Source organism: Oncorhynchus masou, chromosome 4, assembly GCF_036934945.1.
Source record: "Oncorhynchus masou masou isolate Uvic2021 chromosome 4, UVic_Omas_1.1, whole genome shotgun sequence".
Classification (NCBI taxonomy): Eukaryota; Metazoa; Chordata; class Actinopteri; order Salmoniformes; family Salmonidae; genus Oncorhynchus; species Oncorhynchus masou.
Window position 1 is genome coordinate 9906049 of NC_088215.1, and position 144179 is coordinate 10050227.

At 43.4% G+C, this 144179-nt stretch overlaps 6 protein-coding genes and 1 non-coding gene across 11 annotated transcripts in view; 2 read left to right on the forward strand and 5 right to left on the reverse strand.

Moving 5' to 3' along the window:
* Nucleotides 1–28226: 28226 nt before the first annotated feature.
* Nucleotides 28227–33790, reverse strand: LOC135523425 (keratin, type I cytoskeletal 50 kDa-like). Its single transcript, XM_064950094.1, has 5 exons — nucleotides 33415–33790; nucleotides 32911–33072; nucleotides 32627–32752; nucleotides 32101–32321; nucleotides 28227–29833 (listed from the first exon to the last, which is right to left on the reverse strand). The coding sequence occupies exons 1-5, from the start codon at nucleotides 33622–33624 to the stop codon at nucleotides 29752–29754; spliced, it is 801 nt and encodes a 266-aa protein (XP_064806166.1). The 5' UTR covers nucleotides 33625–33790; the 3' UTR covers nucleotides 28227–29751.
* Nucleotides 33791–44325: 10535 nt separating this feature from the next.
* On the reverse strand, nucleotides 44326–50278 carry LOC135523417 (keratin, type I cytoskeletal 19-like). The gene is made up of 9 exons (XM_064950080.1): nucleotides 49883–50278; nucleotides 48604–48732; nucleotides 47311–47393; nucleotides 46925–47081; nucleotides 46438–46599; nucleotides 46140–46265; nucleotides 45612–45832; nucleotides 44906–44994; nucleotides 44326–44802 (listed from the first exon to the last, which is right to left on the reverse strand). Exons 1-9 carry the CDS (start codon nucleotides 50189–50191, stop codon nucleotides 44696–44698), a joined length of 1383 nt encoding a protein of 460 aa, XP_064806152.1. The 5' UTR covers nucleotides 50192–50278; the 3' UTR covers nucleotides 44326–44695.
* A 7308-nt stretch (nucleotides 50279–57586) lies between these two features.
* Nucleotides 57587–58457, forward strand: LOC135523458 (cholecystokinin-like). The gene is made up of 3 exons (XM_064950141.1): nucleotides 57587–57728; nucleotides 57831–58106; nucleotides 58245–58457. Exons 2-3 carry the CDS (start codon nucleotides 57833–57835, stop codon nucleotides 58313–58315), a joined length of 345 nt encoding a protein of 114 aa, XP_064806213.1. The 5' UTR covers nucleotides 57587–57728; nucleotides 57831–57832; the 3' UTR covers nucleotides 58316–58457.
* Nucleotides 58458–58596: 139 nt separating this feature from the next.
* Nucleotides 58597–98702, reverse strand: LOC135523433 (trafficking kinesin-binding protein 1-like). 4 transcript variants are annotated; one of them, XM_064950104.1, is made up of 17 exons: nucleotides 98619–98702; nucleotides 96429–96583; nucleotides 85434–85774; nucleotides 84801–84992; nucleotides 69281–69357; nucleotides 68914–69030; nucleotides 68475–68572; nucleotides 68228–68336; nucleotides 68056–68134; nucleotides 67704–67834; nucleotides 67341–67415; nucleotides 66889–67100; nucleotides 66301–66540; nucleotides 63139–63488; nucleotides 62656–62862; nucleotides 62100–62205; nucleotides 58597–60471 (listed from the first exon to the last, which is right to left on the reverse strand). In XM_064950104.1, exons 3-17 carry the CDS (start codon nucleotides 85492–85494, stop codon nucleotides 60078–60080), a joined length of 2448 nt encoding a protein of 815 aa, XP_064806176.1. In that variant the 5' UTR covers nucleotides 85495–85774; nucleotides 96429–96583; nucleotides 98619–98702; the 3' UTR covers nucleotides 58597–60077. The 4 variants fall into 4 exon arrangements, with proteins under 4 accessions (XP_064806176.1, XP_064806182.1, XP_064806200.1 ...); XM_064950119.1 differs by lacking the exon at nucleotides 58597–60471 and adding an exon at nucleotides 62379–62483 and having other exon boundaries at nucleotides 62119–62205; XM_064950128.1 differs by lacking the exon at nucleotides 62100–62205 and having other exon boundaries at nucleotides 60319–60471.
* A 7690-nt stretch (nucleotides 98703–106392) lies between these two features.
* On the forward strand, nucleotides 106393–136747 carry LOC135523464 (junction plakoglobin-like). Of its 2 annotated transcripts, none has more exons than XM_064950154.1 (16): nucleotides 106393–106530; nucleotides 127926–127981; nucleotides 128424–128594; nucleotides 128852–129105; nucleotides 131071–131309; nucleotides 131481–131682; nucleotides 132095–132239; nucleotides 132363–132466; nucleotides 132660–132998; nucleotides 133371–133523; nucleotides 133656–133775; nucleotides 133895–134045; nucleotides 134985–135106; nucleotides 135452–135494; nucleotides 135821–135958; nucleotides 136111–136747. In XM_064950154.1, the coding sequence occupies exons 2-15, from the start codon at nucleotides 127969–127971 to the stop codon at nucleotides 135949–135951; spliced, it is 2187 nt and encodes a 728-aa protein (XP_064806226.1). In that variant the 5' UTR covers nucleotides 106393–106530; nucleotides 127926–127968; the 3' UTR covers nucleotides 135952–135958; nucleotides 136111–136747. The 2 variants fall into 2 exon arrangements, with proteins under 2 accessions (XP_064806226.1, XP_064806233.1); XM_064950161.1 differs by lacking the exon at nucleotides 106393–106530 and adding an exon at nucleotides 127729–127752.
* Nucleotides 136748–140150: 3403 nt separating this feature from the next.
* Nucleotides 140151–144179, reverse strand: part of LOC135520590 (cell division control protein 6 homolog) — a 4657-nt gene continuing 628 nt past the window's right edge. Inside the window, exons 2-9 of the mRNA XM_064946249.1 lie at nucleotides 143681–143979; nucleotides 143187–143462; nucleotides 142817–143016; nucleotides 142384–142538; nucleotides 142086–142192; nucleotides 141662–141902; nucleotides 141043–141265; nucleotides 140151–140689 (exon numbers count right to left, since the gene is read on the reverse strand). Of these exons, the coding sequence (XP_064802321.1) occupies nucleotides 140459–140689; nucleotides 141043–141265; nucleotides 141662–141902; nucleotides 142086–142192; nucleotides 142384–142538; nucleotides 142817–143016; nucleotides 143187–143462; nucleotides 143681–143936 (1689 nt within the window). The 5' untranslated portion in view covers nucleotides 143937–143979 and the 3' untranslated portion in view covers nucleotides 140151–140458. The remainder of the gene's footprint in view (nucleotides 140690–141042; nucleotides 141266–141661; nucleotides 141903–142085; nucleotides 142193–142383; nucleotides 142539–142816; nucleotides 143017–143186; nucleotides 143463–143680; nucleotides 143980–144179) is intronic.
* Nucleotides 141536–141606, reverse strand: LOC135524954 (small nucleolar RNA SNORD58). The gene has a single exon (XR_010453050.1). It is a non-coding gene; the product is annotated as a small nucleolar RNA SNORD58 (small nucleolar RNA).

Sequence of the window (144179 nt, forward strand, 5' to 3'; positions counted from 1 at the left end):
CAAACATCAATGTGCACACACCCATAAACAGTTGGAATTCCTCTCCCGTTAAAGCGTCTGGTTTAAAGCATAGACACACCTGCTTCTATTACCCCCAGGTAGGCCAATCAATCAATCAGTCAACACACACACAGTATAACTTTGACATGCTGTAACAGGTGAGCTTTGCCATGTTTCCTGAGCATATAGATTGGCACACTGAATGCCTATTTACCTGTACATGTTATCCTACCAAGACACAAGTTGCAGAGGTGCATGTAATTAATTGAAACTTTACGGTGCAATATGATCTTTCACGTGACACCCAGACAACGTTTTCCCCAAACAGACCTGTCTTTTACTCACAAACTGATGTCTCGCAAGAAAATCTCCTTTCCTAATTCCTTAAAACGCAACAGTCCATTGTTGCCTGATAGTTTTTGTGGTTTTATGCACAGACTCGGATACCATTATACTAACTTTCACTCAACTGTATGCGTGTTCCATCTACTGCAGGACCGACAAAAGTCATTTTTCCTTCCCTTTACCGCTTTATAGTCCCCATGGAATGAGACATTACTCTGGGCATCGTACCCCAGGAAATCTCACCTAAAATGCGAGGGCCCAGATTCACAAAACACTTATTACGCAAAAACTTAAGAAGCATTTTTAAGAAAAAAAAGTTAATTAGAGAGTTCGTAAGTGCAATTCCTCAACAATATCTTAAGATTTAATGATTTTCTTATGAATCTCTCAAATATCTTCTTACAAATCCTTTGAAGACAATTTTAGCTAGCTATCTAGCTGGCAATGGCAAACATGTTAGCAAATTTCTAACTGAGAACCTTTCTAAAACATGTTCTTGGGTTTAAATAAACAATCCTGAAACTTTCAGAGGAAGTTTGGGGGAATTAAACATGTTCAATTGCTTTCATGAGCTTTTTCTCTCACTGCCCTGAGTTTCAGACAAGGGTTCAGATATCTTGGAACTAAGAACATTTCCAATAACTGTGTTTTCAAGAATATTCATTTCTTCTTAACTTTTTGCTTAAGGAGAAACACAATACATAGCCAAGAAAATGTCCAATAACAACTTTGCTTAACATTCTTCTTACGTCTATAGTTAAAGGAAATTATGGCAGTTAAGAAGAACATGCTATTGCTTGTTTACATATTTCCATGGAACCAGAACATTTCCTGCAGATTTTTCTTGTCACGCTCTAGAGGTTATAATTTCACACTTTGTACATGGAAAAGTTGATTTACATTTGTTCAAGCCAATGCAAGTTATGTTAATGATTTAGAAGTAGAATGCAATACAGTGACATTGGTGAAGATGTTTGAAAGCACTATAGCTAGCTAGCTCTCAGTCAACATGGACTTTGATTTTGACATAGAAATGTAACCATTGTAGTTACAGTGCCTAGTAAAAGTCGACACACCCCTTCGCACAGTCTTCGCATGTTGCTGCTTTCAAATGTAATCTAAATACGTATTAACTCATATTTTTCTCTATGGATATACACAACCTAATCATAATTTTAAAAGTGAAGGAAAAATTGCAATTGTCCCGCTGAAAAATAAAACTATCCTTAGGGTTAGGTTTTCAGAAGATTGAGGCAGGTTTTACCTGGGTTTTACTCCTTTATCTATTTTCATCCTGACAACACAACACAGGTTGAAACCCTCTGTATTTCCAAACATTGTGATGGAAAGGTCCTCTTACGGGTCACTGTCACCGGCAGGGACTGGGGATTTGGTCAAGATCAAAAAGTGCAAAGCCCAGGTAAAAAGGTGTATTTGTCAGCAAGACAAATCTACGTATCTCTATGCCATAGATCCACCAGAATGGCTTCCCACAAGGTATTCCTGAGTGCTACAGTCTCAGTCCCCAAAAAAATGGATAAACGATGCCCTAAGAGCTGTCTGAAGTTCGTAGAATCATATTATTCACAGCTGCCAAAAGGTGCTTCCACCAAGTATTAGCTCTGGGGTGTGAAGACACAAAATGTTCTATACATTTTCTTTCACTTGTGGAGTAGGTTATGTAGATCGGTAGGAATCAAATCCAATTGAATCCATTTTAAAGATCATTTTATGACAGCAAAATGTGAAGATTGTGCAAGCGGTGTGTAGACTTTCTACAGGATCTGTATGTCATATAGGCTGGTATTAGTTACATGGCAGTTGGGGTGAGAGGAATGAGTGAGAAAATAATTAGCTGAGGTCATCTGCCTGATTCTCCCGCTCACACACACTCACTCACGTGAGTGATTTCCGCTCATCGTGACAAAACTTCGGCCTTTTCGTGACGTACTTTACAGATTACCAGTGTGTCTGTAACGCAACTCAGGGTTTAGCCATAGAAACCCATTGAACCTAACTCTGCTACTGACCAATGAGAAGGGGGGCGGGTAAATGGCATAGCCATGTCCCACTCTTATCCCACTAGTTCCCCACTTTCTTTTGTGCACACATGTTACTTACTGTCGAACTCAGATGAGTAATGTAATGTGAGGAGTGGTTTTTGCCTCTGGTCACAGTAGTCAAACATTTGTATATCATGTATATATATATATATCTCAATTGTTCTATTGTTGTGCAACCACTTGTCATCTGTTATTCTATGACATAACACTGTGCAAAATATTCTCATTACTATATTATCGTTGTGAAGGAGAAAGAGAGAGTTGGAGTGTGAGAGAGACAGTGTGTGTGAGAGAGAGTGTGTGTGTGTGTGTGTGTGAAACCGTGTGAGAGAGAATGTGAGAGATTCAGTGTGAGATTGAGAGAGAGAATGTGAGAGAGACAAAAAAAAGAGTGTGAGAGAGGGAGCAAGAGAGCGCAACAGCGAAAGAGAGAGAGGGAGCGAGCAAGGGATTTGTATTGTTTATTTCACTTGATTTGGCAATGTAAACATGTGCTTCCCTTGCCAATAAAGCCCTTAAATTGAATTGAAATTGAATTGCAAGAGAGTGAAAGTGAGTGAGTGAGTGTGAATGAGTGAGACTTTGTTCCTGTGTGCCCTGCAGCTTTTCTCTTCAAAGGAGAGATCCACACCCAGATAAAACCACAGGAGTGTCTTTCGCATGCCTTGACAATGACTGCAATGTATGCACTTCAGCATTTATCAATTTAGATTGATTTATGTCTGTCCCTCCTTAGCAAAGAATGTGCACATTTGACAGGAATTAACATGCAGTAAGCCCAAGGGGAAAACCTATGAAGCATGAACTATGTAAAGTGACCTCTGCCTGTCTTCTCCCCTCCAAAAAGATGACTGACCACACAATCTAATGTACTAAGATTGTGTCCTAGCTAAATTCCCAATCTTGGATGGCCATCTAATTAACCCAGCTGTCCAATTGACTCTTTCCTCACCTCTCCACTGCAACTATTCCCAGGTCGTTGCTATAAATAACAATGTGTTCTCTTCTCAGTCAATGTACCTGGTAGAATAAGGGTTAAATAGAACAATGGGGTACACCCACCTCCCAGTTTGTATTGCAGGATGTGCCTACTGTGCAATCACCCATAAAACAATATGAACTCAAACTGACAGAGAAGACAAACATCATTTCACACACCATTTAAAAGTAAAACAATAGCTTTATCATTCTTCCTGCTATAATGCACTTTACACTGATATGCAGCTAGTGGCATGCAGTCTACGGTTTTAGTAACATTTTTGTAGGATTCTTTATATAAATATAGCATGTGATAGTTTGTTTGTGTGTTAACTAAAATATAACTCCTCACCTTTAGCCTCGGCCTTTTACCAGTCCTAATGTTTCCTGGTTGTTTGTAGCTGCATACAACCTAGTCACACGGAGCTGAGCCAAACACAATAGCACAACAGAGAGCCGCTGTCAATCACTAGATTCACCCGAAACTCAACCCATGCCCATTGGCATTTTGTAACTGATTATTTTAAACACACAAAGTCCTCATTTGTGGAAACCAACATCCCCTTTGAATTAACACACAGTACCAGTCAAACGTGTGGACACACCTACTCATTCAAGGGTTTTTCTTTATTTGTACTACTTTCTATGTTGGGGAATAATAGTGAAGACATCAAAACTATGAAATAACACATATGGAATCATATAGTAACCAAAAAAGTGTTAAACAAAGCTAAATATATTTTATATTTGAGATTCTTCAAAATAGCCACCCTTTGCCTTGATGACAGCTTTGCACTTTCTTGGCATTCTCTCAACCAGCTTCATGAGGTAGTCTCCTGGAATGCATTTCAATTAACAGGTGTGTCTTGTTAAAAGTTTATATGTGCCACTCAGTTGTGTTGTGAGAAGGTAGGGGCCGTATACAGAAGATAGCCCATTTGTTTAAAAGACTATGTCCATATTTTGACAATAACAGCTCAAATAAGCAAAGAGAAATGACAATCCATCATTACTTTAACCTCTAAGTGATCGGTGCCCCCCCTCGGGACGTTTGAGCTAACGTAGGCTAATGTGATTAGCATGAGGCAAAATCCAAGGACATAGACATATCTGATATGGGCAGAAAGCTTCAATTCTTGTTCATCCAACTAAAGCTGTTACGCAGCAACTCACTGCCTTCCTGAAGACAAATAATGTATACAAAACGCTCCAGTCTGGTTTTAGATCCCATCGTAGTACCGAGGCTGCACTCGTGAAGGTGCTAAATGATCTTTTAATGGTGTCAGACCAAGGCTCTGCATCTGTCCTCGTGCTCCTTGACTTCAGTGCCACTTTTGACACCATCAATCACCACATTCTTTTAAATATATTGGAAACCCTAATTGATCTACACAGACTAGTTCTGGCCTGGTTTAGATCCTATCTGTTGGAAAGATATCACTTTGTCTCGGGGGATGATTTGTTCTCTGACAAATCAATTGTACGTTTTGGTGTTCCTCATTTGTTCCGTTTTAGGACCACTAATGTTTTCACTATATATTCTACCTCTTGGTGATGTAATTCGGAAAACACTTTCAATGCTATGCAGACAACACACAGCTGTACATTACGATGAAACATGGTGAAGCCCCAAAATTCTCTACCCTGGAATCCTGTGTTTCAGACATAAGTGATACTTTTAAACTCTGACAAATTAGAGATGCTAGTTCTAGGTCCCAAGAAACAAAGAGATCTGCTCTTTGATCTGACAATTAATCTTGATTGTTGTACAGTCGCCTCAAATAAAACTAAACGACCTCGGCATTATTCTGGACCTTGATCTCTCTTTTGACAAACAAAAACATTTAAGGGGCAGCATTGTTCCATCTTTGTAACATTGCAAAAATCAGAAAGGTTTGGTCCAGAAATTCTGCAGAAAAGCTAATCCATGCTTTTGTCACTTCTAGATTTGACTACTGCAATGCTCTACTCTCCGGCTACCTGGATAAAGCACAAAATAAACTTCAGTTAGTGTTAAATACAGTTGCTAGAATCTTGACTAGAACCCAAAAAAATGTGATCATATTACTCCAGTGTTAGCGTCTTTACACTGGCTTCCTGTTAAGGCTCGGGCTGATTTCAAGGTGTTGCTGCTAACCTACAAAGCATTACATGGACTTGCTACTACCCATCTCTCCGATTTGGTCCTGCCGTACATAACTATACGTACGCTTCGGTTACAATACGCAGGCATCCTTATTGCCTCATGTTTCTGGAGGCAGGGCTTTCTTCTATAGAGCTCAAATGTAATGGAATTGTCTGCCTATCCATGTGAGAGATGCAGACTCGGTCTTGACCTTTAAGTCTTTACTGAAGACTCATCTCTTCAGTAGGTCCTATGATTGAGTGTAGTCTGGCCAAGGGGTGCGAAGGTGAACGGCAAGGCAATGGAATGACAAACCACCCTTGCTGTCTCTGCCTGGGCGGCTCCCGTCTCTGCGATTCTCTGCCTCTAACCCTATTACGGGGGCTGAGTCACTGTCTTACTAGTGCTCTTCCATGCCGAGGGGCGTGTTACATCCTGCCAGGCATTTCTGTACTACAGTATACTCAACTTGAGTGGGTTGAGTCACTGGACTTGATCCTCCTGTCCAGTCTTGCGCTCCCTCGGGCTTGTGCCGGTGGAGGAGCTCTTTGTGAACAATACTCAGACTTGTCTCAGGCTAGTAAGTTGGTGGTCTGTTTATCCCTCTAGTGGTGTTGAGGCTGTGCTTCGGCAAAGTGGGTGGGGTTATATCCTGCCTGGTTGGCCCTATTCGGGGGTATGATATATCCTGCCTGATGACTCCTGGCTGTCCCCAGTCCAGGTAGTTGTGCTGCGGCAGAACAGTTGGAACCCTGACCTGTTGACCGGATCCCCCCCCTCTATGGGTACTCCTGAGGTGCTGACCTGTTGCACCCACATTCTAAAATCCCTGTGATTGTTATTTGACCCTATGAATATCATCTAAGAACAACTATCTGGCCTTAATTAATGGCAATGTTCTCTAATAATCTGCACCCGGCACAGCAGGAAGAGGACTGGTCACCCCTCAGAGCCTGGATCCACTCTAGGTTTCTTCCTAGGGAGTTTTTCCTTTATTGTATTTAACATTTATTTGGCTAGGCAAGTCAGTTAAGAACACATTCTTATTTACAATTACGGCCTACAATTTCCTAGCCACCTTGCTTCTACATCTGCATTGCTTGTTGTTTGGGGTTTTAGGCTGAGTTTCCATATAAGCACCTTGTGCCATCTGCTGATGTAAAAGGGGCTATATAAATAGATATGCTTGATTTATTGATTGATGAGTGGAAGAGTTACAGACAAACAAATATCATATCCCCAAGACATGCTAACCTCTCACCATTACAAAAACAGGAAAGATTAGCATTTATTTTTGGTGGGGGTTATGATATATTTGTGACTCAAATGACACAAAACATTGTTCACCATTCATTTCTATTGGACACAAAAGAATCTCAAACACAAAACAAAAAGAAAATTCATCCAACACACTTTTAGAGTCACAAGCTCTAAATGGTTAATCCAATATGGATGAAAATACCATCAAATTAAAGCTGACAGTCTGTACTTTAACCTCATAGTCATTGTTTGATTTAAAATCCAAACTTATGGAGTATATTGCCAAAAGAAGACAAAATGCTTCACTGTCCCAATAATTACGGAGGGCACCCTGTGTTCTGCATGTTCATTCATGACTGTGATTTACAACCACTCTACTTTTCAAGTCTTGTATGAAGTTCTCATTTCTCCCACAGTCATATCTGGCAAAACTAACTGCACCACCCTCTAACTCCAATGCCTACTGTGTTGTGTATTGTCTAACTAAACTAAACTGCCCTGTTCCTTCCTGTTGAATAACCCTGGTAGAAAACCCCTTTTATTCAGTCTGTCAAGAGGGACATCAGGGCTGTATTGTATAGTTAAACCCTGTTTCTCTCCCACATTCTGTAACTCTCACACTCTACCCCCTCGGGCACTATAGCGTTTAAAGATCCTATGACTCACTGCCAGCGTAGGTTCCACAGCCTTGGCTCTGTTCCATTGTATTATGTGTACATGGTCAGAACTGGTTTCTGCGGTTTCTGTTTATGCCCCACCCTATTGGCTTGCCTGGCCACACCCTACCTGACCCAGAAAGGACTCTGACTATAAGCCTATAGAGGCACCTTTGATCTACAACTGTAGGTAGGTCAAACAGAATACACATTTTTAAAGAGTAACAATGTTTGCTCCGAGTCTAAATTATAGTTCAGCTGTAATGGTTCACCCTCTATGTACTGTCTGTAGATGTTGTTTTTTTAAATTCATTAAAGTACTGTCAAAGGGATTACTACCAATTACTGCATTCGGGGTTATGTTATAGTTTTGATAGCAATGAGTCACATTCATTCAATGAGTCACATTCTGAAGTAATAAATGGGCATTTGATTACACACAGCAGTACCATTGACAGTTATTTAGTATTATGGTGTGGCTTACAGTACCTCATCATTTTGCACATGGTATCACCCGCACGCAGTTGATGAAAGCGAAATAAATCTGGATGCAATGGAATTACGCATCACATGCTGTTGTGTGCAAACAGAACTAGATAGCACTGTGAATGTGAATACAAATCGAATTGAAAATCAACAAGGAGGGAGTTAGAGATCTATTCAATCTGTATTGAGGAAGTTCAGTGTTACAGCGTGCTTGAAACTGAAAGGCAATGTTCCGGCGTTAGCAGAGACTGCTTTCACGGTAAACGCTGCACATGTCGGCTCAATCTGAAATGACCTTCTTATTGCTCAGTCTGTAACGCTTCAGCAATACAGATTGAATAGAACCCTTAGTCTGTCAGATAAAAGTGCAATAAAGCTTGGCAAAAGGGTTTCAGATCAACGTGCTGCAGAGTACAAAACATAGACTCAAACGAATATAGAACACACAGATCTTCCCACAATCATTGTTTGCTTTCGTGGCACATTAATAAACCCTATTCTTTATTATAATGCACCACTGCTGGAACACCGACAGGACTATTTATATGGTTGAACATTGACTTCCAGATGTCTTTCTGTTTGTATAATGACAGGTGGGATGTTGTTTATGATAAAGACAGCCATGACAGAGACAGTGAAGCTAAAAGACAGTCATGATAAAGACATTGAAGATAAAGACAGTCATGGAAAGACAGTCATGCTTGAACTCCTATAAGCCAGGGGAGAAAGTGAATGCAAGTTAATCATTAACATTGATATAGATTATCAGGTTATAGACATACTGTAGTTGTATGTAGGGCTGTGGCCGTCAATACACTTTGTCAGACGGTTATTGTCCTGCAAAAGACGACCAATCTCACGGTAATTAACCATTCATTAACATAAACCCATTTAGCATCTCCAGGCCTCCACACATACAAGCTGCTGATGTGCGCTTTTGCAACATCTACATTTAAAAAAAAATGTTTAGTAAATCAATTGAATATACACACCATACGATAAATCCATTATTTATTTTAGGCAGAAACAATATGATATGAAGAAGATGTATTTCAGAAGAACAGAACATGAGTTGGCCTACTATATGTTCTCTGGCTATGTGCCATGCCAGAGGCTTGTTCATTTAGCAGACAAGATATCCTTATAGTCCTTATGCTCCCGAGTGGCGCAGCAGTCTAAGGCACTGCATCCCAGTACTAGAGGCGTCACTACAGACACCCTGGTTTGAATCCAGGCTGTATCACAACCGGCCGTGATTGGGAGTCCCACTGGGCGGCGCACAATTGGCCCAGTGTTGTCCGGGTTTGACCCGTGTAGGCCGTCATTGTAAATAAGAATTTGTTCTTAACTTAAGTCCCATGCCATTATTTTCCACTATATGACTTTAGTAAGAATAATATAATTTAACTTTGCTGAATAAAATAGAAAATATATTTTTCCCATTCCGGAGTCAGAGTGCGCATATGAAGTGTCTATGTTGAGCGTGATCATTTGAAACAGGTCCAATATGCTAGATTTAGAGTTATTTGGCAAATTTCATTGTGAATGATACAAACATATCATGCAGCAGGTGATATTCTTCTCAAACTCTGTATGCCATAGGCTCTCCTACACGGTTGCTTAATTTGGGAAACCAAGTGAAATCTGTTCGGGAACATCGATAGTGACATGTTTTCACAGTGAAACTTGTTTCATACAACTGTTGAGAGCCCTTCTCTCGGCGTGCTGGTGAAAGGAATGAAGGAGAGCAGGGAGGAGATGGAAATGCACGGTGGAGAGATAGCTAAAAGTAATGTGTCAGACAATTATTTATGAAAATATTTTTTTAAATGCCCCATTACTAGGCTATTCAAAATCAAATACAAATGCACTATAATTGTAGGCTAACTGAATTGGCAAGACCAATTATGTACCAAAGATATCTTAAATTAGTATTTTTTAAATGTTTTTCTGCCTCGTGTAATATGTGGTAGGCTATTGTATAGTATAATAGCACAACCATTATTTTAATTCAGGTATTTCTTCGGACTTGGGCTCATATAGGCCTAGGCATATGCTAAAGCTCTAATATGCATATGGATTTTTTGAATGAATCATCATCTTTTAAAGCACTGTCCATTTCATTGTATTAGGCTTTGAAACAACATGCACAATGACCATGTTTTCCACTCAGTTTCAACCTGTTGTCGAAATTCTTTCTTCATATTGCTCAATCACAGTGAGGCGAGTTTTAAAAGCACATACTGTTTTGATAAGTGTTTGATGTGATTTTAGATTGCATTTGCATTGATGTCAGAGTGGTTAGAGGGACAATACAGCTCTGAGTAACAGGCCATTAGCCACCCGATGATCATTAGCGAGTTGGGTACTACTAACACATGTCCAGATTGCATAAGAGGACATTACCGTGACTCAGCAGTAACACAGAATTTTACTGTAGTCATGACTCACGAGCTAATACTGCCCTAGGTGCATGTATGTCACATAGAAAAAGTGATTTTTATGCAAGTTAACACCTTACTTGTGTTGCAATCATCAGTCCGTCAGTCAGTCACAAGGACACACCCTGCTCTTGAATGCAACTACATGAGGTTGATCATGTGAACAGCAAAGACACTCCCAGAACTACGGTTGTTTCTACTTGCAGAGATACAATAGAAAGCGAATTGGGGAGGGTTTGTACCATGAATGAATGAAATCAAGTCTGTATAAAGATACAAATGTTCACTTAAAAGCTGAAGAGGAGGATCTCAACATATTTTATATTGGTTTTCAACTGGCTATGTTTTAATATTCTCCTATAACTCAAACTAGTATTGAGCAAAAGTCGCCGTCATCCTGCAAATACAATGACAAAACACCAGTGGAGACTCGTCAGAGGAGGAAGGAAAGGACCATCCAACTTAGTGAATTTCATAAAAATACTGAAACATTTTAAAAACTATACTAAATACATTCACATCACCAAATAACTGATTACAACACACTGTTTGGCATTGAAGGTCTGCAGTAGCCTCAACAACACTCACTGGGGTAGCACAATGGTGGACAGAATTTTTCACCCTCCTCTGGGAACATTGACTTCAGTACAGAACCTAGGAGGCTCATGGTTCTCACCACCTTCCATACACTCACACAGTAATTATGACTAATTCTGGAGGACTTCTTCCAACCTACCAGAGCTCTTGCTGCATGAACTGACATGCTGTCCACCCAATCAATGGATCAGAGAATGAATCTAGTGCTGAAAGCACAAGCTACAGATAGCTAGCACTGCAGTTCATAAAATGTGGTGAGTAGTTGACTCAAAGACAATAGTTAAACCGTTTTGAACAAATTAATTTCTTCAAATTTAAGGGGAAGCAGGAGAGAGAGAGATATATATATATTTAGTTGTATTTTTTTTAAACTTACTTAGCTACTTACTTAGCCTACTCAAACACCCGGCTCAAATGGAGAGGAATACTATTTATGTTAGTATCTATAAATCGACATAACCTGAAAGGCCACTCAGCAAGGAAGAAGCCACTGCTCCAAAAACGCCATAAAAAAGCCAGACTGCGGTTTGCAACTGCACATGGGGACAAAGATCGTACTTTTTGGAGAAATGTCCTCTGGTCTGATGAAACAAAAATAGAACTGTTTTGCCATAATGACCATTATGTTTGGAGGAAAAAGGGGGGCTTGCAAGCCGAAGAACACCATCCCAACCGTGAAGCACGTGGGTGCTAGCATCATGTTGTGGGGGTGCTTTTCTGCAGGAGGGACTGGTGCACTTCACAAACTAGATGGAATCATGAGGGAGGAACATTATGTGGATATATTGAAGCAACGTCTCAAGACATCAGTCAAGAATTTGAAGCTTGGTCGCAAATGGGTCTTCCAAATGGAAAATGACCACAAGCATACTTCCAAAGTTGTGGCAAAATGGCTTAAGGACAACAAGGTCAAGGTATTGAAGTGGCCATCACAAAGCCCTGACCTCAATCCCATAGAAAATGTGTGGGCAGATCTGAAAAAGTGTGTGCGAGCAAGGAGGCCTACAAACCTGACTCAGTTACACCAGCTCTGTCAGGAGGAATGGGCCAAAATTCACCCAAATTATTGTGGGAAGCTTGTGGAAGGCTACCCGAAATGTTTGACCCAAGTTAAACAATTTAAAGGCAATGCTACCAAATACTAATTGAGTGTATGTAAACTTCTGAACCACTGGGAATGTGATGAAAGACATAAAAGCTGAAATAAATCACTCTCTACTATTATTCTGAAATTTCAAAAAAATAAAGATAAAGTGGTGATCCTAACTGACCGAAGACAGGACATTTTTACTATGATTACATTTCAGGGATTGTGAAAAACTGAATTTAAATGTATTTGGCAAAGGTGTATGTAATCTTCCGACTTCAACTGTATATATATAATGCACTAGGACTTTACAATTCCTGTAAGAGTGGAGCAGAGCAAGATACTAGTATAACAGGGAGAAATTCAGCACCACCACCCCAAAACATCTTTCTGCGGCCATGGTAAGTGTGGTTTGGAATTAAAGTCCACCATTGAAGAGAAAAGGTGAGAGTAGGAGAGTTTGTAGATGTGAGAAGGAATTATACAACAAGCAAAGTAATGATGTTTGTATGTGGCTGCTATTAAAGAAAACTGTGTGCGGGTGATTAGGGGTAAATTCTTTCCACCGATTCGGTTGAAAAACGTTTCTTAAACAGAAGCAAATGGAACGAAACCGGGATATCGTTTGATGAACGATTACACCCTCGAGCAGCTAGGAAAAATGTTTGTATCTGTCACGTTCTTCAAAATGAACAGACCAAGGCGCAGCGTGCATTGAGTTCAACATCTTTTTAATACAAAGTACAACTAGAAACAAAACTTAAAGACCGTGAATACATAGTGCCCCAAACTAACAAACAATATCCCACAAAGCAGGTGGGCAATAGGGCTTCCTAAATATGATCCCCAATTAGAGGCAACGATTACCAGCTGCCTAAAGTTGGGAGCCATACAAAACCAACAACATAGAAATACACATTCTAGAACAGCCCCCTAGTCACTCCCTGACCTAAACCACTATAGAGAATCCAAGGGCTCTTTATGGTCAGGGCGTGACAGTATCATGTTGTAGCCTAAACCTATCGATGTTACATTGAGCTATGTGAATGGAAGATGAATGACAGTCATCCAAGATGCTGCAATATAAATAAGGCCATGCTCATAAAAAAACGGCCTCCATAATCTTAAACGGCACTGACCGTCACTGGAACAATTAAGTCAAGGTGGTGATCCTAACTGACCGAAGACAGGACATTTTTACTATGATTAGTTTGGCAATCGAGGGAGAAGCTTTAGGAAAAGTCTTGGTGGTTCCAAACCCCTTCCATTTAAGAATGATGGAGGCCACTGTGTTCTTGGGGACTTTCAATGCTGCAGACATTTTTTGGTACCCTTCCCTTTCTCAACTTATCACAGGGTGGACTCCAATCAAGTTGTAGAAACATCTCAAGGATGATCAATTGAAACAGGATGCGCCCGAGCTCAATGTCTCATAGCAAAAGGTCATCACCGGGGGCAAACTACCTGCCCTCCAGGACACCTACACCACCCGATGTTACAGGAAGGCCATAAAGATCATCAAGGACAAAAACCACCCGAGCCACTGCCTGTTCACCCCACTATCATCCAGAAGGCGAGGTCAGTACAGGTGCATCAAAGCTGGGACCGAGAGACTGAAAAACAGCTTCTATCTCAAGGCCATCAGACTGTTAAACAGCCACCACTAACATTGAGTGGCTGCTGCCAACACACTGACTCAACTCCAGCCACTTTAATAATGGGAATTGATGGGAAATGATGTAAAATATATCACTAGCCACTTTAAACAATGCTACCTAATATAATGTTTACATACCCTACATTATTCATCTCATATGTATACGTATATACTGTACTCTATCATCTATCGCAACTTTATGTAATACATGTATCACTAGCCACTTTCACTATGCCACTTTGTTTACATACTCATCTCATATGTATATACTGTACTCGATACCATCTACTGTATCTTGCCTATGCTGCTCTGTACCATCACTCATTCATATATCTTTATGTACATATTCTTTATCCCCTTACACTTGTGTGTATAAGACAGTAGTTTTGAAATTGTTAGTTAGATTACTTGTTGGTTATTACTGCATTGTCGGAACTAGAAGCACAAGCATTTCGCTACACTTGCATTAACATCTGCTAACCATGTGTATGTGGCAAATAAAATTTGATTTTGATTTTGTTGCTCCAAGAGCAGAACTATACGTTGCTATTCTGATGTTGCTGTTCTAGAAGCAGCTCAGATAAACTATCAGCGCTGCTGCTCTTCGAACAGAACTTTGTCAACTTGATACTGCTCGGACGGTTGAGATAACGTGTGCTAATGTGATTAGCATGACGTTGTAAGTAACAAGAAAATTTCCCGGGACATAGACATATCTTATATGGGCAGAAAGCTTCAATTCTTGTTAATCTAACTGCACTGTCCACTTTACAGTATCTTTTACAGTGAACGAATACCAGCTATTGTTTGGGGAGAGTGGACAGTTATGTACTTCAAAATGTATTAATTGGCCAATTAGGCACATTTGGGCAGACTTGATACAACATTTTGAACAGTAATGCAATGGTTCATCGTATCAGTCTAAAAACTTTGCACATACACTGCTAAATTGTGCCTAGAGTCCTAAGTGATATGATGGCCTTTCTCTTGCATTTCAAATATGAAAAAATGTGCCATGTAGAACCTAAAAGGGTTCTTCGGCTGTCTCCATAGGAGAACCCTATTTAGGAACCTTTTTTGGTTCCAGGTAGAACCCATTTGGGTTCCTTTCCACAGATGGTTTCTACACGGAACCAAAAAGGGTTCTTCTATGAAGACAGTCTTTCTGAACCCTTTTTTCTAAGAGTGATCAGGTAGAGATTTTGTACTACTTGATGTTGGTAGTAAATAAGTAGTCAAAACATTTCAACTTTACTATACAGGCTTATCAGTAGAAATCAGGTAGAGTTTTTACTGCTTGTTTGTATAGTGAATAAGTTGTCAAAAAAAGTACATGCAGACTACACCAGAGCTGCGTTTCAAACTCATAAAAGACACACCCTCCTCCACTTACCCTCTCGCCTTATGCCCTTGGGGGAATCCCCAAGGCCAACTTTGTCGTTGGTCCAAATGATTAGCCAAGCAAGGGAAGTTGGCAACATAAGCACCTCAGCCCTTGTTTTTGATCGAGTTTGCGAGTGAACAATTATGTTCACTCCGTGCCTGAAACGCCCCTTAATTAAATTTGAGATGATTGTACATCCGCTAAGAAAAGTCAAACAAAACTTAAAAAGAACATTAATATGGAGAAGTCAACATATAAGTGTAAGTAAAAATGAATGTAAATAAGTTAGAAATGGTTCTACTAATGCACATGACGGCTCAAACATGTATCATAAAAGTAATGATGTTTTTGTTTGGTTAGCTTTTGGAAACGCGAACTTGTGCACATAACTTTCCCTGACATCACACTTATACATTGTAATTTTTGATTTACCTGATATAGTAGGATGGCTAACATTCAATGTCTGTGGATGTGTTGTCTTCTAGCCAAGATATGAAATGGAATCATAATTGACTGTAGCGCATATAAGGCACACACAACAGTTCCATGAGGACACAACCGTGGGTTGAACAAGTTATTTACCTTTATTTAACTAGGCATTTCAGTTAAGAACAAATTCTTATTTTCAATGACAGCCTAGGGACTGTGGGTTAACTGCCTGTTCGGGGGCAGAACGACAGATTTTAAACTTGTCAGCTCCGGGGTTTGAACTTGCAATCTTCCGGTTACTAGTCCAACACTCTAAACACTAAGCTACCCTGCCGCCCCTGCTGCTACCTGGACTGCTCTCCAGGCAAGAGCAGTCCAATTAAAATGAATTAATTCTTCTCCCACCCCTTGCCCTGCAAGTGTCAGAAGTGTCCACTTAATTTGAGGGCTGAGGGGAAAGGGTGTGTCTTTTAAGTGTTTTGGAATGCAGCCCGGCTCTTCAGTAGTGATCAGTAGAGTTTTGCAGCTTGTGGCTGCACTTCTTGTGCTTGTGACCACAGAAGAAAGACAAAAGAGGAAGTAGTTGGTTGTTGTTAGTTAACTGCTTTTCGACCATCCTGAATGTAATCATCTTCCACCCTTCATCATCTGGTCTTTCACAGCCCTTATACATACTGGCACCATCTGGTTTATGTTTCAAGTCATTGTTTAGCCGTTGATGTAACTTATGTAGCCTCTGTTTTCATCATGCTAGCTAAAAAGTATGTGTTTTTATGCAAACGTACAGTATTTTCATATTAGTATACTTACCCATTCTTCTTACCTCTTTTGACCTGTTGCCAAGGAGACTCTGAAAAAGAAAAGGAGAGCCTCACACTCTAGGAGCTCAGATCCAATCATTTTATAACCAACGTTTCAACAGACTTCCTCGGGGTTTAATGACAAACACTGCGGGTCACTAGTTTATATAGTGTCAAAGGACACACACCTGTCTGTAATCATGTCCAGGTTTGGCTTGATTTCATTGGTTGATTTACAAATGTAAATGAAACATATAAAAAGCATCAATGAATAACATCCGATCATAGATACAATTGAGCTAAATGGGCCAACAAACATTTACAATGGATAGCAAAATCACAACAATCATATGAATGGCTTCAGATCAAAGTCCACGTTGAGACCTCAAAAAGAAAGGAGGACCAAGGCAGTCTTCATATAATTAATTAAAATGTGTTTATTTGTATGGCATGTTCAATGGAAACAAAGTTTTAAAATTCAGACACATTTTGGCTGCATGGCCTTCGTCAGGGAGTACAACGAAATGATACGTTGAGACCGAAGGGAGCAAGGGTCTTTAAATGAACAATAATTTAACTATAATTTCTCAAGGTCACCCCCTTAGGGAGGGTGGGGAGGGTGACGTGTTCGATGCCGATGTAGCGAAGGGACGAAATAGATTGGTTAGCTTCTAAAAAGTGGGCCCAGCACACAACTAGGTACGTCGAGTTTTTGCGCCTAATGGTGCTACTGTACAAAGCTCAGAGATTCTTACTTTTAATTTGCGCTTAATTCTATCCACATAATTTTTACTACAAGGACAAGTTATAAGATAAATAACTGCCTTAGTGGAGCACGTGATGACACCTTTGATTGGGATCTGTTTCCATGTTTGAGGGTGTTTGAAGGATTCACATTTGTAAGTGCCATTATATTGAGCACAGCCACCACACTTGTAGTTTCCATCCGGTAGAGGTTCACACAGAAGTTGTGCAGGGGGTATTTTGGTAGCTGAGATTTCTGCTCCGCAAGTATACGACCAAGGGAGGGTCCAAAAACACATTGCCGATACTGTTATCAGATCTTAGAATGTGCCAATGTTTGTGAACGATTCCCTTAATTTGTTCAGAGCATTTTGAATAGAGCGTCGTGAGAGAGCAAGAATGCTTATTTTTGCAAGATCATGTCTCAATTTGTTTGGGATTTTCTCAATGGCAGTATCGGTCTGACCATTTTTGTACCCCCTCTCCTTGAACTTTCTTTGCACCTCACCAATATTTCTGTCGAAATCTGATAGTTTTTGCAGATTCTTTTGATTCGACAGAATTGGAGGTGGGACAAACAGTTTTTCAAGGGAAGCAGGTGACAGCTATCAGCTTTCAAAAAACTGTTAGGATCAGTAGGTTTCCTGTAAAGATCCGTGTATAGAACATTATCCTCACACAAAATCAGAAGATCAAGGAAACTGATTTGATGTGTGTCAGATTACATAGTAAACCTCAGGTGCTCAGAACAAGAGTTAGTGAAAGCATGGAACGCCTGGAGCTGGTTTGCATCACCCCTCCATTAAAACAAAAATATCATCAATATACCGTTTGCAAATAATAATGTTAGGTAAAAAAAAAAAAAAAAATTTTTTGAGAGGATTGAGAATTGACTGTTTCTCCATGTAACCCACATACAAATGAGCATAGTTAGGAGCCATAGGGGGATCCCATAGCAGAACACTTTGTCTGGATAAAGAAATTGTTGAGAAATATTAAATAGTCATGTGTGAGTACTATTTCAGCCAATATTATAAGGCATGCACTGGAAGGGAGTTCATTTGGGTCACGTTGCAAAAGAAAATGTCCCATGGCTTCAATACCGCCCTCAACATAAGACTGGAGACCATTGTTAGTAAGATAAACGTTGTTTATCAAATATTTTTCTACCTTGTCTTCTGTACCTCTGTTTGCAGATGATTGGTAATGGCTTAAGTTATAATTGGTTGTCTCTTGTGCGTGTCTTTATTTTCTTCAACGTGGTAGAGAAATGGGTCTGCAACAACAAAAGAGGATATGAAGATATTTAAGTCAACGCTGAATGAGGACAAGGCCTCAACTGGATTAAAGGTTTAATTAATGAATGTAATTAATCTAAAAATTAAAAAAAGCATTTAAGTTTGTATACGCTTATTTATTTTTTGATGAACATGGAGGAATTGTGCAGGAATGTGTAGGTTTTACGTAGTAGATAACCAAACACTCAGTAGTTAACACAGTAGTCATTAAGAAAGAATGATTTGAGTAGGAAAGACAGTTTCTAGTGTTCACCAGTAGTGAAACGTCCCAATTTATCACACATTACTACTTAAATCACTACATAAATCACTACTGGTTTACTACACATCTCAATAGCAGTCAAGTAGTAGGTAGTAGGTTTTGATTAGATCTTGTGTAGTAGTGATCAGTAGTACTTTTTCATGAGGGAGACCGCCTGCTTTGCAACATGTTACAACACACAATTACTCTATAAGAAGTTGTTTTCTGTTTAATTTAAATAAATGTCTGTAAACTCACTCACGACACAAGATTTGGTGGATTGTGTGGTTAGTGCCACAGACCATGGCACACATGTATGGCCTAGTCTACTAGAGTCGGCATCAGCTCAGGGATCAAGTAAGATCTGAATGGCATTAGTTTAGATCTGGGCGACCACACTATGCAGGACTTCTTCCCCGCTATGGCCATGAAGGTCAACCCCAGCTGTGATGACCTCCACTGCAGGAAACAGTGTCTCTTCATCTCTTTATCTCTTTATCTCTCTCTCTCTCTGTGTCTCACTCTCTGTGTGAGGGGATGTACACGTATATGATCAAGTACAGTTTTAATTGATTGTGTTGTGTTGTGTGCTTTGCGGCCCACAGAAGAAAGTGTTGTAGAAGGTGGTGTAGGAGGAGGTGGTTCACAAGGAGTACAATTGGGGTGAGCTACAGCTTTGATATTGTCTCAATGTGCTGTACATAGTATGTAATCCTGTCTAAGTACCACTACTGACATACTGTATGTAACTGAAACGTTCTCTGCTGAAACTACTGACGGATTCTGTGCACACTTTGTTTCAATCAGTGTAGGCTCCTCAGAGGAGGAAGGGGAGGAACATCCTCCTCAGTGAATTTCAGGAAAAAAATGGTGAAACATAATTTTGGAAATATTTTTGAGATAAAACTATACTAAATATATTCACATCACCAAATAACTGATTAAAATTCACTGTTTTGCAAGGATGGTATACAGGGTAGCACCATGATGTAGCTGGAGGACAGCTAGTTTCCCTCCTCTGGGTACATTGACTTCAATACAGAACCTAGGAGACTCGTTGTTCTCACCCCCTTCCATAATCTTACACAGTAATTGTAACAACTTCCAGAGGACCTCATCTAACCTATCAGAGCTCTTACAGCACGAACTGACGTGTTGTCCAGCCAATTAAAGGATCAGATAATGAATCTAGTACTGTAAGCATAAGCTACAACTAGCTAGCACTGCAGTGCATAAAATGTGAGTAGTTTACTCAAACAGAGAGAAAGTCTATAGTTGAAGAGTTTAACATGTTAATTTTTTCAAAAATGAAGAAGCAAGAGCGAAAGAGCTAGCTAGCTATATTTCATAGTACTTTATTTTTCACTTACTTAGCTAGCAAATGCAGCTAGCTAGTTTAGCCTACTCAAGCACCTGTCTCAAACAGAGAGGGATGCAATGTTAGCTAGCTGGCTATGGCTATCCAACACTGGAACTCTTCCAAGTGAAGGTAAGCTTTTGGTTTGATTAATTTATTACCAGTGGGGCCCGTAGGTGTAACTGCTAAACTGCTTGCTGTACTGCATGATTGTAGCGGGTTTACTTGAGCGTTAGTTCGACTAGCTATGTTGATTATGGCTTTAGCTAATATGGTGACAACAATGTAGACTGTGTGTAGCGGTTAGAGGTTATGATATGAAGGTTTGGCTTGGAAAGGTTTATTCACCTGGTCACAGACAGCTGATATGTTGTGCACTGAAGTCCACATTCAAAGGGAAAAGGTGAGTTGGGGCAAGTGTGTAGATGCGAGAAGGAATTATACAACGATCAAAGGGATTATGCTGTTTGTATGTGGCTGCTATGAAAGTGAAAGGTATTTTCTTGTGATCGGGGGTGTATTCTGTTGAAAAACGTTTCTTAAACACAAGCAAACGGTGATAAACAGTGAAATCCTGTTGTGAGCGATCCAACACTTTCAGTTCTGGTGGCAAACTTATGGAATGGTTTTGAACCCCAATATTTTACCTGGTGATGTAAATAGATTTGAAACACTGCTTAATGATTTACACATTTTTATATGCATATGAGACTGAGGTTCCATCTCGAAACAGGCGTGTGTTATAGTTTACAAGACTGAAATACAGTATGCATTCATATCTATTCCTGTACTGCATGGAGACTTGGCACTGATTATATTATTAACACAGTACCTCAGTATTCTCTATCAATACAGCTCTGATTCATTGTATTATATCAGCATGCATCCAATAGTAATGGAAGCATATACAGTGACCAAGTATTTCGGACAGTGACACATATGTTGTTGTTTTGGCTCTGTACTCCAGCAATGATAATAATTGGAGGGTATTTTCATCCCTATCGGGTGAACCATTTAGAAGTTAGAGCACTTTTGTACATAGTCCCCCCATTTTAGGGGACCAAAAGTATTGGGAAAATTGAAGTGTGTATTAAAGAAGTCTAAAGTAGTATTTGGTCCCGCCTTCCTAGCGCTTTTACTGTAATTCTACAAACTTGTTTGCTGTTTGTTTTGGTTGTGTTTCAGATTATTTTGTGCCCAGTAGAAATTTAGGGTAAATAATGTATTGTGTCATTTTGGAATCCCTTTAATTGTACATAAGAATAGAATATGATTCTATACAATTCTACATTCATGTGGATGCTACCATGATTACATATAGTATATTTGTGCATCTAACTTTCTCACTCATCATTATTCACCATTCATTCAGGGTTATCCGTAATCATGGTAACCAAATATTCAACTTTTGACCCCTTTAATACACATATAATTGAATTTGTCCCAATTAATGGAGTACAGAGCCAAAACAACAACAAAAATGTGTCACTGTCCCAATACCTTTGGAGCTCACTGTCGGCGACAAATATATTTGAAAAGCACCTTGCATTGACATTTTGGTAATTTAGCAAACACTCTTAGCCAGAGCGACTTGCAGTCGATTGTGATATTGGTGGTATTGATTTATCATCATCAGATTATCATGATACAATTGAAATTAAATTTTGACAGATATATGCTTCCATAGACAGCAACAGAGCAGTGGTAATTTGGAAACATTTGAATATGCAATAAGAACCTTCTCTAAACCGGTGTTGACATCATTTCATGATTACATTAATAATATATATTTATTTTTTTGAACACTTAACAATACAGCCATTGAACAGACATGAAATAAAGCGTATTTCATATTTGAAAAGTTAGCTACAGTACTCTTGACAGGTGACACCCCTACACTGTTCCATCCCAAAGCAGCATAACAAACTATTCAGTGTGATGAAAGTTGTTCTTCTCAGGAATGCAGGCTGCGAACCCTGGATGGCCTTCAATTGTACTTCCTTGATTCTTCATGTCCTCTCCACTTTCTCCTTCTCAAAATGCATTCGAGGAGAAGATGCAAATCAAATCAAAAACGTATTGGTTGCATGCACATGGTTAGCAGATGTTAATGGTCGCATGCACATGGTTAGCAGATGTTAATGGTCGCATGCACATGGTTAGCAGATGTTAATGGTCGCATGCACATGGTTAGCAGATGTTAATGGTCGCATGCACATGGTTAGCAGATGTTAATGGTCGCATGCACATGGTTAGCAGATGTTATTGGTCGCATGCACATGGTTAGCAGATGTTATTGGTCGCATGCACATGGTTAGCAGATGTTATTGGTCGCATGCACATGGTTAGCAGATGTTAATGGTCGCATGCACATGGTTAGCAGATGTTAATGGTCGCATGCACATGGTTAGCAGATGTTAATGGTCGCATGCACATGGTTAGCAGATGTTAATGGTCGCATGCACATGGTTAGCAGATGTTAATGGTCGCATGCACATGGTTAGCAGATGTTATTGGTCGCATGCACATGGTTAGCAGATGTTATTGGTCGCATGCACATGGTTAGCAGATGTTATTGGTCGCATGCACATGGTTAGCAGATGTTATTGGTCGCATGCACATGGTTAGCAGATGTTAATGGTCGCATGCACATGGTTAGCAGATGTTAATGGTCGCATGCACATGGTTAGCAGATGTTATTGGTCGCATGCACATGGTTAGCAGATGTTATTGGTCGCATGCACATGGTTAGCAGATGTTAATGGTCGCATGCACATGGTTAGCAGATGTTAATGGCCGATGCACATGGTTAGCAGATGTTAATGGTCGCATGCACATGGTTAGCAGATGTTTATGGTCGCATGCACATGCTTAGCAGATGTTAATGGTCGCATGCACATGGTTAGCAGATGTTAATGGCCGCATGCACATGGTTAGCAGATGTTAATGGTCGCATGCACATGGTTAGCAGATGTTAATGGTCGCATGCACATGGTTAGCAGATGTTATTGGTCGCATGCACATGGTTAGCAGATGTTAATGGTCGCATGCACATGGTTAGCAGATGTTAATGGTCGCATGCACATGGTTAGCAGATGTTATTGGTTGCATGCACATGGTTAGCAGATGTTATTGGTCGCATGCACATGGTTAGCAGATGTTAATGGTCGCATGCACATGGTTAGCAGATGTTAATGGCCGCATGCACATGGTTAGCAGATGTTAATGGTCGCATGCACATGGTTAGCAGATGTTTATGGTCGCATGCACATGCTTAGCAGATGTTAATGGTCGCATGCACATGGTTAGCAGATGTTAATGGCCGCATGCACATGGTTAGCAGATGTTAATGGTCGCATGCACATGGTTAGCAGATGTTAATGGTCGCATGCACATGGTTAGCAGATGTTAATGGTCGCATGCACATGGTTAGCAGATGTTAATGGTCGCATGCACATGGTTAGCAGATGTTAATGCGAGTGTAGCGAAATGCTTGTGCTTCTAGTTCCGACCGTGCAGTAATATCTAACTATCTATATCTAGTAATATAACAATTTCACATCAACTACCTTATACACACAAGTGTAAAGGAATGATTAAGAATATGTACATATAAATATATGGATGAGCGACGGCCGAATGGCATAGGCAAGATGCAGTAGATGGTACAGTATATACATATGAGATGAGTAATGTCGGGTATGTAAACATATGTAAACATTATATAAAGTGGCATTGTTTAAGTGACGAGTGATACCTTTATTACATCGAATTACTAATTATTAAAGTGACTAGAGATTGAGTCTGTATGTTGGCAGAAGCCACTCAATGTTAGTCATGGCTGTTTAACAGTCTGATGGCTTTGAGATAGAAGCAGTTTTTCAGTCTCTGCAAAGTCCCTCCCTCTGACCTTCTCCCCCAATGCATTTCTAGAAGAAGATGAGAAAATCGACACACAGAATCAATGAAAGACAAAATGAGATACACCACCTGTGTTCTTGGAAGGGGCGGTAGAGGGAGGGGTCACCTGGGGGCGTGTGGGAGAGGTGTGGACCCTCGCAGGCTAAACATGTCCCTACAGAACTAGTGTCGACACGGGGCCTTCCACAAAACAGAGACTGTTCCGACTCTTTGATCTCCATGGATCGCTTGTAAAGCTCTGCTTCTTCTGTCAGACACACAATAACACACAGTCAGACCAATGTACAGACGGAATCTGTGAGAAACAGTCTAATTAAGCTGGGAAATCAAATCAAAGCATACACATGCTGTATGCTTTCCAGCAGTTCCCATCTTTCCCTAATATGCATGCAGCAGACCTGGGTTTCATGTGAAAAATCATTTCAGACTCCTTATCTGTGCCTGTTTGAGCTTGCCTGGCTTAATAAACCAAAACAAGTTCCAAACCTGCAAACCCTGTTTGAGTTTGCCCGGCACTCCAGGCAAACTCAAGAAAATGGATTTGAACCCGTGTCTGGTATGCAGTGAACTGTTAGCATTGCTTGTCCTCTCAGCACTTGGCAGCAGATGCCAGCCAGGTTGACCAATGCTGTGGCCATACTGGAGTGTTTGGGTCCAAAGCCAGCTCATGCATAGGAACAGACTTCTCCAGATTCCCCCTGGAAAACACATCTCCTCTGTCACCTTCACAAATCAGGATAGCACACGCTACAAGCTAATAGAACTCAAGGTCTCTAGGCTAACTGCCAAACAGTAATACCCATAACACTACCAGACATTGGACGGTTGCACAGACTCAGATTAAGCCAACATCTGGAGTGGACTAAAAGCAATTTTAACGTATACTCTCTTTAGAGGTGGATTTGACCAAAGTATTTATTCCATTGTCTCTGCATTTTTTGTGTTTAATTGATCATGGCATGGAGCATTGTGTGGTGTTCACTTTGTTTGTTGGGTCTGTAAAATCATTAACAATATTAAAAGGGGTAGTTCATGTATTCTGAACCAAATCTCTATTTTCTATGTAAACGATATGTTATAGAAGGGTCCAGACACTTTTTTGTGATTTCACTTGGTACCCCACCCGTGACACACTTCCTCATTACTCGCTCTGCAGTATGGGGGCTGCGGATAAACATGAACAAAGGCTCCAAAATCCCCCAAATACTTCCTTTGCGAAACAGCAAAACTCTCAGTAATGATTTTTTTTATTTTTAAAATAAATTTACCCCTTTTTCTCCCCAATTTCGTGGTATCCAATTGGTAGTTACAGTCTTATCTCATCTCTGCAACTCCCATTCCCGACTCGGGAGAGGCGAAGGTCGAGAGCCATGCGTCCTCCGAAACACAACCCAACCAAGCCGCACTGCTTCTTGACACAATGCCCACTTAACCCGGAAGCCAGCCGCACCAATTTGTCGGAGGAAACCCCGTACCCCTGGCGACTACGTCAGCTTGCACTACACCCGGCCCGCCACAGGAGTCGCTAGTGCGCAACGGGACAAGAATAACCCTGCTGGCCAAACCCTCCCCTAACCCAGACGACGCTGGGTCAATTGTGCGCCAGTCCATGAGTCTCCTGGTCGCAACCGGCTGCAACAGAGCCTGGACTCGAACCCAGAATCTCTAGTAACCACTGCGCCACTCGGAAAGCCCAGCTCTCAGTATTTTGACACAGGTCTTTAGATGTTGTACAAATGAAATTGTGTCATTCAGAACTTTATCCGCAATATTATGTTGTGACTACAGTGATACTTCTCCGTCCATTCTAGCAGCAGGCTACACTGAGAATGGAACAGCTGGATAGGAGAAATGGCTCAAATCACAAAAAATGGTATAACTTTGCGGATTATGTACAGAATGGCACAATTTCATGTGTACAACATCTAAAGACCTGCATCACTATAGTGAGAGTGTTTCCGTTGTAAGAGGACATATTTGGGTGTTATTAATCAATCAAATGTATTTAGAAAGCCCTTTTTACATCAGCCGATGTCACGAAGTGCAATACGGAAACCCAGCCTAAAACCCCAAACAGCAACTAATGCAGATGTTGAGCCTTTGTTCATGTTTTTTTTCAGTGCCCCCATACCACACAACGCTGATGAGGAAGTGCATTGCTGGTTGGGGTAAGCTTCTCAAAACCAAGTGCGGTCTGTACACTTCTATAACAGTCTGTACACTTCTATTTCTGTGCTTCACTTTTATAGCATGTCATTTACATCCAAAACACAGATTTGTGTGAACTTTTACTGTACATGTAAAAAAAAATGTGTACATTAAAAAAAATGTGTCTAGGATTTGCCTTAATGGGATTATATGCAACATCCCCATGGCGTCTTGATTTGAAATGTACCATCAGGCCCTGGTGTTTGAGGGTGTAGGCCAGGGAGGGGGGGGGGTGTCCAAGCTCTCATCCTGATGTTCAGGGCTATCTCGTACTCTGCAGTCTCGTACTCCCTCCTCTAAGTGTGAATGGCAGCTAGGTTTTCGAGGGGCACAGTCAGGAACACTTTGGCTGCCGTGGAAAACACAGTAGGGAGACACAGTTTAACATAACATGATCAAGATCATTGGAAGTAGCGAGTATGGCGCCAGAGAGGATGGCTGCCGTTTCACGGGCTCTTAACCAACTGTGCTATTTTGTTGTTGTTTTTTGCGTTGTTTGTAACTAGTATTTTTTAACTTATTTTGTAGATAATGTTGCTGCTACCATCTTTTATGAACACAAATTAATTCTGGGCAGCGATTACTCACCTCGAACTGGGCGAAGATTTGTTCTTTAACGAGTCCGACGCAAAGGATATACTGCTTTCTCGGGAATGACCCCAAATCCCCGTCATTTGCGTGAAAAAGGGGGCGGAGGTCGGGCTGCCTTCTGAGAATTCATAGGCAAGTGAGTAAACCTCCACTACCATCTGTTCTATTGGCCAACGTGCAAGATTATCCTACCAACGGGACATTAAAAACTGTCATATCTTATGTTTCACAGAGTTGTGGCTGAACGACGACACGTATAATATAGAGCTGGGGGATTTTCCATGCATCGGCATGACAAGGAAGCTACGTCTGGTAAGACGAGGGGTGGGGGTGTCCATTTGTCAATAACAGCTTGTGTGCGATGTGTAATATTTTTAAAAAAGTCTAGAGGTATTGCTCGCCTGAGGTAGAGTAGATAATGACAAGCTGTAGACCATACTATCTACCAAGATATATATTATTCATATCCATCTATTTACCACCACAAACCGATGCTGGCACTAAGACCGCACTAAACGAGCTGTATAAGGTCATAAGCAAACAAGAAAATGCTCATCCAGAAGCGGTGCACCTAGTGGCCGGGGACATTATTGCAGGCAAACTTAAATCCGTTTTAACTCATTTCTACCAGCATGTCACATGTGCAACCAGAGGGGAAAAAAACTCAAGACCACCTTTACTCCACGTACAGAGATGCATACAAATCTCTCCCTCATCCTCCATTTGGCAAATCTGACCATAATTATATCCTCCTGATTCCTGCTTACAAGCAAAAACTAAAGCAGGAAGTACCAGTGACTCGCTCAATACCGAAGTGGTCAGATGAAGCGGATGAAAAGCTACAGGACTGCTTTGCTACCACAGACTGGAATATGTTCCGGGATTCATCCAATGGCATTGAGGAGTATACCAGCTCAGTCGTCGGCCTCATCAATAAGTGCATTGATGACATGTCCCCACAATGACCGTACGTACATATCCCAACCAGAAGCTATGGATTAGAGGCAGCATCCGCGTCGAGTTAAAGGCTATAGCTGCCACTTTCAAGGAGCGAGACACTAATCCGGACGCTTATAAGAAATCCTGTTACGGCCTCAAACAGGCAAAACGTCAATAAAGGATTAAGATTGAATCCTACTCCCATTGTTCTCTGCAGATCCTCTGAAACTCTGTCAGATTAAATAGAAAACAATTTACTTTCAGCTGGCCACAAACCCTAACCATTGCATTACTACTTCTACTTAGAGTTAGTGTGTGTTGTGACATACAGTCGAAGCAGGCGGTCTCCCTCATGAAAGAGTGCTGCTGAATTACTACCGATCACAACTACACCATATCTACACCAAACCTCTGTATGATGAGCTGGATGTATTCAAACACGGCGTGCTCACTGACTCCTGACTACATCCAGATCTGACCCAGCTCGTTACATGCCTAGGAGAAAAAAGATGACCCAACGTACATCATCTGATTCATCTTGATAATGAATGTTTTACAGTCAGTAAATAATGACAAGTTACTACTCATGTTTATTTTAAGAGTTTTATTTTAAGTGGATTTCACATGGGTCACAAGTTCACACCATCATAAATAGGGAATAAAATAATGTAGGAAAATGGGGAAAGAGGAATGTGGAGTACTGACTGTGTTGATGGCCAGTACTGACTGTGTTGATGGCCAGTACTGACTGTGTTGATGGCCAGTACTGACTGTGTTGATGGCCAGTACTGACTGTGTTGATGGCCAGTACTGACAGTTCTGCTGTTAGAGCAGCAGAAGACCCAGTTGACTCAAACTTCCCTTAGAGCAGCAAAATTGTTTACTAGCAAGCAAAACATGTGGGTCACAAAACAGGTCTGCCCCACATGACCTGAATGATGGGATACTGCATCTCCTCCCACCTCCTTTTTCATTGGTTGTCTGATGCAACCAATCATAATCCGTTCTGCTGAACGTGAAATTCCCATGAGTGTTATGCTCATATAATGTAGGTCACAGTATGTGTGTTGGCCTCATCCACTCTGCAAAGGTGTTTCTTTGCAGCTTTTTAGAGGACAGCAACAGACCCTCAACTATGATTGATATCCGTGTGCTGGAATGCATTGACATCTATATTTAATCAACAGCCAAATGTATTAGGCCTACAGAACATTTTTTTCCTTTATTTAACTAGGCAAGTCAGTTCAGAACAAATTCTTATTTTCAATGACAGCCGAGAAACAGCGGGTTAACTGCGTTGTTCAGGGGCAAAACGACAGATTATTACCTTGTCAGCTCGGGGATTCAATCTTGCAACTTTTCAGTTACTAGTCCAACGCTCTAACCACTAGGCTACCTGCCGCTCCAAAATGAACTCTAACCTTGTCATAGAGTCCAGAGAACATACATGGCTTGTGGTCCAGGGAGTAAAATGGCTTTTATAAATGGCTGATGAAACAAGTAATACTTTCTCTGATGTCAGTTATGTAACTGTAATATTGTTTCCACTTTACTCACTTTTAATTGGGCTGGCCAAAGATGTTTAAATGTAAATGAGAGACCTGCCACCTGGTGGCAATGAATGGAACAGGAAATACAAATTCTAGAAATAACATTCAATTCGCCATATGATAGAGCCATATAAGAGTTATAAGGGAACACGAGTAAATTACATCAGTTATCATTCAGCTGATGCAATCCTGTCAGAAGGGAAATATTATAGTATGCAACCATCACACACATATAGACACACACAAATACATACATATATAGAGAGAGAGGGTTTGAACCCCCCATCATCAGGGGTCCAGGGTTATGTGTGGTCCAGGGTTATGTGTGGTCCAGGGGTATGTGTGGTCCAGGGTTATGTGTGGTCCAGGGTTATGTGTGGTCCAGGGGTATGTGTGGTCCAGGGTTATGTGTGGTCCAGGGTTATGTGTGGTCCAGGGATATGTGTGTGGTCCAGGGATATGTGTGTGGTCCAGGGATATGTGTGTGGTCCAGGGGTATGTGTGTGGTCCAGGCGTATGTTTGGTCCGTTACCGCTTCACCAGATTCCAGAACTATCTGACCTTCTCAGTTAGTTCAAATCCTGGACCTTCTCATCAACTGAGGTGGACACCACCTTCCCATCCACCATCTCCTCCACGATCACCCTCACCCTCTTCTGCATGTGTGGGTTGTACTCTGTGGAAAGAGCCACAACACAGGAATTCATTCATTCATTGTGTGTATTATGGGTAACAATACTTGATTCTTCATTCATTCATTCATTTGATTAATTATTCCCTGCTTGCTCACCTTCCACCACTTGTTGTACTTCCTGGACCTTCTCGACCACGATCACTTTCCTGACCTCCAAATATGGTGTGCTAAACTAATAACACTAATGACTTCTCCAAAAGCTAATTGGAGTCAGGAGTCAGCTAACCTGGAGTACAAGCAATGAGACGCGATTGGAGATGTTGGTTAGAGCTACATTGCCCTATAAAAAAAACTCACAAAATATGAGTTTGCTATTCACAAGAAGCATTGCCTGATGTGAACCACGCCTCTGTAACGGCCGTTGGTGGAAGAAGGTGAGGACCAAAGCGCAGCGTGGTACGCGTTCATCATTTTAATGATAAAGCTGAACACTAAGCAACAAAAGGACAACCGAAACAGCTCCGTCAGGTGCAAACCACACTAAACAGAAAATAACTACCCACACCACACAGGTGGGAAAAGGCTACCTTGTATGGTTCTCAATTCAGAGACAACGATAGACAGCTGCCTCTGATTGAGAACCACACCCGGCCAAACACCAAAGAAAGACAAAACATAGAAAATTAACATAGAATGCCCACCCTAGTCACACCCTGGTCCAACCAAAATAGAGAATAAAAGCCTCTCTATGGCCAGGGCGTGACAGCCTCGAATAAAAGAGGATTAAGAAGAGTTGACTTGCATAAAGCTGGAAAGGGTTACAAAATATTTCTAAAAACCTTGATGTTCATCAGTCCACGATAAGACAAATTGTCTATAAATGGAGAAAGTTCAGCACTGTTGCTACTCTCCCTAGGAGTGGCAGTCCTGCACAGATGACTGCAAGAGTACAGCGCAGAATGCTCAATGAGGTTAAGAAGACTCCTAGAGTGTCAGCTGAAGACTTACAGAAATCTCTGGAACATGCTAACGTCTCTGTTGACGAGTCTACGATACGAAAAACACTCAACAAGAATGGTGTTCATGGGAGAAGAAGTTTGCAAAAGTGCACATGGATGTTCCACAGCGCAACTGGAAAAATATTCTGTGGACAGATGAAACTACATTTGAGTTGATTGGAAGGAACACACAACACTATGTGCGGAGAAAAAATTTGAAGCTCAACACAAGTTGGGTGATGCAATATGACAACGACCCAAAACACAGAAGTAAATCAACAACAGAATGGCTTCAACAGAAGAAAATATGCCTTCTGGAGTGGCCCAGTCAGAGTCCTGACCTCAACCCGATTTGAGATGCTGTGGCATGACCTCAAGAGAGCAGTTCACACCAGACATCCCAAGAATATTGCTGAACTGAAACAGTTTTGTAAAGAGGAATGGTCCAAAATTCCCCCTGACCGTTGTGCAGGTCAGATCCGCAACTACAGAAAATGTTTGGTTGTCGTTATTTCTGCCATAGGAGGATCAACCAATTGTAAAATCCAAGGGTTCACAAACATTTCCTACCCTGCACTGTGAATGTTTACATGGTGTGTTTAATAAAGCCATGAAAACGTCTAATTGTTTCTGTGTTTATTAGTTGAAGCAGACTGTGTTGGCCTATTTTTGTGACCTAGATGAAAATCAGATAACATTTTATGACCAATTTATGCAGAAGTCCAGGTATTTCCAAAGGTACTTAACTTTACTATTTATATTATTCACTACTTTTACTAAACTACATTCTTTAAGACAATATTGTGCTTTTCCTTGACACCCGAAATTTCTCGTTACATTTTGAATTCTTAACAGGACAGGAAAATAGTCCAATTCACGCATTTATCAACCAAACATTCCTGGTCATCCCTACTGCCTCTGATCTGGCAGACTCACTAAACCAACATGCTTAGTTTGTAAATTATGTCTGAGTGTTGGAGTGTGCCCCGGGCTTTCCGTAAATTTAAAAAACAAGAAAATGGTGCCATCTGTTTTGCTTAAAATAAGGAATTTGAAACTTACACTTTTACTTTTGATACTTAAGCATATTTTAAACCAAATACTTTTAGACTTTTACTCAAGTAGAATTTTACTGGGTGCCTTTTACTTTTATTTGAGTCTTTTTCTATTAAGGTATCTTTACTTTTACTCAAGTATGACAGTTGGGTAATTTTTCCACCACTGTTTGCAGTGAGGTGCCAATAAACATCTGTCTTCCTCCCATCCCTTCCCCCTCCCTCTCTTTCCTGCCCCTCTATTATCCCCTCTCACCTGAATCCCTCTCCATCCAGCAGCCTCCTGTACTCAGCGATCTCCATCTCCAGTCTCATCTTGATGTCCAGGAGGATCTGGTACTCGGAGGCCTGCTGCTGGATGCTGACGTTGAGCTGCTGCAGCTCCTCCTCCATGCTGTTGATACAAACCTGCAGCTGGTTCAGCTGGGAGCCGTGGCGGCCGTTTATATCAGCGACGCTCTGCTCCAGGTACCCATTCTAGGAATGTGTTTATGTTTGTAAGGGATGAAGGAAATGGAGATGGAAGGAAGGAGAGGGTAGTAGAAATGTATAAAGAGGGAGATGAAGAGCAGAGATAGTTAGACTGGTGTGCATGAAGGTGTTAGAATACCTTGACATTAGACCACTGGGGATGTCTGAAAACTTCTAACAAACTTTGATTTTGGAGTGTAATGTTCCTTTAAAGACCTAAAGGAATTCCATATTCTAGGAACAGAGATAGGGTAAGGAGAAATGCTATATATTTAGGGATGCTGATTCACTAAGATGGTTAGACATCATACCTGAGTGAGCAGGCCATGCAGTTCAATCTCCAGGCTCTGGAAGGTCCTCTTCAGGTCGGTCACCTGAGACTGAGAGGTCTTCACCTCTGTGGTGCTGGTGGTGATCTGGCTCTGAAGCACCTCTACCTGACACACACACACGCACACACACACACACACTGTATTAGTCAAGTATAGTACCCCTTCACAAAATACATGTAAATTCTGCCTCTTACAAAAGGCATTTAGGGAGCCAGGCCCACACCCTTCGAGGCCCCCTGTCCTATTTTCAGAGGTTGTCTCACCTTGCTCTCGAACCACTTGGCAGCATCTCTCTGGTTCTTTGCCACCATGCCCTCATACTGGGTCCTCATCTCCTCCAGCACCTTGCTCATGTCCACTGAGGAAGCACAGTCCATCTCCACATTCACAGCACCACACTGCTGTGTCCGCATCAACTGCATCTCCTAACAACAGGAAAAGGGGGACAAATTGTGCTATAATACCTGGGATTTGTAGTCTACTCACACACAGGGAAGGGCAAAAGCGCCTGAAAACAATGAGTTACTGTATATTTGAGTACTTATAACAGTGAAGTTGCCCTAGATTTGTTGTGGGTGAGTTTTGCCCCCATGTGGCCAAATATTGAAGTGTCTCAAACCCACTGAGAATTAACAAAGTGCAAAAACTGCAGGGGGTGCCATTGTGTCCTAATGAAAAAACCCATGTGGCTGTCCTGGCCCATTGACACTTCAGACAACAGCACAAGCATTAAGACTTGAGTGTGTGAGGAGAAATGAGGAGGTTACCTCCTCATGGTTCTTCCTGAGGTAGACCAGCTCCTCCTTCAGCCCCTCAATCTGCATCTCCAGGTCAGATCTGGTGAGCGTAAAGCTGTCCAGGTCTCCTCTGGTGAGCGTAAAGCTGTCCAGGTCTCCTCTGGTGAGCGTAAAGCTGTCCAGGACTCCTCTCAGACGAGCCACATCCCCTTCCATCTTCATAGTCATGTTAGCCACCATCGCTAATCTACAGGGGTTCAGGAAAGACTAGATACAACTTGCCCAACCATGAACTGATCCACAGCCCCTGCATACCCCCATAAGCATTTCTGTAGATCTGGGAGGATTGGATCTACTCAATCTCAAACCTATAGGCCAAAGCTACAAACATAAACAGTACACTCACAGAGGCTGTGTACAGTACAAACAGGAAGTGCACCTACTTCCTCTTGAAGTCATCAGCTGCAACTCTGGCATTATCCACCCGCAGGATCATCTGAGCGTTCTCCACCGACCTGGCACGGATCTAGGAACAGGAGGACAGCCACAGTCAATGGAATGTAATATCAGAGTCAACTATGTATGGGATATCATGTGTTTAGATCAGCAGATCAGGTTCATGTCTACTGTTCATTCATATACAACAGGACACCGTTTTTCAACAGTCAACAAGATAAATACTGAAAGACTATAGGAATTACACCTCTAATCTAGAGCTTATCTAATTCATTCTTCTTTCTTCTTTCACAACCCTGTTGGCATCTTCTCAATCCTATCCCCACCTCCCTTCCCACTGGGCACAGACGTCAATTCAACATTTATTACACTTTGGTTCAACATAATTACATTGAAATTACATGGAAGCAGTGGGTTGCTACATTAAGACTACATTACCCAGAAGTACCTTGTTGTGGATGTCTGTGATGGTGGCATAGAACCCACTGTGAGGTCCTTCTTGTGAGTCGGTGATCTCATCTCGTAGAACTCTTTGATCTGCAACTCCAACTTGCTATTGGCTGCCTCTAGAGAGCGCACCTGTGTACACAGAGAGTGGAAGGAATCCGTTCAGTTCATGGGTCTATCCAAAATGGCACCCTATTCCCAATATAGAGCACTACTTTTGACCAGAGCCCTATCAATCAATCAATCAAACGTATTTATAAAGCCCTTCTTACATCAGCTGATGTCACAAAGTGCTGTACAGAAACCCAGCCTAAAACCCCAAACAGCAAGCAATGCAGGTGTAGAAGCACGGTGGCTAGGAAAAACTCTCTAGAAAGGCCAGAACCTAGGAAGAAACCTAGAGAGGAACCAGGCTATGAGGGGTGGCCAGTCCTATTCTGGCTGTGCCGGGTGGAGATTATAACAGAACATGGCCAAGATGTTAAAATGTTCATAGATGACCAGCTGGGTCAAATAATAATAATCACAGTGGTTGTCGAGGGTGCAACAAGTCAGCACCTCAGGAGTAAATGTCAGTTGGTTTTTCATAGCCGATCATTCAGAGTATCTCTACCGCTCCTGCTGTTTTTAGAGAGTTGAAAACAGCAGGTCTTGGACAGGTAGCACGTCCGGTGAACAGTTCAGTGTTCCATAGCCGCAGGTAGAACAGTTGAAACTGGAGCAGCAGCACGGCCAGGTGGACAGCAAGGGGTCATCAGGCCAGGTAGTCTTGAGACATGGTCCTAGGGCTCAGGTCCTCTGAGAGAGAGAGAGAGAGAGAGAGAGAGAGAGAGAGAGAGAGAAAGAGGATTAGAGAGAGCATACTTAAATTCACACAGGACACAGGATAAGACAGGGGAAATATATATAACAGACTGACCCTAGCCCCCCCGAAACATAAACTACTGCAGCATAAATACTGGAGGCTGAGACAGGAGGGGCCGGGAGACACTGTAGCCCCATACGACGATACCCCCGGACAGGGCCAAACAGGCAGGATATAACCCCACCCTATTATGCACTACATAGGGAATAGGATGCGCACTCCCATTTAGATAATCCCCAACATAATGGAATTTTAAATAAATGATCAAATCCTGCTATGTCATTGTAGTCATCAGTGGTGTAAAGTACTTAAGTAAAAATACTTTAAAGTACTACCTAAGTAGGTATTTTGGGTATCTGTACTTTACTTCACTATTTATATGTTTGACAATTGTTACTTTTACTCCACCACATTCCTAAAGAAAATAGTGTACCTTTTACTCCTTAGATTTCCCTGGCACCCAAAAGTACTCATTACACTTTGAATGCTTAGCAGGACAGGAAAATGGTCCAATTCACACTCTTATCAAGAGAACATCCCTGGTCATCACTACTGCCTATGATCTGGCAGACTCACTGAACACATGCTTTGGTTAATTATGTCAGAGTGTGCCCCAGACAATCAGTACAAAAAATGTAAATACAAAATTGTGCCGTCTGGGTTGCTTAATATAAGGAATGTAAAATTATTTACATGTTCTTTTGATACTTAAGTATATTTCAAATCAAAGACTATTGGACTTTTACTGAAGTAGTATTTTACTACGTGACTTTCACTTTGACTTAAGTCATTTTCTATTAAGGTACCTTTATGGGTAGTTGTTCCACCACTGGTCCTCATTATGTATTTAGGAACATGCGTTTATAATAGTAATACAGGTGTGTCTTTTAATAATAATAATAATGAGTCTTTCCTTGGAGATTTACAGGCAAACAAAAGATTGCTGTTTCTTCTCAATAGCAATGATGGAATAAATCGCTTTTAAAAAGTTACAAGTTAAGTAAAAGTTGACCTTATAGTGTGTGTGTGTGTGTGTGTGTGTGTGTGTGTATATATTTAGTGGCGTACAGCAGGTCAGCCACCAGGGGGAGACTCGTGATTGCTCACCAGGTGTATAAGCCCCATAAAGCTGCCAGAAGGGCAGCACACAGGAGGACTGGGGGAAGTAAGGTGACTTCTGTGTAGTTGGAGACGGTGGAAAAAGTACCCACATGTCATACTTGAGTAGAAATAAAGATACCTTAATAGAAAGTTACTCAAGTAAAAGTCACACAGTAAAATTCTACTTGAGTAAAAGTCTAAAAGTATTTGGTTCTAAATATACTTAAGTATCAAAAGCAAAAGTATAAATAATTTCAAATTCCTTATATTAAGAAAAGCAGATTGCACCATTGTCTTTTTTAATGTATGGATAGCCAGGGGTACACTTACAAACAATGCATTTGTATTTAGTGAGTATGCCAGATCAGAAGCCGTAGGGATGACCACCCGTTCTCTTGATAAGTGCGTGAATTGGACCATTTTCCTGTCCTGTTAAGCATTTATCATGTAACGAGTACTTTTGAGTGTCAGGGAAAATGTATGGAGTAGAAAGCACATTATTTTCTTTGGGAATGTAGTGAAGTAAAAGTAAAAGTACTCTAGCCGATACGAGGCGCTGCTATGTAATGCACCTGGCTATGCCTGCGTACCGGGGACACCGTGCGTGCGCCTCACGGCATCATACGGTGCCACCGAGAGTTGGCTCAGGTCTCCTACCTGACTTAGCCACACTCCTCGTGTCCCCCCCAATACATTTGTGGGGCTGCCTCTCGTCCCTGTTGCGCTGCTGTGTTAACTCCTCATAATGCCGCCTCTCGCTGCCTCCAGCTCTATCTTGGGGTGGCGATATTCTCCAGCATGTACCCAGGGTCCCTTGCCGTCTAATATCTCCTCCCAAGTCCAGTTCTCCAGGTATCGCTGCCTCTCGTCACCACGCTGCTTGGTCCGTTCTTGGTGGGAGATTCTGTAACGCTCGTCTTCCTCCTCTTCTGAGGAGGAGTAGCAAGGATCGGAGGACCAATGCGCAGCGTGGTACGTGTTCATGATGAATTTATTAAACACAGAACACTAAAACAAAAATAACAACGCGAATGAAACAGTCCTGTCCTGTGACATACACAAAGACAGAAAACAATCACCCACACCACACAGGTGGGAAAAGGCTACCTATGTATGATTCTCAATCAGAGACAACTAACGACACCTGCCTCTGATTGAGAACCATACCAGGCCAAACGCAAAACACAACATAGAAAAACGAACATAGACAACCCACCACAACTCACACCCTGACCAACCTAAAACAAAGACATGACAAAATAACTAAGATCAGAATGTGACAGGGATGATATTAAACCAACTGACAGTGTGTCCCAAACCTCCAGCCCCAGGAGTTCCCGCTCAGGTGTATCCTCCACATCCTCAGCCTGCATCAGAGCAGAGGCCGAAAGAGCAGCATTAATAACAAAGGCTGCTGCTCTCAAGTTCAAACACCATCTAGAGGATAAGGAGGAGGAATTGAACCAACAAAAGATGGAACTGAGGAAAAGAATGGAGACTCTAGAGCTGCAAACTGAAATAGCTGCTGCCTCAGGAAAAATCACGTTATTTTACATCTGCAGGGGAAGAAAGAAAGGCCAACTCAACAATAGATGACATGGATGACTACTTCGATCAAATGGCAGGGAGATATAGGTTTTTCGACCTCGAATTTCACACAGGGCAGAGGGGCACTTCTGCCAGACATGCACCAAGTGTGCATCCCATAGAAGGACCCCAATTCAATGAGCACATTGACATTCAATCAGCCCAGTCTCACAGTGTTCGAGCTCAATCAGAACAGTCAGGACCCAGTGGGATTCAGACAGCAGCTCACAGACAGCACACTGCTGCACAAGACTCTAACCCAAGCAAAGGCCCATCGGTGCTGACCAACTTACATAGAGAGCCACGGGGACTACAGATGAGACTTTCCAAATCATAGGACGGTGCTCGGGACTTTCCACAGGAAAACATAGAAAACCCTCTCATCACCATTATCCAAAGACAGAATGAGGTTTCCGCTAAGTTAGTCAAACAGCATCATCATTCCTTTCTGCCATCCAGAGATATGACTGTTTTTGATGGTGACATGTTACAGTACAGGTCATTTGAACATGGTATAGAGCAGGGGTTGGGCAACTCCTGTACTCCAGGGCCTGATTGGTGCCACACTTTCCCCCATCCATTGCAAACACAGCTGATTAATCCAATTGCATTCTAAACTGAAGATCATGATTAGGTGATTATTGGAGTCAGGTGTGTTAGCTGGGGCAAAACTGTGACACCAATCAGGCTCTCGAGGACTGGAATTGCCCACCCCTGATATAGAGAATAGAGCCCAAACTAGCAAGGACAAACTGCACTTCCTCGAACCGTACCCCAGAGGGCAGGCTCGAGAGCTAGTTAGGAGCTGGCTCCAGATAGGGGCTATCAGAAAGCCAGGGGCTTATTGAAAGAGCACTACGATAATAAATACAAGATTGTAGATGCATACATGTAGAAGGCTTTTAGCATCAAATCTGAAGACCACAAGGCATTACAGGCTGATGCATTATACCTCAGAGGCTGTTGTAATGCAATGGAAGATATGGACGAGATGGATCTGGCCTCCAGCTGAAAGAACATCATCCTGAAACTACCCAGGGAGAGGTGGAGGTCGGTTGCTTGTGAGTTACAGGAGCGCCATGGTAGGTGTGATAGACTCCTTGATCTCATCCTATGAATTGAAAAACAAGTGAGAATGGCTACACATCCAGTGTTCTGTGATATTGGAGATCCTACAGAATCCAGAAGCAAGACTCAAAGGCCACAGTTAAGGCTCATTCACACGTCTATTCACATCTTCAGTGAGCTGTGTAAAGAAATGGGCTCTGAATTCGAGGTACTTCTGTACCATTCTAACGTTCGGTGGTTATCCCGGGGACAGGTGCTGAATCGTGTTTTTGCCGTGCGTGTGGAATTAGCCCTGTTTTTGCAAGAGCACCAACATTGTCATGCAGATTGCTTAAAAAATTCTGAGTTCATTCTCATTTTAGCGTACATGGCTGATATCTTCGCAGCTCTCAATCATCTCAATCAAAAGATGCAGGGCGGTGGAGTCAACATCCTCGAAGCAGAGGAAAACCTGATGGCTTTTGAAAAAAAGCTACCGTTATGGAAACGAGGAACAGAGAACGATAACTTCGCAAACTTTCCCCTGCTGGACGACTGTGTAAGTAAGATCGAAGATGTATCTGGAATCGGAGACATTTCTGTACCCGCTAAACTGAACTTAGATGAGCTTGCAAAGTCTCTCGACGGATACTTCCCTACAAGAGAGTCATATCCAGCATGGGTGAGACAGCCGTTCACGTTTAGTGTTGAGACAACAGATGTCAATGATGAATACCTCGATGAAATCATTGAAATTCAGCAGAGCCAGGTTCAACAGCAACTCTTCAGAACAACAACGCTTTCAACGTTTTCGTGTCAACAAATGGTAACGTACCCTGTTATTGCTAAGAAAGCTCTGGAGATTTTCATACCGTTTGTTACAACATATCTTTGCGAGCAATCCTTTTCGAGGATGCTGGACATAAAAACGAAGAAAATGAACAGACTGTTGCGAAAAATGACATGAGAGTGGCACTTGCCAAGGTGAAGCCGCGCATTTCTGAACTGGTCTCTGAAAGGAAACAGCAGAAGTCACACTTATTTGCAGTAAATATTCATTATTATGTTTTTGTTTTTGTGTGAAAATCATGTTTTGATGATTTTGTTCTTTGAACACAGTGATGTTGATGCACGGTTCATTTTGTGCACCAGTCAAATATATACAGTGCCTTGCGAAAGTATTTGGCCCCCTTGAACTTTGCGACCTTTTGCCACATTTCAGGCTTCAAACATAAAGATATAAAACTGTATTTTTTTGTGAAGAATCAACAACAAGTGGGACACAATTATGAAGTGGAACGACATTTATTGGATATTTCAAACTTTTTTAACAAATCAAAAACTGAAAAATTGGGCGTGCAAAATTATTCAGCCCCCTTAAGTTAATACTTTGTAGCGCCACCTTTTGCTTTGATTACAGCTGTAAGTCGCTTGGGGTATGTCTCTATCAGTTTTGCACATCGAGAGACTGAAATTTTTTCCCATTCCTCCTTGCAAAACAGCTCGAGCTCAGTGAGGTTGGATGGAGAGCATTTGTGAACAGCAGTTTTCAGTTCTTTCCACCGAGTTTGACTCTCAGCCGAGTGCCCCAACTCTCAGCCGGAATCGTCCCAGATCCACTGTGCTACAGTAGCTGGGTACTTAAACTGTATATTATTTAGAATACACTGCTTAGTAAAAAAGAATGAAGTACACAACAAATATCAACATACTATTCTCATCCATCCTGCAAAGGCGTATCTAATGATCAATTAAGTTGAGTCCCGCCATTATGATTATCAGCTGTTGTCAAAAATATGTAGGTTTCAAAGTACGTTTATTTTTTTGTGTAGTGTGCAGTAAATTCTACTAGATGAAAAGCCAAAATCAGTACATCCTGGAATTTAAAGCATACAACATTTCTGAAATTTAATATACTAAAAATTAAACGTTGTCTCGCTGTCAACTGCGTTTATTTTTAGCAAACTTAACATATGTAAATATTTGTATGAGAGATAAACTGAACAAGTTCCACTGACATGTGACTAACAGAAATGGAATAATGTGTTTCTGAACAAAGGGGGGGGGGGGGGGGTCAAAATCAAAAGTAACAATCAATATCTGGTGTGGCCACCAGCTGCATTAAGTACTGCAGTGCATCTCATCCTCATGGACTGCACCAGATTTTCCCGTTCTTGCTGTGAGATGTTACCCCACTCTTCCACCAAGGCCCCTGCAAGTTCCCGGATATTTCTGGGGGGAGTGGCCCTAGCCCTCACCCTCCAATCCAACAGGTTCCAGACATGCTCAATGGGATTGAGATCCAGGCTCTTTGCTGGCCATTTCAGAACATTGTCTTGCAGGAAAACTCACACAGAATGAGCAGTATGGCCGGTGGCATTGTCTTGCTGGATGAGGATGATCAGGATGAGCCTGCAGGAAGTGTACCAAATGAGGGAGGAGGATGTCTTCCCTGTAACGCACAGCGTTGAGATTGCCTGCAATGACAACAAGCTCAGTCCGATGATGCTGTGACACACCGCCCCAGACTATGACGGACCCTCCACCTCCAAACCGCTCCCGCTCCAGAGTACAGGTCTCGGTGTAACACTCATTCCTTCGACGCTAAACACAAATCCGACCATCACCCCTGGTGAGCCAAAACCACGACTCGTCAGTAAAGAACACTTTTTGCCAGTCCTGTCTGGTCCAGCGACGGTGGGTTTGTGCCCATCGGCGACGTTGTTGCTGGTGATGTCTGGAGAGGACCTGCCATACAACAGGCCTACAAGCCTCTCTCAGCCTATTGCGGACAGTCTGAGCACTGAGGGAGGGATTGTGCGTTGCTGGTGTAACTCAGGCAGTTGTTGTTGCCATCCTGTACCTGTCCCGCAGGTGTGATGTTCGGATGTATCGATCCTGTGCAGGTGTTGTTACACATGGTCTGCCACTGCGAGGACTATCAGCTGTCCGTCCTGTCTCCCTGTAGCGCTGTCTTCGGCATTGCAAAGTACAGACGTTGCAATTTATTGCCCTGGCCACATTTTCAGGCCTCATGCCTCCTTGCAACATGCCAAAGGCACATTCATGCAGATGAGCAGGGACCCTGGGCTTCTTTCTTTTGGTGTTTTTCAGAGTCAGTAGAAAGGCTTTTAGTGTCCTAAATTTTCATAACTGTGACCTTAATTGCCTACCATCTGTTAGCTGTTAGCATCTTAACGACCATTCCGCAGGTGCATGTTCATTATGGGTCATTGAACAAGCATTATTTTTATTTTTACGAATTATCTTTGAAAGACAGAGTCCTGAAAAAGGGACATTTCTTTTTTGCTGAGTTTATATAACGTTCTATTTTTGCATACTCAAAATGCCTTCTATTTAGAATGCTAGAATGGGTATTGGACCACAAAACATTTTCCTCTTAGGGGAGATGGAACATAGTCTAGAGGAGCTGATGGCTCAGATGAGGAAGATATAGCTAGGACCAGAAGACACCTCTCCTTTCAGACAACCCTCATTGGCTACATCACAAATTATAGCCTATTTTATATAGTACACTACGTTTGACCAGGGACCATTCTGTTAAAGTAACTTAAGCTTGAAGTAATGGACCAGGTACATACAGATGTTAGCTGAAAATGTAATTGTGCTTATGTATCACTTGTTGACGAGAGGAAAGATTGTTGAAACACTGGAAATTGAATAAGTAATCAAGCCTTACTACCACTGTGGGGAAATTCTAAAGCCCAACATATCTCAGCATGCCAAACCTGCATTTACGTTGTGTAGCTCTGGTCCAAGGCCTTATATGTGGTTTGAGCCTTGATGGCTCAAGCTGCATGTAACGCCCTGGACCAGAGCTACTCCATGTCATACTCTTAGCTGTTTAAACTGATATATATGTAACTAAAACTTTCTCTGCTGAAACTTTACCGACTGATTCTCTGCACATGCTTTGTTTCAATCAGTGGAGGCTCCTCAGAGGAGGAAGGGGAAGACCAATTGCTTTTTTTTTGCGGGTCTACTAACGCATTACTTCTATTAGCTATGTTGACCATGATGTTACTTCACCTAATATGGTGACTACGATGTAGGCTGTTTTTTTTCTTCCTGGTCCCAGACAGCTGATGTGTTGTGCATTGAAGTCCACAAGCAAAGCGAAAAGGTGAGAGGAGGAAAGCACGTAGATGTGAGAAGGAATGTGGCTGCTATGAAATTGAGCTGTGTTTTCACATGATCAGGAGTGTATTCATTCCACCAATTTCTTTTTATTACAACATTTTTTTTACCCTGTTTTCGCCCCAATTTCATGATATCCAATTGTTACATACAGTCTTGTCTCATCGCTGCAACTGCCGTACGGACTCAAGAGAGACAAATGTCGAGAGTCCTCCGAAACACAACCCAACAAAACAGCACTGTTGCTTGACATAATGCCCACTTAACCCAGAAGCCAGCCACACCAATGTGTGGAAACACTGTACACCTGGCGACTGTGTCAGCGTGCACTACGCCCAGCCCACCACAGGAGTCGCTAGTGCGCGATGGGATAAGGACATCCTTGCCGGCCAAACCCTCCGCTAACCCGGACGACGCTTGGCCAATTGTGCGCCGCCACATGGGTCTCCCGTTCGTAGCCGGCTGCGACAGAGCCTGTACTCAAACCCATCAGGTAAGGAATCTCTAGTGACACAGCTAGCACTGTGATGCTGTTCCTTAGACCGCTGCGCCACTCGGGAATCATTCTGCCGATTCTGTTGAAAAACCTTTCTTAAGCGGAAGCGAACACAACGGGGATAAACATACCTGAATTTGGCCAGTAGAAACGCTTGTTTGCAACTGTTGGTCTAATGATTACACCCTAGATCAGCTAGATGCAGGCAAGAGTGTGCAAGTTAAATGTGTCACTATCTGTACCCTCAAATGTTTTATCTTGTGCACCTAAGTTGTAAACTTTCATTCATAGATGATCTTGTAGCTACCTCATGACGTTTATAGGGAAAATGTGAGAATCATGAGGAAGCCTAAACCTGTCATTGTTACTTTGAACTGGGTGAATGGAATATGAATGACAGTCATCCAATATGGTGCAATAGAAATAAGGCCAAGCTTATAAAAACAATTGTCGTCCTCCCTCATCTTAAACGGCACCGACCGCCACTGCTGTAAAGGTGTTTCTTTTCAGCTTTTTAGAGGACAACAACGCACCCTCAATTATGATATCAGCGCCCTGAAATGCATTGACATCTATATTTAATCAACAGCCAAATGTAACATGTAGTGTCAGTGTCGTAGGCCTACAGAACATGAACTTTAACCTTGTCATAGAGTCCAGAGAACATACACGGCTTGTGGTCCTGGGAGGATATAATGCTTTATAAAATAGCTTTATAATGGCTGATGCCGTGAGTCATATTTTCCCTGATGTCACTTATGTAACTGGAATAATCTGTTTCCACTTTTCACACAATAATTTTCACTTTTAATTGCACTGGCCAAAGATGTTAAAATGAGAGACGTCACCTGGTGGCCACAAATCAAACAAAAGCACACGAGAAATAATATTCAAGTTGCCACATGATAGAGACATATAAGAGTTATAAGGTAACACGAGTAAATTACATCAGTTATCATTCAGCTGATGCAATCCTGTCAGAAGGGAAATATTACAGTATGCGACCATGACATTATTTATATATATATATATATAGATGGGGATTGAACACCCGTCACCAGGGGTATGTGTGTGGTCCAGGGGTATGTGTGGTCCAGGGGTATGTTTGGTCCGTTACCGCTTCACCAGATTCCAGAACTATCTGACCTTCTCAGTTAGTTCAAATCCTGGACCTTCTCATCAACTGAGGTGGACACCACCTTCCCATCCACCATCTCCTCCACGATCACCCTCACCCTCTTCTGCATGTGTGGGTTGTACTCTGTGGAAAGAGCCACAACACAGGAATTCATTCATTCATTCTGTGTATTATGGGTAACAATACTTGATTCATTCATTTGATTCATTATTCTTTGCTTGCTCACCTTCCACCACTTCCTGGACTTGTTGTACTTCCTGGACCTTCTCGACCACGATCACTTTCCTGACCTCCTGTCTGGTCTCCACATGCCTACTGGAAGACACATGGGAAGAACACTTACGGTCAGCTAAACTCACCAACACACATCTTTATCTACTAGTTTGCAATCAGTGGTGTAACTTAAGTAGTTTTTTAGTTAAGTAGTTTCTGTACTTAAGGATTTACATTTTTGACTACTTTTACCTTCACTACATTGTACTTTTCCTTGACACCTAACAGTGCTTGTTACATTTTGAATGTAGCAGGACAGGAAAAACATTCCTGGTCATCCCTACTGCCTCTGATCTGGCGGACTCACTAAACACATGTTTTGGTTGTAAATTATGTCTGAGTGTTGAAGCCCCGGCATCCCGTAATTTAAAAAAACAAGAAAATGGTGCCATCTGGTTTGCTTAATATTTACACTTTTACTTTTGATACTTAAGCATATTTTAAACCAAATAATTTCAGACTTTTACTCAAGTAGAATTTTACTGGGTGCCTTTTACTTTTATTTTAGTCATTTTCTATTAAGGTATCTACTTTTACTCAAGTATGACAGTTGGGTAATTTTTCCACCACTGTTTGCAGTGAAGTGCCAATAAACATCTGTCTTCCTCCCATCCCTTCCCCCTCCCTCTCTTTCCTGCCCCTCTATTATCCCCTCTCACCTGAATCCCTCTCCATCCAGCAGCCTCCTGTACTCAGCGATCTCCATCTCCAGCCTCATCTTGATGTCCAGGAGGATCTGGTACTCGGAGGCCTGCTGCTGGATGCTGACGTTGAGCTGCTGCAGCTCCTCCTCCATGCTGTTGATACAAACCTGCAGCTGGCTCAGCTGGGAGCCGTGGCGGCCGTTTATATCAGCGACGCTCTGCTCCAGGTACCCCTTCTATAGGAATGTGTTTATGTTTGTAAGGGATGAAGAAAATGGAGACGGAAGGAAGGAGAGGGTAGTAGAAATGTATGAAGAGGGAGATGAAGAGCAGAGATAGTTAGACTGGTGTGCATGAAGGTGTGAGAACACCTTGACATTAGACCACTGGGGAGGTCGGAAAACATCTAAGAAAATTTGATTTTGGAGTGTAATGTTCCTTTAAAGACCTAAAGGAATTCCATATTCTAGGAACAGAGATAGGGTAAAGAGAAATGCTATATGTTTAGGGATGCTGATTCACTAAGAAGGTTTGACATCATACCTGAGTGAGCAGGCCATGCAGTTCAATCTCCAGGCTCTGGAAGGTCCTCTTCAGGTCAGTCACCTGAGACTGAGAGGTCTTCACCTCTGTGGTGCTGGTGGTGATCTGGCTCTGAAGCACCTCCACCTGACACACACACACACACACACACACACACACACACACGCACAACCTATTAGTCAAAAGTATAGTACCACTTCACAAAATAGATGTCCATTGTGCCTCCCACAAAACACATTTAGGGACCCAGGCCCACACCCTTCGAGGCCCCCTGTCCTATTTTCAGAGGTTGTCTCACCTTGCCCTCAAACCACTTGGCAGCATCTCTCTGGTTCTTCGCCACCATGCCCTCATACTGGGTCCTCATCTCCTCCAGCACCTTGCTCATGTCCACTGAGGAAGCACAGTCCATCTCCACATTCACAGCACCACACTGCTGTGTCCGTATCAAATGCATCTCCTAACAACAGGAAAAGGGGGACAAATTGTGCTATAATACCTGGGACGGCTAGTTCCCGTATACACCGTAAATTTGAGGACAAATAACAGAGAAGTTGCCCTAGATCTGTTGTGTGTGGGTTTTGCCCCCTTGGGGCCAAACATGGAAATGTTTAAACTCGCTGAGATTTAATAAATAAATTCAAGTGCAAAAATATTACAAAAACTACAGGGGGTGCCATTGTGTCCAAATGAAAAATCACATGTGGCTGTCCTTGCATATTGGCACTTCAGCCAACAGCACAAGCGTTAAGACTTGAGTGTGTGAGGAGAAATGAGGAGGTTACCTCCTCATGGTTCTTCCTGAGGTAGACCAGCTCCTCCTTCAGCCCCTCAATCTGCATGTCCAGGTCTCCTCTGGCGAGCGTAAAGCTGTCCAGCACTCCTCTCAGACGAGCAACATCCCCTTCCAAGGCCATACGCATGTTAACCTCCACCTCGAACCTACAGGGGTTGAGGAAAGCAGAGGGCTTGATTAGTTCCTTCTCACAACAAACCAAGATACAACTTGCCCAACCATGAACTGATCCATAGCTCCTGCATACCCCCATAAGCATTTCTGTAGATCTGGGAGGATTGGATCTACTCAGTCTCAAACCTATAGGCCAAAGCTACAAATAGAAACAGTACACTCACGGAGGCTGTGTACAGTACAAACAGGAAGTGCACCTACTTCATCTTAAAGTCATCAGCTGCAACTCTGGCATTATCCACCCGCAGGATCATCTGAGCGTTCTCCACAGACCTGGCATGGATCTAGGAACAGGAGGACAGCCACAGTCAATGGAATGTAATATCAGAGTCAACTATGTATGGGATACCATGTGTTTAGATCAGCAGATCAGGTTCATGTCTACTGTTCATTCATATACAACCATTTTGGTTGTAAATCACCATCCCTACAGTGAAGCATGGTGGTGGCAGCATCATGCTTTGGTATGTTTTTGAGCGGCAAGGACTGGGAGATTAGTCAGGATCGAAGCAAAGATGAACAGAGCAAAGAACAGAGAGATCCTTGATGAAACCCGGCTCCAGGGCGCTCAGGATCTCAGACTGGTCGAATGTTTACCTTCCACCAGGACAACGACCCTAAGCACACAGCCAAGACAATGCAGGAGTGGCTTCAGGACAAGTCTCTGAATGTCTTTGAGTGGCCCATCCAGAGCCCAGACTTGAACCCGATCGAACATCTCCAGAGAGACCTGAAAATAGCTGTTCAGCGAAGCTACCCATCCAACCTGGCAGAGCTTGAGAGGATCTGCAGCGAGCAATGGGAAAAACTCCCCAAATACAGGTGTGCCAAGCTTGTAGCGTCATACCCAAGAAGACTTGAGGCTGTAATCGCTGCCAAAGGTGCTTCAACAAAGTACTGAGTAAAGAGTCTGAATACATATATAAATATAATATTTCAGTTTTCTATTTTTTATACATTTGCAAAAATATCTACAAACCTGTTTTTGCTTTGTCATTATTGGGGTACTGTGTTTTATTGATGACAGGGGGAAAACAGTTTAATCAATTCTAGAATAAGGCTGTAACGTAACAGAATGTGGAAATAGTCAAAGGGTCTGAATACTTTCCGAATGCACTGTAATTCATTCTAGTGACTCTCTTCTTTCACAAACCTGTTGGAATCCTCTAAATCCTATCCCCACTGGCACAGACGTCAATTAAACGTCTATTCATTAAAATCACATGGAAACTATATTGATTCAACCAGTGTGTTTCTACATTAAGACTACATTTTTGGGGGTACATTTTTACCTTTATTTAACTAGGCAAGTCAGTTAAGAACAAATTCTTATTTTCAATGATGGGCTAGGAACAGTGGGCTAACTGCCCTGTTCAGGGGCAGAATGACAGATTTGTACCTTATCAGCTTGGGGGTTTGAACTTGCAACCTTCCGGTTACTAGTCCAATACTCTAACCACTATGCTACCCTGCCGCCCCATTACCCAGAAGTACCTTGTTGCGGATGTCTGTGATGGTGGCATAGAACCCACTGAGGTCCTTCTTGTGAGTCGGTGATCTCATCTCGTAGAACTCTTTGATCTGCAACTCCAACTTGCTATTGGCTGCCTCTAGAGAGTGCACCTGTGTACACAGAGAGTGCAAGGAATCAGTTCAGTTCATGGGTCTATCAGAAATGGCACCATATTCCCTATATAGAGAATTACTTTTGTCCAGAGCCCTATGGGCCCTGTTATGCACTACATAGGGAATAGGATGCCGTTTGTGGCGCATCCCATCACATTATGTGAATCTGTGCACTCCCATTAGATAATCCCCAACATAATGGAATATAAAATAAATGATCAAATCCTGCTATGTCATTGTACTCATCAGTGGTGTAAAGTGCTTAAGTAAAACTACTTTAAAGTACTACCTAAGTAGGTATTTTGGGTATCTTTACTTTAGTTTACTATTTATATTTTTTACAACTGTTGCTTTTACTCCACTACATTCCTAAAGAAAATAGTGTATTTTTTACTCCATAGATTGTCCCTGACACCCAAAAGTAGTCATTACACCTTGAATGCTAAGCAGGAAAGGAAGATGGTCAAATTCACATTCTTATCAAGAGAACATCCCTCGTCATCCCTACTGCCTCTGAACTGGTGGACTCACTAACACGTGCTTTGGTTGTAAATGATGTCAGAGCGTTGGAGTGTGCCCCTGACAATCAGTACAAAGAATGTAAATAAATAATTGTGCTGTCTGGGTTGCTTAATATAAGGAATGTGAAAGGGTTTCCACTTTTACTTTTGATATTTAAAGTAGATTTGAGCAATTTCATTTTCTTTTGACACCGAAGTATATATACAACCAAAGACTAGGACTTGTACTGGAGACTTTCATTGGAGCTTTACAGCAAACTACAGGTTACTGTTTCTTCTCAATAGCAATATTACAATTAGAAACAATGATGGAATAAATCGTTTTTAAAAAGTTACAAGTTAAGTAAACGTTGTTTAAATATGTACATATTACTGTAGCCTACTGTATTATCCCATTTAATTGAACATTGTGGATAGTATTGATGAAAGGGGTTGTTTAAAACAAAAATGCTTTCTAGCAAAGATTAAAGTTCACTTTCTATTAAAACCATTCTGTATCATCGACTATGTAGTGTTTTGAAAATAGTTATCACTCTGCCTTGTCTTTCGGTCTCCATAATCTGGGCTGTGCGTAATATCCCGCAGCGCGCCTAATCTCTATCCACATCTCCATCATTCCTCCTTACCTTTTCCAGGTAGCGGGCCAAACGATCGTTCAGATTCTGCATGGTATGCTTCTCGTTGGCACCGATAGTGATCTGACCTGGCCCGTCCGTAGAGAAAGAAGATTGAGAGATACGGGTGCCGTATCCACCGGCACCTCCATATACACTCGGCGAGCGACTGCTCCCAACAGAGGACACGCTTATACGGGACCTACCGTATCCCAAACCGCTGGAAAACTGCATCCCACCGGACGAACTGAGGCCACTCGAAACGACACCGTTACCTGAGCTGTATCTAAGGCTACTACTGCGACTGGCTACAATGGACATGGCGAGAGATAGTCTGGCGATGCGTCCTGGGAGGTTAAAGTGCGTTCTTCGTAGTTGAGGCGTCAGGTAAAATAACAACCTTTTGTGTCCTCGAGCGTTTTATACAGTTGGGTTAAGAATGATTGACTGCGTCACCATTATTCCTTGGAATGAAGATATATCTAATTGTTTTGTTCAGTGGGTGGATACAGGGCTTACAACAATTAAGGAAATGAATGGTTCAGTAAATGTTGTGACTTATGAAAGGCAGTGTGTTTGACAGGTATAGACTGGCAAGTCAGACAGCTTTACTAAATGTGTTTTGTTAAAGCTGGCATTCCATGGTTTCAGACATCCATTTTCAATTACATTTTGGTTTGTTTACTGAAATTGGCAATATTTTTATATATTTAAAAAATATATATCATTTTCAAGGAATTGTAGGCTAAATATTGCATGTGTTATTATTTTGCCAAACTAAAATGTTGCACCAAGTCACTCCGTCACTTACATTTGATGATTTTCCATCATTCTATCCATTTGAAAAGATGGTCATTAACAGTCATCTTTTTGAAGTGTAGATGTAGAACCACTATAAACTGTTCATAAATTCAACACATTCAGTGTTGTTACTTTGTCTACTCCGTCTACTTGCTCTAGGATTAGTTGGTTTGAATAGTGTGTTCAATCATTGTCAAAGATGTGTATCAGGTTTTCTTACTATTTTGAGTATAAGTCACTTTGATGATGTTCTCATTCTTTGATTCTGAATTCACAGATGTCCTGGTCAGTAACTATACCCTTATTTGAAATATGAATAAACCTCATAATTCCTCACATTCCATTTAGCCTACTCAGTACTTTCTCTCAGATGTTGGTTTGGATAGTGTGTTTTACTCAAGGGACATGTGTATGCAAAACAGCCACACAACAGTCTGAATAAATTGAACCGTTTCATTCCAAAACGCTCTATATCCATTTTCAGAAATGTTGGTCAATTATCTTTTATTGTTTCCAGAAATTATGAAAGAGATGGGTGTTTTTCAAATCAAATCAAATCGTATTTGTCACATACACATGGTTAGCAGATGTTAATGCGAGCGTGGCGAAATGCTTGTGCTTCTAGTTCCGACAATGCAGTAATAACCGACGAGTAATCTAACCTAACAATTCCACAACTACTACCTTATACACACAAGTGTAAAGGGATAAAGAATATGTACATAAAGATATATGAATGAGTGATGGTACAGAACAGTATGGCAAGATGCAGTAGATGGTATCGAGTACAGTATATACATATGAGATGAGTATGTAAACAAAGTGGCATAGTTTAAAGTGGCTAGTGATACACGTATTACATAAAGATGCAGTAGATGGTATCGAGTACAGTATATACATATGAGATGAGTAATGTAGGGTATATGAACAAAGTGGCATAGTTTAAAGTGGCTAGTGATACATGTATTACATAAAGATGCAGTAGATGTGTGATAGTGGCTAGTGATACATTTTTTACGTCAATTTCCACCAATTTCCATTGTTAATTTAAAGTGGCTGGAGTTGAGTCAGTATGTTGGCAGCAGCCACTCAATGTTAGTGGTGGCTGTTTAACAGTCTGATGGCCTTGAGATAGAAGCTGTTTTTCAGTCTCTCGGTCCCTGCTTTGATGCACCTGTACTGACCTCGCCTTCTGGATGATAGCGGGGTGAACAGGCAGTGGCTCGGGTGGTTATTGTCCTTGATGATCTTAATGGCCTTCCTGTAACATCGTCCTGGAGGGCAGGTAGTTTTCCCCCGGTGATGCGTTGTGCAGACCTCACTACCCTCTGGAGAGCCTTACGGTTGTGGGCGAAGCAGTTGCTGTACCAGGCGGTGATACAGCCCGACAGGATGCTCTCGATTGTGCATCTGTAGAAGTTTGTGAGTGCTTTTGGTGACAAGCCAAATTTCTTCAGCCTCCTGAGGTTGAAGAGGCGCTGCTGCGCCTTCTTCACAACGCTGTCTGTGTGGGTGGACAATTCAGTTTGTCCGTGATGTGTACGCCAAGGAACTTAAAACGTACTACCCTCTCCACTACTGTCCCGTCGATGTGGATAGGGGGGTGCTCCCTCTGCTGTTTCCTGAAGTCCACAATCATCTCCTTTGTTTTGTTGATGTTGAGTGTGAGGTTATTTTCCTGACACCATACTCCGAGGGCCCTCACCTCCTCCCTGTAGGCCGTCTTGTCGTTGTTGGTAATCAAGCCTACCACTGTAGTGTCGTCCGCAATCTTGATGATTGAGTTGGAGGCGTGCATGGCCACGCAGTCGTGGGTGAGCAGGGAGTACAGGAGAGGGCTCAGAACGCACCATTGTGGGGCCCCAGTGTTGAGGATCAGCGGGGTGGAGATGTTGTTACCTACCCTCACCACCTGGGGGCGGCCCATCAGGAAGTCCAGGACCCAGTTGCACAGGGCGGGGTTGAGACCCATGGTCTCGAGCTTGATGACGAGTTTGGAGGATACTATGGTGTTAAATGCTGAGCTGTAGTCGATGAACAGCATTCTCACATAGGTATTCCTCTTGTCCAGATGGGTTAGGGCAGTGTGCAGTGTGGTTGCAATTGCGTCGTCTGTGGACCTATTGAGGCGGTAAGCAAATTGGAGTGGGTCTAGGGTGTCAGGTAGGGTGGAGGTGATATCTGTCCTTGACTAGTCTCTCAAAGCACTTCATGATGACGGAAGTGAGTGCTACGGGCGGTAGTCGTTTAGCTCAGTTACCTTAGCTTTCTTGGGAACAGGAACAATGGTGGCCCACTTGAAGCATGTGGGAACAGCAGATTGGGATAAGGATTGATTGAATATGTCCGTAAACACACCAGCCAGCTGGTCTGTTCATGCTCTGAGGACGCGGCTGGGGATGCCGTCTGGGCCTGCAGCCTTGCGAGGGTTAACACGTTTAAATGTTTTACTCACATCGGCTGCAGTGAAGGAGAGCCCGCAGGTTTTGGTAGCGGGCCGTGTCAGTGGCACTGTATTGTCCTCAACGCGAGCAAAAAGAGATCGGTGTTTTTTCACTATCTAATGAGGTTGTTCAATGACAGACATGTATTTGTTAATACTATTCGGTTTCACACAGTCAAATGTAACAAATAAAAAAAAATTAAATGATACATTTGTAACATCAATATTTTAAAACATTTACAACAAGTTATTCAATATAGTAATATGACATCTATATGTTAATGTTTACATTTGACATTTTAGTCATTAGCAGATTTACAGAAAGTGCATTCATTTCAAACTAGGTAGGTGAGACAACCACATCCCAGCTAGCACATAACGTTCTGAGAACCACATGTTTCTTAGAGCTTGGTGAGAGTGTGGTTGCCCTATGCCTATTTAGCATACAACCTTCTCATAACACAGTGCTTCCCAAACTTTTTGGGCCTATGACCTAAGCGCTACCGGAGTGCCAAGTCTAGGACAAAAAGGCTTCGCAACAGTTTTTACCCCCAAGCCATAAGGCTCCTGAACAGGTAATCATATGGCTACCCGGACAATTTGCATTGTGTGCCACCCCCCCACCCCCTCTTTTTACGCTCCTGCTACGCTCTGTTTATCACATATGCATAGTCACTTTAACTATACATTCTTGTGCATACTACCTCAATTGGGCTGACCAACCAGTGCTCCCGCACATTGGCTAACCGGGCTATCTGCATTGTGTCCCACCACCCGTTAACCCCTCTTTTACGCTACTGCTACTCTCTGTTCATCATATATGCATAGTCACTTTAACCATATCTACATGTACATACTACCTCAATCAGCCTGACTACCCGGTGTCTGTATGTATCCTCGCTACTTTTATAGCCTCACTACTGTATATATGTATATATGTATATTACTGTTGCTTTATTTCTTTACTTATTGTTCACCTAACACCATTCTTGCACTATTGGTTAGAGCCTTAAGTAAGCGTTTCACTGTAAGGTTCTACCTGTTGTATTCGGCACAAGTGACAAATACATTTTGATTTGATTTGATTTGAAACCATCAAGCATCAACCTGTTCGAGGAGTCTGTAGTTGGATTTTGACTGTAGTGAAAACCATTCTAGGATTTGATTTGATCATGGGGAAATGAGCTGCTGTGTAAACACTGCAAGGCAGGTTAGGCTGAATTGAGCCCTGCCTCTTTTCATGTAATGATGATAAATGAGTTTGACCTTTTCAGAGCATGAACAGACACATCCCCAGGGCCATTTCACCTGAACAAATATCATCACTGTTGAATAGCACACAGATACAGTGCCTTCAGAAAGTATTCACACCCCTTGACTTATTCCACATGTTTGTGTCACAGCCTGATTTCAAAATGGAATTTAAAAAAATACATATCACACATATACACGCAATACCCCATTATGACAAAATGAAAACTTGTTTTTAGAAATGTTTGCACATTTATTGAAAATGACATACAGAAATATCTCATTTACATAAGTATTCACACCTCTGAGTCAATACATGTTAGAATCACCTTTGGCAGCGATTGCAGCTATGAGTCATTCTGGCTCTAAGAGTCTCTAAGAGCTGTACACACATGGATTGTAAAATATTTGCACATATTCTTTTTTTAAATCTTCAAGCTCTGTCGAGTTGGTTGTTGATCATTGCTAGACAGCCATTTTCAAGTCTTGCCATATATTTTCAAGCCAAAATAAGCACCAAAAAACTAACTAGGCCACTCTGGAACATTCCATTTTGTCTTGGTAAGCAACTCCAGTATATTTTTGGCTTTGTGTTTTAGGTTATTGTCCTGCTGAAAGGTAAATTTTTCTCCCGGTGTCTGTTAGAAATCAGACTGAACCAGTTTTAACTCTAGGATTTTGCCTGTGCTTAGCTCTATTCAGTTTTTTTTTATCCTAAAAAAAATCCCTGGTCCTTGCCGATGACAAGCATACCAATAACATGATGCAGCCACCACCATGCTTGAAAATATGAAGTGTGGTAGTCAGTGATGTGTTGTGTTGGATTTGCCACAAACATAATGCTTTGTATTCAGGACATAAAGTTAATTTCTTTGACACATTTTTTGCAGTTTTATTTTAGTGCCTTATTGCAAGCAGGATGCATGTTTTGGAATTATTTTTTATGTACAGGCTTCCTTTTTACTCTGTCATTTAGGTTAATGTTGTGGAGTAACTACAATGATCCATCCTCACTTTTCTCCTCTTACTACCATTAAACTGTAACTGTTTTAAAGTCACCATTGGCCTCATGAAATCCCTGCGCAGATTCCTTCCTCTCCGGCAACTGAGTTAGAAAGGATGACTGTATCTTTGTAGTGTCTGGGTATATTGATACACCACATCCAAAGTGTAATTAATAACTTCACCGTGCTCAGCTTTTCTAAATTTCTACCCATCTACCAATAGGTGCCCTTCTATGCGAGGCATTGGAAACCTCCCTGGTCTCTGTGGCTGAATCTGTGTATGAAATTCACTGCTTGACAGAGGAACCTTACAGATAACTGTATGTGTCTGGTACAGAGATGAAGTAGTCATTCAAAAATTATATTGAACACTATTATTGTACACAGGGTGAGTCCATGTAACTTATTATGTGACCTTTTTAAGCTATTTTTACTCCTGAACTTATTCAGGCATAACAAAGGGTTGAATACTTTTTGACTCAAGACGTTTCAGCATTTCACATTTTATTATATAATACAAACATATATAATTCCACTTTCACATTATGGGTTTATTTGGTGTAGGCCAGTGACACAAAATGTTCATTGTATCAATTTTAAATTCCGTCTGTAACTCAAAATGTGTAGAAAGTCAAGGGGTGTGAATACTTTCTGTAAGCAGACATTTTTTTTTTTACCTCCCAAAGTACAAATCATTCACACACTTGATGGCATCTATGTAGTCTCTGGTGACACTAAAGGTTAAAAGGAAGTGTTTGACTTGACTATTCTTTGGCACCGTGTGACAAGAGGTATGTCCGAGGAACGTCTGGGAAACCAAGACACCATTGCGTGCCAAATGACTTGGCAGGCATTCTGTTATTTCTACTGTTTTCTTTGGTTGTATTGTCACAAGTAGAGATGTTCTGCCTCGATTAGGTAAGACAATAACAAAAGCGAAAGGGTGAATCCTATATGTCTTTGGCCTATGTGCGATTACTTCCAAATGTCAGCTGGAATGCCTGTGTGTCTAAGCTATTATGAAAAAGCAAGTATGGAAGGGGGTGGTATACCTCCTTTACAGGAAGTGACATACACCTAGTAAAGAAGATGGACACAGCACCGATTGGGCCAGCACAATTTAGAGGGCTGGAAGTGGAAGGACCCTAACGAAATGGGTTTATTTCTAATCTAGGACATCAACAATCTTACATGCTTTTTTGCTTTTAATTATCGTTTTAATTTCCCTTTAACGATCCGTTTCTACAATACTCTCTTCCACACCCACATCTCAGAACTGAATGAACAACATCTCACACACCGCCCAAATTACCCCAGTTACCACACACACACCTCCAGTCTTCCTAGGAAAGAGCCCCGCTATCCATTCTCATCATCCTTGGAGTGCCAGAAACTGACAGACTGGCTTCCAGTTTTCCTATATAAATGAGTTGATACTTTACATTACTGTGAAGTGCACAATGAAAAGAGACATCAGGTCCACGTTAAACCATTATCTCTTGTTTCCTATTTCCATAACATCATGTCACTTTGGTATCCTGACCACAATTCCAGTGTTTAAAAAAATATATATTAACAAGCTTCATTTACAACATTCTAAATGGATATCATATCTGTATGAATTGAATTACTTTTTTTTTACAGCTTTTAAAGACTATAATATTTACAGAAGATAGTTCCTTAACCATTTAGAAAATATATAGGTACACAACTCTAATGTTGGTTCCAGTCAATGATGCTCTTTTAGTCCAGATAAGTGGAGTGGAGGACATACGTCATCACTTAAAACCCTTCCTCATCCGTTGTTTAGGTTACGCCATAATGATATCGTTGTCCTAATCCTTTTACAACTAGGTCTATAGTTAAGAACATCTGTAATGATATGGTGCCTTCGTGTTTCAAATGTGTTTCTCAGTGATAGACAACTTGACATTTTTTTCCATGGCATTTTTAATGATCGATTCATGGTTTTTCTGGCATGTCAATGCAAGTGGAAGTAACAGTTGGTGGTCCTTGGCTTTGGATACAGGTGTTGTGATTTTTATTGTAGACTTCTGTAACCACAACCCTATTGAACGTCTGAGTTATACTTTATTGTCTCACATTTCCAGGTGAACGATTGGAATATTGATGTGCCCCATTCTGGCACAGAGTATCCATTACGCATGGAGTTTCCATCGTCTCTTTTAATCAATCAAGGGATCTATCTTTGACATTGTTATCAGACATTGCTCTTTGACCATATTGGTTAGATAGACCTTGGTGTATAAAAGACCTGACACAGACAACTGGCAATATCATTCGCACTTGCTGACTTCATTTTGTACAGACTGTCACATACGGTAACCTCTCTTTTAAGGTAATTTCCACTGTCACTTCCATGCAAAAAAAACATGTTTTGTATTCCCTACTTTTAATAATCTAAAGCTATATTGTAAGAAAACTCTTCTTATGCGTCCAGGCATGGCAATGGGTGGATTGTTGGTGTACGTCCTCATGGCAGCGCTAGTGGGGGTTGGTTTGACATCACCCATATTCAAGTCGGATGGCAACACCAAACAGGGTGGGATACTGCCACAGCTACTGGCCAGGAGGGAGGCAGTGTGGAAAGCTGCGGAGAACGTCGCTAAGCGGGAGCAAGACACTCAAATGAGCATGGCACGGATGGCGAGGACGGCGCACCTGTCGGAGGACCAGCGCGAGTTCATGTCCAAGCAAATCAAGCAGGCCATCTCAGGTATGTGGTGGTGTCGGGTCAAATGAGAGAGAGAGAGATGCCAACATCTACCGTTACAAATGTGAAGTGTATCGTCGTTCTCTTTAAATGCACATTGAACTTTTCTGTTTGGTTCATGTAGGTTTGTATTGTTCGCAGAGTTGATGATCGAGTGTCCGGGCCGGGACTACCAAGGATGGGTCGACTTTGGACGGCGGAGTGCAGAGTAGAGACGTACCAAAGGCCAACTGAGGAACGTCTGCCTGCACTGGCGTTACTCAGGAATACATCCCTATTTGAAATAGATTGTATATATTTTAATTTGCTTATATTGATTTTTATCCAAGTGTCAAAATAAACATGTTTGCAGTATCTATGTCTACGGACAATTCTTAACTTCATTTAGGACGTGGGCCGGTTGTAGAATCTACATGAAGTGTTCTTAATGGCTTAATGTGTCCTGGGAAACCGGCCCCTTTGAGTAGAAAAAGAACACGCATGCATGTGTGGCTGATGGAAATACAAATGTACGTTTTAATGTACAGGCGGTACAATTTATACAGACATGCATCTCAGTGATCATAACATAAAGTTCCGCAAAGAGTAGTCCATTTGAACATCTGAAATATATGTTCGTGCTGTTTGGTTCATTTTCTTCTGAATTCAAAAGGTCATAGTTGCTATCGTTTCCCCTTTTGATCTGCAGTATTCTATTCCTTTTATCTACAGTTGATTGTCCCGACACCCGAAGGAGAATCCAAAAGAAGCATGCAGTCCATGATCAATTGATCTAAACAATTTCATACAGCTCACTTTCATTATTCTTGATGACATGAATTACATTTGTCCCAACAACACTTTAGTTTAAGGTCTGTTAAACACAGATCCGGCACAATAGACTAGTGCCGAGACCTTTTACAGTCACTTTCAGGTGTCTTTGATACAGCATGGTAGACTACCTGAATGGTTTTGGTGAGGTACGACTAAATACACAAGTTGACATAATTGACAGCATTTCGAAGTAAAGCATTTTACAGTGACTTGCAGCAGGTGATGTGTGATGCCATGCAAACGCACAGTACCACGAGTGCTAAATGAGGACTTTTGGGTAAAGAGCAGATTAGTATACCTCAGTGAATGTCAACAATGTCCCAAACTTTCAGGAAGTTCAGTCAGTGTGTCAATCTCTCTACCATTCTGTAATGGGGAGTGATTGAAAGGTGGTTTTACCACAGTAAAGTGAATGTGGTTAATTCCCACAAATGCTTCATTTTCTAATAGCAACTAATATGCAAAAACACATACTGAATTCCAGTGCATCTTGGGTGTTTTAAGTGTGACAAACTGTGGTCAGCTTGGTGGTTCTTAAATAACAATACCTTGAACCTTTCCCAAAGTAATGAAAAGGTCATGTGATTGTATTTAATGGTAAAAAAATATATATAAAAAAAGCAGTGGTGGGGGTCTTTCAAAAATTACAATTAAATTAAAATAAACACCACGAGAAGCCTTCTCTTTCTTTCATACCGTGTAAAACCATCCGACACCCACGAAACACAGGTATAAAAAAGAAACGCATGTTTTTCTTTGATGTTCCTCATCTTTTAATTTTATATTGAAAAAAAAGAAAACCTTGCGCGTGTTCAAGCCAGCCGGACCAGTGATCAGGTGACTCTCCTGAGAATGATCATGATGTCACACATTGTCGTGGAGACCTAGTATCTACAATACATGAGTCCATTACAAACAGAAGAGTGACTAAACACGTAACAGAAACTCAACGTATGGCTCTATGGTTCTCCTGAGGTTCCATTTTACGATGTATTGCTGTGGGCCCAAAACACAAAATGGCGGTACGGTGCATAGTCAGTATATGGATTGAAGTCAATGACGATTAAGGAGGAAGGGGAGAAGAAGTTTTCCCAGTCTTTCTCAGACTCTAGGTGGATGTCTGTAATGCCTGATTGCTTCTCTCTCTTCTCCGTTCTCTCTTCAGTCCACCACACCTCGGTCTGCCACCTTGTGAAGTCCCAGACGCCTCAGCTTCTCTACCAGGTTGAAGCTGAAAATGTTCCTTCTCCCTTCTTCCTCCATAGTGCTAGTTCCTCCACCCCGCTCTTCCTCTGCCGTTGTGGGGCGTGTGCGGGGTGTGTGTGGGGTCAGTTGTTGGTAAGGGTAGGGGAGGGTGGAGGCAGAGATGCCCTGCTCCTCCAGCAGCCTCAGGAGTCCCAGTGATAGTGGAGGTGCTGTGGTGGAGGTGGAGTGGTGGCCGCCACCCTGGCTAGGTTCAAAGGTCGGCACACAGTGCTGCTGATTGGAGGAGGAGGGCGACGTGGTGCTCAGATGCTCACAGCTCCCACAAGCGGACAGGCTGCGAGAGCAAAGGCTGTAAATACAAGAAAAGAGAAAAATACCAATCAGACACCGGAGTTCTGTTATATGTAATAAATACATAGCTAGAAGCTTAGCAGCATTAGTAACAGTGCACCATTAGTTAAGAGTGGTTAGTTAGTGTAGTTGCTCCCAGTGATGGATTACGCCTGTAAGGATGGGTTAGAGAATGTGTTAGTCCATTAGTTAGTCAGCCTGAGAACTGAAAATAGGATTTCTGTTTGTTCATACAGTTTACCTGGAAGAATCTGGAAGGGATCAGGAACTGTTAAGATGAGCACATGGGCCATGGTGTCCAGGTTAGCAAGCCAAGCAAGTGTGTGACATGTTGTTTACGAAGTAGATTCGAGATAATGGACCAAATCCTTAATAGAGAAGCAGGCATTAAGCTGTTGGAATGGGACCTGTGTGTATTAAAGTTTGAGTTATGTGTGTGTTATCTTAGATTAGGATTTGGCCCCAATTAAACTAATACTAAACCTCAGAGTCATTTAAATACACACAAGAACATCCATTTGTTTTATGCATGGAAAGTTGAAGCATTGTCGTAGCTGCGAGTGCATTCATTTGCGTTGCTTTGTAGTGGTGTTTGTTTAAGGCTCTAGTGTGGGGTATGCTCAATAGTTTTACTTCGGGGTTGGGTGGGGTCAGAGTTAGAAGGGGCATGTTTTAGAAAAGTTAGGGGATAAATATGGGATTTTCCGGCATCATTCCCACTCTGTCCATGCCTGTTGGCTCTTACTTTGCCTAGGAAGCCCACTTTAGAGCTGGAGAAAGTGCTTGGACCAGCGTTTCCTACCACTGAGGGGAGAGACATGGGGTAAGGGGAGACGGATTGAGTAAGGGAGGAGAGGAGGACTGCTATACACAAACACAAAGTAGCAAGGTACTTTTGAGGAGAAAAATGGGGCAGCACAGCAAAGCTGCTGTTGTTTTGAGAGTGGTGTAGTCTTTTGTAGTCATATCGTAAATACCTTTTCACGTCATTACTAATATTGGGGTTTGGTTTAATTAATTAATTAATTAATTAATGATTGAATGAATGAATACCAAAAGGCAAATCAATTAAAAATAAATGGATTTCACTTTATTTTACAGTCCACTACCTGGGGATAAAAGGCAGTATCTATCGCACACACAAAACCGATTAGTGATGGTGCTGGAAGCAAATTCCAAAACTGGAGAAACAGGGAAAAGTCTCTTTACACTTCCATTCAGATGCAAATTGAATTTAATAGTAGATTTAGTTCAGTCTGCCTTCAACAGTCCACTACCTGGTAATTACTTATGTTCCTTTGGATTCATTTTAAACACCATTTAGTACCATACCATTTAGTACCATACCATTCAGTACCAGGTTTCCTATTATTTCGACGTCTTTAACGAACCTTCCAGGAAGTATTCATTGTCACCATAAATACGATCTTAGTAAATACCAGACAAAAAACATGTAACTTTCTGCACTTGACTGTACGCTGCTTTCTTGGCCATGTCTCCTTTCAAACAAATATCTCAACGGCCTTCCTGGATAAATAAATCATACCTAAAATAAAATGTGAAACCGGACTGTAAAATAAAGTGTTACCAACGAATAGGTGTGTGTGAGTGACTCGCAGATCTTACCTGGTGGAGAAGGAGGGGAGCAGGAGGGAGGGGCGGTGGCGCCGACAGGTGGTGACGGTGTGGGTGGGAAGGGTCTGGGGGAGGTTGGGGCCGGAGGATGGAGTGACTGTGGGTGATGGACACACTTTACACAACTACACACGAACACAACAACATACATAACTACTCACAATGGATGAGGAAAATCCCAGAGCCACCCACCACGGATGGGAGAATGTACGGTACACAACGACAGTATGAGTTGGAATGACACAAACTGTTTAGTAACATCACACCTACCACACAGGTGAACTTAGGGGGATAAGGACCACAGTAGACATGTTATCCAAATAGAAGGTTCCAGTGTCAATGCCTGATCGTTCTCCCTTACCCAATCTGACGGACCTAAAGAGTTCCGTCGGAGAGAGAAGGGAAAACGATCAGATTTTCACACCAGACTAGAGGGACCAGAGGAATGAGTGTGCACTGTGGGTGAATGTTTTCACTCACAATTGAGGCCCTATCAACCGCATCTACTGAACTCAACTATACACTACTCTGTGGCCTCTTTTCTTACCCATGGTGCCGTGGGCTCCGGCAGCCAGGTTGTGGGAGAGCTGTGATAGGTCAGGGTCATCCTCCTCAAGGTCATTGAGGCTGTAGACGTGTTGGAGGTCGATCTCCAGCTCCCGGAAGTCTTTGGTGAGGACCCCCGGGCGAGGTTGCAGGATACCACCCAGGTTGGGCTTGGCCAGCTGCTGCCAGTGGTGCAGGGTCACTGAGCCTGGGGTGGAGAGGAAGGGCGTTATATGTTGGGAATAACGCATTTATTTATTTATGTAATAACCTGTATTTCTCTAATCATGCATATGTTTCATATTGAAAGAAGGAAACAATTGTAAAGAGTGTCTATTTTCAGCTTTTAGAGTCTACATTCATAGTTTCACTTGTAATTGAGTCTAGAAACCTTAGGCAAGTTACCGTAAAACTAACAGTCGAGTTACCACACACCTAATATCTCAGCTAAGAACACAAACAGGGTCTCCCCGTCCCTCCTCACCTTCCAGAGGCTTGACAATCTGCAGGCGATCGGGTAGGTAGGAGCGTGAGCCCCCCGATCCGGCCGAGGAGTGCAGCGAGCTGCCATTGGAGTAGTTGGTGCTTGTCGACGCCAGGCTGTCGTTGGGCGTAAGGAACCCACTGGAGCCCAGCTCGCCCACCTCCTCACCCTCCTCGCTGCACCCCTGACAGGCGGTGGCCAGGGCGCGGAGTTTGCGTTCACGCTCTACCTCAAAGAAGGGGCGCTCTGAGGCATGGCTCTGCTGGCGGTCAGATAAACAGCGGAGCGCGGCCGCAAGGTCCTGGCCTCCAGGCATGCCCGGCATACCCAGACGCTTACGGCCACTCACACTGAGATCAGACAGAAATAAAGGCAGGCTAATGATATACTGTACGCTGTTGATGCACTAACACTCAGAGTAGAGGAGGTAGAATAGGTTTGGAATACAAATACACTGCTGTTATTAGTACAAATAGACCAGAGAAATGGAAGCTGTATGTTTGAACATGTATGAAGGACAGTCCATTAATATACTATGGAAAAGCATTTCACTGTTAGTCTACGCCTGTTGTCTGCGAAGCATGTGACATATACAAATCAATTTGATTTGAAAAGTAAATAATCTGTGTGTCTGATGTCTGTAGACTCTGTATGAGAGTTCATGTAATTCACACATATACCCAGAAATACCCATGTACACCACTGGTCAAACGTTTTAGAACACCTACTCATGCAAGGTTTTTAAAAATGTTTTATTACTATTTTCTACATTGTAGAATAATAGTGAAGACATCAAAACTATGAAATAACACACATGGAATTATGTAGTAAACAAAAAAGTGTTAAACAAATCAAAATATATTTTAGGTTTTTAGATTCTTCAAACTAGCCACCCTTTGCCTTGATGACAGCTTTGCACACTCTTGGCATTCTCTCAACCAGTTTCACCTGGTTGAGAGAAGGAGTTCCCACATCTTGAAGGAGTTCCCACATATGCTGAGCACTTGTTGACTGCTTTTCCTTCACTCTGCGGTCAGACTCATCCTAAAGCATCTCAATTTGGTTCAGGTCGGGGGATTGTAGAGGCCAGGTCATCTGATAGGGCACTCCATCGCTCTCCTTATTGGTAAAATGGCCCTTAAATGGCCTAGAGGTGTGTTGGGTCATTGTGCTGTTGAAAAACAAATGATAGTCCCACTAAGCCCAAACCAGATGGGATGGTGTATCGCTGAAGAATGCAATGGTTGTCACACCTTGATCTGTTTCACCTGTCTATGTGCTTGTCTCCACCCCCCTCCAAGTGTCGCCCATCTTCCCCATTATCCCCTGTGTATTTACACCTGTGTTCTCTGTGTCTGTTGCCAGTTCGTTTTGTTTGCGAAACCTACCAGCGTTTGTTCCCCTGCTCTTGCCTGTTTCTTGCTCCTGTTTTCTAGTCCTTCCCGGTTTTGACCATTCTGCCTGCCTTGACCCTGAGCCTGCCTGCCGTTCTGTACCTTACTGGATTATTGACCCTTGCCTGCCCTGACCCTGAGACTGTCTGCCATTCTGGACCTTTGCACCCTCTCTGGATTTTTGACCCCTGCCTTTCTTTGACCTGTCGTTTGCCTGCCCCTGTTTCAGAAATAAACTTTTGTTTCCTTCGACACCGTCTGCATCTGGGTCATACCTGAAACTTTATAGTGGTAGCCATGCTGGTTAAGTGTGACTTGAAAGAACCCCCTGTCAAGGGAGTTTGTTATAATAAGTGGACCAAAGCGCAGCGTGATCTGGGTTCCACACCTTTTTATTACTAAGTGAAACTCACAGCGAAACAATACACCGCAAACGAAATGTGAAGCTAACCAAAGTGCTAACAGGCAACTATCCATAGTCAAGATCCCACAAAGCACAAAGGGGAAATGGCTACCTAAATATGATTTCCAATCAGAGACGACGATAAACAGCTGCCTCTGATTGGGAACCATACTAGGCCAACATAGATGTAAAAATCCCCTAGATAACCCACCCTAGTCACACTCCGATCTAACTAACATAGAGAATAAAAAACTCTATGGTCAGGGAGTGACATCCCCACACCATAACACCTTCTCCTCCATGCTTTACGATGGGAAATACACATAAAGAGACAAAAAATCTCCAATTTGGACAATAGACCAAAGGACAAATTTCCACTGGTCTTATGTCCATTGCTCATGTTTCTTGGCCCAAGCAAGTCTCTTCTTCTTATTGGTGTCCTTTAGTAGTGGTTTCTTTGCATCAATTCGACTATGAAGGCCTGATTCACACAGTCTCCTCTGAACAGTTGATGTTGAGAGGTGTCTGTTACTTGAAATTTGAAGCATTTATTTGGGCTGCAATTTTTGAGGCTGGTAACTCTAATGAACTTATCCTCTGCAGCAGAGGTAACTCTGGTTCTTCCATTCCTGTGCCGGTCCGCATGAAAGCCAGTTTCATCATAGCGCTTGATGGTTTTTGCGACTGGACTTGAATTAACTTTCTAAGTTCTTGACATTTTCCGGATTGACTGACCTTCATGTCTTAAAGTAATGATGGACTGTCGTTTCTCTTTACTTATTTTTTATTTTATTTTACCTTTATTTTACTAGGCAAGTCAGTTAAGAACAAATTCTTATTTTCAATGGCGGCCTAGGAACAGTGGATTAACTGCCTGTTTAGGGTGCAATTTGAGCTGTTCTTGCCATAATATGGACTTGGTCTTGGACTTGGTCTTTTACCAAATAGCGCCATCTTATGTATATCACACCTACCTTGTCACAACACAACTGATTGGCTCAAACACATTAAGAAGGAAAGAAATTCCACAAATTAACATTTAAGAAGGCACACCTATTATTTGAAATGCATTCCAGGTGACTACCTCATGAAACTGGTTAAGAGAACGCCAAGAGTGTGCAAAGCTGTCATCAAGGCAAAGGGTGGCTATTTGAAGAATCTCAAATAGAAAATATATATTTGACTTGTTTAACAATTTTTTGGGGTTACTACATGATTCCATATGTGTTACTGAATAGTTTTGATGTCTTCACTATTATTCTACGATGTTGAAAAAACTAAATATAAAGAAAAACCCTTGAATGACTAGGTGTTCTAAAAACCCTTGACCGGTAGTGTATATTTACACACTGTTGCCAGTCTCACCTGTTGTCCTCAGTGTGTGCCACCTCTGCCAGTCTCGACACGGCACTAGGTGGTTTGTCCTCCAAGGTGAGGCTGGCGCTGTCTGAGCCGTAGTAGCTGGTACGAGGGGTGGAGGCGCGGCTGGAGCGCAGCGACACAGGGCTGGAGCCGGGCACCTGGCCGGGGGAGTGGCACCGCGAACGCAGCCTCGACGCTTGTTTCACCACCTTCACAGTCTCAAACACGCGCCACGGGTGGTTCCTTTGGCAACCATAGATAAACCATATAGATTAGGGATGGTGACAAAGTGCCCGGTAGTAAGTCTAACATTTATGTTTACGTCAGTGTATTTCTGCTTGAATATTCGATCTTCTGTAGTGTAATTCTGGAAACATTTTAAACGTTGTATTTGACTTACTCGAATATTTTTCATTAACAGATGTGCTTTGTTATGTCACGCTGTCTTTGTTCAATCAAACACACTTGGTAACAACTTCACCTCTGGCACATAACTGACATACTGGTATTGTCATTCAACTGAGCTTAACAGGTTGGAAAAAGCACATTGTCCCCGGTGTTTTATGTTTTCACAGTGACATCATCACTCACTTGTACTCGATAGGGGCGGGGACATCCAGGCCCTTGCGGAAGGTGCCCTCTATCTCTGCTGCCAGGGAGTCCATGGGGAACACGGCTGATAGGGCGCTGTAGCGCTGCACCGTGCTGTTGGGCAGGCTCTTGTTGCGCAGGTTCTTAATGTCCTCTCTGGCCTCCCGTAGCATGTCCTCACACTCCGAGTACTTGTCCTGCAGGTAGTTTAGCTGCAGCCGGGGAGTGCCAGAGGTCAGTTACATACACACTGCTACTGCGGTTATGTTCAAGCTTGCCTTGAGGGACAGATCTAAGATCAGCTTAGCCTCCCCCAAATCAATGCATTAACAATTAAACAAAACCGACCTTAGATCCGTGTTAAAGAGCAACTTTATCCTACTAGTTATAGACAGCTCATTGGAGGGTAATGAGTTGTGGATTGTGGGGAGAGTGTTGAGGGCGTGTCTTACCTCTGATTTGAGCTGTGATTGACTCTCCCGCGAGGCACTCAGGTGCTGGGTCAGCTCTTCATTGTCAGTGGTGAGCTAGAGGAACAGAGTGGAGAGTTAATACCATGATCGCATCAGTGATACTGTATACCAACTTAATACTGTAGATACCAACCCAAGTGTAAATATTTAATGTACTCCATTATAGAAGCATTCGGTGTGGGTGAGTCTTGAGTCTCTTTGTCCTTGTGGAACCTCAAGGCATGAGAGTGCCATGTCAACTCCATGTGTTTTTGTGTCCGTGCACTGCATGCTTGTGTGTGTGTGTGGGTATGTATTTAGGTGTGTGTATGCGTTTGCCTCGTTGTGTCTGTGATCCCTCACCGCTTTGCAGCGTGCCTGCAGATCGACTATTTGCGCGAGCAGGGAGCTGATCTCCTCCTGCTGCCTGAGAGTGTCCTCCACCTTACGGGCCAACTCATCAGACAGGTCCACCACCTGCTTATTCACAGAGGCTGGGGGAGGGAGGTAGAACAAAAAGATTGAGGGAGAGAAGACGAGAGAGAGAGGAAAAAGAGGAGGGAGCGAGACGGAGAGGGTTAGTATGAGTACACAGTACGAACACATACTGTTTTCACTCACTCACCAATTACCTCTCCCCTCAGGAACACAGTAATACCGTATACATGAACAAATATGTATAGTATTACACGGTAGTACATTGTAGTATACTCACTGAGTTCCTCCACACACACCATCATCAGCTCCTGCTCTTGTTCCTCATAGTTAGCGGTCTCTGACGTCAGTTCAGTGGCCTGTGGAGTGACAACATCGATGGCATTAGCATCAACAAGTTTCCAATCCACTTCAATGACTTCAGGTATTTCGAGGTAGTCAGTGTTCCACACCTCACAGCGCAGTTTGAGGTTCTCCTCCTCCAGACCTTTGAGTTTCTGCTGTATGAAGTCATAATTGACAAAGTTACTGAGGGAGTTAGACGACTCGTTCCTCTTCATTCTGAAAACCAGGAGAAAGGGAGAAGGCGGTCAGATTTTAAGTCTTACGTTTACCTGCCAAAGTTGTGTTGATATGCCTGAGGGGGATGTACGATGTGTATGTGTACCCTGCAGTGTATGTGTGTGCGCGTGTACTCACAGTGTGTGTGAGTCGGAGGCGTTCTCGATCTCCTCTGTGCTGGCGTACAAGTGGAGCAGGTCGTCTCTCATGGAGAGCTCATGTCGCAGCTGGGCTATCTGGTGAATGGGAACCAGGAAGTAGGAACCAGGGTCAGAGTACTGAACTAGGATCTATCATGTACATTGGTCGCCATTCCTGGTCTGGGCGAGAGTTACTGGGTGCGCAGGCTTTTGATCCTGCCTAGCATTAATGCAATGATTCAAGTGATACAAGGTGTGATACAAGCTGTGTTAATGCCGGGCTGGAACAAAAGACTACATACACTGTAAATTTCATATTCCAGGACCAAAATAAGTGTGTATTTTGTCTCGCTAAATACTATATGCTCCAGTACTACTGTATTCTGTCTGTAATAGGTGAGATATATCAAAGTAGGGCTACAGTGATGGTCTCATACCTCTTCCGTAGCGATCTCCAGCTGTTCGTCCATTAACTCATTCCGTGCCGTTAGATCCCGATTCTGCTTGAGCAGTGACTGGCCAATCCGGGCCGCCAACTCGAGGTCCCGCTCTTTCTGCCAGACGACAAAACGGTTTGATGTTCTTCATTTTGTGATCTAGTTACAGTCTAGTTTCTAGCAGAAGACTTGTTTACCATTCTAGCAACATGCTTATGGCTGATGACTATCGTGACTTGCTCAAAATGTATAATATACCCAGTTGCACATTATTCAATACAACTTCATTTGTCCCTGGGGGGGGGGGGGGGGGGGGGGGGGCGATTAAGGGTTTACGCATGAAAACAATCCTTTTATATTTATTTACCTCTTCCAGTAGGTGGGTGACAGCCTCGATGTCATGGTACGTCTTAGTGACCTGGCCCACTCTCTCTGAACACAGCACTGTAGGGGGGAGATGGGGAATGGAGGGAGAAAAGAAAAATACCTGGTTAATATATAGTTCACTGAAAAGTAGGAGAGGGCCATTGGACCGTGAATTATTCGGACAGTATAGGGACAGTAACTTTCTGGTTAGAGACTTAATTGGTCACGGGAGCTAAGATAATTTCTGGCGTTACACGGACTACACAATTCAGTTCATTTGACCACGAGATCGGGAAATAAAACTTTTGACAGGTAAAAGCTACCTTCCCAGAGGACCAGGTCATCATTGTCCCGCAACCATGTCCTCTCTTATCCCCTCTCTTTCTGTGAATGACTCACGGTCAACAGCAGTTGAAAGGCAACAGACCGGGGCGCTGACCACAACATTACCACGCAGCCAAGTCAGTCAGAGCTTATCCTCCTAGCCTGATCCTCATTACAGGGATAAGACCCATCTCTCTCTTCCCCTCTGATATAAATACACTACAGCACAAGCTGCTGTAGGACACTGTAATGAGGACAGTTAACCCCCAGTAGGAAGTTAGGCTGGATATCTATGGCAGTGATTCTAGAGCGGTCTGGTTATAAACAGGTCAGTTAGATTACTGGTTGGTGAATGGACACGGCGACCCTGTTCAGAACTGATGGGTGAATAGTGTTTATCCTGTTTGGAAGCCGAGCCACGGAGTTACAGTTGATGTTTTGTTCATCATAGTGACCATTCCGGTGACCTAAAGAAGTGGGACCCATGGTTTCTCTGCAAGGCCTCATCTCCATATAATCCAAAGATATGTTTCTATGCCGACCAGCCGGGACTATTTCCATCAGCATACATCCTGCAGATGTAGGCTCAGGTCCATGTAGTAACACACCCCTATGTTCAAATCAGCCTTTCAAACCCCCCTTTGATCAAAAATCTGGCTGGCGTCAAGGAGATTGTACAGTAGATTCAAATAATTAAAGTGAGGGGCAGCATTTGGCTGAAAACGGGGTGACTGTGTAACAGTATCCGTGAGCCAATTATCTAATGGAATGAAATGGTCCTGGGCCGGATCTACTGTATGCCTACAGTCATTAATCCTTTGAACCCTTTAAGAAAGTAGTGTGTGTCCTTGTTCAGAGGTGATGGGGGGGGGTCTGCAGCGTGGAGAAAAAGAGATTTCGGGAGAGAAATAGAGAAGGAGAGATACAGAGAATGAAATAAAAAGGAGAAAGGGGGAAAGAAAGAGTGAGAGAGAGAAATAACATCTTGTTCTAGGATACTGAGACCGGTCCACAGAAGCAGGTGGTGGTTGAGTTGGATCCAACGGCTTCCCGCAGCACTGGGCACGGGCACTAGCAGACTGCAGCTACAGTGCCAACTTAACCCCTGCAGACAGACAGAGCTGCTACTTATGCACCAAAAGAAGTGCCAATACATTGCAGTAGAGTAGAGCAGAGCAAGTGTCCAGTTTTCAATAACTAACTGGGATGGGCTAACTGCTAATGTTCCCAACTGGAATTACAATTAAAATAGCTTCCTCCATAGAACAAAAAGGCACATTTTCTAATATGGCTAGGCCTACTTCAATTAAAGTAGCTTCCTAGAACAAAAGACTCATTATAAAATCAGGTCACTACAATTGAAATGGCTCTATCCATGTAACAATTCCTAATTGTACTATTATCAAAATAGCTTTTGTTCTATGGGTGAATCTAACAAGCTAACTGGCTAACGTCCTGCAAATCCGATGGTTGCATGGTAATTTACTGGGAGTACATACCTATGCTAATGCTAAATCCCCATTTAGCTTCCCCAAAAGCTTCTCAATCTTTACAAGCTCAAGTTATCCTTTTTGTAAATCAGGCTAAAAAAAACAAACATTATAGACTGGACTACTTTCCAGACAAGAAAAAGGTATTTAAATACAGACACACTGCAGACAGAACACTGCGTTGGACTATCGAGAAGAACTAATGCTGAATTTGTATCAAGCTGTCAACTTAATTTCTTAATTTATTTTCACAGTGCCAAGCTTGATTGATTTCTTTGGAAAGAAAATGTTTCTAGAATGATGACATCTGAGAGGAATATCCCTTTATAAGCTATGCCACAGTACAGTACAGTTGACTGCGTGTGTAATACATAAAAAAGGCTTACTGTATTTGCCGTCTAAGACTCCGCTACAGATGGTCTCATGGGGCTCTTTGACTGAGGGATTTCCTAGCTGACTGTACCCAAACCAAGAGGGTTGAGAGTAGATCCTGTACAGTACATAGGAGCCTACGGAATTAACAGGGATCCATAGGGATCAAACCCACGAGCTCAACTCTGTCCTCTGTCAGTCTGATTCTCGCATCCCTACAGACGTTATCAAAAGACTTTCTACCGATCTTCTTGGAACGCCCATTCTGAGGTATTAGGCTACTAATACAAGGCAGGCCATTGTACCTGCACGTGACATCACAATACCGCCATCTTCCTGCCCTGATCCATTTAGCTGTGTGGTGCAGGGGTCAGGGAGAAAGAGACAGCCAGTACACCAATGTCCTGCCTAGAGGGTCATTGAGGCAGAATGGCAGTAAAGAGCCAGTGAATCTCAAGATTGAACTTGGGTCTATAAACAATAAAACCCAATTGACTATTTGGTATGAAATATTAGTCCTAGACAAATATATCCAGCCTCTAGCGCTACATAATTTATGATTACAGCATTAGCCTAGTTAATTCCATGTAATACTAAATGATGACAAGGGAGATGATAAATCATCATTTGTGGCATAAACTGCACCCAGGTTAAAGTTTCTGCCTGTCTGTGGTGGAGGCAGCCCGGATTACATCATCGTCAAATCATCAAATCCTTTGCGTCAAATCCCTTGAGTAGCAGTGCCTACAGATTACAGCTGTACTGTATTTGTGTAATGAAATATTATAATTCATCCAATTTTATTTAGCCATTGTGTAAGAGTCATCTACAGCCAGAGATTTTCTAGAAAAGTCTGTTCGTTTTCTGGGTCTGTGCCAGCATCTATGCCAGTGTCGCAGTACACTGACAGAAAAGGTGCCAGCCATCCAGCACGCAGCCCATTCAGACAAAGGACCAAATGGAGGCTGAAAAGAAAGACATTCTCTAGCTGAAATAGGTCGCTTCTTAGCAACTATATATCTGTGTGTTCAAAGCAGTGTGCCCCTTTAATCTGCAAGTTAAACCCTCGATAGGGTACAATCATTTCTGATTTACATTGCAAAGAATCAATCTAGAATATTCTGAGGTAGAATGAATAATCTGCCGTATTCTTATTTCATATACTCAGTATTATACTATAGTAGTATCACTATTATACACTCGGTGGCCAGAGTATTTGGTACACCCATCTAGTACTGAGTCGGACCCCCTTTGCCTCCAGAACAGCCTGAATTATTTGGGGCATGGACCTGTTGCTCAATTGGTATCAACGGACCTAACGTGCACCAGGAAAACCTTCCCCACACCATTACACCACCAGCCTGTACCGTTGACACCAGGCAGGATGAGGTCTTCTTGTTTTTACCTGAACGGAATGGAACCTGATGTGGTCGTCTGCTGCAATAGCCCATCCCCGACAAGGACCGACGAGTTGTGTGTTCCAAGATACTGGAACCGGCGCGCCTGGCACCGACGATCATACCACGCTCAAAGTGGCTTAGGTCACTCGTTTTGCCCATTCTAACATTCAATCGAACAGTAACTGAATGTCTTGATGCCTGCTTTATATAGCAAGCCCCGGCCACGTGACTCCATTTTCGTGAATGGGGGGGTGTACCTAATAAACAGGCCACTCACTGAGTGTATATTATACTGTAACCCAGCATATGGAGTATTGCTAGAGGTACTGAGTGAAGACAATTAACTAGGATGTGAATCTAGGGAGTAATCATGATACCTGCCACATTGAAGGACCATAACAAAACAGCATGGTTGGGACCAGCTTATCATTTCACCAATTTAGGGTTTGAATTGAAAATTCTATTAAATGCCCACTGAAACAATTATGGACAATTACCCAATTCAAACATGAGGGGTCGGTTAAATTTCTTAATTCAATGTAGTTAAGATGATGTGATAGATCCCACCTTTACAAAACATCGTTCTCATCAGGGCAAATGGACAGTACGAGAACATACCCACTGGGCAAAAACTGGTTGAGTCAACATTTTTTCACGCAATTCCAACCACAAACAAATCTATGTGATGGCATTGAATCAACGTGGAAAATGAATTGGATTTGCAAAAAGTCATCAGCGTAAGGGCATTTAGACACCCAACCTTTAACATAAATCCAATAACGTGAAATGTCGTCATTTTCATTTCACGTTGAATTCACGTTAGTTAACAACTCAACCAAAGGCAAATCAAAACTAGATGTTGAACTGACATCTGTGCCCAGTGGGTAGCCAGTATCTCCATGTTTTTGACCTTCATATTGAGTCCTAAAAGTCCACACAAACATTTTCCGGCCAGTCTGTCTACTGCAGCCCAAAGTCAATGACACTCAAAAGGCACAGAGACAATACACCACAGAAAACACCGCAGCTGCTGACGGAAAACACACAAACTGCTGCTAAGAACACACACTGTGGCTCAGTGACCTTCACACTCAATGGGGAGAACTGCAAGCTCAGTATACCTGGCAGCCCGTGTTCACTGGAGGTAAGTTATACACTTGGCATGTGTGACTTCAAGGACTCAAAAAGTAGAGACAAAGATCAGGCTTTCGGATATTCATATACACGCGTGTGCAGCCAGTCAATAACCTATCCACGTGTTACCGTACGTGAATGAAATCACAGCAGAACGAACCATTCATACAACAACGAATCCATGCATAAGCACCTTCCCAGCCATACCATCACTCACTTAGCTTGACTGTAAGCTGCACAGACTCGACAGTGTGTTTACAGCGCAGCAACGCTGCCAACAAGACAGATGTATGGCTGCAGAATCACCCTGATCGCCTGCAACTCCCTTCTCCCCCCCCCTCTCAACCTCCTCCATTGCTCCCTCGATCCTTGCTCCTCTCTCAGTCCCTCTCTTCTCTCTGTCCGTCTCTCATCCTCCCTTTACTCCCTCACCTTGCATCAGTTCCCTGCACAGACTCTCTTTGCTGTGTGGCTTTCCTCCCTCCTCCACCTCCTCTTCTTCCTCCTCCTCCTGGCTCCCGTGGCCACTCTCCTTCTCTTCCTCCTCCTCCTCGGAAGCAGAGGAGCTCCACACCTCCATGGTGACCGGACAGAAGCCCTCTTCCATCCCTCCTTCTGTTATATTTCTCTATTTATTCTTGTTCTTCTGTTCCTTGCTTCAGCTCTACGCCCGTCCCAATAAACCGATGCTCTGTTGCGTGTCCAAAACAGTATCCTCCTCCGTGTGTCCCTGTGACTGTGTGGGCGTGTGTTACGTGTGTGAGAGGAGACTGAGCTGTCCTTAGTATTAATACGTAATCCCTCTGACTGGGAGGTCCATCTGTCGTTACCCTCCTGTTTATATCAACCTGGCCACACTGGACTGTGGGAGCACAGAAAGAGGAGGAGGGGTGTCGGAGGTAGCTTGAGACCAAAACAACGCATAAAAGCTAAAATAGATCATACCTAACTTTGCCTAAGAACTATACATATAGAAATGAAAGGCTTTAATATAAAACTCAATTCCAATTATAATCTGGTTTCGCAAGAGAATGCACTTAGTCCCTGCACCCCCGTGAAGCAGAGTAAGATGGTACGTTCCAGCTAAGGCCATGACTGTTGTCTCCCTGCACACATAATATTGGTGCAGACTGAGCCACACCCCCTTCCAGAGGGAGAGGAATGCAACACCGACACTGTACACACAGACTGGGATTGTAAATCGACTGTTGATGTTTGTGTAGACTGTTGCTGTTTGTGTGGAGAGAGGGGAGGTGTCTGAGAGGGAAAGTGATATATGAATTGATTTCAAGCTGGGTTTTCAGCAGGGCCTCTCGATTTACTCTTTAGTGTATTAGCACTGCACAATCCTCACATGCACAGTAAAATAATGCAAACACAATAAGTTCCTCAATTCTCAATGCAAATACACTTGATGAATGTATACACATGAACTGCAAACGTACAAACTGGAGAGATGCCCATTGTGTTCATGTTTTCCAATTAATGGTCTGTATTGACGGAGTTCAAATAAAGATATCCCAAAGTACAAAGGATGCTTATTTCACATCAACTGATACGTGTCAAAACAATATATCAGATATATGCCAGGTATGCTTTATTGACATATAACAACTTAGTATAGAGAAAAACACACCCCTGAAGTCTAGCCTTCACCACCATCATCATCATCACTTCATCCACCCAGTGCTCCTCCCCCCCCCCCCTGTTGCTACCCTGGCACGCAAGTGTCCTCTCCAAATCAAATATTAACCTCCCCTTCATAAATGTTTCACCCGCAGACAGCTTCCTTCTGGTCGAGTGCAGCAGGCAAGGGGCGGCTGGGACACAATTTTCACCTTCTCCCCCTTCTCTTTTCCTTCCTCTCTTTACAAAAATGGGGACCTGAACCAGCGATCCATCAGCCACCACTCCCCCCCCCCATCCACCCCACACACACACACACACACAGTTCCCCAAGTGCTGCCCCTCAACCATCCGAGACCCCCCACACACTCCACCCCAGCCTAGCCATTGTTAGTGTGCATACAAATAGCACTGCAAGCAACCTGACAATCTTATATTGACATAAAATGATGTCACTTATGTAATATCATGCTAATAACAGTGGAAGGATCAAGTAAAGTGTTACCAAGAGCTGCTACACTAATTCAAGGACAAATCCGTTCTGCCTCCGCAGATATGGACAAAAACACAAGTTCCTAATCAATATTGACACAAGAAACCGCTTTGCACTGATATCACCTCCTTGCAATCAACCAATGGAAAGAACACACCCCTTAGAGGTCAATGGCCAAATCGTTTTATGGGCGCCTATGGTTTACGTGGAATCACAGTCAGAGCAAAACAACACCGTAAGCTCCGTATCACTGATCAGATAAAGAGCGAATGAGCCAGTGTAAAGTACACTACGAAGTGATCACATAGCTAGATACTCATTGATCAACAGCGACATATGAAGAGTGGAATCAGTCCCGTTCCGCTCTTTGAAGTGGTCAGCTGTCCAGCGCAACGGCAAAACACAAAGGTTGCATCTGAAATCCCCCCCCCCCTACTCCCTGTCTAGTGCCCTACTTTTGAACAGAGCCCGGGTCAAAAGTAGTGCACTACACAGGGAATAGGATGCCATGTCAGACGCATCCAGAGACTGGGTTGTTTGTCATAGGGGTTAGCTCCCTTTACTTCCATGGGCACCCACCCATATCCCTGCCAGTTATGTTAAGACTGTAAGCTGAACCGGTATTTCAACGCAACAGAGACAGACACAAAGGACTACTTCCTAATACGTCTGTAACTGGAATGAAGTTGAATCGTTTAAAAAGGATGACAGAGATGGAGAGAGAGGCGGGGGGAAAAGGGAGGGGAAAAAAGAAGTCAGGAGACAGAAGGTGCATGAAAGAGCAGGAAATAACAGAGAAAAGGGAGTAAGAGAAACACACTGAATTGCTATAAAAGGAGACAGCTAGAGGAGGGTAGAAAGTGAGAGACGCAGTGAATGGGTCAACCCACAGATGGCACAGAGAGCAAAAGCAGGGGGAGGGAACAGATTTAGATCCGAACAGGTGTGCACCACGGTAGATTGCCAGAAGAAGGACAACCAAATAAGAGGTGTACAGAGGTTACGTGCGTGCTAAGAAGCTAATGTCAACACGGGACCAGCTTTAAGGCACAGCTGTGTGTCGGCTGACTGGCTGTGTACCAGTCTGACCTGTGCTCTGCAAAGAAGACAGAGTGAAAGGAGGGTACAGCCTATCCTGCCTTATGGGGGATTATTCTCACTATTTTATTGAAATCTGGCAACCCTAGTATCCCTGGCACTGTACCCCCAGTTACGATCACCTTGAATGAAAGGAGAGTAGTCTTTCCTGCTTTATGGGGGATTATTCTCACTATCTTATTGGAATCTGGCAACCCTATTATCCCTGGCACTGTACCCCCAGTTACAATCACCTTGAATGAAAGGAGAATAGTCTATCCTGCTTTATGGGGGATTATTCTCACTATCTTATTGGAATCTGGCAACCCTAGTATGCCTGGCAGTGTACCCCCAGTTACGATTGGCTTGAGTGAAGGAGAGTAGTCTATCCTGTCTTACATTCAATCCTATGGGAACCAACATGGCAACGTACCCCTAGTCACGATTGGCTTGAGTGTAGGACCGGGACAAAAGCAGTCTCATGATACTCGTAAGTATCTAGTATCTTGGCAAGGAAACAAAACACAGAGTGGATTTAACTTATTTAGGAAAACAGTCCTAATGTTGGAAACAAACATCATTATGATGTCATCCAGAGTCACATGTATTTATTTTCCAAGCTATAGCACAATATTTTACATACAGCAGGTTTTTAAATATTGCAATACTGGTATCGTCCCAACTCTACTTTAGTGAAAGGACGGTATAGCCTATCCTGCCTAATGGGGGAGTTAACCATGCAATCCTATGGAAACCTGGCAACCCTAGTACTGCACTGATGAGGTCAGAAGTTGAAAATGATCAACTAACACTTAAGGTTAACACCAATTCAGACTTCTGTGCCAATGTGAAACGAATGTCAACACGTGAAATCCGGTCGCTGTGCCCAACTCAAGCTCTGTATGCTTTCCTAATAACATAGACCGCATCAGATACAAGAAAATGCCATCTTTGATGATATCATAATGTCAGACAAGACTGGCATTTCGCCTGTTTAGCCGCCGCCCACTTGTTTTGTTTTGCAAATGCATGGCAACGTATATTTTTATTTATTCAACCTTTATGTCACCAGGCTGTCCCATTGAGGTAAAACCTGGCCAAAATGTTCAACCAATCTTAAACGTCCGTCTCTATTTGAGACCTCCGACTTTAATAACCTCTTCGGGACGTCTCTCTAAAGATTACACCAAAGGCCACAAATACACATAGCAAACCCAATCTCTGCGCGTTCAAACCTGTCACCTTTCTTACACCTCTCTGCTCTCGACTATGCTCACAAAGATATCTTTCAAATATGCACTACTGGTGGGTGGCTAAGACGACCAAGTCCTACACAGTGACGAGAGTACGGTCAGTGTCGCCGCGACGTCTGGAGAGCAGTCAGTGCTCGGGGCCAAGCCCTTTGTGAAAGGCTACTGTTAAAGTCAGTTCAGAACTGGAGGTGCAGAAGGAAACTGATTACAGCTAAGAGGCTAATCGGTTTATTGGCATTTGGCATCTGTGGCCCCAAGCATCAAGGGAAGGGATGTGGCTAGAGGATATGACACCTCCCCTAAAGTCACCAGAGGGAGGAGGGGAGGAGCTTCTGTTAGCTCCTCTACTAAACAGACCATACATACATGTGTGTACTATTGTACTGTACTGATAAATGGAGATTCTGATATTATAGTGTCCCGTTAAGGTGATTGTGACAAGTGGAGTAGCATTGTAACAGTCGGCAGCATGTTCATGTTCAGTGTTGGATTTGGGTAAACTCAGTGTTTGTTACGTTAGATTGAGGGATACAGTATGCAGGCTTCCATGTACCGAATCAATTGTTTCTCCATAGAATCAGACAATCTTGTGACTATGATCAATTTCACCCATATCTGTCTCCAGCTCATATTTGAGCATTTACCTCTATAACATTACCCCATTAAAACAATCACAATATTGTTGCAAAAACATTCACAAATCTCATTAGATTTGTTTTTCCACATCTACGTAGGGGAGTCAAGCGAAAACACTTTGTTGAAAGGACAATTGAAACAGATATCATCTTCAGACAGACCTTAACTCGGGATTCTGCGTCAGACCGATAGGAAGAATGTTCACCTCAGATTTAGAGTTTCTTGATAAACTAGCAGGAGTTTACCATGGTTGTTATATACGGTACTTCCTGTTGGCAACGTGCCGCCAACCAAGCCCTTTGGACCCATTCCACCCCATCTAACTCCAATCATTTAGTCACCGCTCCTGTGTGATTCTATTATGAGTGTGCTTTCAAGTGTGACTTAAACACACCAGGATAAATTGGTACAATATCAGATATATTATTGCGGGACATATTGCTACATTCACAATCAATGTCTTCACTTGTGGACACTACTAATGCATTACACTGTGTTGAGATGTCTTATTTCTTCCAATTGTGTTTGTCTCACAGGCAAGGAGTCAGACCACAAGCTCTTCAGATCCACACCATATGGATGACCTGATAATGGCAATAGAGAGAGAGATTATCCCACCATAGTTGTACTATAAAGCCTAGTGATTAAAGGATATGTGTAATCTGTGTACAAGTTTCCATTGACCAATTCCAAAGCATATGTGAGGGGTCAATTCACAGTAGGACTTTAAGATGGAATTGCTGTATGCTAAAACATTGACGATAAAACACTAGTGGGCTGTTCAATTCCGGGCCTGGAGTGCCGAAACATTTTTTTTTTTTTTTTTCAACTTGGTAGTTAATTGCATTCACCTGTTGTCCCAGGTCTGAATTAGTCCCTAATTAGAAAGAGAGGACGCAAAACAGAAGTGTTTCAGCCCTACAGGAATAGCCCTGCGGCATTCAGTGCATATTCAACCTAGGTCGTGTATTGACTTCATTTTACCAGGTTAGGACACTAGATAGAGGACAGCATGTTCTCAACCCTGAAATATAAGAGACGCCTCCACAGAGGTACATGCAATAGCTTTGGGAGTAGGTAGCCCTGGTGCTGAATGGCGCAGGTACAGTACATCAAGTTGAGTATTTTTAAGCATCAGTTCCCGTAAGTGTCACACCTTGGTCTTAGTATTTTGTGTTTTAGTTAATTAGTTGATCAGAGCAGGGTGTGACATGGGTTTATTGTTTGTTGTAATGCTTAGTGGGGTTTTTTAGTTATTGGGATTGTAGCTGATTAGGGGTGTGTGTTACGTAGGTTTGGCTGCCTGAGGCGGTTCTCAATCAGAGTCAGGTGATTCTCGTTGTCTCTGATTGGGAACCGTATTTAGGTAGCCTGGTTTTCACTTTGTATTTGGTGGGTGATTGTTCCTGTCTCTGTGTAGTGTTCACCAGATAGGCTGTAATAGGTTTCACGTTCCGTTTGTTGTTTTTGTATTTATTCGTTATTTCATGTATAGTTCTGTTATTTGTTTCATTAAAGAACATGAGTAACCAACACGCTGCATTTCGGTCCGACTCTCTTTCGACAAACGAAGAACGTCGTTACAGTAAGGGCTGAAAGTAGAACTAATATCTTCCCGGTACAGGACCTCCGTCCCCCAAAAAATATAAACATAAACATAGAATTAAATATAGAATCCAAATCAATGTAAAATGATCTTTGTAGGCCTAGTCATAAAGATTTGTAATTTAACTTGAAAAATGTACGACCTTTTATTGTGGCATAAACACAACCAGTCATGATGTTTTGATCTGATTGTCAAACAATGACTTCAAAGCTGGGCTGGAGGAAGAAATCATAAAGCCACGGGACTATTTTGTATTTTTTTTACGAGGCATAAAAACTAAACAGTATGTTATGGTGTCGGGTGCATTTTTCTGGCTTGGTTTAGGTCCACTTGTAAAATCTATGCCAAGGCACATTGTAAAAAAATGGTTTGCCTCTTGTGCTTCCAACGGGGCTGGGCCCAGCACCTGACTCACACAATTGTCCAGTAACATTGATTTATTATGCAGTTTAAAAAAAAAGTTGATTAAGCAGTTAACCAATCAAGACAGGGCCCCCCTGTTACCCACGTGGGCCCCCTACCTCCTTCTCCTCCCCACATCTGACAATTAGCAGAGCAGCAGCAGGCTGTCTACACTCATTGACAGCGGGCTCCTGAGTCCTCCTGTGGTTGGCGGTTGCAGTAAAAACAAAAAGATATACAGTGCATTCGGAAAGTATTCAGACCCCTTGACTTTTTCCACATTTTGTTATGTTACAGCCTTATTCTAAAATTATTTATTTAAAAAAAAATCCACTTATCAATCAACACACAATACCCAATAATGACAAATCAAAAACATATTTTCAGATTTTTTTGCAAACGTACACTTACCGGTCAAAAGTTTTACAACACCTACTCATTCAAGGGTTTTTCTTTTTTTCCCTATTTTATACATTGTAGAATAATAGTGAAGACATCAAAACTATGAAATAGCACATATGGAATCATATAGTAACCATAAAAAGTGTTAAACAAATCAAAATCTATTTCATATTTCAGATTCTTCAAATAGCCACCCTTTGCCTTGATGACAGTTTTACAGTCTTGGCATTCTCTCAACCAGCTTCATGAGGTAGTCACCTGGAATGCATTTCAATTAACAGAGGTGCCGCCTTAAAGTTAATTTGTGGAATTTCTTTCCTTCTTAATGCGTTTGAGCCAATCAGTTGTGTTGTGACAAGGTAGGGGTGGTATACAGAAGATAGCCCTATTTGGTAAAATACCAAGTCCATATTATGGCAAGAACAGCTCAAATAAGCAAAGAGAAATGACAGCATCATTACATTAAGACATAAAGGTCAGTCAATATAGAACATTTCAAGAACTTTGAAAGTTTCTTCAAGTGCAGTCACAAAAACCATCAAGCACTGTGATGAAATCGGCTCTCATGAGGACCGCCACAGCAACGAAAGACCCTGAGTTACCTCTGCTGCAGAGGATAAGTTCATTAGAGTTACCATCCTCAGAAATTGCAGCCCAAATAAATGCTTCAAGGAGTTCAAGTAACAGACACATCTCAACATCAAATGTTCAAAGGAGACTGAGACTGTGAGAATCAGGCCTTCATGGTCGAACTGCTGCAAAGAAACCACTACTAAAGGACACCAATAAGAAGAAGAAACAAGAGCAATGGACATTAGACCGGTGGAAATGTGTCCTTTGGTCTATTGTTCAAATTGGAGATTTTTTGTTCCAACCGCCGTGTCTTTGTGAGACGCAGTGTGGGTGAATTCATGATCTCTGCATGTGTATTTCCCATCGTAAAGCATGAAGGAGGTGGTGTTATGGTGTGGGGGTGCTTTGCTGGTGACACTGTCTGTGATTTACTTAGTATTCAAGGCACACTTAACCAGCATGGCTACCACAGCGATACACCATCACATTTGATTTGGGCTTATTGGGACTCTCATTTGTTTTTCAACAGGACAATGACCCAACACACCTCCAGGCTGTGTAAGGGCTATTTTACCAAGAAGGAGAGTGATGGAGTGCTGCATCAGATGACCTGGCCTCCACAATCCCCCGACCTCAAACAAATTGAGATGGTTTGGGATGAGTTGGACCTCAGAGTGAAAGAAAAGCAGCCAACAAGTGCTCGGCATATGTGGGAACTCCTTCATGACTGTTGGAAAAGCATTCCAGGTGAAGCTGGATGAGAGAATGCCAAGAGTGTGCAAAGCTGTCATCAAGGAAAAGGGTGGCTACTTTGAAGAATCTCAAATATAAAATATATTTTGATTTGTTTTTGGTTATTATTCTACAATGTATAAAATAGTAAAAATAAAGAAAAACCCTTGAATGAGTAGGTGTTCCCTTTACTCAGTACTTTGTTGGTAGCGATTACAGCCTTGAATCTTGGGAATGACGCTACAAGCTTGGCACACCTGTATTTGGGGAGTTTCTCCCATTCTTCTCTGTAGATTCTCTCAGGCTCTGTCAGGTTGGATGGGGAGGGTCGCTGCACAGCCATTTTCAGGTCTCTCCAGAGATGTTCTATCGAGTTCAAGTCTGGGCTCTGGCTGGGCCACTGAAGGACATTCAGAGACCTGTCCCGAAGCCAATCCTGCATTGTCTTGGCTGTGTGCTTAGGGTTGTTGTCCTGTTGGAAGGTGAACCTTCGCCCCAGTCTGAGGTCCTGAGCACTCTGGAGTAGGTTTTCATCAAGGATCTCTCTGTACTTTGCTCCGTTCATCTTTCCCTCGGTTCTGACTAGTCTTCGAGTCCCTGCTGCTGAAAAACACCCCCACAGCATGATGCTGCCACCCCCATGCTTCACCGTAGAGATGTCACTTCTGGAGGAAACCTGGTACGTTTGCCGTTCATCACCTGCCTGACCAAGGTCCTTCTCCCCTGATTGCTCAGTTTTGCTGGGTGGCCAGCTCTAGTTAGAGTCCTGGTGGTTCCAAACTTCTTCCATTTAAGAATGATGGAGGTCACTGTGTTTTAGTGACCTTTAATGCTGCAGACATTTTTTGGTACACTTCCCCAGATCTGTGCCTCGACACAATCCTGTCTCTGAGCTCTACTGACAATTCCTTTGACCTCATGGCTTGATTTTTGCTCTGACATGCACTGTCAAGACCTTGTGCCTTTCCAAATCATGGCCAATCAATTGAATTTACCACAGGTGGACTCCAATCAAGTTGAAGAAACATCTCAAGGATGATAAATGGAAACAGGATGCACCTGAGCTCTATTTTGAGTCTCGTCGCAAAGGGTCTGAAGAATACTTACGTAAATAAGGTAAAATGTTTTTTATTTTTTATAAATTTGCGGGAATTTCAAACAACCTTTTTACGCTTTGTCATTATGAGATATTGTGTGTATTGTGTGTGGATTGATGATATATATTTTTTAATAAGGCTGTAATGTTACAAAATGTGGAAAGGGGATGTGGTCTGAATACTTTCCGAATGCACTGTATATATTTTAATTTTTGAAATACATTTTTTGTTTTGCCTCTTGGGCCAACCATGGTCCTGGGCCCAGGGGCTTCCGCCCTGGTAAGCCCCTGCATTAATCCAGCCCTGCTTCAAAGGACTGCTTTTCTAGGCTACCTGTGAACATTTATCCACTGGTAACATATTTCCAGCCTCCAAACAGTGGTGAATTGGAAGAAACATCTGTTACAAGAAACACCAAAAAAGTATAATAACATTTGGCGTTTGTCATTAGCCTGAATTTAAGCGTCCACTACTGTCCACGTGCGTCTCGGTGTCAGCCACTCATGACTGCCTTGGAAAAATGTCTGTGTTTTCGTCAAATCACATCGCAATTTGGAGCGTAGGCTATTCCAGACATTTTCAAGTCCATCCGCAAATATTTCATGCCTCTGACATGTGGTAACGATGAATAATGGTGTAATATAGCCTACAGTTTTCTTGACATTTTATTTGAATAGGCTCATGTTCTACCGGTAAGAAGTACCCCCACTATTTATTTTGCTGGGACACCCTACCGGACCGCCTAAAACTCAAGCCAGCGGCTGCACCACATGAGAAGTTGATTCCCACCAATCTAAGTTGGTGAGGTGATTAACTAGTAAAACAGGTGCAGTACATTTGGCACACTAGTACCAGAGTCTTCTCCTGTGTTCGATGCCTAGCGTGGACAGAGTGGTGGACTTACAGAAGTACTTGAGCGTCTCTTCTATCTGATCGTGTGTGAGTCCCAGGGCGACCTCCGGGGGCAGCAGAGGGGTGTGGAGCCAGTCGTCGTGGTCGTAGCCAAACATGCAGTCCGCCCGCAGAGTGTAGTTAGGCAGTCCCTCAGACAGCAGGCTCACTATCTCCACCTCACTGTCGCCACCTGAACAAAGTTCTGACCGTGGAAATGGAGGGAGGGAGGTGTATGAGGGTGTGGCAGGGGAGATATGGGAGAACAAAAAGACAGCATTCATCACATTGGATTGAGCGCTCTGAAATATACAAGTCTCTGCTGCCCCCCTGAGGCACTGATTGGATGACACAGTTCCCACTCACCACATTTTTTAAAATTTATTTCACCTTTATTTAACCAGGTAGGCTAGTTGAGAACAAGTTCTCATTTGCAACTGCGACCTGTTTTTAATGCATTACATTAAAAACATGTAATTGAACACAGTTCCTGGATGCAGGATGATAGTCCAATCTAATGTCCCCTGCAATGCTTCTAAGAGACCCATCTCCCCACTAGCTTCTAACAAGTGCTGTCCAACATGAAAGTGAACCCATTATCCAATCCCTTATAAACCGTCTACTACATTCATTAACTGTGACCTACCTGTGAGGGTGGACACATCATGGCTTCCCCTATCCACTCTTTCCAGGAGGTCGCACTCCATTTTAAGGCCCTCATATAGGGGCAGGGTCTCTGCATCGAGGCCCCCAGACGCCTCCCCCTGCCCCCCATAAAGGGAGAGGGTCGACAAGGGGTCCAGTGGGGAATGTGAGGGCCAGAAGAAGAGATGAGGAGGAGAGGGATGAGAGTGGGACAGATTGACTGGGGCCGGGGTGTTCAGGCTGAGGGTGGAGACTCAGGGCTGGTCCCTGTGAGGGACTGAGGCCCCCTGGTGGATCAGGGAGAAACAGCAGGCTGATCGCACATCTGGTACCAGGGCTGGTCTGAGAGAGGGAGAGTGAAAAAAAAAGTGTGAGTGTTGCTAGGTTTCCATCCAATTTGTGACAGATTTTCATGTGAATATTCTAAAATCTGCATGAAAACATGTTCCCAGCAAAGATGTGTTTCCATCAAATTGACTTGTTGCAGATGATAAGTGTGTGATGACGTAATGCACATCAAAATACATTTTGCAGTTCAGTTCCCATGTACTGAATAAAAATACAAGTTAAATGAGGTTCCATCGCATTTTCAACTCTATTGATGGGTTTATCACTAAACAAAATTGCGTTAAATAGCGAATGTGGCAACTCTGGTATTGGCACCTTCACTCTAGCCAACACCGCACAGGGCGCTGGTACTATATCTACGACAAAAGGGTAATTAAATGGATTATTTTTATTTGTCAAACGGCAGTCAAGCATTGATGATCATGTCACCAGAATGAGACTCTTGATATTTATTGGAAAGCTCATTGCTTTTCACTTTCACCACCCTGTGAAGTTCATTATGCCTTGTTTAATCTGTAGCCTAATAAACTCCATGTGTGACTCCAAATTTACTTTGACATTGTGGTTATTATATCAATATTTGCATAAAAGCGCTTCAAACGACATTTCTCGCATAATTAATTTTGCAGACACAAAAAGATCCCACCTTGTCTAGTTTATTTTTGGAAAGTTTACTGAAACATTTTCTGTTTCCATCAGTCTTGTCATTACATTGTTTGTTTTTTTATCCGACATGTACTTCACTCGCATAAAAAGGTTGGACGGAAACCTGGTTAGAAAGATTCATTCAAGCCGACTATCTTTAATTCATCATCATCATCATAGTATTTTACGTTTTAGTACGGAATGGCATAACATTAAATGCCGTTTTACGTTTTGAACATGGGAATGCCATCAAATATGAACGTATCAAGAAAACTCTCGTCCCTTTACTGAAATGTATTTCACAAGTTTTTCCAGGTGAGATACTGAAATGATGCTCTCGTTTTCTATAACAGCCTGGTGAAAAGACATACAGATATAGGTCAAGTTTTTAAAAAAACATTTTTTTACTTCAGATACTTGAACTACAACTTTACAAGTATCTTCATCTTTTTAAAGCCACGTACAGTGTGTCATGCCTGCTCCAATTGTCTCACTAGGCTTCTTGGCCTTTCCCCAGAGATTTTAGGGTCAGAAAGCTAGTTACCCTAGCTACACACAGATCACGTTACAACCCGGAGCGCAACACACCACCTTATGACATTTAAACCAACACAGTTACTAAACAAAGCTTTACGAGGCATAGTAAAAGTGCTGTACATTCCAACTAGGACCGTGTGCTAAGGCTAGCTGCAACCTGTATTCGAGTAAATGCTCATTCTTTCTGTTTACGAAAGCAAAGAGAAACAGCTAGCCTTAGCACACGGTCCTAGTTGGGATGTACAGTACTTTTATTATGCCTCGCCTCATTTCCTCTTTGAATTACGTCACTAGCCAGCCTATTCAGTTACAGAATGATGTCCCTCTTCATAAGCCATATCACATTCACCTGCATGTCCGCCAGGAAATGCTGCGGGCCATCGTTCTGTAACTGAATAGCCTGGCTAGTGTCGTAATCCAAAGCCAAAGAGAAAATTAGGGGGGGGGGGGGGGGTGACATTCTAACAATGGGCAGCAAAGTAGCCTTAGTTTATTGTTGGGACTTGAAACAATTGTCACATCCAGTTTTGTCATATTTCGGTTGTTCATGTTTGGATACATCAGACCTCGGCAGTATCAAGGCCAGTGGATATCATACAATACATTAGCTATGCATTGCAGTCTGAGTCAAGGACATATTATATGAGGACCATTGGGTTAACAAAGCACTGACCGTCCATGTGGGTAGACAAAACATGTGACACACGCGCACACACACACACACACACACACACACACACACACTCAGCTGTGCGCAGCTTGCCCACACCCACTCAAGAGACAGATGAGAATGACAATCTCTCCTCCTTCCTCCCCCCTCGCCAACCCCCTTAATTAACTGAGTGTATTGCTCTGGTCACTCCACTTACAACTGTCAGAGGGAGCAGCAGGGTCGTATACATACTCTAGGTCTGGCTTTTACTGTATCCACCCCCACCACCAGGACGCATAACGTCTGGTAGTCCTGTAGCATGTTGTGCCTACTGACTAGAATGAAAAGTGGCACTTGTGTTTGCACTAGGATGCAAAATGAGGGTGTGTGGATGCAGTCCAAAATATCATGTTATTATACAATTATAAATGTCTTACTACCACGCCTTAAAGGACAAATAAAAAGATATTGAGGGGAATCAATTGGCATTTTGTTAATGGCACTCAACTAACCTGCAGCACAGTCTCACACACAAAACAAATGGAGTGTGCCCATGCACACACACACACACACACACATCATCTCTTTATCTGTCATATTTACATGCTGCCGAGGCCAAGTTGGCAGGCATTGTATTGTCGTCACATTTCGGGTCTATTATCTACCCCGCCAAGCGCAGTCTTGTAATCCCATTTAGAGGGGATCACCAGTGGGCATGGTTATTGGCCATCTCCCCCTGTCTCTTTCTTTGTGTGGTTGTCGTTGGGCCAGGCAGAATGCCAAGGGAAAGACCCTATTACGCTGCCCAGTGTGCCCACTGTACAACCCTGGGCTCCACCAGGCCCTCGCTCGCCAGATCAGCAAGCAAATTAACAGTCCAGAGAATCCACAGGCGCTGTGAGAAAACAATTGTCCATTTCCCTAGACAAACACACAGTGGGGTGCGGAAGGCTGGGCCACTAAGGACAAAGCCAAAAACATCCCTGAGGATGTGTTCTGCACAGTACATCCATAAGGATATAATCAAACACGTGTAGGCTACACAAGTTGCTCTTGAGAAATGTGGGAATGCACAGCAGTATGCTACGTGGTTTAACTCAAACAAGGGAAGTTACTTCAATCTGAATTTCAAGGATCGCAAACTACTTAATGTAAATGAGAAGTTAAAACGTTACCTTAATGTGTTATAGTTGCAAAGGGCACGTTCATCCAAGATGAGCAGTGCCAAAAGTAAAGGAATAATAAGTCAGGTATAAGTGTAACTCTCTAACTCTAATGGATGTCATTCTGAGGCTGACTGACCTTCCAGAGGACTCACGTTGAACTCGTCAATGCCGGGTTGGAAGAGCCCGTCTTTGGTGCTCTTTGGCCGTTCAGAAGGGGTGTGTACGTGTGTGGAGTCACACAGGAACGAGAGAGGAAGGAAGGGCAGACGAGGGTGCTACAGAAAGAAGCGAGGGAGGGAGGGGTAGAAAAGAGACAGTGAGGGTTGAGGAGGGAGGAGGGACACTTCCAGGGTACAGTACTTAGGAAAGTGGGAAGGGAGGGGGTAGGAAAGAGTGGGCAAACTGAGTTGGAGAGAGAGGGCACAGGAGGGAGGAGAGGGGCCCTTGAGAGAAGGGTACTTAGGAAAAGAGGGAAGAAAGAGATGAATGGGTCACACTCAATTTAGCCTGTCACCACCAGACTGAATAACAAATCAGAATTTGCAAACCGGCTGAGAGGGAAAAGCTTGTCAAACGCAAATCTCGCCTCTAATTGGCTGAGGGCCAAGGACTCTGGACCCATGGTCGCCCGGGCAACAGTTTGGTCATGTGCCGAAGCCCAACTGATGCCTCTGCCAGTAGGGATTTCATTCAAATGGCAAGTATGTGATTATTCAACTTCAAGATAGAAGCTTGTACTTTATCCACAAACCAGAGAAAAGCTCAAATTGGGCAAGATTTACAAGACCCTTTGCACTAGAGCGAAATCTGCACCTCGATAAACTAGTGTGAGATCTGCAGATAGATAAACTAGTGCTTGAATGATACCTTCCATTTCATTATTTAACACTACCATGAGATAGCAGCCTATATGGTCTCTCCTGATAGGCTTAAATCAAGGAGCTGACCAGGCCAACATGCACACAAGATTTAGTTATGGGTGACGAGATTAGAGCGTTTCTAATGATTGGGATTCAGGCTAATTATAGTGGCCTCATATAGGAGTGTTGCTCCCATATGGCTGTGTCTAAACTTGACAGTTAATGTAGTTTTTGTATTCTGATCATGGAATTCCGAACAATCACGCGTCTACACCTACATAGTTAGGGATAGGCGGGACGCAAATGTCTCAACTGGCCAATTGCCAGGGAAAATGCAGAGCGCCAGATTCAAATGAAATACTATCAAATTCAAACTTTCATTAAATCACACATGTAAGATACTCAATTAAAGCTACACTCGTTGTGAATCCAGCCAACATGTCAGATTTTTTAAATGCTTTTCAGCGAAAGCATAAGAAACTATTATCTGATAGCCTGCACCATCTGCACCAGCAGTAAACAAAAGGGTTAGCATATTTCAACCCTGCAGGCGCTACACAAAACGCTGAAATAAAATTTAAAACATGCATTACCTTTGACGAGCTTCTTTTGTTGGCACTCCAACATGTCCCATAAACATCACAATTGGTCCTTTTGTTCGATTAATTCCGTCCATATATATCCAAAATGTCCATTTATAAAGCGTGTTTGATCCAGAAAAAAACAGCTTACAAGAAACGCAACGTCACTACAAAATATTTCAAAAGTTGCCTATAAACTTTGCCAAAATATTTCAAACTACTTTTGTAATAGACTTAGATATTTTTAAACGTTAATAATCGATCAAATTGTAGATGGGGCAATCTGTGTTCAATACAGGAATGAAAACAAACCAGCGCCACTTTTCACGTCTTGCGCAACTCACAAAAGTGTACCCAGTTCCTAGTTGGCCTACTTCTTCATTGCACAAAGGAATAACCTTAACCAAATTCCAAAGACTGGTGACATCCAGTGGAAGCGGTAGGAACTGAAATCAGGTTATCCCTTGGCAATGACAAGTCAGGGAACAGAGGCAAAAAAAAAATCTGAACAGTTAGTCCTCGAGGTTTTGCCTGCTACATAAGTTCTGTTATACTTACAGACATGATTCAAACAGTTTTAGAAACTTCAGAGTGTTTTCTATCCAAATCTATGAATAATATGCATATCTTATATTCTTGGCATGAGTAGCAGGAAGTTGAAATTGGGCACGCTATTTATCCAAAAGTGAAAATTCTGCCCCCTAGCCCCAAGAGGTGTTAAAAATGTGTCCACCATGTGCACATTGTGTCCGGATTCCTTTGTTCCGCACTATACTAAAATGCCAGTATGCATTCTGCAAATGATAGAATAGGCTAAATATGATAATAACACAACAACAACTGATGGCAGTAGCTAACTACCGTAGCTAACTAACCGGCTAACCTCTGTAGCTAGCCAGCAAGCAAAATGAAAGGGATTGCAAACGGGTTAGCATAACTCTAGCCAAACACAAAATAATTGTTCTAAATATGAACTAGCTGGATAGCATTTATGAGGCCATAAATATGTTCCACACACGCTAGGAATGTATTTTCTCCGACGTTATAATGAAAATGTGCCTCTCGGTCCCAAAACACACATTCTCTGGAGGCTCATAGCGGAGTGCTGATGACGTCACCCACTGTGTACGCTTTTGGTAGCCTGACTGAATCCGGACTGAGGCAAACCCCCCCCACACACACACACACACACACACACACACACACACACACACACACACACACACACACACACACACACACACAAAATGCATCCCTGACCACCTCCTGGAGTTATCAGACCACAATGTATCTAGTCCCGTCTTTTCAATGTGATCTTCGTATTCTGATAGCAGAAGTTGCATGTAAAGTGTCAAGTGTAGACACGACCATAGAGAGGGGTCCCCCAAAATAGAACAGGTAACATTAGTTCCTACTAGGTAGGCCTTCAAACTAAATTGCGGAAAGATACTGAAAACCCACCAAACCTCAGAGAAAAGACAAGAATTAGTCAACACGCTATACTAATAAAAAGCAGGAAATTAACTATTAAAATAGTTGATGGCCTATGATTCAGGAGGACTAAAAGGCCTGAGTAAGTATGTAAATACTATTCGCATCTCTGGAGCCAAGCAGCCAGACTTGGGTTGAAGTCGGTGAGGAGTATGTAGAGACATGTAGCTACTACAGTCTCATTTCAAACAGCTGAGCTAATGCGATGACCTTAGCCACTGTCTCATGTGCAGAGATAAGCTTGCTGTGTTGTATCAGTTGAGTATCTAGACACAGTGTTCACTCCCCAAACAATAAATAATGCCTACGAGACTTTCTGCACACACCATGGCTGAACTGCCTTCCCCACAAACCTGATTCATCAAGTCACAAGGCAATTACGACTAAACGATATCTCAACTTAAAAAGGCAGACTCAGCGAAATGACGTCGCCGCCGAGTAGCGCCGCAGATGTTGAGATAAGTGAGACGCAAGACTTCGCTCTCACACAGTCACACACAGCATCTGAGCATGTGCACGGGTTCGCGTCGCGCTGTTAAAGCGTGGTGGACAGGGCACCAAAACAGCAGAGAAGTTGAGCCTCATACTTCAACGCTCGCAGTTGTTTGCGGAAATTGGCCCACTATGCTGTTTACTTTCTGCATGTACGTCAGTCATATCGCTGAGTCGACCTTTAAAGTAAGCGCAGTTTCCTGAGTCCAGAATAAAACAAATTCAAGCTTCTCAGAGGGCGAGGAATGTGACATATGTTCCAAATTCCTCCCAATCCCCTCAAAGCCTAATATTTTCCCCAGTCAGCAGCCGCCGTGGCTGCAAGAAGCTTCCCCCTGCTATTGCTAACCGGATCAAAACCGCTGACAAAGCCATCGACCCTGGAAACAGACGGCCGTGACATATAGTCCTGTGTGGCTCAGTTGGTGGCACGTGGCACTTGCAACGCCAGGGTTGTGGGTTCGATTCCAACGGGGGACCCGTACGAACAAATATGAAAATGTATGAGCTCACAACTGTAAGTCGTGCTGGATGAGTGCGTCTGCTAAATAACAAACATAAAGGAATGAATGTCCTTGGCCCTTTGAAGACCCACTGACAGGTACCATCCCAACAGACACCACATAGGTCTTCTAACAGACACTTAGCTCTCATTCCTATGAAGCAACCTGCGGTCACCATTAACTCTAACTGGGAGCACTGGTTGGTTAACCATTAACTTCCTCATTGTACTATTTCCCATAAAGACCCAGTCTATCAACCACCTCACTGATAAAGGTGTGGCATCTCTTAAATGTATATTGTTTCAACTGGCACGGGAATAGAGGGGGAAAGGAGTACGACAAAGCATTTCGAAGATCATCGTTTGTCCATTTCCAATGTGACATTTCAGTTATTCTCGTGGCTCTGCCTATCTAACAATGCGTACTATTTGGATGCTTTGAGAATGACTCATGTGATGTCTATATGCCATCTGTTGTTATGCTCCTTTAGATCATATGGATGGTACAGACGAAACCAAAGTCTGGATAAAAACGTTGAAGCCTCTGGATCTACAGAGATGAAGCCACGGGTACTATTGTACCTGATCGGGCCTCGATCAGGTACAAACCAAGGCAAAATGCAAATCCCCAAGCCTGTCATGAGTCATGACAAAAGCCAGGATATGAGCTGAGAGAACTCTCCACAAAGCAAATGGAAACACTTGGTATAGTATGAGAGAAAGACAAAACAGGAGAGTGGATGAGAGAGAGAGAGAGAGAAGTCGTAAGAAAGCTAGAGAGAGATACTACACAGACACCAGCATCTATCTTTAAAATGACCTCTGCCCAGAAGATTTGTTACAAGCTAATGAATACAGCTATGATACAGAGGCAGGTATAGGGCATGGGAAAGTGGAGAAAGAAAGAGGGGGGGGAGAAAGAGAGAGAGAGACAGACAGAGAGAGAGAACTGCACTGTATCAAGAGGACCTTTACTTGGACAGACACCGGTTATTTTTACAACCCACTAGTCACCCAGACAACTGGAGCAGCTATATCTGGACTCCAACTACAGTATGAATAGAAAGTGGCCTTAAATACCTAAACCTAAATACCAACACACTCGCGGTCTCAGCTGATTCTCTGTGCAGACCAGAGGTCACTAGCCCTGCTCCTACAGAGCTAATGTGCTAAACGGTGTTCAGGATTTTTTGTCCCAGCCCAGATCTCACATACCCGCTGTTGTGATCGGACCAATCTACTACTCACAAAGACCTTGATCGGTTGAATTAGTTGACTTAAGTGTATGGCTGCAGCAAAAGCCTGCACACCCTGTAAGATAGTCCGTGAGCAAAAGCTACAAGTGAGGAGAGGTTGAAGGATTGAGAGTCGAACACTGTCATCATTATGTCTGTCAAGTGGTAATTCTCATCAAACGTAATGTCATTCACAACTCGGCATTAAGAAGACAAGTAAGGACCGTTCAAGCCTAACAGAGTGGCATTCTACCTCTAATATGCTAACAGACAGAGAGTTGCTATTGTAGCCAGATGGTTGTATTTGAAGAGAGTACACGGATGGTTTGGGTAGTTGGGAGTCGCCAATGCACACACTGTATCCTTTATCATGCACACACTGTATCCTTTATCATGCACACACTGTATCCTTTATCATGCACACACTGCATCCTTTATCATGCACACACTGCATCCTTTATCATGCACACACTGTATCCTTTATCATGCACACACTGTATCCTTTATCATGCACACACTGTATGTCAGGACCCGGTTACGAACCTGGGTCTCCGGAGTGAGAAACAGTCACTTAACCAACTGAGCCACGAATAGTCAGCAGAACCCAGAAGATGAGGCAGACACAGCAGTACTTAAGACGGTGTATTTAATAAAGTAAAAAGGAGAAGTCCTTCAATACAAAAAATGGCAAATCCAAAAGGTGGTAGGAATAGCACAAAAAGCCTCAAGAGATACTCGAAAACAAAAACAGAATTCCACAAGAGCATCCACCGGAATCGACAAGAATACACAGAACACTAGGGCTGGGTGCTAACATACAAACACAGAGCACAGAACTGAGGGAAACTAAGGGTTTAAATACAATCAGGGGAAACGAGGCACAGGTGCAAATAATAATGGGGAACAAGGGAAAAAACATAAGGTCAAAAAGCACAATGGGGGCATCTAGTGACCAAAACCCGGAACAACCCTGACCAAATCCTGACACTGTATCCTTTATCATGCACACACTGTATCCTTTATCATGCACACACTGTTTCCTTTATCATGCACACATTTGGTCTGCGGTGGCGACGTGGCTAAAAGAGTCTTTAACACAACATGCAATTCAACTCAGGTCAACTTGCCTCTGCACAAATACCTTGGACGACTGCACCGTGTTACATTCTCTCGCCCTTTTTTTAAGCAGGAAGACGGTATTACTGACTGAAACCACTCTGCCAGCTCACAAGACAGTTATCACAGGTCAATAAATCAACCCAAAGTGGCCACACACAAATACAATTCAAATTGCGCACACACAGCACTGCAATGTTCATGTTCTGCAATGGCTGCCATCCACATCTGCTCTGTCTGGCCAAAAGCTCCTTCAGTTGTTTGTCAGTCATACCACACCAGGCAAGCTATAAATCCTTTCAGACATTTGCCCTCTCACACACCAGACACATATTTCCCTTCACTACAATATATAAAGAATATTTTCTATATAGGCCTTCAAAGGAAAGAGAACAGGTGACATGCAACTGTACAGTCACAACATTAGCTAATTCATGTCACTATAATAACATAGTCACAACATTAGCTAACTCGTGTTGTTATAATAACATACTCACAACATTAGCTAACTCGTGTCGTTATAATAACATACTCACAACATTAGCTAACTCGTGTCATTATAATAACATACTCACAACATTAGCTAACTCGTGTCGTTATAATAACATAGTCACAACATTAGCTAACTCGTGTCGTTATAATAACATACTCACAACATTAGCTAACTCAAGTCGTTATAGTAACAAAGCCACAACATCAGCTAACTCATGTCGTTATAATAACATAGTCACAACATTAGCTAACTCATGTCGTTATAATAACATAGTCACAACATTAGGATAGATAAACCATACCATCATAATAACATCTAAACAGTTGATAAAGTACAACCACAGCATCAGTTAGTGAAATATCGAACCGTAGTATATGTTAGCCCCATCTTGCAAGTACTGTGGTTCAACAGGCCTACAGGCCTTTTGACGGGCTTCTTACACAACCGAGCTAAGGCCAACAATACACACATGGTGACACAATACATCAGCTATGAAGTGAATCTCTTATGATCTTCAAAATAACCGACCTCTTTACTGTGCTTCTGGTCAATGTTTGCAAATGTTTTCATTCGACTGAACGCATTCTGAAACACACACACACACACAGACACACACACACACTTCTCCAGTTTGCAGTCAATTTGTTTAGTCTGCCCCGAATGTATTGACATTACAAAGTTGCAGGGAGGGGAGAAGAACAAACCCAGAAGTCCTCCGTGCCGGCTCTCTCAGGGATAACGAACGCAAACCGAGTCAGAGGCTAACTACAGCAGCATAGACACAGAGACGGCATGCGGATAATGCTGATGACATTAGGTTATTAGCTTTATTGACTAACTGAGTATAACACTTACTGTTGTAAATGACAGTTACTTACCGTGCTGCTAGGAGTATCCTTGCATTGATTGGACGCAGGTGCAGTTGCTAGGACAGTCTCTCCTTGAGAGTGAGTGAGCCCGAGTCAAAACCAATGGCCTCTACAGCTGCTGCTTCTCCTGTCAGCTACCTTTAGCCCTCATCCAGTCTGGTGTCCTGGCTGAGAGGGAGAGAGAGAGAGGGGGAGTGAGGGAAGGCGGGAGGAGGTGGGGTTATAATGGAGAGAGAGGGGTGGGGGAGGGACAGAAAAAGAGATTGTGTGTGTGTGTGAGAGAGAGAGAGAGAGAGAGAGAGAGAGAATAAGAGAGAGAGAGAATAAGAGAGAGAGAGAATAAGAGAGTGAGAGAATGAGAGAGGAAAACAGTCTGTGAGTCAGCACTTGTACGCGCTGTCGTATTGCAGCTGCAGGCAAGGAATTCCCTCTCCCCTCTCTCTCTGTCATACTATCTGGCTCAGTCTGGTGCTCTGGTCAGAGCCATTCATTTGCGTCAGTCAGATCAGACATCTTTCTGCTTTACACACAGCCGTACACTAGCCAAATCAAATGCCTTACTCAGGCACTAGTTTATTACGCTACAGTTCAACATTTATTACCTACAGCTATTATAATGAATGTGTTTTTCTAAAAAGTAGAAGATAACTGATTAACAATCAATTATGCTCAAATATGATCATAATCAAACCAGTGACGTGCAACCAACAGTCAGCAGATAAACTCCTGTTGTTTGGTCCCAAACTGCTCTCTAAATCTGGCTTATAGCTTTTAGAAACAGTTATCCATTGTAGTTTGACAATTCAACTAACCGGAAAACTAGGACACTTCGGCTCCATGCTGATGACATATGGTAGGGCAACATCAGACTATGCTCAATAAAAGGAAGGCACTGAATATGAAATGCATGAATACATCATAGATCTGTGAACACACAGAGACTTCATTATTTGGCACAGACTCTAAACCAGTTGTCTGGTCATGAACTGTTAGGCTATTTATGGAAAAGTATCACGACTTAGAAAAGGCATGTTCTAAGTTACAGCTCTGAGTAATAAGGGCTGCCATATAAGGGCATTTCTATTCAGTCATCAAAAATTGCGGTGAGAGCCCCACCTCCTGTTGTGTCCCCGAGCTAATACAACAGGATGCAGTCAGCCTAGGCTACAGTGACAATGACGTTGAAAGAGTGAGGTGACTGGATCTGACATACAGTGACTTGCTTGATTGTATCTGTGTCGAGGTGCTATAGTATATTGCAAACACCCATCAATATGTAGGGTTGGTATAGTATGTGGTGTTGGATGGTTCCAAGGACCAACATCCGTTGTTTAACAAGATCAAAATGCAGTCGATGATAGAATAGGGTCATTAACACATATTTTGATAAACACGTTTTTTTTCAAAACATGGCCACATGACCACATTGACTGTTAGGGAAGCACCGCTACAGGACACATGGACTGTACCCATAAAATTGTAGCCCACTATAGTTACACCGGCAGGGGATTTTCAAAGACCAACGTTACTGTTTGTTTGGAACATTGTTGCAAAAATGGTGTCGCAAACAGTAACAATGTGGCAAACAGAAACATGACAAGTCCTGTTTATAGACTATCCTAGTCAATATTTATCTGCCCTCTGCCTATATCCCGTTGTGATTTGTCGTCCACTATGAATCAATTACATGTGAACTAAAAAAAATGTCATGTTTGGGGTAAAAAAGGAAACGTTAATTATCGACTTGCATTGTCGGCAACCGGATGGGTGCGATTAATTTGTCAATTAGGCCTAACAAAGAGTAGATACTGTTGTCGTGATACGATCCGATCTGCCTCAGCCAATTTTCCAGTTGACCAGCTAACGTTACATCTCTCTTCGTCTTTTCTGCTGATAATTAATTCACTATGCTGCAACTGAAAAATGATGACAGTCGTGTACAATGAGTTCATTTGTCCTACTTCATTGAGGTAAATAAAGTGTTTCTTTTGAGAACATTGGCAAAGAGCACAGGCGTTTTGCATTTCCACCGACAACAAAAGGGGCAGAGGGATCCTACCATTTGATCCCACCCTATGTGAGCCTATGGAAACATCGCTTCATCAAGTTGGTCACTCTTTCCTTTCTTTAGGAGATAAATACCAAAATACAACTATCAACAGAGATGAGATAAACGCTAACAAGTTTATAGAGACTTACGCATTTGCTTTTACCCAAGTTCTTCAAGGTCGTTTTGTCGGCAAAACTTGATAGGAACTTTTCCTCCGGACTTCGATCTGTCAAAGCGCTGGGTCCGTCTGTATTTGGTCATCTTGGAAGCGAAGCATTATGGCACATGTAGTTTCACGTGTAACCTCCTTGTTTAGCTAGAATACTTTGAACCAGTGGCCCCCAGGAACAGTAACAGACATAATGAACACCCACAACAATTCCGCATTCATGCGCAAATTTGACAAATATTTAGTGAAATTGTATGTATTACAAATGTCAATGTGTTCAGAATGTGTCCCAAATGTAAATATATGATGTACACACAGACCATGTTGTTTGATTTCAACAGACAAAAAAATATTATAGAAAAGCAACCCAGTTGAGGACAGTCACACCACCTAAAAAGTGCCCCTGCGGTTTGCAGCCCAGCCATGTTCAAATTAGAGGCAGTCCAAACCACCAGTCACATGAAAAGTATTTTAGTCATGTCCTGCTGCTCCATGGATCATTTTGGTGATACTATATCCCACATATCAGGCATTCATCTAGTGGTTAAAGGAGACTGTCAACCTGAATGCTGCAGATTACAAGCATGGAAATTATGAATAAGCTTGACCTACTTCCTATATTTCATGTTGATGCTGTTTATTGACTTTCTTAGATATTATTTATGGTTATATTCATACTTATTTTTGAAAGATACGATTGGAAGGTACAAATGGGTACCGATATATATTGTGAGAAATGTGTAAAAGACCCATTTGCTGTGCAATTGTACCACTCCCAAAACAGCAGGAACACTTATGAGCTTGATGTTTCTCCCATTCTAAAGATGGGCTTCATCTCTCTCCTACTCTATATCTAGATCCTCCCACACTCCTTAAGATGCCTACACTGAGTTGGAGCAACAAATTATAGACTATTTTAACCCCCAGAGAGAACCACCAGACCCCTTAGGGAATGCATCCATCTGACCCTAAACAAAACACACACACACACACACACACACACACCAGTGGGCAGGACGCTGAGGGGAGGATGCCTTATAATGGCTGGAATGGAGGCAATGGATTGGTATGAACCACATGGAAACCACGTGTTTGTTGTGTTTGATACCATTCCATCGACTCCATTCCAGCCATTATTATGAGTCGTCCTCCTCTCAGCAGCCTCCACTGACACACACACACACACACACACACACGGCGGCGCTGATATATGGAGTAAAGCAGTATTTGAATGTGCAGTGCTTTGATGCGTAGGCTACTGTCTACCTCTAGTGGCTAAAGTCATGTACAGAAATGTACAGTAAAAACACAAAGCAATGCATTGACTATTCTTGATACACACGGGAAACTTACCATTAGCTACAGTGAAAAACCCAGCAGCATTGCCGTTCTTGACACAAACCAGTGCACCTGGCACCTACTACCATACCCCGTTCAAAGGCACTTAGATATTTTTTTGTCTTGCCCATTTACCCTCTGAATGGCAAACATACATAATCTATATCTCAATTGTCTCAAGGCTTAAAAATCCTTCTTTAACCTGTCTCCTCCCCTTCATCTACACTGATTGAAGTTGATTTAACAAGTGACATCAATAAGTGATCATAGCTTTCACCTGGATAGTCTTTGTTAGGGAAAGAGCTGGTGTCCTTAATGTTTTGTACACTCAGTATATATATATATATATATATATATATATATATATATATATATATATATATATATATATATATATATATACTATATACACTGCTCAAAAAAATAAAGGGAACACTTAAACAACACAATGTAACTCCAAGTCAATCACACTTCTGTGAAATCAAACTGTCCACTTAGTAAGCAACACTGATTGACAATACATTTCACATGCTGTTGTGCAAATGGAATAGACAACATGTGGAAATTATAGGCAATTAGCAAGACACCCCCAATAAAGGAGTGGTTCTGCAGGTGGTAACTACAGACCACTTCTCAGTTCCTATGCTTCCTGGCTGATGTTTTGGTCACTTTTGAATGCTGCTGGTGCTTTCACTCTAGTGGTAGCATGAGATGGAGTCTACAACCCACACAAGTGGCTCAGGTAGCGCAGCTCATCCAGGATGGCACATCAATGCGAGCTGTGGCAAGGTTTGCTGTGTCTGTCAGCGTAGTGTTCAGAGCATGGAGGCCCTACCAGGAGACAGGCCAGTACATCAGGAGACGTGGAGGAGGCCGTAGGAGGGCAACAACCCAGCAGCAGGACCTCTACCTCCGCCTTTGTGCAAGGAGGAGCAGGAGGAGCACTGCCAGAGCCCTGCAAAATGACCTCCAGCAGGCCACAAATGTGCATGTGTCTGCTCAAACAGTCAGAAACAGACTCCATGAGGGTGGTATGAGGGCCTGACGTCCACAGGTGGGGGTTGTGCTTACAGCCCAACACCGTGCAGGACGTTTGGCATTTGCCAGAGAACACCAAGATTGGCAAATTCGCCACTGATGCCCTGTGCTCTTCACAGATGAAAGCAGGTTCACACTGAGCACATGTGACAGACGTGACAGTCTGGAGACGCCGTGGAGAACGTTCTGCTGCCTGCAACATCCTCCAGCATGACCGGTTTGGTGGTGGGTCAGTCATGGTGTGGGGTGGCATTTCTTTGGGGGGCCGCACAGCCCTCCATGTGCTCGCCAGAGGTAGCCTGACTGCCATTTGGTACCGAGATGAGATCCTCAGACCCCTTGTAAGACCATATGCTGGTGCGGTTGGCCCTGGGTTCCTCCTAATGCAAGACAATGCCCGACCTCATGTGGCTGGAGTGTGTCAGCAGTTCCTGCAAGAGGTAGGCATTGATGCTATGGACTGGCCCGGCCGTTCCCAGACCTGAATCCAATTGAGCACATCTGGGACATCATGTCTCGCTCCATCCACCAGACTGTCCAGGAGTTGGCGAATGCTTTAGTCCAGGTCTGGGAGGAGATCCCTCAGGAGACCATCCGCCACCACATCAGGAGCATGCCCAGGCGTTGTAGGGAGGTCATACAGGCACGTGGAGGCCATACACACTACTGAGCCTCATTTTGACTTGTTTTAAGGACATTACATCAAAGTTGGATCAGCCTGTAGTGTGGTTTTCCACTTTAAGTTTGAGTGTGACTCCAAATCCAGACCTCCATGGGTTGATAAATGTGATTTCCATTGATTATTTTTGTGTGATTTTGTTGTCAGCACATTCAACTATGTAAAGAAAAAAGTATTTAATAAAAAGATTTCATTCATTCAGATCTAGGATGAGTTATTTTAGTGTTCCCTTGATTTTTTTGAGCAGTGTATAATATGCCATTTAGCAGATGCTTTTATCCAAAGCAACAGTCATGCATGCATACATTTTACATATGGTTGGCACTGGGATCAACCCCACTGCCCTGGCTTTACAAGCAACATGCTCTACCAACTGAGTTACAAAGGATATTATAGATTTATCACACACACTCTGTCATAGCTGTTGCATGTTAAACAATCCGATTTATAGACTATATTATTATCCATATTAATCCACCAAAAAAATCATTGGTACTTGAACCTCTCTACACTATAATCACTTGAACATGTTTTAATGCATCACCGGGGGCAAACTACCTGCCCTCCAGGACACCTACACCACCCGATGTTACAGGAAGGCCATAAAGATCATCAAGGACAACAACCACCTGAGCCACTGCCTGTTCACCCCGCTATCATCCAGAAGGCGAGGTCAGTACAGGTGCATCAAAGCTGGGACCGAGAGACTGAAAAACAGCTTCTATCTCAAGGCCATCAGGCTGTTAAACAGCCACCACTAACATTGAGTGGCTGCTGCCAACACCCTGACTCCACTCCAGCCACTTTAATAATGGGAATTGATGGGAAATGATGTAAAATATATCACTAGCCACTTTAAACAATGCTACCTAATATAATGTTTACATACCCTACATTATTAATCTCATATGTATATGTATATACTGTACTCTATATCATCTACTGCATCCTTATGTAATACATGTATCACTAGCCACTTTAACTATGCCACTTTGTTTACATACTCATCTCATATGTATATACTGTACTCGATACCATCTACTGTATCTTGCCTATGCTGCTCTGTACCATCACTCATTCATATATCTTTATGTACATATTCTTTATCCCCTTACACTTGTGTGTATAAGACAGTAGATTAGGAATTGTTAGTTAGATTACTTGTTGGTTATTACTGCATTGTCGGAACTAGAAGCACAAGCATTTCGCTACACTTGCATTAACATCTGCTAACCATGTGTATGTGACAAATAAAATTTGATTTGATTTGATGTAGCAGAGTAGTCTAATTCTGCCTTGTGGGGTGAGATCCTATATTGCTTCCCACTGTCCATTCTTCCACATTAAACACAAGACGACAGTGTCTCACATTGGGGAAACAGCCATTAATAATTTACAACACTCTCCATCAATCCAGCCAGTGAGCCGATGGGGCTGGTCCGGTCCTGGACTGGCGGCCTCATCCTCTCCCAAGGACAATGGGGCCATTTCCTGTCGGGTGTAAAATCAGAGACAGTGGAGTATTGTGAGGCAGGACATCATATCAGCCAGCCATGACCTTGGAGTGAAAGGCTGACTCAGTCATATACACTGAGATTCATTGGTCCATTTGCTTTGAGGTCGGAAAGGGCTGATTGGTCACTGGCACCCAAATGCAGTCATCAGAATGTTCAGATGACCCCCTGTGTAGAAAGTTCAGAGCAGCTACAAGCCTTACTACAAGCCAATGAATACATCTGTGATATCGCGTAGAAGGAGGCATTGTGGTGTGTGTGCGTGCATGCGTGTGTGAACGCGAGAGAGAGAGAGAGAGAGAGAGAGAGAGAGAGAGAGAGAGAGAGAGAGGACAGAGGTACAGGGTGTGTTATGCTTGCCCATACAAGAAAACCAAATGGATGTTCTGTTTTTGATTCTGGAGAAAATCTTTTGAAACTCTACCTCAATGGTCGCATTTTAACAAAGAGTCAATACCCGTCTTTGAAGGCCCCAAAACAGGTGGCAAGACAGAGTCATAAACCCACATGAACCCCACACTTTAATTCCTCCTGGCTAATATTCAAGGACAAGGCATGCAGTGTTTAAACAATAGGACCATTCATCTCACTGAAAATCCTACGGCCACTTATCCACAATATCCAGTAATCTGTAAAGAAAGCTTAGCAGAGTTAATGATATAGAACTGATTTGAAACAAATGAAGGGCATTTTATTATTGTAATACACAATTGTAATCATGTTACACAGCATCGGAATGAATTTAAAGTGAGTTCTTGTGATATGAACAATCATGTGATCTCTTGAGCCAAAGTCTAAGTTTTGATTCACGAATGGACCGGTCAAACCAGATCTCAACTTTGGGAGAAATTGCAGGTTCCCTGACCAGAAAGTTGTCGATACATTCTTCCTAATAGGTTTACATGTTAGGTTCTAATAGGTTCACTCACAACGGCAATTTACTAAGAGTAGGCTAGGCAACACAGACACAAAGTAAATAAGCTTGTGACGAGAAGTGTCAATTAGCCCTAATGCTTTCAGACATTCGTCTGTCAACCACACACATGCTTTTACACCCAGACGTATGGCCTATATAATCAGCAGCACTGACCCAATATGCCGTGCCACCGGCCCTGGCCCCTGTCTCATCCAGGCTAGGGGTATAGAATATGGCTGTCACAATGGACAGCTAGCTGCTAGCCTGACAACAATACACCCCGAGGCAGGATATGGACTGACCTATTTCAGTCTGTCCTACAGCATTGGAGAGAGAAACCCTTTCCACATGCTCACTTTCTCTCTGTCACTTTCCTCACGTAACCAAATACTCTCATCTTTTCGAGACTCCTAACACCATGCAGGATGTCACTTTTAGTAAGTTGTGGATAACAATTCAAACTCTCTCCGTGCCCACTGAGAAAGTTTTTTTTCTCAAAAAGACGAAAGAGAGCGCGAATGTGAGTTAAAATTATGGATCCAGATTTATCTGGTCTCTTGCACTTTCTCCTTCTCCCTATCTCATGACCTTAGATGGGTGTCTAGCGGCAACAACACCCCATCCTCACGGTCTTGGATGAAGTCTGTGTGATTTTCCTCGGGAAAAAAAGCAGAAAAAGCTGACAATAAAAACAAAGCAGAAGTGCCTGGTTACATTAAATCCATGGTGAATGTCACAGATGTTTGTGGTTTGTATGAGTGTATTTGTGTGGGCTGTCTCCATGGTGAATGTCACAGATGTTTGTGGTTTGTATGAGTGTATTTGTGTGGGCTGTCTCCATGGTGAATGTCACAGATGTTTGTGGTTTGTATGAGTGTATTTGTGTGGGCTGTCTCCATGGTGAATGCCACAGATGTTTGTGGTTTGTATGAGTGTATTTGTGTGGGCTGTCTCCATGGTGAATGTCACAGATGTTTGTGGTTTGTATGAGTGTATTTGTGTGGGCTGTCTCCATGGTGAAAGTCACAGATGTTTGTGGTTTGTATGAGTGTATTTGTGTGGGCTGTCTCCATGGTGAATGTCACAGATGTTTGTGGTTTGTATGAGTGTATTTGTATGGGCTGTCTCCATGGTGAATGTCACAGATGTTTGTGGTTTGTATGAGTGTATTTGTGTGGGCTGTCTCCATGGTGAATGTCACAGATGTTTGTGGTTTGTATGAGTGTATTTGTGTGGGCTGTCTCCATGGTGAATGTCACAGATGTTTGTGGAGTGTATTTGTGCGCAGTGGTGTAAAGTACTTAAGTCAAATACTTTAAAGTACTACTTAAGTAGCTTTTTGGGGCATTTGTACTTTACTTCACTATTTATATTTCTGACAACTTTTACTATGACTTCATTACATTCTCAAAGAAAATAATGTACTTTTTACTTCATACATTTTCCCTGACACCCAAAAGTACTAGTAACATTTTTAAATACATAGCAGGACAGGGAAATTGACAAATTCATGCACTTATCAAGGGAACCTCCCTTGTCATCCCTACTGCCTCTGATTTGACGGACTCACTAAACACACATGCTTTGTTTGTAAATGACGTCTGAGTGTTGGTGTGCCCAGGCTATCTGTAAATACATTTTAAAAAACAAAAAAATGGTGGCGTCTGGTTTGCTTAATATAAGGAATTTTACGTTATTAATAGTTTGACTTTGAATTCTTAAGTATATCTAAAACCAAATACTTTTAGACTTTACTCAAGTGATTTACTTTAGTGATTTAACTGGGTGACTTTCACTTTTACTAGAGTCATTTTCTATTAAGGTGTCTTTACTTTTTCCACCGCTGTGGGCTGTCTTCTCTATAAAAATGTGATGCGATTTTATGCCACCACTTCGCGACATAAAAGCTAGTCTACCCATGTGACTCACCTTTCTGTCTAGGCAAGTTTCATGACGAAGCCCAAGGTGTGGCCGTTCTGTAGTCTACTTTCTCACACAGGTAGACTAATGCCCTGTGTGTGAGCAGGCCATGCTAACCACTAACATTTTATCCTTCGTTGTAAATTCGAAAACAAAACAACAATGTTTTAGTAATGTTGTTGACCAAAAATACGTTTGGGAAACAACATTAATATTCATATTACTGTATAGACCCAAGTAACGCCACATTTGTTTTGTTCTGGCCAATTGCGTTTACATTCCAAATTGTGGAGAAGTGAAGGGTGGGGTCGACAACACTGGTAAGAGAGGCGGAGTCGCTGGTGTTAGGCTTTTTACTCATTGTTCTGAGTATCATCCTACCGCAGTTGAGGTGAGGCAGAGGGGACAAAGTATATCGTTGGTAAAGTCTGTTTGTGGACCTGCGTAGACTTTGGAATATTCGAAACAATTTATTGTATTTTGACAGGTAAGAAAGATATGTATTTATTGTCACATTCCCGTGTATTGACAGTCTTCGGAGAGAGAGTAAATTCGTGTCAAGTGAGTCGAGTGGGATAGGATACAGTTTCTCCATTCCTGTGTTGCGCTTGTCTCTAAACTGGAAACACGATTCTCCAGCGTTCCATAAATGTTCTTCCCGGTCTGGATACAATGTCTCCGTCAATTTTTGTATTTGTCTCTGTACTTGATGGCAGAATAGCGTAATGTTCCTTTCCTATTGTCAAGTGTCTAGTCGCCACCCAAACGTCGTTAAAGTCGGACATTTAGTTATCGTGGGTGTATGCATTACGCCGATACCGTTGCAAAACGTTATGCAACAGAAACCGTTTACTCCTTCCTGCCTGTTTAAGAGCAAATGTTTTTAGTTTGCCGCAACAAGGTTTTGTCAAACGCTGTTCCTGCCAAATAGATGCGCCAACATTTTTTGGGGACAAACTATTATAACTTAACATCATGCAAATTTCAATAGAATAAAGCTTATTAAAGTGATCAGTGATACTAACAAGAGCAGTGTGCGGTTTCCTTTATCCTTCAGTAGAATAGAGCTGAAAGTCATTCGTGGTGTGACAGTACACAGCAGAGAGTGAGAGACGATCGAAGTTTGTCTACCCCTCATCCATTGTCAAATCCACTGCCACCCTAGTCAGGGCCAAAGCTATGTCCTACAGAAGACTATACAACAAATTCTTATTTACAATGACGGCCAAACCCGGACGACGCTGGGCCAATTGTGCGCCGCCCTATTGGACTCCAATCACGGCCGGGTGTGATACAGCCTGGATTTGAACTAGGGACTGTAGTGGCACCTCTTGCACCTAACCACTGTGCCACTCGGGAGCCCCTAGTATGTAATCTCTATTCAAGGGTTCAGCTGGGGGCTTTGACAACCCCAGTGAGTTGGGGGTGGGGCATGACATGAGTTCCTGCATGGGTCAGGATGAATAATACTGATCAACAATGAGGCATTGATACCAAAATGTCCTTACAAGACCTTCACACCTACAATACATTCTCTTTTAGGGCAGTTCAGATCCAGAAGGGAACCAGTGCCAGTAATGTCCAGGTCTTTGTCCCAATTGGCACCCTATTCCCTATATAGTGCACTACTACTTTTCAAGGCCCATTGGACACAAACCAGGTGTTCAGGCTGATGACATTATCCATACCAGTGAACCTCTGTTGCCTCATACTTCATCTTTGACCAAAGGGAACCATATGCCATTAGTTACAGTAGCTTTACTACCCCACTCTATGCCACTGCGATAACAGAGCACAGATCCTCTCATTTTATTTCACAAGTAAATCCACTTTCAACATGCAACCCGAAATAACATTATCTCGTTCGCTCATCTTACGTGGTTTAGTCTTTTCAAATACTCCCAAGACCAACTTTTAATAATTGTCCAAGTCAAATTTGACATGGCACCGCCTGGCATTAGAGCTGTACAGATGTCTGTCAAAATGGAGAGCTCCCTCCTCTCACACCAGTCATGATCATGCCATTCCAATGACCAGAAACAACCAAGAACAATGGCATCAAAACAAGTTTTTTTGGGGGGGGTGGGTTGCAGCTGGGGTCATACTGGCGCTAATCCTCCCCCTTACTTAATTCCTTGATATTGGCCAACAATGGGATTACTGACGACTCAACCGACTCCATATATCTCCTTGTCTTTCTTTTCCTTCCTTCCTTGCTTCCCCCCCCCCCCCATCATGGTGTCTTGTTCCATGCGTCTCTAACTTGGTCCCATGTTTGCCACTTCTCAAATGTGACCCTTCCCTGCCTAATTCTCCTCCCTCTTCTTGACTTCAGTCTCTCTCCTCACCCCATGCCCTCTCTCCCCGGTGGCGCCTGAGCACCACAGAGAGCTCCGTTACGCCGCAGAACCTAATCGGACCACGCGTGGGACCAGGCCTCGGTGCCAATGTGTGTATCCAGGTTGAGTGTGTTTGCGTGCATGTGTAGGCTACATATGGGGGTGGAAGATTGGGATTATTTTTCTGGTCAGCCATGATATGGACTCGTCTTCTATCTGGGGTTAAAGAGGAGGTGGGGCGATAGCGGCCTAATCTCCGAAGGGTTAAATCAACCGGACAGGGGCTTAAGATATCTTCAGACAATGCTGTTATCAACCCAAAGCAGATTTACTCTGACTTCTACCCTCCCCTTTGCCACCATTTAAAAAAGAGTTTCATAGAACAAAGACAAAAATCACTATCTTTTGATATGTTATCCCCAGACTAAAGGCGACTTCCATATTGGACGGCTGTTGCAAATGTCAAGGACATTTACACAAGGGCAGACCAGAAGATATGAAGTAGTAAAGCCTGTCGATGCAAAACAGCAGGGAGGTCTGACGCCTGAGCCCTCTAAGTTGGAGAATGCTATGATTTAAGCACGCGAGAGAGGCCCAAAGCGTCTTGGAAGCCAGTCATCAGTGGAGTGGCAGAGGTGGCACGATATGAAAGACTCCATCCAAGCTGGCGTCGCCCGGGCGACCAACACAGCTGTGCTCCTATTACCATCATGAATATGAGTTATTCACTCAATACATTTTTTCCCCGGGGTGGCCTAACAACCGTTTCTCCCCATCACTTGGTGCTCTGGAAGTCTGGTACTACTCTGCCAACTGTATTATTTTCAAGTCGGCTCCTATCAGACAGCTCTTCATAAACCACCAGGCCACATCTGCTGACGGCATGCTGGAAATAGCTGCATCCATTACTGTCTGTTTCTTTTATGAATATATTACCTTTTGATCTTTTTTTTTCTTTCATTCCTGACACAATTTCACAAGAAGGGAGGGACTGGATTCCTGAATCCATGGGTGACTTAAACACAGGTTTTACAGTTGGGCTGGTTCGTTTAGCCTACACTCAGCAGTGCTTCTCAGTAAGTCGACTTGGATGATTACTCCTCGTCATTGCCGTGGTGTCCCTCTTCACCCTGCTCTCATCTCCCACTTCCTACTCATCTGTTTAATTGCACTCCAATGAGCAGGGAGAGGAGAAGGGAGAAAGTGCGGGTGCGGTGGAAAAGCAACGCTAGCGACTGGGAATTCTTCCCCGTCGAGACGCCGTATCAGAGAAGAGACTCATCATCCTCGAGAGGAGTGACTATAATTCACACACAGATATGAAGTGTCTGTTGCGATGATTGACGTGTGGCGTGTAGGTGGCCTTTATGGAAGCAACGCCTCACAATAACCTCACTACACCAAGGAAAGAAAGAAAAAGGTTATTTGTAATTCTTCCGTCCGTGCTTCAGTCCCCTGTCGTCTTTTGTGTTGGTCACGGTTTACACAAATAACTTTTTTTTTTAAAGTGGAAGCCTAAACACTGCAGGTAAATGCAACTACTCCAGCTTCCCCTCCAAAGATGTCTGGTACAGGCTTAGTCAGACTAACTTCTTGTGGGGGGGGTGGTATTCTTTAGCGTCCCCTCAAATGGAATCCTCCCCGCTCTCCCTAGCCTCCCCTCCCGCCTCTGATCTTTCTGAAATATTCATCATCTGTCGTATTGCCTCAATGCTCACCAGTACAGCCATGCATATATCCAGTATCCACGCTGCAGCAGGCGAAGCCTCCCCACTAACCCTAAAGGGGGGCTTTAGACCAAGCGAACCTCGCTGTCCAGACCATGACGGACATCCATTCTAGTTGCTCTGTGCAAAACTCTTGTATAGTCCCCCCAATCACTGAGAAACTGAGTTCACTATAGAAACACTTATTTCCATTCACTCCCATTGACATCCTCCCATTCACCCTAGATATTGTGACACACGCCTCCTTGTCCATTCTTCCTCCATACAGAGTAATTGTGGACAGCAGCCCAGCATGTTACATCAGAGGTCATGCAGCATCAGAGGTCATGCAGCATCGTCCTTCCTTGCAGTGACAACACAGCCTCCCGTTACTCCCTACAAGAGCCAGGAGCCTGCTGGTTCTCCGTTCTACCTGATAATTAATTGAGCACACCTGGTGTCCCAGGTCTAAATCGGTCCTTGGTTAGAGGGGAACAATGGAGGGGGGGAGCAGTGGAACTGGCTTCGGGTCCAGAGTTGAGTTTGAGGGCTCTATAACAATGGAGACGGGGGAAACACACTGTCGTTGTTACATCAGAGAAGCCACGCAGACATGAAGGCCTAGTTCTACCGCTACACACTTTCTTCCTTCCCTGCTTCCCTTCTCTGTGTAATCTGATCCAACTCTGCACTTCCACACCTCGGAGACAACACTGACCGCCTATAATTCTTAGTGCTTGGAGCGTACAGGGGGTAACATGAATTACCCAACTAGCTCGTCCCAATCTGCGGCAACTGTATGCCCTCTGGTCTGGTGTGATACACTTTCGACACATCTACTGATCTAAGCCTAATTAGAATGATTATTTAATCAGTTACTGGTTTAGACATTATTGTGTTACACGGTCAAATAGAACCTACATTGACTTGTTGAATGACTTGCAAGTCATTGTTTCTTTTTATTTGCCAGTTGACTGCTAGCTGTATTCCAGGCTGTTTTCCAGGGTATGTCAATTAACACAATAACATTAGCTAAGGCATTGCATTTCTCCCGATGAATCACTGCTAATGACACCATGTAGCTGCTGTAATGTAAAACCATGCTGTTACCGTCTTGGAACTGTCCACTGTTTTCTAATGCTGTCACTGTATTTAGCTAGGATGGTAATGAATCATTTCGTCAAGTCCAGTAAGCCAAACTCTAAAACTCAAGACTAGGCCTAATCCTCAATTTGAAAGTCCGAGAGGCTTCATGCTTTGACTCTTGAAAGCATATTATAAACAGACGTAAAATGTCTTTGACACGCGGGTTCTCTTAGACGTGGATGTTCATAGAATCCGATATCGTCCCCTCTTTCAAGTTGGAGAATGTGTGCTTGCGCTCTGTTTCACATGCGATCCTGCCAGCAGGGCCCTGCTTTGTGTACTTAAGCCTTTCAATGTGCCTGACTGTAGTGGGGGTTTGGTATGCTAGTGGAGCCGAGAGGGGAGTTCCATCAACTGGCTGTTATCGGTGGACTGATAAATGGACTGTAAGAAAGTAGCTGGAACATTTTTGAAAATGTATTTCAGCTTTATTTAACTAGGTAGGCCAGTTGAGATCAAGTTCTCATTTACAACTGCAACCTGGCCAAGATAAAGCAAAGCAGTGCAACAAAAACAACAGTTACAAACAAACGTACAGTCAAAAACACAATAGAAAAATCTATGTACAGTGTGTGTGCAAATGTAGAAGATTAGGGAGGTAAGGCAATAGAGCGCTATTTACAGATTGGCTGTGTACAGTGATCGGTACGCTGCTCTGACAGCTGATGCTTAGAGAGGGAGATTTGTCTCCAGCTTCAGTGCCTTTTTATTTGATTTATTTTTTAAAGAAATGCAATTTGTTCCAGGCATTGGCAGCAGGGAACTGGAAGGAACGGCGACCAAAGTGGGTGTTGGCTTTGGGGATGACCAGTGAGCTGAGATAAGGCAGTGCTTTACCTAGCAAAGACTTATAGATGACCTGGATCCAGTGGTTTGGCGACGAATATGTAGCGAGGGCCAGCCAACGAGAGCATACAGTTTGCAGTGGTGGGTAGTATATGGGGCTTTGGTGACAGAACAGATGGCACTGTAATAGACTACATCCAGTTTGCTGAGTAGAGTGTTGGAGGATTTTTGGTAAATTACATCGCCAAAGTCAAGGATCGGTAGGATAGTCAGTTTTACGAGGGTATGTTTGAGTGCAAATCAGACACTCATCAGGTCCCATTTTTGCAGTCTTTGGTCACACTCGGCCGGGGATCGAACTCACAACCTGGACTCTAACCTCAAGTCAAATTTTATTTGTCACATGCTCCGAATACAGCAGGTGTTGACCTTACCGTGAAATTCTTCCTTACAAGCCCCTTAACCAACAACGCAGTTAAGAAAATGGAGTTAAGAAAATATCTACTAAATAAACTAAAGTAAAAAATAACAATTAGGCTTTGACTTGATAAAATAACTAGGTTAGTCGAGGTAATTTGTACATGTAGGTAGGGGTAAAGTGACTGTAGATAATAATCAGCGAGTAGCAGCAGTGTAAAAACAAAAAGGGGGAGGGTGGTGTCAATGCAAATAGTTTGGGTTGCCATTTGATTGTTCTTATCTTGTCTTGTGGCTTGGGGGTAGAAGCTGTTAAGGAGCCTTTTGGACCTAGACTTGGTGCTCTGGTACCGCTTGCCGTGCTGTAGCAGAGAGAACAATCTATGACTAGGGTGACTGGAGTCTGACAATTTTTTGGGCCTTCCTCTGACACTGCCTTGTATATGGGTCCTGGATGGCAGGAAGTGATGTACTGGGCCATACGCACTACCCTCTGTAGCACTTTATGGTCGGATGCCAAACAGCTGCTATACCAGGCACTGATGCAACCGGACACGGTGCTCTCAATGGTGCAGCTGTATAACATTTTGAGGATGTGGGGACCCATGCCAAATCTTTTCAGTCTCCTGAGAGGGAAACAGTGTTTTGTCCTCATCATGGCTGTCTTAGTGTGTTTGGACCATGATAGTTTGTTGGTGATGTGGACACGATGGAACTTGATCAATGTGAATGGGGGTGTGTCCGGCCCTCCTTTTTCTGTAATCCATGATCATCTCCTTTGTCTTGCTCAAGTTGAGGGAGAGGTTGTCTTGCTCTAGGTTGAGGGCCACTGAAGTTGGTTTAAATAGAGTGTAGCTCACGCTCAAGTGGGAAGCATTCACCTTCTAAGTGAACATTCACAGATAGTTTCCTGCACCTTCAGGTTTGACTGATAACTGTAACTAGATATTGTCCCAACCCAGTTTTTTTATGTGGTTGTATCTACACGGGAAACAATTATCTCTGTGTAGCAAATGTCGTTGAGCCTATCCCTCTGACTGGGGAAACAACAATCCAGACCCCCGGTGCTGCTGAGTCATAGCCTGGTCTGACCGTGGAATAACCACAACTTCCTGTAGCGCACACAGGCGATCGATTAGCATCACGCTCCACACCGCTGCACATCCTCCCGTGTCGGTTTTTATACTCCACAGTTGGCCAATTAATCCCTATTTCTTCCAGTAGTCCCACAGTGGACAAAGTGACGGGTGAGTGGGAGAGTGTGAATAAGAGGGGGAGGTGGTGGTGAGCGGGTCCTGGCGGGGTTTAAGCTTTCTCTCAGCAGGCAAGCTGGACCAAAACCACCTACCAGACGCACACAGGGGTCACACAGCTGTGTGTGAACTGTGTCTAGGGAGCACTTACTGACCATGGCCTCTTAGCAGCGGAGCTGCAAATCTATTTGGAGAATTGGCAGGGATGTGGAGTTTTTTTTGGGGGGGGGGTCTTTTACAAATGTTCCATCCCGAGAATAAATCACTTTTCTCCTGGGTAACCCGGCATTTCTCAGCAGCTCCAAGCAGCTATGACTCCGCAGGACCAAGCTCGTCTCTGTCCTGGCACCCCAATGGCAGACCAGCCACCCCCCTGAAGCTAGGACAGCAGAGTCCCCGTCCATCTTTTCTGAAATCACCTGAAACCCTATCTCATTTAAGAGTATTTTAAATCAGCCACCCCCCCCCCCTTACTAGCTCTGTCTTTGTTGATAGCTACTTTATTGAGGGAAGGTGTACTCACTATGCCTGTGATATGTGGTTGTCCCACCGAGCCATCTTAAAATGAATGCACTAACTGTAAGTCGCTCTATATAAGAGTGTCTGCTAAATAACATTATTTCCTACCAAAACCGGAAGTGTCATATAAATGTTAGGGTTTGATTAGAGCTGTGCTCGGCATGAAAATTGAAGCCCGATACTACCTGAGCCAGATGAGCCAAACATTAAAGACATTTTATTAGCACACGCCCCAAAAAAAGGCCAAATGATTGTGCCGTTATACAATAGCCTACTGCACATGACGCACAACAGAAAAAGATCCAAGCCCATAGTTGTATTCGCTCTTCGGTAAATAAATATATTTTAAACCAGCTCCAGTAATATTTTTAATGGTGGGCTGTATTGTTGTGTTGCATGGACTGGAATTATGCACTTTGTTCAAACCATGACGCTGGGAGCAAACACGTATTGCTGGTGTAGGACATACAGCCTGTAAAGTTACATTTGAATTTTGAAATATAATATGGCCTATTTTTACATTTGTATAATTTTGATTTATTTATTTATTTCACATATTTAACCAGGTAAGCTAGTTGAGAACAAGTTCTCATTTGCAACTGCGACCTAGCCAAGATAAAGCATAGCAGTTCGACACATACAACAACACAGTTACACATGGAATAAACAAAACCTAGTCAATAATATGGTAGAAAAAAAGAAAAAAGTCGATATACAGTTAGTGCAAATTAGGTCAAATAAGGGAGTTAAGGCAATAAATAGGCCATGGTGGCGAAGTAATGACAATATAGCAATTATACACTGGAATGGTAGATGTGCAAAAGATGGATGTGCAAGTAGAGATACCGTGGTGCAAAATAAATACAGTATGGGGATGAGGTAGATGGGCTATGAACAGGTGCAGTGACCTGTGAGCTGCTCTGACAGCTGGTTCTTAAAGCTAGTGAGGGAGATGGGAATCTCCAGCTTCTGTGATTTTTTTTTGCAATTCGTTCCAGTCAGTGGCAGCAGAGAACGGGAAGGAAAGGCGACCAAAGGAGGAATTGGCTTTGGGGGTGACCAGTGAGATATACCTGCTGGAGCGCGTGCTACGAGTGGGTACTGCTATGGTGACCAGCGACGAGCTGAGATAGGGTGGGGTTTTACCTAGCAGAGACTTGTAGATAACCTGTAGCCAGTGGGTTTGGCGACAAGTATGAAGCGAGGGCCAGCCAATGAGAGCGTCGCAGTGGTGAGTAGTCGCAGTGGTGAGTAGTGTTTGGGGCTTTTGTGGCAAAACGGATGGCACTGTGATAGATTGCATCCAATTTGCTGAGTAGAGTGTTGGAGGCTATTTTATAGATGACATCGCCGAAGTCAAGGATCGGTAGGATGGTCAGTTTTACGAGGGTATGTTTGGCAGCATGAGTGAAGGAAGCTTTGTTGCGAAATAGGAAGCCGATTTAATTTTTGATTGGAGATGCTTAATGTGACTCTGGAAGGAGAGTTTACAGCCTAGCCAGACACCTAGGTATTTGTAGTTATCCACGTATTCTAAGTCAGCGCCGTCCAGAGTAGTAATGCTGGATGGGCGGGCAGGTGCAGGCAGCAATCGGTTGAATAGCATGCATTTAGTTTTATTTGCGTTTAAGAGCAGTTGGAGGCCACGGAAGGAGAGTTGTATGGCATTGAAGCTTGTTTGGAGGTTAGTTAACACAGTGTCCAAAGAAGGGACAGAAGTATACAGAATGGTGTCGTCTGCGTAGAGGTGGATCAGAGAATCACCAGCAGCAAGAGCGACATCATTGATGTTACATTACATTACATTTAAGTCATTTAGCAGACGCTCTTATCCAGAGCGACTTACAAATTGGTGAATTCACCTTCTGACATCCAGTGGAACAGCCACTTTACAATAGTGCATCTAAATCATTAAGGGGGGGTGAGAAGGATTACTTATCCTATCCTAGGTATTCCTTGAAGAGGTGGGGTTTCAGGTGTCTCCGGAAGGTGGTGATTGACTCCGCTGTCCTGGCGTCGTGAGGGAATTTGTTCCACCATTGGGGGGCCAGAGCAGCGAACAGTTTTGACTGGGCTGAGCGGGAACTGTACTTCCTCAATGGTAGGGAGGCGAGCAGGCCAGAGGTGGATGAACGCAGTGCCCTTGCTTGGGTGTAGGGCCTGATCAGAGCCTGGAGGTACTGCGGTGCCGTTCCCCTCACAGCTCCGTAGGCAAGCACCATGATGTATACAAAGAAGAGAGTTGGCCCGAGAATTGAACCCTGTGGCACCCCCATAGAGACTGCCAGATGTCCGGACAACAGGCCCTCCGATTTGACACACTGAGCTCTATCAGAGAAGTAGTTGGTGAACCAGGCGAGGCAATCATTTGAGAAACCAAGGCTGTTGAGTCTGCCAATAAGAATGTGGTGATTGACAGAGTCGAAAGCATTGGCCAGGTCGATGAACACAGCTGTACAGTAATGTCTCCTATCGATGGCGGTGATATCGTTAAGGACCTTGAGCGTGGCTGAGGTGCACCCATGACCAGCTCGGAGACCAGATTGCATAGCTGAGAAGGTACGATGTGATTCAAAATGGTCAGTAATCTGTTTGTTAACTTGGCTTTCGAAGACCTTAGAGATGCAGGGTAGGATAGATATTGGTCTGTAGCAGTTTGGGTCTGGAGTGTCTCCCCCTTTGAAGAGGGGGATGACAGCGGCAGCTTTCAAATCTTTGGGAATCTCCGATAGTTAGTAGGCTGACTCATTAGCCTACCTTTCATAATATTTCCCTTAATGTTGTACGACGTGAGTAATACGTATTACCTCTCGTTGCTTAATTTCTTCCTTGCTCACATCAGTGAAATAAAATGTTTAGTTGGCCTTCATTGTAATGACATACGAGACTAAGATGCAGACGGATTTCGCTTCTGGGTCTGAATAAATAACTGCTGTAGTCTATTGCCATTGCATTTAACATTCAGCAAACAAGCGCAAGCTTGCATCCCTCTTAGTCCACAAATATAATATGTTCTAGTCTAGCTTTTCCTGGGATTCCACAAGAGTTAAAGGGAGGCCAGCGGAGGGCCGGTGAGTATTGCGCAAGAGTGAAGACCTGCATTGTGAATTGCGCTCCATAAAATGTGCTGTCTGTCACCGGCCTGAGTGTTGATTGATCATGCAGAAAAGTCTGTAGAGAAGACCGATTTAGACATGACACTATAAAAATGAACAGTTCTGTTTCACATCATTCTGTTCTTAGAAATGATTGACCCGTTTCTCAGTTATTTATCCTGGGAAACAGGAGTAGGTTTGGAGGGAAAATCTCTTTATCTCGCTAACCCAGTTCCCCCAGCGTGTACGTGTTGATGTGTGTGCATTGGTGGGGGGAGGCAGGTCCGCCTTATACGCGGATAGTGAACGCAGCTTTACAGATGTGTGGTTAATGGGACTTAAATCTGCTTGATCTGTCCACCCCCCCCCCTCCCTCCACCTCTGTCACAGCTGTCTTTTGTCTCTTGATCCCTCTGTCTCTTATGGCTGACTGTGGAACAAGTCTACCTCTGGTTTAGCAGCACATCTGGCCAGGATCAAGAAAACAAACCTCTGTCTACGAGACCAGAAATCAATTCTGCACGTTGTATCGCTGCTCTCAGATGTAGATGTATGGCTTCAGAGACCCACAATGGTTTTAGACTGTGAAGGTTCTATGATGCCTCTAGCCACACCTCCACCACGGTTTTGTTTCCCCATCAGGCTTTTGAAACGGATTGAAGCCACTTTTTTTATCTCCTTAGATCTGGGGTTCTTCCACTCTTGTCATTTATCCTCTTCGTTCCTTTTGGGGTGTAGCTTAGGCTAGCCTGGTTTAGTCAACCTTCTCTTGGTAAACCAGGTCCGCTGGATGTCTTTTAGTGTGTCAAGGCTTAAGCTAATAGCCATTTTTGATTCAAGTCGGTGTATGAATGGATGGGGCTGTAAAGAGACGTTGCTGTAAATGAGAATGTGTTCTCAGTCAACTTACCTGTTTTAATATAACGGTAAAATAAATAAAAGCTTCCAATTTAAATGTAGCAATGTTACGGTTTATACTCTCCAGCGCATGGGTGTGTTTTGCCAGATAGGAGCCAAAGACACACACACACACACACACTGCACAGTGCCACAACTTGCCAGGGTTATGAGGACACTCCAGTCTGACATGCCTGTGAGTGGAGGCTGGAGATGATGAGCAGTATTCACACCGTCTGTGGAACCTAGTTAAGCATCCACTGACAGAACGTCTGTGTGAGCCCGTTTAGTCAGGAAGAGATGGTTTGGATGTATGACAATAGCTAAGACTTGTTTGTCTGAGAGGAGGGGTTGGTGTTTGTTTGCCCGTACAGGATGAGATGGTTAGAGCGAGAGGGTTAAAAACAGCGTTTTCAGCTCAGCACTATTTTGGTTGACGTTCGCAGCGGGAAAGTGTGTGTCGAACGCGGCTAAATGTATGGGGCTAGCGTGGAATGTCACACCAGGATTCGAGCGATTGGCGCCAAACCGCATTCATCTCGCTCTTTTACTCTCGTCTACTGGGGGCTCTCTGACAGTCAGACAGTCCTGCCCTCATTGTGTTGTGCTTCCTGGAAGGCCTGACCATCAGTCCAGAATGCTCTAGAGTTAGATTCCCCTCCCCCAATCCTAACCTTAACCATTAGTGGGGGAAAATGTAAAACTGACCCAAGATCAGAATCCTCCAAACTATCCCAGTAGCTCAGGAAGAACAATAGTGGGGTTCAAATCAAAAGTTTATTTGTCACGTGAGCTGAATACAACAGGTGAAGTAGACCTTACAGTGAAATGCTTACTTACAGGCTCTAACCAATAGTGCAAAAAAGGTATTCGGTGAACAATAGGTAAGTAAAGAAATAAAAACAACAGTAAAAAGACAGTGAAAAACAGTAGCGAGGCTACACAGACACCGGTTAGTTAGGCTGATTGAGGTAGTATGTACATGTAGATATGGTTAAAGTGACTATGCATATATGATGAAAAGAGAGTAGTTGTAGTGTAAAGAGGGGTTGGTGGGTGGCGGGACACAATGCAGATAGCCCGGTTAGCCAATGTGCGGGAGCCCTGGTTGGTCGGCCCAATTGAGGTAGTATGTACATATATACATGAATGTATAGTTATAGTGACTATGCATATATGATAAACAGAGAGTAGCTGCAGCATAAAAGAGGGGTTGGAGGGAGGCACACAATGCAAATAGTCCGGGTAGCCATTTGATTACCCGTTCAGGGGTCTTATGGTTTGGGGGTAAAAACTGTTGAGAAGCCTTTTTGTCCTAGACTACCGCTTGCCATGCGGTAGTAGAGAGAACAGTCTATGGCTGGGGTCTTTGACAATTTTTAGGGCCTTCCTCTGACACCGCCTGGTGTAGAGGTCCTGGATGGCAGGCAGCTTAGCCCCAGCTGCCTGCCATCCAGTACATCACTGGGCCGTGTGCACTACCCTCTGTCGTGCCTTGCGGTCGGAGGCCGAGCAATTGCCGTACCAGGCAGTGATGCAACCAGTCAGGATTAGAGGTCGACCGATTATGATTTTTCAACGTCGATACCGATTATTGGAGGACCATTTAAAAAAATATATACAGTCGTGGCCAAAAGTTGAGAATGACACAAATATAAATGTTCTGCTGTCTGCTGCCTCAGTTTGTATGATGGCAATTTGCATATACTCCAGAATGTTATGAAGAGTGATTAGATGAATTGCAATTAATTGCAAATACTCCACAATGTTATGAAGAGTGATTAGATGAATTGCAATTAATTGCAAAGTCCCTCCTTGTCATGCAAATGCCCTGAATCCCAAAAAACATTTCCACTACATTTCAGCCCTGCCACAAAAGGACCAGCTGACATGTCAGTGATTCTCTCGTTAACACAGGTGTGCGTGTTGACAAGGAGATCACTCTGTCATGCTGATTGAGTTTGAATAACAGACTGGAAGCATCAAAAGGAGGGTGGTGCTTGGAAACATTGTTCTTCCTCTGTCAAACATGGTTACCTGCAAGGAAACATGTGCTGTCATCATTGCTTTGCACAAAAAGGGCTTCACAGGCAAGGATATTGCTGCCAGTAAGATTGCACCTAAATCAACCATTTATCAGATCATCAAGAACTTCAAGGAGAGCGGTTCAATTGTTGTGAAGAAGGCTTTAGGGCGCCCAAGAAAGTCCAGCAAGCGTCAGGACCGTCTCCTAAAGTTGATTCAGCTGCGGGATTGGGGCACCACCAGTACAGGAATGGCAGCATGCAGGTGTGAGTGCATCTGCACGCACAGTGAGGTGAAGACTTTTGGAGGATGGCCTGGTGTCTAGAAGGGCAGCAAAGAAGCCACTTCTCTCCAGGAAAAAACATCAGGGACAGACTGATATTCTGCAAAGGGTACAGGGATTGGACTGCTGAGGACTGGGGTAAAGTCATTTCTCTGAATCCCCTTTCCGATTGTTTGGGGCATCTAGAAAAGAGCCAAGGGAGTGGGCTCACTCACAATTTTGCCTAAGAACACAGCCATGAATAAAGAATGGTACCAACACATCCTCAGAGAGTAACTTCTCCCAACCATCCAGGAACAGTTTGGTGACAAACAATGCCTTTTCCAGCATGATGGAGCACCTTCCCATAAGGCAAAAGTGATAACTAAGTGGCCCATATTTTGGGTCCATGGCCAGGAAACTCCCCAGACCTTATTCCCATTGAGAACTTGTGGTCAATCCTCAAGAGGCGGGTGAACAAACTAAAACCCACAAATTCTGACCACCTCCAAGCATAGATTATGCAAGAATGGGCTGCCATCAGTCAGGATATGGCCCAGAAGTTAATTGACAGCATGCCAGGGCGGATTGCAGAGGTCTTGAAAAAGGAGGGTCAACACTGCAAATATTGAGTCTTTGCATCACCTTTATGTAATTGTCAAAAGCCTTTGATACTTATGAAATGCTTGTAATTATACTTCAGTATTCCATAGTAACATCTGACAAAAATATCTAAAGACACTGAAGCAGCAAACTTTGTGAAAATTCATATTTGTCATTCTCAAAATTTTGGCTGTGTGTGTGTGTGTGTGTGTGTGTGTGTGTGTGTGTGTGTGTGTGTGTGTGTGTATGTATATATAATTTAATAATGACAATTACAACAATACTCAATGAACACTTATTTTAACTTAATATAATACATAAATAAAATCTATTTAGTCTCAAATACATAATGAAACATGCTCAATTAGGTTTAAATAATGCAAAAACACAGTGTTGGAGAAGAAAGTAAAAGTGCAATATGTGCCATGTAAAAAAGCTAAAGTTTAAGTTCTTTGCTCAGAACATGAGAACATATGAAAGCTGGTGGTTCAATATTCCCAGTTAAGAAGTCTTAAATTGTAGTTAATATAGGAATTATGACGCGTTGACTATTTCTCTCTACACCATTTTGTATTTCATATACTTTTGACTATTGGATGTTCTAATAGGCACTTTAGTATTGCCAGCCTAATCTCAGGAGTTGATGGTCTTTAGGCTTGAAGTCATAAACAGCACTGAAGCAAGCATTGCTAAGAGCTGCTGGCAAACACAGTAAAGTTTGAATGAATGCTTACGAGCCTGCTGCCACCTACCACCGCTCAGTCAGACTGCTCTGTCAAATCATAGACTTAATTATAATATAATAAACACAGAAAGACGGGCCTTAGGTCATTAATATGGTCAAATCTGGAAACTATCATTTCGAAAACAAAACGCTTATTCTTTCAGTGAAATACGGAACTGTTCCATATTTTATCGAACGGGAGGCAAACCTAAGTCTAAATACTGCTGTTGCATTGCACAACCTTCAATTTTATGTCATAATTATGTAAAATTCTTGCAAATTAGCTCGCAATGAGCCAGGCGGTCCAAACTGTTGCATATACCCTGACTCTGCGTGCAATGAACACAAGAGAAGTGACGACTTTCCCTAGTTAATATTGCCTGCTAACATGAATTTCTTTTAACTGAATATGCAGGTTTAAAAATATATATACTTCGGTGTATTGATTTTAAGAAAGGCATTGATGTTTATGGTTAGGTACATTCGTGCAACATTTGCGCTTTTGTGAAATCATCCAAAGATGGGCGTAGTAGTAGGCTGTGATTCGATGATAAATTAACCGGCACAGCATTGATTATATGCAACGCAGGACAAGCTAGTTAACCTAGTAATATCATCAACCATGTGTAGTTAACTAGTGATTTATGTGAAGGTTAATTTGTTTTTTACAAGATAAGTTTAATGCTAGCTAGCAACTTACCTTGGCTCCTTGCTGCACTTGCATAACAGGTGGTCAGCCTGCCACGCAGTTTCCTCATGGAATGCAATGTAAGTGACGTCTGAAAGTGCAGATTACCGATTGTTATGAAAACTTGAAATTGGACATAATTAATCGCCCAACCTCTAGTCAGGATGCTCTCGATGTTGCAGCTGTAGAACCTTTTTTGAGGATCTCTGGACCCATGCCAAATCTTATTAGACTGTCATGACTGTCTTGGTGTGTTTGGACCATTCTAGTTTGGTGATGTGGACAACAAGGAACTTGAAGATCTCAACCTGCTCCACTACAGTGCCGTCGATGAGAATGGGGGCATGCTCGGTCCTCCTTTTTCTGTAGTCCACAATCATCTCCTTAGCCTTGGTTACATTGAGGGATAGGTTGTTATTCTGGCACCACCCGGCCAGGTCTCTGACCTCCTCCCTATAGGCTGTCCCGTCCTTGTCGGTGATCAGGCCTACCACTGTTGTGTCGTCTGCAAACGTAATGATGGTGTTGGAGTCGTGCCTGGCCATGCAGTCGTAGGTGAACAGGGAGTACAGGTGGGGACTGAGCACGTACCCCTGGGGGGCTCCAGTGTTGAGGATCAGTGTGGCAGATGTGTTGCTACCTACCCTCACCACCTGGGGGTGACCCGTTATGAAGTCCAGGATCCAGTTGCAGAGGGAGTTGTTTAGTCCCAGGATCCTTAGCTTAGTGATGAGCTTTGGGGGCACTACGGTGTTGAACGCTGAGCTGTAGTCAATGAATAGCATTCTCATATAAGTGTTCCTTTTGTCCAGGAGGGAAAGGGCAGTGTGGAGTGCAATAGAGATTGCATCATCTGTGGATCTGTTTGGGCGGTATGCAAATTGGTGTGGGTCTATGGTTTCTGGGTTAATGGTGTTGATGTGAGCCATTACCAGCCTTTCAAAGCACTTCATGGCTACGGATGTGAGTGCTACGGGTCTGTAGTCATTTAGGCAGGTTGCCTTCTTGGGCACAGGGACTATGGTGGTCTGCTTGAAACATGTTGGAATTACAGACTCAATCAGGGACATGTTGAAAATGTCAGTGAAGACACCTGCCAGTTGGTTAGGGGGTGGCCAGGGCAGGGGTTTGGAAAAGGAAAGAATAGCTCCTAGTACAGCGCTGAATAATAATGGATCAAGGTACAGTAGGAAGTGAGGGAGTGAATCCATCGGTCATTGACCTAATTACACTGCTTAGAATGCAGGGCCGAGGAGCAAAGTCCACCCCGATGTACACACCATGCAATCCAACAGCAGTTCCTGGTCACTACCCACGATGCAACAGTGTTCAGGTATACACAGTGTCATTCTGTCAGCAGACAACATATTGCAATACTACTACCACTTTTAACTTGTGGTCAACACAGCTCAAGGAATCTGTACTTTTCATTTCCTAATGGGGGGGATTTGGTGAAGGAGCCACAAGTTCTAGGTCTGTTGATGTTTTACCAGCACCCAGAACACTGTAGAAACACACTCAACATGCCTCCCTCGCTCTCTCTTTCTCTCCTATCTGTCATATCACAACTTTATCACCATAGCCATCTGCAGTCTGGTACAGTCAGGGTCAAAACTGCCGAGGCAGTTAGAAAAAACGCAAGTGAGAATAAGATTGATTGGACCACCAGGAAGAGTTGATAGACTAGATAGTCAACAGTATAGTGTGTGTGTGACTGAAGTCTTTGTTACTAAGGCGATGTGGGGTGTGTCGCAACAGCGCAACAATTAAATCGGAACTCATTGTCTGAACCCACTGCCTTGCCCAGGAGAACAGACGGCACGAACACTGCCACAGATTCACACAAATATATATATATATTATATATATATATATATATATTTATATATAAGCGTGTGGTACCAGGATAGACTGCATACCTACTATTTTGACATTACTTTTCAATGTCATCTAATTCACTATTATCTAATGGTAATTGGCACAGTTGAAAAGACAAGACACTCCCAAGCTTGGGAAAAGGAGAAATGCGTGCCACACCTCTATTTTAACACAGAGCGAGAGAGAAATGGGGAGTAGGAGAGGTGGGAGACATGTTCTGTGTCCATGATGAGTAATCTTGTAGCGGTAACGTGTAGCTGCAAGCTCAGACAGAAATGCCTCTTGGCCAACGCCCCGTTCACTGTGAACCCCCATAGGTCAGGTAGCTTGCTGACTGGGCTGTGACTCGACTGTTCTCAATGGAGCTCAGATGGGCACACGTACCTCCTTAAGGGCCTAGAGTGAGACCTATGCATACTACACACACACACTGACACTCCCATGGCAACATGGTGACTTTCCTGTGACTCACCAGTCTGTTGTTCCAAATGCTAGTGAGATAAGTATGCATGAGGGCTCTCTGGGTGGAGGGTCTAGAATAACAGACACACACACACACCAATCTAATTTCTCTCTGAACCCTGGGGGGAAAACGCAGGAAGGTCATTAGTGAGAAATACACAATTATACGGGCATCTCCACTACACTCCTGGTCTCTGTGGGAAACACATGACAACTCTCCAGTTCTAGAGATTGAAACATTAAACACACACACACACACACACATCCCCCATTCTGAGCCCCGGGGCTAACACAGGAGGGTGTGCTACGATCACTCACATCAGTAACAGGCTCAGGGCTTGACAGACCCACAGAGCAGCTCCAGACTCATTTCAGACCAGGATTGTTATGCATGCTGGTACAGTAGTGCTACTCTCTCGCACGTACAAAAAAATACTTCGGCGCGGCATAAAATAACAATGAGTTAAATGTGATTTCCAGAGGGATGACAATTTAGATGTCTAAAACGAAGTCCTATATGAGATGAAACGAATATGCTTTTGCATAGTAACGCTCATAGATACATTTTGATGTTTACTGTATTAGGTCATAATCACATGTATGCAAATGCAGTACCTGGAGATGCCTGGGTTGCATACGAGGACAGGCAGCGGTAGCCAGGAATGTTAGTGCATCGCCCATCATGTGCAAACACACCCGGGGGACAACATGCTGTCACGGCTCGCCACATTCTCTCCTAGCTACTACAAGGTGGGAAATAGATCCGCTTTCCTTCATTCCTTTCATCCTGCCGTACGGTAGTCAGTCCAACCCTCCACCTCATTTCCATAGTTGCATATATTTGGAAACAAACACATTTTGTCAGGCTTTTCCGGTGACGGCAATATCAAGTGAATCTGTAGGCGACTCTGTCATGCCTCCCATAGGAAGTATTTCATATGGTATGTATTTTCGGCCTGAGTCTAGGAATAGGCAGGTACATCGAATGGTTTAAAAGCGTCAAATGAATACCCACTATCATATGAGTAAGGAATAGCAGTGCAACATCGACTTAAAAAAGATTCCTGCATCGTTCATCTAAGCTGATCTTGGACGAATGGCGCATTCGTGTGGAATTGTGTGACGTCTCAAGCTGCTACATTCATGCATATGAAAAATGAGATGCGCGTAAACAGAAACGTGTGAACACGTTGACACACTCTCACACACTTGGCTTTTGCTCTTTGGGAGAATGGCTCTAAACAGCCTGACTCTTGTGTCATGCATGCGTCCCACGGACTCTCCCACAATCCTATCCAGTTTACACACACACACAGCATGTCTGTAATGTCTGTGCCCAGCAAAGAATCCCATCCCTTCAGTCACAGCAACTTCCATCACCGCAAACATCTGAGCCACACACTGGTGACATTGTAGAGTGGCCACTAACATCACGTGCCACTCCCATCGCATTTAACTGCAATGAGCGAGCCATCATTGATCATGTGTTGAGTGAGCGGTGGGTTGAGTGTAGAAGTCGTGACGTTTTGTTCACAGTGAAACTGAGTGTTTTCTATTGAGGAGTGGATGTGGGGCATCCTCCAACCAGCTTTCTCCTGCACCAGAGGTTATTTTGAGTCTGAAGGCCATCAAAATTAGGAATGTGTGCAATGTGAGAGAGACACACACACTCTCACTTGGCCTTTGCTCGTTGGGAAAATGGCTCCAAACAGAAAAAGTAAAAAATGCATTTAATTGTAAGAAACTTTTAGAATTATTGTTATAATTCTAGACATTCAGTTAGATAGCATTGCTTAAATATCCCCATGTAATGTTAATGGAGAGCTAGCATGGCTGCAACAGAATGAGTCGGCATTTAAATGGTTTCATAATGAGAAACCATGTTGGGCCAACTGAGGGATCAGTTAAGTGGGGAAGAGTAGGTCGGGTCCAAACCAACACGGCAGAAGGAATGTACTTTAGCCGTATTTAATTTTATCTTCATTTAACTAGGCAAGTCAGTTAAGAACAAATTCTTATTTTCAATGACGGCCTAGGAACAGTGGGTTAACTGCCTGTTCAGGGGCAGAACGACAGATTTGTACCTTGTCAGCTCAGGGGTTTGAACTTGCAACCTACCGGTTACTAGTCCAACGCTCTAACCACTAGGCTACGCTGCCGCCCCAGCGGCGATACTTCAGGAGGGAACGGGGAAAAGGGGATACCTAGTCAGTTGTGTCTTCCGCATTTAACCCAACCCCTCTGAATCCGAGAGGTGCGGAGGGCTGCATTAATCGGCATCCGCCTCTTCGGCGCCAAGGTGTATGATAGATGGTCACAACGAGAGAGAGAGAGAGAGCAGAAGAGAGCAGAATGGAGATAAGAGACAGGTAGTGCCGGGAAAAATGACTTGATAAGGATTGAAAAAGAACTGAGGTGGGAGTGTTTTGAAATGGTTAAATCAGCCAGTGATAAATGGCCATAAAGCGTTGTGCCTGTATTTACAAGTGAAGGAGGTGTGGCATTTTGAGGAGGAAGTGTGTGTGTGTGTGTGTGTGTGTGTGTGTGTGTTCACCATAAAGGTGTTGTCTTAGGAGGAATAGGGTGTGTATGAATGACTACTTACTTTCTCACACATGAGAAACCCGTCTAGCGGGTTCTGGGAAGTGATACTGTCAGTCGGCAGCCGGCAGGCAGGCAGGTGTCTAGCTCCCACAGCCGTATGTATAGGCGGAGGCTCAGCCCGGGGTTAAAGGCCGCGGGGGCTTAGCAGTTGGCATTCCTGTCCTGCAGCTGTCTCTCTGCCCCCTCCGCTCCTATCCCAGCAGCCTTTGCTGTTGATTCGGTGTTGTCATTTCTGGCACTGTTCAGAGGGAGGGCATTCATTCACCTATCTGTACTCTTACCTGGAGGAGAGTATGAAATAAAATGTATTTTAACTAACGGCCTAATTAATATTTACCTCTTTTTGTTTTTAAAGACAGGTTAGAAGAATAAAGACGGCAAACTGTAAAACAATTGAGGGGTATGATTGTAATTTGCGGCAAAATATGGAAGTTAAAATAATTATCTAAATGTTCTTTCTTCTTTTTTTGTCTTTCAGGTCTTCTCCTCCATTGTTGTTGGTTTGAGCCCAGGAGGCCACCATGGAAATGCAGAGTGGGTTCATAATCTGGCTATATTGTTCTCCCCCTTTCACAACCTTTAATTTTTTTAGATTTCTTCCTTTGTTTTCTTCCTCTTCTTGGCTATCACCTTCCTCTCCTCTTAATTCCTCCTCTCCCTCCTATTCCTTCCTCTCTTTTGTTCAACTGAACACAGTCTTCCCCCTAGTGCAATTAACAAGCATGTTAGATGCATAATAGGTAACTTCCAAGTGCAGTGTTGTCTCTAGTAACCCCTCTTTGCTCTCCCTCCTAGTGCGTTAACAAGAGTGTCAGCTATTATTCTAAGTGCAGTCCATAATAACCACATAGATCTCCCCTCTTTCCCTCTGTAGTGGGCGCGCCCTGAGGGCACTAACAAGTGTGTTGAACATGGATAATATATAACTTCAAAGTGCACTTCCAGTCTAACCTCTCTGCTCTCCTTCCCTCTATAGTGGGCAATGAGGGGAGGGTGAAGGTGAAAGAGTGGCAGCAGACCTACTACGCCGGGGACTCTGGGATCCAGTCAGGAGCCACCACAGTGAGGACCGATGACGACGGGACCGAGTACAGCACCAAGCAGTACAGCACCGTCACCACCACCGTCGTCTCAGAGAACCCTGCTGGTGAGATGCGCGCAGTTTAGTGCTTTGAATACACGCGCTCAAATTGACATAAAGAAACGTTCAAAAATACAACCTGCTGCAAACATGCACTGTGTCACTTAGGACCATGGAGTTAAAACACACACACATAAACATTCTCTCTCACTCACACACACACACACACACACACACACACCTTATTACTGCTTAATACTAAACTATCATTCAAACCCAACATCTAAAAATACAAACCACAGCCTTCTCCCCCCTCCCTGTAGAAGTGGAGTCTCAGTATGCCTTGACCCGGGCCCAGCGTGTCCGGGCGGCCATGTTCCCAGAGACGGTGATGGAGGGCACGACCATCCTGTCCACCCAGACTGACCCGTCCCAGATGACCAACGTCCAGCGGCTGGCCGAGCCCTCGCAGCTCCTCAAGACGGCCATCGTCCACCTCATCAACTACCAGGACGACGCCGAGCTGGCCACGCGCGCCATCCCCGAGCTCACCAAGCTGCTCAACGATGAGGACCAGGTACAGTACGGGTTGTTTGATACGTCTGTCTTTGCGTCTTTGACTGTGCCTTTTAAACAGCTTGGAAAATTCCAGAAAATGATGTCATGGCTTTAGAAGCTTTTAATAGGCTAATTGACATAATTTGACTCAATTGGAGGTGGACCAATGGATGTATTTCAAGGCCTACCTTCAAACTCAGTGCCTCTTTGCTTGACATCATGGGAAAATCCCCAAAAATCAGCCAAGACCTCAGAAATGTTTTTGTAGACCTTGGGAGCAATTTCCAAAAGCCTGGAGGTACCACTTTCATATGTACAAACAATAGTAAGCAAGTATAAACACCATGGGACCACGTGGACGTCATACCGCTCAGGAAGGAGACGCATTCGGTCTCCTAGAGATTAAGTACTTTGGTGCGAAAAGTGCAAATCAATCCCAGGACAACAGCAAAAGACCTTGTGAAGATGCTGGAGAAAAAGGGTACGAAATAATCTATATCCACAGTAAAATGAGTCCTATATCGACATAAAAGGCCGCTCAGCAAGGAAGAAGCCACTGCTCCAAAACCTCCATAAAAAGCCAGACTATGGTTCGCAACTGCACATGGGGACAAAGATGGTACTTTTTGGAGAAGTGTCCACTGGTCTGATGAAACAAAAATAGAACTGTTTGGCCATAATGACCATCGTTATGTTTGGAGGAAAAGGGGAAAAGGCTTGCAAGCCAAAGAACACCGTGAAGCACGGGGGTGGCAGCATCCTGTTGTGGGGGTGCTTTGCTGCAGGAGGGACTGGTGCACTTCACAAATAGATGGCATCATGAGGAAGGAAAAGTATGTGGCTATATTGAAGCAACATCTCAAGACATTTGTCAGGAAGTTACAGCTTGGTCACAAATGGGTCTTCCAAATGGACAATGACCCCAAGCATACTTCCAAAGGACAACAAAGTCAAGGTATCGGTGGCCAACACGAAGCCCTGACATGAATCCTATAGAAAATCTGTGAATAGGGTAGCCTAGTGGTTAGAGCGTTGGACTAGTAACCGGAAGGTTGTGAGTTCAAAACCCCCGAACTGACAAGGTACAAGGTACAAATCTGTCCTTCTGCCCCTGAACAGGCAGTTAACCCACTGTTCCCAGGCCGTCATTGAAAATAAGAATTTGTTCTTAACTGACTTGCCTGGTAAAATAAAGGTAAAATTAAAATAAAATAGAATTGAAAAAGTGTGTGCGAGCAAGGAGGCCTATAAACCTGACTCAGTTACACCAGCTTTGTCAGGAGGAATTGGCCAAAATTCACCCAACTTATTGTAGGAAGCTTGTGGAAAGCTACCCAAAACATTTGACCCAAGATCAACAATGTAAAGGCTATGCTACCAAATACTAATTGAGTGTACGAAACCTTCTGACCTACTGGGAATGTGATGAAAGAAATAAAAGCTGAAATAAATCATTCTCTCTACTATTATTCTGACATTTCATTCTTAAAATAAGGTGTTGATCCTAAGACAGGGAATTTTTTACTAGGATTAAATGTCAGGAATTGTGAACAACGGAGTTTAAATGTATTTGGCTAAGGTGTATGTAAACTTCCGACTTCAAATGTATATTTGACTACACCATTATAGAATAGAAGAGGCATTATTTAATTTCAATTTCCTTGAATTCATTTGAATTGCAATTCTGAACCATGTTTACTACTTCAATTGAATTGGAATTTGAGGCATTTTCAATTCTGAAAAGAGCACAACCCTGCTATGCATGTTTCTTTTATCAACCCTAGGCATCTAGCCATCAATCCACCCTTGTCATTTAGACATTGATTTGTTCAATCACTCATTCGTTCATGTTATTTACCACTAGTAATCACAGGTGGTAGTCAACCTGGCTGTCATTCATTCACATTGCTGTACTTCTCCAATAGTCAATATCTCTGCATTTTTCCCTCCATTCAAACGAACCAAACCCCCCTCTGTCTTCCAGGTGGTAGTCAACAAAGCCTCCCTGATCGTCAACCAGCTGACCCGCAAGGAGGCGTCTCGCCGGGCGCTGATGGCGTCCCCCCAGATGGTGGCGGCGGTGGTGCGGGCCATGCAGAACACTGGGGACATGGAGACAGCCCGGGCTACAGCCAGCATCCTCCACAACCTGTCCCACCAGAGAGAGGGCCTGCTCTCCATCTTCAAGTGCGGGGGCATCCCTGCCCTGGTCCGCATGCTCAGGTAGGAGACTGATGGACTGAATGTGGGAGTGCATCGTCTCATTCTCGCAACTCCCTTTTGTGGCCTTTTTTATTTTGTGGCCTTCTATTGACAAAGCATTTTGACAGTTCATTATGAGTCTTACTATGTTAATCTCTGGAAATCCTTACGGTAACTCTCTCCCTCTGTCAGTTCTCCCATGGAGTCTGTGCTGTTCTATGCCATCACCACCCTCCACAACCTGCTACTGCACCAGGAGGGAGCCAAGATGGCGGTGCGCCTGGCCGATGGCCTGCAGCGAATGGTGCCTCTGCTTAAGAAGAGCAACCCCAAGTTCCTGGCCATCACCACCGACTGCCTGCAGCTGCTGTCCTACGGCAACCAGGAGAGCAAGGTGTGTGTGTGTGTGTGTGGGGGTGGGTGAATGACAATGTGTTTGAATGATTGCCCTGTGTTGGCATGGGTGTGGCTGCCATAGTAATTCTGTGACTGCACGCTTATGAGCATGTGTGGATATGAGACAGGTGTGGCCGGGTAGGGATGTCTGCCCTGTGTGCGCTTGCCTGTGGTTTAATGGGTAAGTGCATGTTTGGACAGGAGTGATACATGGAATGTTTTGACCCTTTTGAAGATGTTCCCATTAACCTTGTAATGCCTAAACCCCTACTGGGAAAACCAGGAATTGGGCACATCCAAACATGTCACGAGCTGGACTAAAAGTGAATGTCCACACTTTGCTGCTCATAGAAATGCTATTGCTTGATTCATGTTGTTTAAACATTTTTTTCCCATCATTCCTCTCTCAGCTGATCATCCTGGCTAACAGTGGTCCGGAGGGCCTGGTCCACATCATGAGGAACTACAGCTATGAGAAGCTCCTGTGGACCACCAGCCGCGTGCTCAAAGTTCTCTCTGTCTGCCCCAGCAACAAACCTGCCATCGTGGATGCTGGTAAGTGTATTAGATTTGCAACGAGCGACACTGTGGTTTTTATGAATAGAAATTGTCTTCCCCCCCCCCCTTCAGTTGTAATGCTATGAGATTATGAAGGACGTCTCTGTCTCCCTCTGTCAGGCGGGATGCAGGCTCTGGGGATGCACCTGACAGGCTCCAGTCCGCGTCTGATGCAGAACTGTCTGTGGACCCTGAGGAACCTGTCTGACGCCGCCACGAAACAGGTGAGAACTCCTACCTTCCAACCTAGAGCCATATAGGCTGTTTCCACCTTGCTGTCTGCTTCTCTCATTTGTCCTAACCTTTGACCTTTTAACCCCACTTGCATTTACTCTAAATGTTCATATTTATTGCAACAGCCATGTGTTTAAGAACCACTAGTATACTACAGATGAACTAAACTCTGTCTCTCTCTAGGAGGGTCTGGACAGTCTCCTTCAGACTCTCGTTGGTCTCCTGAGCTCTGACGACGTCAACATGCTCACCTGCTCCACTGGCATCCTCTCCAACCTCACCTGCAACAACGCTCGCAACAAGGCCATGGTCACCCAGGGCAACGGCATCGAGGCGCTCATCCACGCCGTCCTGAGGGCGGGAGAGAAGGAGGACGTGGCGGAGCCGGCCGTGTGCGCCCTGCGTCACCTGACGTCGCGCCACTCTGACGCCGAGGTGGCCCAGAATGCCGTGCGCATGCATTATGGCATTCCCGCGATCGTCAAGCTGCTCAACCAGCCCTACTACTGGCCTGTCATCAAGGTGAGCGGGGGAGAAAGTGAGGGGTTGTGGGATAGAGAGATGAATAGTTGACAGATGGTTGCCCAGGGAAAGGGATAACCATTCACGTAACCGGCTGCTTAATTCGCTATGAGGTGAGAAGTAGGAGGCTTAAGGAGAGATGGAAAGAGGAAGACAAGGTTGTGATGGAAGAAGGAAAATGAGGGATGAGGAAGAAGCTACAGAGAGAACGGGGAGAGGGAGAGAAATGGCATCGCGAGAGAAACTGTAAACGATGATGAGATGGGTGATATTTGTAAAACAAACAGTCTCTAACCAAAAAAATGTTGCTTTCTTTGTGCTTACTAATCAAAATGGCATCTCTCTCTTACCCCGCCTCTCTCTTGTCCTCAGGCTGTGGTTGGTCTGATCCGTAACCTGGCACTGTGCCCAGACAACCAGACCCCTCTGAGGGACGCCGGGGCCATCCCACGCCTGGTCAATTTGCTGCTCAAAGCCCACCAGGACGCCCAGAAACACGGCTCCGCCACACAGCAGACATACCAGGTAGATGTAGAAACAGATCTATTGACTTTAAAAAATAAATATATATGTATATAAATAAATGTATCCAACGGTTATTCTTAACCTCCCTAGTCTCTTTTTGTTACTGACTCTTGCTTTCTGGCTCTCTCTCAGGATGGCGTGAGGATGGAGGAGATTGTGGAAGGATGCACAGGGGCCCTACACATCATGGCCAGAGACCCCATCAACAGGGGAGAGATCGCCAGCATGCAGACCATCCCGCTCTTTGTACAGGTAAGAGCTTTTTTTTAAATCTCATACGTTTCTTGCTTTTAAGACGGCAATATCTCTGTTGCTGCTTATGTCTCCTGTAGATTGTGTGTGTTAACCATCGTCTCCCTCCTCCTACCTAGCTGCTGTACTCTCCAGTGGAGAACGTGAAGCGTGTGTCAGCGGGGGCTCTGTGTGAGCTGGCCCTGGACAAGCAGTCTGCGGAGATGATCGACGCAGAGGGAGCCTCCGCGCCGCTCATGGAGCTGCTGCACTCCAACAACGAGGGCATCGGTGAGACCACTTCTCTTAAAACCACATCAAAAATCAGGATTTGCAATAGAAGCGTCACTAGTGTCACGTTTTTTTATTTTATTAGTTGTACGGTATACGAATAGCATACATCGTCCAGCGAAATGCCTACTTGCGGGTTCCTTCTCGACAATGCAACAACAATACGAATACAAACAAAGTAAATGGCTCAGTAGAATAGAAAACATTTTAGCGTAAGTCAAATACAGGAAGGCGCAATCTATAGTCCAATATTTACAAGTTTCGGGGATGGGGGGGGGGGGGCGGGCAAGTGTATAAATGTAGAAGTATAATAAGTCTGGTAGCAAGGTGCGGAGACTCAGACCAGTTCAAGTGTTCAGCAGTCTGACGGCTTGTAGTTAGAAACTGTCTCTGAGCCTGTTGGCATCAGACCAATACCGTCTGCTGGACAGAAAGGGAGAGAACAGCTCGTGATGGGATGTGTGGCGTCCTTGATGACGCTGTAGGCCTTCCTCGGGCACCGTTTCCAGTAGATGTCCTAAATAGGTAGGAGCGCGGTACCAGTGGTGCACTGGGCCGTCATCACCACCCGCTGGAGGGCCTTGCGGAGAGATTCAGAGGTCGTTGTTTGGCTCCATTTGAGAGGAAGTTATTACCTGGAAGAGAACGTTGTTGTTTTTTTGTCTGACTGTGTAATGGGCTACATTTCCATAAACCAGTGGAGCCTCAAGTCTCTGCTGGTTTTCATCTCTCTCTCGCACTTAATTGACCCATTATTGAGTCTGGGTCACAACTGATCTCTTAACTCAATTGTTGAATGACACCAGGATTGAGAAGTAGCATTGCACACTGCAGGCATTTGATTCCCCCTGATACATCCTCTCAGAACTTGGGAGGAGATTGACTTACTGTGTCAGCCAATCAATATGTCCATGTGATAACCTTGCTCCTCCCTCCCAGCCACCTACGCGGCCGCCGTTCTCTTCCGCATCTCCGAGGACAAGAACTCCGACTACAAGAAGCGTGTGTCCGTGGAGCTCACGCACTCCCTGTTCAAGCACGACCCCGCCGCCTGGGAAATGGTGAGTGGGAGCTATGTTCGGCCTCTAGCGCCCTCTGTGGCGAGGAGGGAGACACTGCAGGATCTAATAACAAATTGAGGTTTAACTGAAGAAAATGCTTTGCTTCGAGCGGTAATTTAACATTGATAAAAATGCATGTATTACATTTTTCGGCGATTCTTACATGTGAAGTATTTTAGTTTCTGTAAAATGGCAGTGTAATATGTTGTATTTAGAGAAAGGTAGATAATGCAGGTTAAGAAAACAGGTGACAGTGTTGGCAGTTTGACACGGTTTCTGTCGTACATATATGGGCAACTCGCTGACTTGATTTTGACCTTTCACCTCTCGTGACCCCCTCCCCAGGCCCACAACACTGTCCCCATGGAGGCAGGCTACGCAGTCGACGGTGAGTAACTCACTCTGGCAGAAAGGTGCCCATACTGACTGACACACTGACATGGGGCAGAACAGAACGCTGGCTGTGGCTCTGTGGGTTCATGTGCCAGATGGTCACTGTTCCAATGGGCTGTGTAAAGTTAAATGTATTGCTTTGCTATATTTGAATTTCTGATATGATTACACTGTATTCAGGAGAGGGAAAGCAATTGATCTATGTAACTTCAACCATGTTAAAAGTGAGCCCCCCCCCCGTTTTATGATTGAAATAAGGGTATCATCTCTAGATAATTTAATGTTTTGCAAAGTGTTGATCTAAGTATGTGTGTGTTTCAGAGCTGGATGCAGGCTACCCCCATTATGTAGACTACCCTGCTGACATGCCCATGGAAGGCGAGATGGGGATGTCCGATGTCGAGTACCAGAACGGCAGCATGAGGCAACCGGGATATGCTGAGCGCTATTAGGACAACGGTCCGTGCATACAGCCAATAGACAAATGTACACGCGCTCTTATTGTCAAGCGCGCAGATACACGAAAGACCAAGCAGCCATTAGTTACATGCACCTATTATTCTAAAAACAAGTCACACCACTTTTTAATAAAGATACTGTTCTCTCTACAGACCACTGAAGGGAGGAAGAAGCAATCACACAGAACCTTCAAATAGAGTGATGTCAATCGGTCTCCGCTCACCTCGATGTAGCATATGCAATTATCACTGACTTGTGGGACTCCGAATCTAACAGGGCTTTTGCCATCTGTTTTCTAAGTATAATATTGATGATGCACCGTTTCTTAGTCAAGGACGCTTCAAGGTTGTTGTGCGCTTTTCGGTGGGTAATCGATGCCAAAGAGATTTTATTTTGTGACGATAATCATGTAGCTTCCTTTTTAAAATGTTTTATTTCAATGCTAGTTAAACACTGCCAGAGGTGACTGGACAATGTGTATTGTACTGCTCACATGCTTTCTTTCTGTGTAACGGTTTCTTTTAACACTATTTGCTGTTAACGTTTTTCCAACTGTGTTTCTCGAAGGTCTGCATGAGTTAATTCATGAGCTAGTAAGGAGTTAATACTGACTCAGTGGTGTAATATACTTATATTGACTCTCACAGTAGAAGGGAACCTAATAGGGGGAGTCTACTGGCCCTAAATCAAGAACCTTAGGTGGAACGCTACTGACAGGGAATTTGTCTTTCTACAGAAAAGGTTTTTACTTCAATTTTTGTTTAAGAAAATAAAGAATATATTAAAGTACAGACAGGCTGGGGATTGATTTTACTGTCTGAGAAATACTGTATATCTGGGGCAATGCCATACTTTTTGTTTTGTTGCTCTGTACAGCAAATCTTTCCTACCTAAATTTAGGGAAAGTACTCTTTATCCAATGATGATACATAGCTAGTTCTGCTGAAGTCAGAACCGCCACTCTTCGTGGGACGGTAGGAGTTACTTGCATCACTATCTAGCGAGAACATTTTCAGTCTCTCAGCCTAAAACGGTCACGTTGTTTTGAGGAATTTTCACTACATAATGGTTTGTGGCTCCATCTAGTGGTGTGCTGAGAAAGCCGGAGCCCATACAATTTCAACAAGCCCAGAGACCTGGCTACAGCACGTGATTTTATAATACTCAATTAGCCTACATTAATGTGCAACATGTACCCTAAATGATTTCTTAAATTACAGGTGTAATTTAAGGCTGTGGTCTGGGCATACTTCAGAATTGTATTCCAGATAAACATTATTAAAATTGTCTCACTCAGGGAGGCTTAACTCCTAAATTGAACAAAACCAAATGTTGTATTTGTTGTAGGTGAAGCAGAGCAGAAAAATGAATATTTAATTGGTTACGGTCACTGAAATTGTTACTGCAATGACGACCAAAGGAATTATCCAGATAAATATAGAAGGGGTGGTAACGGTCAAAACATCCTATCAGAGCTTCAGTTTAAACCAGGTAGTACGGGACTACTGATTTCTGTAACATTTCTGCAACGCAAATCTACTTCTGAAACCGCAATGCAAAAATCCACTACCTGCAATGATGGAATTCTGGCCAGAGTTTCAAATTGGAGGCTGCTCTACCTGACACGCACACGCTGTCATTCCAAACCCTGGGTAAAGAGGGTAAGAAAATGTGGAGTAAAATGTACGCAGATGGGTCAGTGTACCAGAGGAGACGCTGTAGAAGGACAGCGTGCCAGCCACCCAGTCCAGGTACACTCCTACTCTGTTCAAATAAGACGAGGTAGCGGGGAAAGCAATACTCCTAGCATTATGGCAGGCGACGTAACTTGTCCAAGCATCGCAAACTCCAGGATTTGTCATTACGTCCAAGCCAAAAGTCCCCAACCGCTCCACTCCTGCCGATTTTTCCGTCACTCCCATTTCCTCTCAATAACTGTGTCTATTCAGACCCTCTTAAAACACAGGCATCTACACAGGCATCTAATGGGGAGACCGGAGGACACGATTAGTATTTTTAAATCGCTGTCATTTAATCTTTCTATCCAACGAAAACATTTTCAAGTATTCTCACTGAGTCATTTGTGTGTGTGCAGCTTTCAAGAGAGAAATTCCACACATTTTCTTGGTCGGTGTCTCTTTTGTGTTGCTGATCTCCTGGATGCTGTCTCAATCGGCCTCACCTCATGTTCATTATTGACCTCTCCACTTCCACCCTCTGAATGCAGAGCTCTGTGTAGATCTGATTGAGAAGTGTTGGGTTTCCTTGTGTAGCCATTCCTTCAAACACACATTCAAACTTCCTTTTTTTAAGTTGAATTTGAGTTTAGGTTGACACACCACAAGCTCAACTAAACGATCTGAAAATGACAAATGTACTTTGAAGCATACTAATAAAGGCATAGTACTTTCACTATGTATTTTTGTATCCAACTTTGTGGGCATATTAAAATTGAACATTAAAGATCTTACTGTTCTCCAGTGTCAGTGAGCTCTTTCTGGTTTTCTGCCAAATGACAAATGTAAATGTAAATGTTCCTCAGGATGTGCAGTGTGATCTTCAGAGCCCCCTCTCTGACACTGCTCTCCTGGTTCTCATCTTCACCGTACACCACCACCTTCCCCTGACTGTCAGAGCATTCTGGGTGATTTGGACTCAGAATCTTCTTGAACTTCTTCAATTCACTCTTTACAAATGTGATGACTTGGTCTTCAACCAACTGGAATAGGTCTTAATATGTAAAGAACATTATTTCTCTGAACATTTTAATCATTTGTATTTCCTGCTTGGACCTTGAGCCTTGGGGTTTAAATACTGCAGAGGTTAAAGGTCACAAAGATATCAAACAACTACCCATTCACTTTTAACTGTAAGACATGAGCCAGCTCACCTTGAACATGGAGGACACGTCTGCCGTGGACCGACCACGGGGAATGTCTGACTCTGATCTCTGCACACATGACATAACACGCATCACAAGTGCTACCTTATCGATGATCATCTGGCACATGGTGGAATACAGCAATTGTCTGTCTAGCTCTAAGATCTAAAGCACTCACCTTTGATCAGTAGAATTGTGTTTTAGGATGAGCCATTGACCAGTCCCTCTTAAAGGACTCACAGTTGAGTCCAGGGGAATTCTCTCCTGTTGGATCCTGTCAGCAGACAACTTTGACCTACAGTCAAACATAAGCGAGTCCTGACTTCATGCTTTAATGTGGAGACATAAAGACGATAAAAGAGGGAACCGTGATGAATTCTTACGCATGCCCAGGGTTCCCATTCCTGAAGTGTTCTTCAAGTGCCATTGACTGGTCCCTGTTCTTGGACAGACAGCTGTGTATGGTCTCTGATGCTGGGCCCTGTAAAGAAGCACGTTCCGTGTAACTCATAAAACTACAGGAAGTTGGTGATTTACTGTTTGCTTCAAAAATATTGATTAGAAACAAATGAGCAGAACAAGAGAACGCAAACCAGACAAGATGTTGATCAGTAGATATTTCTTCTGTCTTGGAAGTTGAACGGAGGATCAACAGACATGTCTGTTCGCATGGACAGACAGCTGGGTACAGGTGAGACTGGTCTCTCCTGCTGGATTTGGCTGCAACACAGAGACAGATCTTCGGTCTAGAATATCTTCTGCCTTAGCCTGGGTTCCAATCTGTTTGTGACAAAACGTCAGGAATTATGAAAAACTGACTAAATGGATTTGGCTAAGGTGTATGTAAACTTCAACTGTACATAAATACTCACAATATGGACGACTTGATCCGTGTGTTGATACCGTTTCCAAATTGCAACTCCTCGGCTTAAACAATTGAAAGTGCACTTACAATTAATGTGGGCAGTGTATTAAATTAGTTAACGAAGGACTTACCTTCCTTGTTTACTTCCTCCGGCTGTTTGGTTGTCAATGGCTTTGCTGGCTGAGATATTTTGACTTTCACGTGCGTGGTCATTGCACCCGTTTTTGTGGACTGCATATTTCACAGAAAGCTCATTGGCAGCAGGCAGACCTTTAATTTATTTTGACTAAGGAAAAAGGACTAAGGCTATATTTCCTCATTATTTTGATGGTATGCCTACAGTTTACAAAAGCATCGTTTTTATTTCTGAGTTGGTTTTTTTTCGATGCACCATCTTTAACAAAAACGGTAGGCCTCTTGCCGAATTAAAATAAGAGCAACAACTGTTTAAAAAGTTTGTACATTCATTTATTACAACATAAATGTACATACGGTTTTTACCCCCCCAAAAAATAAAATGAGCATTTTAAACTCAAGTTAAAAGCAGCTAGTCAGTTTGGCTGACCATTTGAAATGTTTAGCCCATATTAATCTGTTAATAAAAATGTAACAAATCGCTGCATTTCCCGTTGTTCTGAAAAAGGAAGTCGTAGTTGGATACGCATCATCCGACACACAAAAAAAGGAATCCCAAAACAAAAAAAATAAGTCACAAATATAAATCTGGGTCAGTTGATATCATTGGGGTGAGAGGTTATGGTAGGCCAGAGGTCAGGATGCTGCCCAGCAGGGTGCGATCCTTCAGAGCATTCTCCACGTCCCTCTCCTCAATCTTCAGAGAAACCTTGGTGAGGCGAGCCTCCTTGGCTTTTTTCAGGGCGAAGATGCCCCGGCTCTCCAGCAGACTGCAGAGGGAGAGGCACTCGCCCTGGCCCACGCCGCCCACCTGCCTCTTGGCACACAGGCGGCTGTACACCTCGTGGAGCTGAGGGGGTAGAGAAGAAGAGTCAGACTTGAGAAAGAATTGGTACTGACCTTCAGCAACCCAATGACCTTCAGTGGTAACCAGGTCAGTGTAAGAGAAAACATGAACTGTATTTCACTTTTCATTCTGACTAGCTACCCAGACTTCTATGTTAAACGCACACCGAGTGTACAAAACATTAGGAACACCTTCAGTCTGTCATGGAAAGAGCAGATGTTCTAAAACTTTTGTACACTGTGTATATCAAGGTGTATTAGAAAATGATTAAAAGAAACAAGCTAAATGTTTGCTCTCAATTTACAAACTTTGGGTGGTAGTATCGTGTTCGCGCCAATGCAGTGCCCATCTCTCACCTTGCCCAGTGGGATCTCTTTGTTTTTGCCGTTGCGGGTGAGCAGTAGCAGACAGCAGACCAGTAGTTTCTGCTGGAGGGGGAAGCTCTCTCCCTCGGAGGAGGACATGCGGTCCCCGTACACCGCCGACAGCACCCTGGCCACCTGGGGCACGCTCACACGAGACGCTGTCGTTTCTGCGGCCTTCTTTCTGTCGTCAGATTCTACAAGCTCTACAGCTCTCCTGTAACACAGAGGAACCGGCGTCATGCTACTACTTTGTTCTCAAACAAAACTTCAACCAGTTAACACACTGTTCCCCAGACGCCGATTAAGCCAGCCCTCCGCACCTCTCCGATTCAGAGGGGTCAGGTTAAACGCAGAAGACATTTCAGTTGAATGCATTCAGTTAAACAACTGACGAGGTATCTTCCTTCCCATACCAACTTTCCAAGACCACCTATAACAAGCCATAGAAAAACGCACATTTTTTTTGGGGGGGGGGGGGGGGGGGGTTGCTCATATTTGATCTTACATTTATTTTCATGGCCAAGCCAAAGGTGTCCTGAGTCATCAGCATTGCAACCAACATGTTATTTAGTATTAACACAGTGTTTATTTAGTCAAGTCGTTCCCTTACCGGCAGATATCCAGAGCTTTGCGTGCGTCTCCCGACACAGCAGACACCTTCCTGGCACAAAACTGCACAGCCGATGCGTCCAGTAACCCTTCTCCGGACACCTGTGCGAGTCGGTCCTGCACGATGGCGGCGAGCTCCTGGCGGCTGTAGGGGGGGAAGTGTAACAGCTGGGGGCGACAGCGAGGCAGGGCCTGCAGCCGGGGGAGGATCCTGTCGGTCAGGTCCAGAGCGTTGGCGATACCTAGAATGGGAAGACCGTCATTACACCTGCCTGCATACAGGAGGACTAAGGACAGCCCGTATGAGGAAGTGGCTATGAGAGAGTTGACTGGATGGAATTTAAATATAGAAATGGGTAGACGTGTGTGTGGGTTTTCGGGTGAAATCTTCAGAGACAGTGTATATTGTTTAACACTGTTCTTACCGATGAGACAGAGGCGGGACTTGGGCAGGTAGGGCCACTCAAAGATGGTGTAGAGAACGTCTTGGGCTTTGCTGTCCAACTGGTCCATTTCATCCAGGACTAGAAGACTGGGGAGAGAAGGAGAAAGGAGGTTAAGCGAGAACTTATCAGTCAGCAAAATGTAAATCCTCTCTCAAATATATGTTGTTTTTTAGGGTGTCAATTCAGAACAGATGTATGAAAACTTCAGAGCGAAACACAACTTTTTTTCTCTTTGCAAAAGTGATTTAAGTTTTGGTTCAGGGCTAAAGATACTCACACAGTGGGCCCTGTGCTGGTCAGCAGTTTCTGCAGCTTGGTGTCGGTGTGGCCCCCGGAGGCCCCCAGCTTCTCTGCCAGCAAGGGGAAGATGGCGTGGGAGCTACGTAGAGCCATACAGTTCAACACCACCGTCTGAATCTCCTTCAGCTCATCCTGGATCAAGAGAGGAAATAGTTAAATTCATGTAAGAGAAATCAATAAGGTTCAATTTACACAGGGTTCAGGGCTGTACACAAAGGGTGGAATTAAGTGATTCTGCACCTTATGGTAGAACTGTAAAGTCATTTTAGAGTATTGTGTTCCACTCAAGAACCAACATTAGGCTAATGAATGTTGGAATCCTGTCAAGGCAACAACTCCAATGCTAGGCTAATGCTAACAATTAGCCCATCATCAACAAAGTGGAGGCAAGCGCAAACAGTGGCGCTAACCTTCATCTCCTGCAACACACAGTTGAGGCAAGCCGTCTTGCCGGTGCCGGGGGCTCCAGAGATGTAGAGGCTGGCCGGGCTGGCCTTCAGGGCCTTGTCCTCCAGGAAGGAGCGGATGGAGGACCTCTCGGCCTCCCGGGATAGCAGGCGCTCTGGGACAGCAGTGTGGAGGGCCTGCTTCACACTGTGGAATTTAGACTCTAGAGAGGGACCGGAAGATGGGTTAATACTCTGCCTTAAGTCTATGAAGTGAACATTTAGAATAATGAGCAAATCAAATAAAGGCACACATTTGTCTTTGGAGTTTAACGCTTTTCATTTGCACTTGAGAAAAAGATACGAGGAAGAGAGCGTGAGAGACATGTCTTACTTTCAGCAAAGAGGCGGACCCCAGGGGTCTTCTCTGATCGTGGACATGATGGGCTCCCACTGGGGGTCTCATGCAGTCTGCTGGGTGAGGCCCTGGGGCGGGAGGTTGGGGAGAGGGGCTGCCGTTTGGGGGAGAGGGGGGTCAGTAGTCTCCTCGGGGATAGAAGGAGGGAGTTCTCATCAAAGCCCAGCTTGCGGGGGGAGGCCAGGTTAAGGCAGGGCTGTTTGGGAGGAGAGCCCAGGAGGGTGGCACTGAGGTTACAGCCATTTTCATCTCCTGAGAAACACACAGAAGACAGATGGTTAGGTTAGAAACAGCATGTCTGTCTTTTCGATAGCACCTTACGTTTGCATCAAGAGTTGAAATAATTACTTGATTTTGAGCACAGTGGTTTATGAGCTTAAACCTTGCACAGAATATGTAAAAATCACAAACTGCCTAAAGTTTTAGACAGTGAAACACTTTCAAAGTTGTGTATAGTAGTAATCCCATACCTGTGCGTTTGCGAGGGCTGAGGGGTATTCTTGGGCACAAAGTTATGTCTTTGAGGCCCACGGGCCCATGGGAGAGGGGCGTTAGCTGGGCCCTCTCTGGAAGGGACTGCGGTTTAGAAGCCCCCCCGGAGCAGAGGGACTGGGTCTCCTTCAGCTGGGATGTGCTCTTGGAGGGGGTGCTTTTTGAGTCAACCCCAGAGGACTTGCGTCTGGGGAACTGGAGGACAGGCTGAGCCTGGGAACGTGTGCGGGGCATCTTCCCTGTGAGCACTATAGCGTCCAGACCGGTTTTCAAAAGACTGAAGGGGGAAGAAAGAGATAAGGTCAGCCATTGTGACAAACACCCATGAATAGATTGACTGCAAGAAAAACAAGTGTCTTATGTTCAAGAGTGATTTGAAATGAGTGAACACAGAAGAGGTACAGAACCGCTTAATGGTAAATGATACCATCCATCCTAGCTATCAGGCCTACCCTGATCCAAGTAGTTCCGGTATTT

Excerpts from the sequence above, each read along its gene's own strand:
- LOC135523425 (XM_064950094.1), bottom strand. The coding sequence starts at position 33,624 with ATGGTGGCTAACATGACTATGAAGATGGAAGGGGATGTGGCTCGTCTG. Across the intron at positions 32,322-32,626 it reads TGCATGGCCTGCTCACTCAG|AATGGGTACCTGGAGCAGAG; the intron begins GTATGATGTCTA and ends ACACATTCCTAG. Across the intron at positions 29,834-32,100 it reads CTGGATGGAGAGGGATTCAG|AGTACAACCCACACATGCAG; the intron begins GTGAGAGGGGAT and ends CTCTTTCCACAG.
- LOC135523417 (XM_064950080.1), bottom strand. The coding sequence starts at position 50,191 with ATGTCCATTGTAGCCAGTCGCAGTAGTAGCCTTAGATACAGCTCAGGT. Across the intron at positions 47,082-47,310 it reads GCTGATGACTTTAAGATGAA|GTTCGAGGTGGAGGTTAACA; the intron begins GTAGGTGCACTT and ends CAACCCCTGTAG. Across the intron at positions 44,803-44,905 it reads AGTCCAGGAAGTGGTGGAAG|AGTACAACCCACACATGCAG; the intron begins GTGAGCAAGCAA and ends CTCTTTCCACAG.
- LOC135523458 (XM_064950141.1), top strand. The coding sequence starts at position 57,833 with ATGGCAATGGGTGGATTGTTGGTGTACGTCCTCATGGCAGCGCTAGTG. Across the intron at positions 58,107-58,244 it reads AATCAAGCAGGCCATCTCAG|AGTTGATGATCGAGTGTCCG; the intron begins GTATGTGGTGGT and ends TATTGTTCGCAG.
- LOC135523433 (XM_064950104.1), bottom strand. The coding sequence starts at position 85,494 with ATGGAGTGCGACCTCCTGGAAAGAGTGGATAGGGGAAGCCATGATGTG. Across the intron at positions 84,993-85,433 it reads TGATGTGTCCACCCTCACAG|AACTTTGTTCAGGTGGCGAC; the intron begins GTAGGTCACAGT and ends TTCCACGGTCAG. Across the intron at positions 69,358-84,800 it reads AGAGACGCTCAAGTACTTCT|TGCTGTGTTCAGAGAGAGTG; the intron begins GTAAGTCCACCA and ends TCCCCCCTACAG.
- LOC135523464 (XM_064950154.1), top strand. Across the intron at positions 129,106-131,070 it reads TGCTCAACGATGAGGACCAG|GTGGTAGTCAACAAAGCCTC; the intron begins GTACAGTACGGG and ends TCTGTCTTCCAG. Across the intron at positions 132,999-133,370 it reads ACTACTGGCCTGTCATCAAG|GCTGTGGTTGGTCTGATCCG; the intron begins GTGAGCGGGGGA and ends TCTTGTCCTCAG.